The sequence below is a fragment of the Porites lutea genome, chromosome 12 (genome assembly GCF_958299795.1).
Source record: "Porites lutea chromosome 12, jaPorLute2.1, whole genome shotgun sequence".
Taxonomy (NCBI): Eukaryota; Metazoa; Cnidaria; class Anthozoa; order Scleractinia; family Poritidae; genus Porites; species Porites lutea.
Window position 1 is genome coordinate 14473100 of NC_133212.1, and position 117500 is coordinate 14590599.

The following is a 117500-nucleotide window of genomic DNA, read 5'->3' on the forward strand; positions in this document are numbered from 1 at the left end:
TTATCGTCAGTGCAGGAGCTTTGACGGGAAGAAGTTTCAAAACAACTACAAATACTATTCTTACTTGGGCCTTTTGATCTTCAGCTTCACATAATTTCTTGTTATCTTGATTTGTGCTACAAAGCAAAAATAATACTGCATTAGTCGCGCTTGCGAATTTTCAAATTTTTCTAGTTTCTAACTTTGCAGTTTAAGGCCTTTTCTTGTTTCTTTTTATTTCATGTTTGTTTGTATTTTTGTCGCTGCCATTTTCTCTTGCAAACGATATGTTATTTGAACTCGTTTTTTTAGCCGAGTGGCGTGGCAAAAGAAGCACGCCATTCACCACGCCAGTAAGTGAGGCAGAGGTTTAAAAAATTTGGTTTTGTAGCATTCTTGTTTGTATATTTGTTGCATTGGTGCCTACCTCTCACACTCTTTATATCCCAAAATATTTCTTACAGCGTTTTGCATGGCTATAAAAGCTAACCAAAAGCTCGGTACACCCATTTATACCAATAGCTGAATCTCAACTAACAAATTACGTCACAAACGCTACTCTTGAAGTATTCTAATTCCGCGCGCGCTAGCTGAACGCGAGATTAATGCAAACCTAATTTGGAGATACAGCATTGCAACTGTCCTAATTACCCTGTAATCAGATAGGCCAATTCAAACAGTAAAGAAAGACATTTAAAAATTGGAGTATAAAGTGAAAGTGACCGCTGAATGCAGGGACGGTAAATGACGTGCTTTTTCACCGCAGGTTAATCGATATAATTTATCTAACATGGTTCTTAACCTTGAACTCTATATTAGTTCTGCCATTAAAGTGGTTTCTGCAAAGAGAGGACCGTACAACAACCATTTAAAATGACCCATCTAAAATGAACACGTTACATAAGGAACAGTAACGCTCGGCATTTTTCCTTGGCGGTAGTACGCCTACGTTCCTGTGATTTCTTTCATACTTTATTCTTCCTTAGATATTGTTGAGGTATCCAACATGCCTAATTAGCAAAATTAATAGGATTTTGGACCCAATTAGAAAGAAGGACTGAGCAAGAAACAGCCAGTCTCCTTCACTTATCGTTAATGGTATCTTGTACCTTACTGGTCCACCTCACCTTACAACAGGCAGCCCTCTCACAGGTATTACTGAGTAGCTGACACATAAGAAGTTTGTGTTAGTTTTGAAACAGTTGCTATTTCTTGAGGTAAGAAAATGTCCTCGTGGCTTGTACTCGTTTTGGCCTTAACTGCATGTGGTCTACAGCGCACCGCTCAGTATCCTCATGTCTCAGCGCCATCAAAATGTCAGTTTTGCAAGGGCGATTAAGTTGAATGGTTATGTGATAAAAGAAATAGATGTGGCCACAGACACTGCTTGTGGCTTTGCTTGCAACAATGAAGTGAACTGCCTTTCTTTCAACTCTGAAATCGCACCTGACCAAACAGGCAGATTCAGGTGCTAATTGAGTGATTCCGATAGTTTTGCTGGTTTTGATAACTTTACAGCAGATATCGATTTCAAGTACACAGGAATACAGGTAACTAATATCGCGCTACTGAACCTGAGATCAGGCCCAATTTTAGTAGTTCTCAACAAGAGCGATAATAGCTCTTGTTCTCATACATTCTTCTCTCTTTGGTCGTGGTCGCGCTAAAATTGGGCCTGATCCAAAGTCTGTCACGCTTGGGCTTGCTGCGGCCAGATTTGACCGCAGCGCTGATTGGCTGTTAGGACAATGTCACAGGATCAGATTGGCTGTTGGAGTCACCGGAAGTTTAAAGCTCTTATTCCTTGCCTGGCTGAATTGCGCGGCTGTAGAACTCAAAAATCTTTCGCGAATGATACGCCGTAAGAAAATAAACAAACCAGAAAAACTGTTGTCCTCGCTCGTTGCCTGTTTGCTGTTTGTTAATTTCGCTTATTATATAAACTGCAGTGTTTTACAAGGATTTCTACCACCGAGAAATGTGGTATCTGAACACACGTAAAAATACGATATTTTTACATGTGAAGATATCGATAATTTCACTGACATCAGGTTTGTCTCTTAAATTGTACTTAAATTCGTTGGTGTATCATCGAAACATCTTCGGGACTTCCTCGAAAGTGCTCGGCAATCTTCGGCAATCTTCGGACATCTTCGGAAATTTTCGGAAATTCTCGGAAAATGTTCGGCAACGTTCGTCTGGTCTTCGGGACAATTTGAAAAATCTTCGGAAATCTTCGGAAGGTGGCCGGAAATCTTCGGAAAATCATCAAAAACGCCGTCATCAGTATGTTTATATAATAAACAGAATAATACATGGACGCTTGGAGATATGGAATTTATCTTCTCGTGTTCACATTCGATATCTCACTCGTTCGCTGCGCTCACTCGTTCGATATCGATGTGAACACTCGAAGATAAATTCCATATCTCCGCGCGACCATGTATTATTCTCTATTTATTAAATTTAGCGAGTTTTTCAGACCTGCAATAAAACAACAACACACCAGAACTACTAAGTGTGTTTTGTAATATTATTTTACATTTTGTTTAATTTATTGGTCACTTGAACATGCAGTTTAAGTATTGTCGTTTCGTTTACCCAATATTTTATATTTCCCTGGATTTATTTTTAAAAATGTATTTTCTTAGACGATTTTTTATAGTAAATTCCAAATAGTGTTCTTACGGGACTAAATATTAAATGCACTTGACTAGTGAAGCTGAAGGAAGAACTGAAGATGTGCCTGGAGCAATTTTAACTCGAGAAAAAACAGAAGAATGGACCGTGAAACAGCTTCAGTGATGGCTTCTTTGCCGTGGGGCCAAAACAACCGCAAAGAAAACGCAGCTCGTACAAAGGCAATTACGCACGGACCGGGAGGTTTCTGACTGAGTTATTTGTGTACAAAAAACACAACTAGTTAGATGTAAATAAAAATAATAATAATAATAATAATAATAATAATAATAATAATAATAATAATAATAATAATAATAATAATAATGGCAAGTTTCGTATTCCCCGACGGCCCTGGGATGAGCGCGATTGCACAGGTTGCCCAAGCGTAATATGAGAGAGTTTGTATGGGAAAAATAGAGTTTGAAACTTAGATGAAATAAATGAAGTAAAGCGATAAAAGTTCTCAATAAAGTGTAAATATTGTTACCTGGAGTCGTTGTCTTTGCTTTTACGAAGTTTCAGCGCGATTTGAGTACTTTTACATCATCTGACCTGACAGTGTAATAATAAGAGACAAGGTAGGACAGAATCGCTCGATCGATCTTCAAAGCTGCTCAGAATCAGCTCCAAATTTCACGCGAAAAAACAAACACACTTACATTTTACGCCGCCGAATCCACAAAGTGGTACGGTAAGATCACCTTCCTGCAATCCGTTCCGGTAAACCTTGCGTTTGGATCGCATAACTCGATCGAAAAGATCAACTACAGTTCAAAAATCGGCGCCATTTATCCGTGGCTAGTAAAAGTGTAACATTTCAACCGTTTTGTCGCTCGGCGGAGACTGGGCGCTAACGTCAAATAATAACTCACCGGGAGAGGGTGGCATTACTTCGTTAAGACAAATCTCTACGCACCCACCTCCGAGCCAACCTCCCAGTAAGGTTGGCTTCTCTGTTTTGTTTTGTTGCTTCGTTCATTGGCCGAGTAAAAACAAAGAAGCCGACCTTGCTCGGAGGTGGGTGCGTAGAGATTTGTCTTAACGAAGTAATGTCACCCTCTCCCGGGGAGTTATTATTTGACGTTAGCGCCCAGTCACCGCCGAGCGACAGAACGGTTGAAATGTTACACTTTTACTAGTCACGGATAAATGGCGCCGATTTTTGAACTGTAGTTGATCTTTTCGATCGAGTTATGCGATCCAAACGCAAGGTTTACCGGAACGGATTGCAGGAAGGTGATCTTACCGTACCACTTTGTGGATTCGGCGGTGTAAAATGTAAGTGTGTTTGTTTTTTCGCGTGAAATTTGGAGCTGATTCTGAGCAGCTTTGAAGATCGATCGAGCGATTCTGTCCTACCTTGTCTCTTATTATTACACCGTCAGGTCAGATGATGTAAAAGTACTCAAATCGCGCTGAAACTTCGTAAAAGCAAAGACAACGACTCCAGGTAACAATATTTACACTTTATTGAGAACTTTTATCGCTTTTACTTCATTTATTTCATCTAAGTTTCAAACTCTATTTTTCCCATACAAACTCTGTCATATTACGCTTGGGCCACCTGTGCGATTGCGAGGTTAGTGTTGGTCAACTTCTTTGCAAAAACAAAAATAAACATTGATAATTTGCCGCATGAGTCGCTGGAAAACGATAGAAATCTCAAAAATAGTAAGATTTCAAAACTTAAACCAGTTTACCAGTAAGCCAATGGGATATCTGTTGCAAACAACAAAGTTGTGGGAAAAGCTGATCGTACTTAACAGATGAAAGGAAAAAAGCGACGAAGCTTAAAGAAGAAGTAAACTTTTTAAGCTTGAGAAGGGCAAAGTTTGTTAAAATGACAATATTTTATTCCCTGTAATTATCCTTTTTCTTAGTTTTCTATTTTGCTCTTGTGTTTAGTGTAAAATGGAGTTTAAACTGCTCAGTATATCGTCTGTATAAAATTCTGTGTTCGATCTAAGTTTGTTCTTGAGGAGTGAAACGTGCGTGCTGAATATTTTGATAAATAATGTGGAAGCTTATGTATAAATAAACTTATTGTATTTTAGTCATCTTCGTTTCAACCGATTTAACGTCTTACAGCGCAAGGAATTTATGCAGGGGGTCTGTTTTCAAATACACAAGATTTTGCATTCACTCCGTTACAAAACATGTCAACTAAAAAGAAGGTTTCATTTTAACTTGTAGGCTTTCGACAAGTACGTACACTCCAGTGGTAGGTATGGCTTAAAGAAGTCTTAACCAACACTGAAATAGCATTAAAATGGCTTTAGGGTATTACCTTGTTAAAGACCTTTGAAACCATCTTCTCATTTTCATTGAACTCACTCCGGCACTGACCACTATTTGGTCAATCTCTGGTTAAGCTCGTTGTTTTTCTTAGTGACGACGTGCTGATTTTCCTTTTGCTGTTTGAAACAATGATTTCCCAGGCCTGTAAGTAAGTTTTGAGGCGTCAAAAACCTCTCAACGTATCAAATTTTCCTTTTTTCCTGCAACTCAGCCGCAGTTTTCTCATGTTTGATTGTCTTCTTGGTAAGAAGTGAACGCATTAGCCTTGCTTTCGCGCAAATGAGTTTGCGCTTAGTTTGGGTCCCAGGCTATCACTCTTTTCCGGCACATGTCAATCAATCAAAAAAGTGGGCGGCAGACGTTTCGTAGAAGGTTTGTATCAGGCTCGGTATCAGGCTCTCTTTTCGTTTCGCCTTGCCCTTCGGCATGTTATTTAAAGATCGAAACGAAAATAGAGCCTTATCTCAAGTCACTATCGCTCAAAAATGTATTATTTACCCAGGAGCCTATGGACTCCTGATTTACCCTATTTTGAGTATTTCTCATCAGCAGCTTTTCCCATTGCTGTTGTATATGAGACTCTTTACAGCTCCAGTGGGGAAAAAATACTTACTATTGCTCTTTTTCGGAGCCAGTTCTGGAACTGGTAAAACAGATATCCACTTTACAACTTGCTATTTTGCAACTTAATGAAAAAAAAAGGTGTTTTAATGAGAGAAGTTAATATAATCCGGGCTTGAGGGGAATTCAGTCCCTATTTTAAATAAAAATTTAACCCTATTGCTCTGACCTGAATCTTGACGAGGGTCTTTGCATATTTACCTCCTTTCACTTAGCCTGCGTAGCAAGCGTTTCCAATCGAGTTATTATTGCGCGAAAGTTATTTCCCAACTTTCTCGACGAACTCGCAAGGAAACGCTTGCATGCAGGCTACCTTTCACTTAACAGATTCTGGACTTTCCCTATTGAACTGTTTTGATTTTTATTTTGATCTATTTTGAATCGCGTGACACTGAAAACCAGCACAGTTTTAAACAACTTTTTAGCTTGGTAAAACTGTACAACAGGCTCAGACCTGTATAAAGCGGCCAACGCTTCACACAAGCCAGGTTCGACTATACTTTTTTTTTTTCTTGTTACAGGAGAATCAGCAATTAAGAAGATATAAAAGCCTCAAAAAGAGGAAAGACGTTTTCCAAGTAATTAAAAAAAAAATCATCGGCTTCAGTTTAAATTTTTTAAAGTTTTTCTTATCCTAAGGTGTTTTCTCTGCGAGAAACGTTTGTGTTTCAAGCCGAAATATATGCATTTCGTATATTCATGCGTAGTTTATGCTTGTTGCTTTTCCTTCTCGTCTTCGTCACGAGGATCAGTTTGTTTTTTTTTTCCCTTTATTTTTCTCACCAACAGGAGCATGAGGACATGCCGTTGTCATGGTAAATGATCCTTTTTCGGATCCTCCGTTTTTTGTTGATGAAGAATCCATACGAGATGACAAATCCGTTTTTGGAGTTCTCCCGAAAAAACGCACCCCTAGAAAATCTTACCATTTGTAGATGTGCAGTGTTCGTACAGATTTTGGGATCCAATATTCAAGACTTTTTCCAGGACTTTTTACCAAAACAATACTGTACTTCCTTTTCCCAGACTCAAGGTTATCAACTAAGTGATCAATAGAGACCATAGCTTTGAAAAAAAGAAATTCAAGACATTTTACCATTTTTCCAGACATTTTCCAGGTCTGGAAATTTGCTGGGCAAATTTCAAGATTTTTTCTAGAATTCAAGACTCTGTACGAACCCTAGATGTCACAACAAAGGTAGCACATTCTCCTTAGTTATAAGACCCTGAGTGTTGGTCCGGTCGGGATTTGAACCCGTGACCTCCTGCACGGTAGACAGGCACTTATCTAATTGAGCTAACCGGGCGGCGGTCACGATCTAGTGAAAACCAGATTGCCGGGGTCGGAAGCAAAAGGGAAGGATAAACCAATCACAATGCACATTCCCACGCTTTGTGATTGGTTTAGTTATTCCGCTTCTACTTGCGACTTCGACAATCTAGTCTTCACTAGATCGTAAACGACTGAGTCATAAGCGGAATCAGAACGCTGTTTTCACTAAATCGTTAAGTCCTGAGCTTCTTATAGTCTCTTTCCAATACGAAGTAGCAAACAGTTTGATTGTTATCACTTGGATTGGGAATGGGTTTCGTAGATATCATGCACGGCTATTCGTTTCCGGTCACGTGGACAAGGCGAATGTGTCCAAAGAAATGCTTTGACCAAGAAGGCCTGGGAAACCCGTGCGGAAAAAGAAGGGTTAATTTCTGTTGGCCAGAACCTCTTTAGAACCTCTAATTTGATAGGTTCTTGTCGTCCCGTTCAGAGTTGGGATTCATTGTTAGTTTTGTTTGGGTTTGGGCTATCTATTTTTTTCTAGACCAATCCTGTGAGCCGTTCTTAGAGCTTCCGGCCCACCCGTTAATTTAAGGAAGTTCGCGCCTATTGACACGCAATTTATCATTATCTCAAAATTGCGTTTAATGTTCGAGCGTGTGCGCTAAGAAAGAAATATACACATTCAAGTAATTGGCTGGTAGCCGTTTCGAAAAACTTTATTTCTCATCGTAAAGTATACTTAAAAATGACTTTTCAAGAAAATCACGTCTACGGCAAATGGCAATTTGTCAGCTGCACGTGAACAAGTTTTCTCTTTACTTGTCTTTTATTTTTCATACAGCTTTAAACAAAAATAATCAGTAGTCTGAAATATTAACCGTCGCTTTACTCAAGCCCACAACCAGCGTGCAAGAAAAGAGAGACGATGACATTTCAGACTAAATGACTAGTTCAATGAAGTTCCATGTTAGTTTCGCAAAAGATTCACTTGGGACTGCTTTGATCTCCGTTTTTTTCTAAATAAGCTCATTGCTTATTGCGGTAAACGTGATTATCTCGCCTTTATATCGCTGGTGTACATAGCAAAGCTATAAAGAGCCTACACCGCAGGCAAACACCAGCGGTAAATATGGCCGACCTTGGAATATAAGTAAATATTATTGTAAGAAGCTTTCCCTAGTGATTTAAATAACCCGATAAATCAACCCTTTTCATAAAAATTCAACTTTTCCTGTTTGAAAAACAAATTCCCTAAAGGAATAAAATAGTAAGTCTCCTACGAAGCAGCCACGCCCTTTGCTCGTTACAAAGCGCTCCACCCCGAAATAACATTGGCTGACACCCTAAATAACGTCTCCGTGGGAAACAAACTGTTTCTCTAACCTTGAGAAGCTTTTACAAGCATGATCTGGGGCAACCCTGTGCATGTATATTGCTAAATAATTATGAAGATAAAATTTCAAAAAAAATTTCTAAAAAGTGAAAAGTACATTGTAAATTGTGACATCAGCTAAATGGGACGGCCTTTTCAATCACCAAGGCTTGTGAGGGCATTTTGAACTTCTTCAAATACCTGATAAAATAAACAGAACCAGAAGATGAGTAGTTTGCCAGTAACTGACCACTACAGAAAATACCATAACATACCATAATGCTCTTTGTTGGTCACCACAAAATTTTGCATAAGCATTGTGTACAGTTTCTCTTGGGGCCATTTTAACTCCCAAGAGAAAATGAAGACAATGCTCATGCAAAATTTTGTAGTGGTCAATAATGACAAAAGGTGGTACACTACTGAACTCTTGGTTTCAGAGGAGATTCCACGGGGAAACTTCCCAAGTATGAAAAAAATGACATAGAATCCCTGTGGAACTCGAGGGTGGCAGGGGGTACTCACTATGGCATACTGGGATTTACTGCTGTACAGGGTATATAGTTTTGGACCTCTCTGCCTTAAACAGGGAAAAAGAATAGGAAGGGATTTCAATGAGATCAAGACAGTATAATATTCCGACGCACTGCATACCCATTGTCCCGACACTGGGAACTAAGTTACTGGAGGAAACCACCATATCAGAATAAGCACAATTCAGTCAAGGGTACCAGAGCAAAAAGCAAACAACTGTGTAACATTGATCTGAAAATATATCCATGAAAATCTTGTTCCACTACCCATCTATCTCTCCTTTCATCTAATCCTAAGATCCTAAAAGCTTTCCTAAAATTTTTTCTCACCAAAATGAAGCAAACTAAATACTCGGTAAAAGAAAAAAAAAATGAGGCAACAAAAGTGAAAAAAGAGGGGGAAGAAATTGTGCTTTCTGCCCATGCCCGAACTTCCCAAGCTAATATTTTGCACCTGGATCAGAAGGCCACGAATTGTATGACCTGTAAATGGCTTTATGGTAAAGTTCAGCTCTTTACAGCATGACAGTGACCAGAAAACTGCTTGACTAGCTTCAAAACGTGTTTTTCGGCAAAATTTCCAGGGGCGGATGGGTTAAAGGAATTCTTATTTCCCACGTCATGTGCCAATTGTGTATGCATTGAGAATAGTCTACCTTGCCGGTTTCAAATGTTTCTTGTCTGGCACATTGTGCCTAGGACGTGACAGTTACATATAAGTACATGAAACCACTGGCAACTGTTGTATGTCAGAGTCATTGATCATTTGAAACCAGCAAGGTTAACTGTCTTCAGTCTAATTTAAACTACTTTCAGATGACTCACAAAGTCTCTGGAATCACTTACAGTGTACAAACAAACAATGTACAAACTTTTTCCATGCCCCTTAATCCATAAAAAAGTTAAGAGAAACAACAGACCTTTTTACCGATATGGCAGCCATATTGAATTTATCAGATTTAAGGAGGGCACTTGCTCAGTATTTACACGAACTTTTCAGGCAAAAAGAGAACTTCAATAAATTATTATATATTTCTTGGCAAAAAGGCGATCATTATTACATCAAAACGTGGCACAACGATCTTTTTTCCCATTACAATCTTTTTCTAGGAAAACCTAAAGAAAAATTGGCCGTAAAAGCACGTGTAAATACTGATGCTATTATATCGGATCGTGCTTATGCTCCCTGGTCATCCCATAATACTCGTTAAATCCATTTACTTCAATTATATGGCTGCCATATCGGTAAAAAGGTCTATTTACAGTATAAATTCAAATGCACCATTAACCATACTTGCGAAGCTACAAGTGTAACACCTTACCTGTTCTGGCGATTTAATTGCCTGGATCTTTTTCACAAGTCCTAGTTTCTCATAATGTTGGATAATTGGCATAGTTTGTGTTTCATATGTGTGAAACCTATGAAAGAAGTGTATAATTGATCAGGCAGTTAAAATTAATATTGGGTAAAATCAACTTTTAGTTCTACGCAATAAGGAGAGGACAACTCTTGAAATATAAGTCCCCTGTGAAGTGGAAACAAATTGTTTTGCACCTATTGCAGCATTTAAGTCACCACCTGCCAAGTTAAATCCCCATGAAAAGTAATGCAATAAAATAAGGCACGCAGTCCAAATAAACAAACAACAAGATGGCTTAGTAATGGGGACACAGTCCTGTGGCAGGCAATTAGCAACTTTGGGTTACATGCACAAATACACACAGCCTCACTTATTGCCCCACTATCATGGGGTAGGACAATAGTGTTGGCAGATCAAGCCTTTCTTATCTCCCTGGCACTGCATGCGCTGGATCAGACAAGATGATGGCAAAGGAATAAGATAGCAAGGCACAAACTATGCCAACAGCTCAGGGGAAGCTGCAAAGCATGCCATAGAAGCATGAAATGCATTCCTCTAAGCAACACACAAAACCCAAAATAAAGTTCCCCCAACACACGAGCCATTTTTGGAACCAAAGAAAGCAAATTGCCTAAGGAATACTAATTGCCTTCTGACCGATAATAATTTGTTTTGATTTGATTTGTTCTGTTTTTTTTTTTTGGAAAGGCCTGTATTATGATAGTTTTGGTGGAGCATGAGTGTGCTGGAGACATCCAGCACCAACAGGAAAATGTTTGTATAAATGACTGAATAGGAAAATAATATTGTGTTTTATAGGCAACATAATGAATGTTCACAAACGGATTAATAAATCACCAAGAAAAAGAAAATTAAATACAACCCTTGTAGAACCAGACATATGCAAAACCTATGCTCATGCTATTTGTTTACTATGTTGGACTATGTTTCAGCTATGTTATGTTCACTACTGCCTATGTATCAACTATGTAGCATACCACACTACATAGTCCAAAGTATGCAAAATATATGTTGAAACTATGTTTAGGCTATTTGAAAAGTACATAGCTTTTTAATACCTATGCAAATACTATTCAAAATCTTTTCATAGTCTTTACATAGCTATGTATTTACTATGCAATAGAAAGTTCTGCTTTTCCTTCCGATTTGCATCCTATGGATTTACTATGCAACAAAGCAAAATAGCTTTTACATAGCATCTCGATCGTCAATTTTATTTCCAACAAGTTTCGTAGCTTTTACATAGTGCTATGCATATTCTATGCTAAGTGATCAAACATATTTGCAGCCTATGTTTTCACTATGTGACATTTTAATTTAGCTTTATCATGAGATAAAGGTTACATAGCTTTTACATAAACGTAATTTTTCTTATATTTTCACTCATATGAGGAATATGTAGTCTATGCGTTTCCTATGTGATATTTCAACATACCTTTTAAAATACTAGGCATGTTGATTGTACAGGTTAAATAGCGCTTACCAAAAGCATACTTCCAACGTAAAAAGCAGTGTTTAAAACTAAAAAACTTAAAAATCATTTACTACAATTTTTTTTGTGCTTGCAGATAGTTTCTTAGTGAGAAGATTTTTGTAAAGCATTGGATCGCTACATCCATCATTCCTGACTTAACTTTCCTTTCTAGCTTTTCCCTAGAGTTTCTTCACTTGAAATGATATCTCCATGCATCATTTTCTTCTTTTATATTAGTTTCGATCCTTCGTCTTGATTATGGACGACTCCTGAATAGAAATTCATGGTCAAAACTGCGAAACGCTAGCTGCAGTCCTCGGTGTTTGTCAGCCATTTTGTTTCCACTAGTTCCCAGGGAGGCCCGTGAGTTCAACACATGCGTATTTAGCGTTTTATCGTCACATGGGCCTTTTCAACCAATCAAAAGGTGTGAAAATTGGCTGATTCCACGCGAGCACTTTCAAGTCAAAGAAGACGAACTGTAAAGCGTGCGTTTTTACAAGAAGACGCTTCTTTTTACTTCAATTTAAAGTCGTTTTCCTGCCAGGTTCAACGAAAAGTATTCCTAACTTTGGTAAGTGATGTTTTCTCAGTTTGAGTTTCGATTTACCCGTGTTGTCTCCCCTTTTCGCGTACCTGAACAAGTTGGATCGGTCACCTTCGATCACGCTTCGATACTCGTTCGTTTCAATTCTAAAACGTCAGGTTGTTTTTGTGTTCATTTGCCTTAAAATCTCAACTTTTCTGTTTGCAGATACTTATTCGTTGCAGTCAAAAGAAAAGTGTATGGCACTGAAGAGCACGACATCAGCCAAAAGTCTACACGATAAGCAAATTAAGCAAACTTTAACTTGGGGTTTCGATTCTGAAACTGCTCCATGAAAATACTGCATTTGTGTTGTGTGTTCGTGGTATTATATTGCTATAGTTTTCAATTTTTCGTGTCAAAACCCATTTCTTACCAATGTAAAAGATATTCTAATTCATGTGTGTATACTATTTTTACTATTCTGGTGATTTTTACGAGGGTATTTTAAACACTCACTACTGACCTCTAGATCGTATTTTGGTAGTAAAAGGATCGTATTTTAAGTCGTATTGGGACCTTATTTGCGTCGTAAAGTGATCGTATTTACATCGTAAATTAACTTAAATTAATCGTATTCATGTCGTAAAGTAAGTTTTCAAAAAGTCGTATTGTGTCGCTTCTACGATAAAGGTACGGTACAACTACGGGCAGAAGAAGAGTGTTGAACTCGTATTTTTATCGTGAAATGTCGTTTTCACGATCACATTCAGAGATTTTTACCATAAAAAAATCGTAAAGAAATCGTGTTTTGTCATTTTACGACAAAGGCACGGTGCAACTACGGGCGGAAGAAGAGTTTTGAAGTCGTACTTTTATCGTCAAATGTCGTTTTTACGATCAAATTTAGAGATCTTTACCTTGCAAATAATCGTATTTTGTCGCTTTTACGATAAGGTCACGGTGCAACTACGAACAGAAGAAGAGATGGGAAGTGGTATTGATATCATCAAATGTAGTTTTTGCGACTTTTTGCCCGGATCCTGATCCGGGAATTTTTTGCATATGAAATCTAGGAAATCTTTGCTTCTGGAATCCGGAATCCTGGCTTTGGAATCTGGAATACAGCTCAAGAAATCCAGAATCACGGCGTGGATCCAGAATCCAAGACTTTGTTGGATCCACAATAACGATACAGCGAACTATCAAAAGAAGGGCGCCTTTTATCAGATGTGGAAATCTTCTTTATGTGGTCGATTCTACGATGCACACATTTTTTGACGTCCAGTCGACTGAAACAACGAAGCAGCCATTGTATCTTTACCCGGTGTTTTACCCAGATAATGTTTTCCTAGTCACCTTTGTAGCCGGCCGTTCTGGTCTTGTGACGTAGCGCTCCTCTCCAAGGGTAAAACGGCTACGCAGAAGACAAGTGTTTTGTTCTTTGGCTTTAGATTTAGAAATCCTTACCTTGTAACTTTTTCGATGGAGATACTATTGAATTACAATCTGAGAAGAAAGGCTTTTGCTGAGAAGGTTTAGATATCCTTGCGCCATTTGGTCGTTTTTACAGTGAACACACACTTTAGTTACAAATAGAAGAAGGCATTTTGAGTTCCTCCTTTGTACAATGACCACAGAACGGCCACTCAAAGAATGTGAATATTCTTATTTTTTATTCAGTTTACAAGACATATCTCTGACAGGACTATCAAAAACGTTCATATAAAATATCGTAATTATAATTACAATATACTAACTGCGATTAATATCGTTTACCTGTAATATTTAAAGTAGATATTGTGGTTCTCAAAATTAAAAATTTCGTCAAAATGAAGGATTATGCACAAGACGTTTACAAGGTAATGCTCAGATAAAAGTCGATCGCACACCCTTCAAATCGGAAAAACTTCGAAACTTCGGAATTCCCACCTTTTCAAGGTTATTACACCTTACATTAGCCTCGGGTGTTGTTTTTCGTCGCAGGCGGCAACGTCTGATTTTGAGTGTCATATAAATGCTCATCAAAACAACATTGGCAAAATGTGAATTGTAGATGCTACTGTAGCATGGCAATGTGGCCATTATTCTTTTAATCTTAGATTAGCAGTAGAGAAGAAACAGATCGTAGAATGTACGCGGACGCTTAGCTGGACTCCGGAGAAAGCGGACTACCCGAGAAGGGAACTGGAGGGAGACCATCTTCTCTTGAGGGTCTTGAGTGCCTTGTGCGCTCGTCCACGCTACAATCCTAAAGGACTACTACCATTCTGAAAAAAAAAACACATAATGAATGAATGAACGGTATAACTGTATGAAGCAAGGATCACTTATATAGAAGCCGGAAAGATGGAAATCATATTGTAATGAACTTCAATGCCAGGTAGTTGCGCAATTAAAAAGAACTTACAAAGGGGCAGAAAATATCAGACCAAGGAATCTTTAATTTTCACACCATTTAAATGAAATATAACTCTCAATTTACCGGTGATTCATCGTGGCTTCCCAGTACATGTGCGAGTGGAATGCACCTATCAAGGTAAACTTAGGTAAACGACACAGAGAGCCTATTCCTCTCCGGCCTAGCCTGCCTAGCAAGTGGGTGCGATCTTTTGTTCTCTTTTTCCAATTTTTTCGACAAACTCGCGCGGAAAAGCTTACTACCCAGGCTATCTCGGGACAGTCTGGTAAGTTTTCCAACAGACTGTGGGGGCATGATTGAAAATTTTGGAATACGTGGAGCTATAAGTTTGATTCCTTCAAAGGCATTATACCAAAGCCAGCACTACGTGATTCCAAGAATTTTTGGATTAAACGTTATACATATTTGTACAAATTCGTGGCCGATTTGCATGCCCGATTTCTTGTTTTTTTTTATTATTTGTAGATTGATATATCAGTTTGTAGGATTATCTTTATTGACTTTATTTGTAGGCCGTTTATGGTTTGCTCATAGGCTAACGTACTCCTACCTGATTCGCTCCTATGAGGATGTAAAGGGCTACTTTAGATGAAGATTAGCCACAGAGAATCAAGCACATGAATGAATTTGCACTGGACGACGGCAGAATCGGATCCTGGTGTCTTTTACTGTCATCATAGTCAACTGAAATTAAATAAATTGCATCACAAGGTTACTGTTTATAATATCACATAAGCTCTTTGAGATCTCTTTGCTTAGCTAGTCTACTTTGTATCGCAAAGTTGAAGCGTCTGTCTGAACCTAAAATGCAAATCAATACTAAACAATTTATCTTTTTCTACCTTGCGTACTCTCTAAGAGTGGATTTCCATTGTCTAGCCTGTGTACAGACCCCCCCTCCCCCTCCCGTCATGTTACATCGGAGAAGGGGCCCCTTCTCCGAATTTTGGGCTAGGGATTTTTAATACAGTGAACGATTCAGATCATGTTTGAGACTAAATGAGTCAAACATAAAATTTGTAATATCTGTAATCCAGACTGAATCGAGCGAAGCGAACTGCTCGAGCAGTTTCCGCGAATCTTCGCACCTCTCTTGTTTACAGTTACAGTGGCAACATCATACAATTTTTGCCCTTTTCGCCGTTAGTCGCCACAGGTGAAGTTTCCACACACTCGTTGACTTATTTAATAAAGCTTCAAGAGTATAGCATTGACTTCAATCAAACTAATTTAATTAGATCGTAGACTGTTAAATGTAACACGAATATTATGGGTTTTTAAACACTCACTCTGTAACCGACCGCTTTCATAGCTTTCATAGCTTTCATTTCATAGCTCTTCTTTGTTGATCACCCCGATGTAATGTGTTTCTAAAAGGGGTTTCTTGTTTGAACTAAAATTTTTTGTAGTAATGGTAGCTAGCTATTTAGCTGATTTACTGTAGGAACACGAGTAGCCATAGCGGTCTCGATCGCCCATCGGTATGGGGGCAAGGGACCTTAGCGGAACGGGGGTTGTAAAGATTTAATAAAATCCAGCCCTACTCACCAAAGATCACCTGATGATCCGCTCGGAACCTTTACTTAAGATTTTCGGGTACGTCGTTAACGGTCGTTACCACTCGAGTTGACCAGACGTTCACAATTGTGCCGAATAACTTGGCGGTTTTAATACTTTTCCAAACTCAGCAAATGAAATTTGTGCTTTCTGGTTCCGGTGTGCTGCTTTTACTTCGAAGGAACTACATTTTCCACTCACTTTCAACAGCATTGTATTATTAAAAATTATGAGCTTTTGAACAGTATTTAAGTTGAGATGTTCGGTGACGACGCTTTCCTTCATCGCATTGCGTGACACTTCGTAGTTGAACAGGTAAGAGCCCTCACTCTCGCAAATGTGTTGTGTTCGCAAACGTTGTGAAGCTTTACTTGCTGGGTTTATTCCTATAATTATTACATCTCTGTCAGAAATGCTACAGGTTTACAACAACACGTAGCTAGGACAATACACTTTTCGAGTCGTAAATAAGATGATAGTGCGATGTATTTACGTTATGGCAATCATCTTGGAATATCGTACTCATGTGTGTACGACAATATTACGATAATATCAATAATCGAATTTGACTCGTATATTGAACGAGGGAAAATTGCGATTTATTTACGGACCGACGTTGGCCGTAATCTGCCTTTTATTAGATCGCATTCTGTTTACGACGATAAAACGATAATATTAATTCTCGAATTTGACTCGTATATTAAACAAGAGCAAATACGATTCTTTTACGTTCGGACGCTGGTCGTAATTTGACGGCAATTTGATCGCATTTTGTTTACGACAGTATTACGATAATATTAATTCTCGAATTTAAATCGTAAATCAGACAAGGGCAAGTTACGATTCTTTTACGCAAGGACGTTCGTCGTAATTTGCCTGTAATTAGATGGTACTTCAAAATACGATTTTATTACGATTGTCTGCAAGTAAATTACGGTCAAAAAACGATGAAAACGCGATCTAGAGGTCAGTAGTGACTACATTTGCTTAAGCAGATCAAAACCTACCTACATAAAAGACTATGTCAATTCTATGTAATTTCTGTTTGAACTCTAATTAAAGGCTGTGTATGTGATATGTTTTACCTACTCAAATACTATTAAAATCCTATTTGAAACCTATGTAAAGACTATTTGTTCTGTGTTTTCCCTATTTTAATGCTATGCAAAGTATATGTCATCTTTAAAAAAGGCTATGTTTTCACTATTCCTAGGCTATCTGAATTCTAAGCAAACCCTATTCAAAAGCTATTTAATCAACTGTCCCCTGTTCCATTTTACTATGTAAACTCTATTTCAGTCCTATGTGAAGGCTATTTATTTCCTATGATTTTTCTATAAGGTTGACTATGAAGTCTAAAATCTCTTTCTGAAAGCTAAGTAAATTGTATGTATAGGCTATGTGGAAACTATGTCATTTCTGCCTTTATTCCTTCCTTTAAAAACTGCATAGCTTTTAAGCAGGTTCCGTTTGACTAGCGAAAACATAGCATTTTCGATACAAAAAACATAGTCCTGGCATAGAAACAACATAGGATCTGGTTAAAGCAATGTATGACTCATTAACATAGGTTTTACATAGCTTTGTGACATAGCATTTGCATAGATTCTACATAGTGTCTGATTCTACAAGGGAATTCACATGCAACACTTTATTAAAACCAAGTGAATAACAAGGGTAAATGCATTTAAAATTCTGTTGGATACATACCTCTTTTTAAGACTCTCAATGTTATCATCGGGCCTCCCACTTGACTCTCCTCTCAGCATTATTCTCTTAATACATTCCTGTTTTCAGGGAGATGTTTAATAATGCATTAACCTTCAAGATAAACATGACTATATTATACTTATCAATAATTTTACATTTCTGGTAACTAGGACACCCTGATGACAACAACAAACATTATTTTCATGTTTTTCATGGTTAATTGCCATGAAAAAAAAAAAGGATTGGATTCAGTACAGTCTCAGAATTAATACAGTACAGGGCTCATACCGTTTCTTGAACAAAAAATTCAAGGACTAGTCAAGGACTTTCAAGGACACATTTTCCATTTTTTAGGACTCCATTCAGTGCAAAACAAGAACATTGAGTCTATGTCTTTTTCTGTTCTTCCACAATATGACCAATTTGATCCTGAAGGTCTTTCTGTGTTTGCTCCTTTTAGGTACTTTAAAATCAGGGTTGGATAAAGTTAGTATGTGTAATCAAATGGTGACGAGTGAAATTAGGAAATAATTTCACGTGCGTTTTGTCCAAATCCTTATAATTTCCCGAGCCTTTAGGCGAGGGAAATTATTAGGATTTGGACAAAACGCAAGTGAAATTATTCCCTAATTTCACGAGTATACCAGTTGATTACCTATTAATATGATGTGTGACGCAGGGGGGGGGGGGCTGGCAGCGAGGTCTGGAACCGAGTTTACATGATCGCCCCAGTTAAGAAATTTGGCCGAGTGAGACTGAGTACCAATTTTCCTTCAAAACAAATATGGCGGAGAATGCGGACATGGAAAGATGATGAGTTTTTGCTCGGTTTTACGTTTTACGGCGTCCAAACATCAAGAAAAGGTTTTCATGAACTTTTTTCATGAGATTTTTGGACATCAGGAGGCGTGATGTATGAACAGTTCATGAGTGACTTCGCTCATCGTGATTCGGCACCTTGGCAAGTTCAGTTATTTATAAGCTTCGTGAATTTTCGAGCGACCAGCCTCAGGGCAGCCTGCTCCATCTCTTATATATTTTTTCACCTACGGTGGTATTAAGAACTCTCTGCCTTATCCTAAACATATGCTTCGAGCTCATTATAGTATGAGTCTTGCAACAGTCATATGGGGATGTTCATTAAACCAATTTTGTACTTCGCTGTTCGTAAGTTTGTTTGTACACCGGGAGCCACAACAAATATTTGTGGGCGTAAATACAGAATACAGGGCTAATTTAGTAAAAGCCAGGTTAAATGTTCCAATCACTTTGCTTCACATACACTGAGTCTGTCAGTATAAGCTATTTTTAATATCAAAAGGCTGCAGGGAAGGGCTTACTGAATCTTCAAATCCTTCACTGGAATATCGTTTGAGTGATAATCAATAAATAGCTCCAACAGCAATACCGTATTTAGTAGTTTTATATTAGATAGTGACTTCGGTTTTAAGTACTTCCTTGAAATTGTTTGTACAAAAATTACCCCATAGTTTTGAATTATACTTGAATCTGAGTGTGGGGACAAGAGATTAATCCAGTTGCTAAGAAGAGTGAGTACATCAGAGAGGGCTATGCTCAGTATACATTGAGAAAATCCCTCAAAGGACTGAAGTACAAGAAACAGAAAAAAGAAAATTGAATGTTTTGCAAAGTTTATAAAGAGAATCGGAAGGACCTTGAAAAATGTACAACTTAAATTGTTTGTGTAAGTTATGAATCTGATTTACAAGTAAAATAAACGAGGTAAAATTGACTTTTTATCAACCATCAAAAGAAGTTATTGTCCCTTGAGCCCAATCCCCTCAGCAGTTCTTTCTACATACTACCCTTGGCTTATATGGCCTAGATGGGTATGTGCTGATTAGTTAGGGTGGTGACCATTTCACCCTTTAGAGTTTTGAACAGGGTGTCTGTTTGGGCTGTGAAGGTTGATGAAGAGCAGTCTGTAGTTACATTTTTGGTACCACCAATTTTTTCCCCAAGTTTTTCCATCTTTTTAAGTTTAAAAGCTAACTTAATTCTGTATGCTAACTGAAGTGAATCAGGGTTATAAAATCAGGTCTCTTGGCATAAAAAGGGTGGGGGAAATGAACAATGTGTCCTACTACCCATACTCTCTTTCAGTGCAAGCCCAGGGAGGTGATCTCACATTTTAATACCCTTTTACCACTTGTTTTAACAGCAAAGTTAGTGAAGGTCTATGGTCTCTGAAAAATGTTTTTGCCTGCCTCAACACAAATTTCTAACTGTTATTGTTGACTACAAAATTAATAATATTATCTTAATAATCATTTTAAATTTTTTCCAAGACATCCTTTGGTGTTTTGCATATCCACTACTACAAGGTAATTTTTAAGTTGAGAGGGTTTGATTTCATTAACTACATTTTTATACAGACACAAACTAACCTGGCAGGTTGATGTCCAAAAGTGTAACAAATTACATGCAACTGTATGGCAAAAACTGATCATCGTGGCCAAAGGAAAGGCAAAAATAGAAATGTCACCATTTTCCTGACTTTATACATTCCCTTGGAAGCATTTATAGCCGGATGTAGTCCTTGTCAAAACATGCAAACTTGAAGATTTATTTTCTGAACTTAGCTAATCTCTTTTAAACCATAATCTTGTTCCAAGGGGTAGTGTAGTTTTTAAAATTTATAATTTTCCCTCTTTTTTTGCAACAAAACACACTTGAATTAGGACTCAAACTGAAGGCAGTGTATTAACTGCTGTCATGAAAAGAGAATTCCAAACACACAAGATAATTACCCTTTCATCTGCCTAAGATTCATTTGTTAGAAACTACGGTAAAGTTTAAATCAAATCGCACGAAGAAAAGAACTTAAGCATATCAACATGTGCAAAATCAAGAGAGAATGATCTCTTGGCAAAATTTATTTAGCTTCTAGTACATAAAGAAATACATGAACTACGAGATTTGACTATGCCATTCAATCATCCAACGCAACTCTGCCAGGATAAGTTCACAATCAAGGATGTAGAACTGAGAATCTCAATCATCATTTCTTGTCGTCTTAAAGGTGTAGTGAAGCCGTAAACAACTCTCAGCTGAACTCTGACAACTCTTCTACTCAACCACATGCCAGTCACCGCACTTTTTTGAATACCACGAAGAATCAATTTTGGGCCTTTCGATTGAAAATATAAACTCTTCTACATACGTATTGGAGGATTGGTCCTTCTTTTACTTTTGCAATTCGTGGGTCGTCTAAACAGAAACAAATTATCAAAAGGTGGGGCATCGAGAAACATGTTCACTGGTCTCGTTCTTACCGTAGTAAACCGGGCCGCATTTAATGACAAACGCAAGACCAGAAGAAAGGAAAACGTAAGCTCCACATTACCACGGAACAAAACGAAGAAACCAATGACCAACGGGACCAAAACCAACTTCACTTCACACTGCCGAATCGCTGCGAAGAAGCTGCTAAGACGAACTTGTTTTCCCAGCCCGTTCCGCGCATGCTCGCTACAGTTTTCGGATGATTGACAGATTTCTTAACTGGGGCGATCATGGAAAGCCGAAAAGCGGCAAGATCAGAGGCCGTTGCCAGCCCCCCCTGGTGTGACGAATTACCATAGCAATCGAGGACTTTTGACTTGTTTATCCATGATCGTATCGATCGATTGTGAACTCCACTCTCTCAAACGTTTAGAGCTGAAATTTGGCTTAAGTTATCGGAATTTTTCGACAACATACCTCTAAGAATCCGTCTTGATGTGCTCTTTCGTGTGTTCAGGTTTTCTAAAGCGTCTTTTTATGCCCTGACATCTTCATTCATGACATTTTAAAACTTCGTCGCCATCTTGAAATGGAGACATAGGGCCGGTTGCCATGGCAATTTAGTAATTTCACATGTGAAATTACAAATTAACACTGAAATTTCGCGCCAAAATTAAGGAGTAATTCGTCACCTATGATATTAGCTCCAAAATTCAAGGACTTTCAAGGCTCCCCCCACCCCCTTATGACTGTAATGACGAAATACATTGTAATCTTATACTGTAAATTTGTCAGTGACTAAATATGTGCAAAAATGACCCTGAAACCATACTATGAATAATGATAATAATAATAATAATAATAATAATAATAATAATAATAATAATAACTTTTTTTTTAAATATAATAGACAATTTTATTAAAAAACTATTAAAATCCTATTTACAATTAATTCGCTTAAAAAAAAGAAAAAACTATTCATTCAAAAACATTATTTACAATTTCTGTCGATTTAAAAAGCACTTAATTTAGCTTTAAAAAAAAGTTAATTAAAACTAAGAAAATTTTTTTCGAATTAAAAAACATTTCTTTTCAATAAAAAAAAACTGTCAGCCTCTAAAATTCAAAAGTTTCTTTCAACTGCTAAAAAACAAAAAAAATAGTAATAATAATAATGAAATAAAAAGATATATATGAAGTAAGGAAACATATCAATAGTCCGATTTAATGGCTCCTTCAGCAACTTCGACGTCGATATCAACATTCTTAATGTCACATGGCACTCTTCTGGTCCTAGAGCCTCGAAGACAAACCAACGCAGATCTCAAGGGTGCGAATGAGGTTCTGGTTCTGATCCATGAGATGGTTTTGGCATACTGCTCCCCTTTTTTGATGGCAATCAGCTGTGCTAAACGGCTATGATACTTCAAGCACTCCTTTCCCATTCCGCCAGTTGTGGTGAAGACCAAGGGTGTAGATGTTCCATGCTCGATGTCCAGGACTCTCTCTGAGTAGAGACGCTTTTTCTCGTTCTCATGGATACGATAGATTTGTTGTGGCTCTAGGTTATACGATACAGCATTAGGGTGACAGACCCTCACATCGAAGAATGCTGAACGATGTCGCTCCCAGAAACCACGCGCGTGGATATCTAACCGCGCATCCTGAGCTTTGTTAGATCCTCTGTTTAAATGTTATAATAATAATAATAATAATAATAATAATAATTATCGAATTAGGGTAAAAAAGGGCTAAATTCATTAAATTAATCAACTAAAGCACTGAAAAGCTCAAAATTTGATTTTATGCAGGAGATTTGGTGACCGATACATGTACAGAAGACCAGGAGATTGGTGCTGTATCCAGGAGACTTACAGATAATCTGGGAGAGTTGGCATATAATGTATGTGATGATATGGAGTGATATACTCGTGACAGACTTGCATGACATAACAACAGATAACTATATTTTCAACAAAAATGCAAATTGTACAGTCAAAGTACATACCTCTTCTGTGCACTCAAAAAATAAAACACACTTCACATCCGCTTTTCCATCCATAACTTTATGCCAACCTTGAAGATTATTTTCATTCCTTGGAAACCCATCTATGAGGAATCTCTTTGTGTTACTTTTGTTCATTGCCTAGCAAAATAACAAAGACCTGATTACCTTAAAAATAGCAAGTTTAGTATTACCATCAACTTTGATGATGGCAAATTAATGCAGAGGTTGTTAAAAAGTCAATCACTCTCTACTCAGGAAGTACAAGTACATACCCACCAAGATGAGTGCTGGGTTCAAACCACTTACGAGCGAATGTCTGTAAATATCGAACAACCGGCGGCCACGGTCAAAAATTAAATTTTGCTCATATCTTGTTCATACATACTTATTAGTAAGTAACTAAACGTGGTGTAGTTTGTTTTTCAAAAGGCCGCTTGGATTTGGAGAAAATCGACAAAATCAATTTTCGTGGTCGGCGACTTGAAAACAACTAAAATTTGAGGCAAAATGAGGCGGTCTCAAAACTTCGCTCGCACGCAAAAAGGAAGAAAGCGTGGTAAAATATTCCCCGATAAATCAATTTAAAAGGATTTTAGCCCTAGTATGGCGGTTAATTCTTATCTTCACGATAATGTGGAAGGTAAACAATTTTATTTTAGTTTTGGTTCTTTTTCAACTCAACGAAGTTTAAATTTAGGCTTCAAGTCGCGATTTAATTTTTAGGCATGTGCTACACCTTGGTTTTTCCTGAAACTCAAGCTATAAGTTATTAAAACACTGTGCTAAAACATATGTGAGAACTGGGTTGGGTAATTTAATCTGCGCTTCAGACGAACCTTCTGAACTTGAACAACTTTTGAGTGAAATAGGAACATTTGCATAATTCAACAATGCCTCGCTGTTGCCGAAACGGATCATTGGTGTTTCCTGAAAAGAAATCTGATGTACGATAGTAGTACGATAATAAATTTGCTAACACGAAAAAGAAATTAACTTACCTTTATAGTACGGGGCACTTCTTTTAATTTTTCTACGCTCAAGCTCCAAATTCTGCTGGCGCTAACGCATTTTGTAATTTGACCTCTAATGAAAGGTCATTGGAGATGGGCCAGGGTTATTAAAATGTCACTCAAACCAAATGAGCGTTATGATCTAAATTCTTAAGGTGGTTGAACAAAATATATCACGAGAAAAATATGTTTTAAAGACATTTTCGGCGATTTGAAAGATGTTCTTACCATTTAGTAGAATCAGTTACCACATATAGCGAGTCACAGTATTGCCTAAGTGTGAGAAGACAAGGAGTGATGTGGCGTGACAACGAACACCATCTTTCGAACTTAAGAATGTGCAGAAAACAAAATTGTTTATACATTTCTTTGATGTTTCCAAAGTTATTTTTTCAATTATACAACAACTGAAAGGTTGCATAGTCTGGCTGTCAACAGTGCTTGATTTAAAAGTGTAAAGTGGTGGTCAGTTTATCGGACACCTGCGTGATAAAAGAATTGACTAAGGGATTTGGAAAACATCAAAATCATACGCCCTGCTAGTACACACGAACACTGAGTAGGTTTTACTTTGGAAAACCTCGATAAATGATCTCGGAAGCTTTTTTTGTTTTGAGTGAAGAATCATAATAAAGAAAAAATTATGCTATTTCATATGTATATTTTGAGGAAGGGTGGCTCTGAATCTTACTTAGGTACTCTCTCTTGGTACTACCTCTTAAGACTCACATGGAATGGTCGTTGAGGGGCTAGAAGAACCCGTCGAAAGGGTTACGCTGTAACTCTTACTCAAAGATGTTCGGTAAGCAATTTGCTCTAAGCCCTGTCTCCCCCCTTTTCAAATGTTTGCACAGGCTAACCAGCATTAAAAAACTTGCATTAGCACACTCGACTAAGGAAATATTGCAAAGTAATTGGGGAAATGCTATCCAGGCAGGGCGGCCTTTTGGAGTGGCAGATGACGTAGCGCTATTTTCAAGACTACAAACCTCTCCTTGAGTGTGAAGACTTAAGGCGTGAGTTCCAGTTTGTAGTATTGAATATATACAATGAAGGAAACCTGGGGTCTAGAAAGCTGACCTGTTCCTCTCTGATTCCTTTACCAAAGGATACATCAAAGTATATCGGATAATTTCCTCCTTACAGCATGTTCGGCTACTCAAACAAGCTTTAAAACCTGACACTAAGATGATATACCGCAGATACAGCAAGCTAGAAAGCTGGAATCAAACGTGTTTACCAATGGGTTTTGCCCTGGCGTCTTCAAATTCACGTTAAAAAGGACACTGTTTAGGTACTGTTTCCCAGGGGTCCGTTTGTCCAAAGTCCCTATTACTTTTCGGGCCCGAAATCATTAACTGATAGTTTTCTCATGTTAGATGCAAAACTATTGAAATTTCTATCTTGCATGTAATCAAGAACAGCTTTAGGGGCCCGTTAATTATCAGGACTTTCGAGAAACAGGCCCAGAAGCGGATGCAGCCTCAATATCCGTCTCACTGATGACAGAGAGAAAGTTATGGTCGGAGACTTTCTTTTCAAGAGTTCTGATCATGGATTTCTGACGAGCCACCAAGTTTCAGTCTCAAGACCGGTACTAAAGCGCACACTCAGAACATGGCAAAATGACCGAGAGTAAAATTGAAAAGAAAACTTTGTGGGTAAAGAAAGTAGTGGAAGCGATAGGCGATAGTTGACAGGGGCACCCAACGTCAGTTTCCTCCTAACTGTATTGAAAACACTTTCATGCTATCCAAATTACTAAGTTTCATGCGGCGCCATATAATTATAAAAATTGTTCGGTCATCCAAAGGGCAACTTGAGTATTCTTTTCGATCGAAATTACAAGGGCTTCAAAATTATTTTTTTCGAGAATTTTGAAATTTTCTCTGATTCCTTCTCTATCACAATTTCGTATCCGAAAATTTTGATCCCCTTTATATGGAGAAAACCTGTCTCGTGTAGGAGAGTCACCCTCCCAGCCGAGAGAAAAAAAAAAGACATTGACCCCAACCAGCCTTCGGGCATGCTCCAATTGTCTCGCTTTGGCTATGCAAGCCCTTTACCGATACGGATCGGATTTGATCTAGACGGTCGGACCGAAATGTCTCCTTCCATTTGACAAAATTATTTTCCCCAGGACCACTGATCTGTATCCTGCTTACAAGCACTATAACCAAACTCGCGGTGGCTTTTGTTTGGTCGGTGCAACGTAAAGTGCTTAATATGGAGAAAAGTTGGCCTGGCTAGGAGGCTGACCCTACCATTGCAAAAGGGTGACTGGACAAGGTGGGTCAGCCTTCCAGCCGAGCCAACTTTTTGTCATTTAAAAAATTCGCCATGTTTTGTAAAGAAATGCGTGAAAAGTTGTCTCTTCCAGGGAAGCTCGGGTAAGCTGGTGACCCTTCTGCTCGAGACAAATTTTTTTCATATAAGCGGGACCTAAATTTTAGTTCTTCACATTAATCGCCATAGTCCAGCTGACGCACATCTTTTTGTTTTTTGTTCTATAAAGTGGAAAACTGAAATTAAAATATACAGTGGAACCCCAGCGTTGGGCCATAAAATCCTGGTCGTAATAGCGAGGTGGTGGCATTGAAGAGGTCTTCAAAATAATAAAATGACTCGGAGATTTTCATGTCTGGGTCGAAGGACTATGGGAGGTGAGACAAGAGGTGGTCGTATAAACGGGGTGGTCAAAAGGCGGGGTTCCTCTGTATATAAACAGAAACAAGAGTTTGACGATCGGACAACCATGTTCAGATCAGGAAAAAAATACTGAAAGATAATTGCAGAATGTTTACTAAAACTGTTATCCAAAACAATGGAACTTACATCGGCGAGAGAAAAGACAGCCGCCTGATAACGCGGTGTAATAGCTAGAGATTGAAGCCTGAAGTCAATCAAAGGCAAATACAAGGCAAGAGGGGGGAAGTTGACGTGAAAAAACTATATGTAATTTTTGGACTTATTGAGTATTGTATAGAAGCATACTTTAAGAAAACTTAGGAAAAAAATTTTAAAAAAAACATGATTTGGATTGTTAGTAGCATAATATGCTACTTCCGGCAAGAACATTAAAAAAAGGCATCGCTCAAATGGTTAGATTGGAAAGCCTGTGAATACTGTCACGCAACACTTTTGACCAGACATTTATGACCAAAGGTGTATCGGCAGCCCGAAAGTTTCACTATCAAAATCGCAGTTTTTGTGAGACCTAGAATTTTTAAATGGCAATGGATGTAAAAGTTTGACTGCGGAAAAGAAAGGCCAGCAATACCAAGAAATGTTCTGTTTGAGGTTATTTTCACGCACCACGTTTCCTCGAGGTTTTGGATCTTCTGTTGATTAGCTTGGGACTAGGCGCAATGCCAGTTAACCAGAACGGGAAAACACAGTGAGTTAACAAAAATTATCGTCTCAGTACATTTAATGTCTTTAATACAAGTGCGATTGTGTGTTACGTTTCTCTTGGAGAGTCCAGCCATCGTGGCTTGTCGAGCAACAACCAACCGACGTTCTTGAAAAGTCTCATATTTCAAGCAAAATTTATTCAACTTCGGAAGGTTCGTGTGAAGTACAAATTTAATTACCCAGGCCAATTCTTACATATGTTTTAGCACAATGTTTAAATGACTTATGCCTTGAGTTTCAGGAAAAACCAAGGTGTAGCACATGCCTAAAAATTAAATCGCGACTTGAAGCCTAAATTTAAACTTCGTTGAGTTGAAAAAGAACCAAAACTAAAATAAAATTGTTTACCTTCCACATTATCGTGAAGATAAGAATTAACCGCCATACTAGGGCTAAAATCCTTTATAAATTGATTTATCGGGGAATATTTTACCACGCTTTCTTCCTTTTTGCGTGCGAGCGAAGTTTTGAGACCGCCTCATTTTGCCTCAAATTTTGGTTGTTTTCAAGTCGCCGACCACGAAAATTGATTTTGTCGATTTTCTCCAAATCCAAGCGGCCTTTTGAAAAACAAACTACACCACGTTTAATTTCTTACTTATACCTATCTATGGACAAGATATGAGCGAAAATCATTTTTTGACTGTGGCCGCGAAATTTCGATTTTGCTCGATTTTGACAGACATTTGCTCTTACAATTTTATAATTAAAAATGTCTACTGTCAGAGGCTTTATGTACACTGTGTTAACCCATTCGCTCCTGGAGATTTTGCCGAAAAACGCGTTTTGAAGCTAGTCGAGTGGTTTTCTGGTCACTGTCGTGCTATAAAGAGCTTAAACTTACCACAAACCGGTTTGCAGGTCGTACACGTGGCGGCCTTCTGATCCAGATGCAAAACATCAGCTTGCGAAGTTCGGGCATGCGCAGAAAGCAAAATTTCGAGATTTTGGGTTTAAAAGTGACACAGCAGTCTTGACTTTTACTTTTCGCTTTCTCTCTTCCCCTCTTTTTTCGCTTTTCTTGCCAAATTTTTTTTTTGTCTTGCTGCGCATTTAGTAGGCTTCATTTTGGTGGGAAGAGTTTTTAGGAAAGCTTTTAGGATCTTAGGATTAGGTGAAAGGAAAGGTAGGTGGGTAATGGAACAAGATTTTCATGGAGATTTTCAGGTCAATGTCAAATGGTTTTTTGCTTCTTTCTCCGGTGTCCTTGACTGAATTGTGCTCATTCTGGTATGGTTTGAAAGATATCTTCACACTACACAAGTTAGCAAAGAAAGTTGTCCTTGACCGTTAAAACTGATGACGTCACAAAGGGTAGAAAGGACCTGGATCCGCACGGGCGGTTACGGGCGGTTCAGGGGCGAATGGGTTAACAGAGAAGAATATTATTTTGGTAATAATAAAGTTAAGAGTAGGTTATTATAAATTAGAATGACAATTTAAAAATTATGTCTGTAGTTTTCCACCAAGAAGTCTGTTTTCAGATGTGCTAGGTAGTCCTTAGAGCTGTTAATATTTGTCATGTCATGACAAGAAGGCCTACTTTACATGCAATGACATACTCTGAAAAAGAAACTGGCTCAAATTCAATTTTTTCATAGAAGAAAAAACAACAACAACTACTACTATACAACAACAACAAAGAGTGAAAACAAAACATGACACCAAATCAAACATTCAAAACAAAATGTTGTACCTTTTCAATCAAGCTTATTGTGATTTCTACAGGAACAATCTTTCCTTCCTTCATACAAGTTTCAATAAGGTCTCCATTTTCTGAGCCACTGGCTCTTTCCACTCTTAATAATTCCCCTGCTGATAAATGAATGTATCCAAATTCCTACAATAAAATACAGTAAAAACCCGCGTATAAGAACCTAGGTTTTTCCAAGTTAGCCTAAACAGGTTCTTATATAAATGGTATTCAGTGTAAAATTAGGCTAACCAGGTTCTTATTAAATTAGGTTCTTAACTTTTGTTCAAGAAATAAAGCTGAATTTTTAAATGATCTGGTGTTTAATGTCCAAAAACAGTATTCTTGGAGGCTTCGTTAAGCATAGCCTGCAGTGCAGGCGTTTTCATCGGGCGCGCGCGAATGGTTTTAATCGCGAAAGCGCCATGTTGAAACTCCCGAAGAGAGGAGGAAAGTTACTATTTCTACTCTCCCCAATCTTCCTCTGTCATAGAATCAAAGATGGCGGCTTCATCATAGCGATCCGATTAACAAGCTTTCGCCCACCCAAAATACGCCTGCACTGCAGGCTACCTTGTCGACGATGAACGTGACTTCATTCCCCGTATGCAAATTAGCCTTAGATGCGTCGTTTCAACATGAAACATAATCCTTACATTTCATATTTCTAAGGAGAAAAATAACTCTCCTTTCCACAGAAAAACACGAACCATCACTTAGAATCCCCTTAAGGTCTGTTTTTTTTTTTTTGTTTAACGAGGAAGAAGCAGCTGAATAATATATCATGATATATGTTTGCGTGGCTTAAAATAATTCAATTACTGTGGCCTGTCACGCATTCCTAACGAGGGACGGTCGATTAGAAAACAATAGCGTTGAATCGATCAATTTTATATATTCAGTGTATATTATCATCTTTTTTTAAATGGTAGTTATTGATAATAATTAAAAATAAAGTTAACTTGCAAGGTAAGTCCTCTTGTCACCACAATAAAATTTGTGGGCACTCTTTTTTGCTTATCAGATGTTTGTACACGGCACTATGATTAAAAAAAAAAATGCCCCACACTTTTTCTATCTAAATCCATGTACAGCTTTGCAAAAGGCAAATTAGCTGTAAATTTCAGTTATTCAAAGATCTTTACAGCATTTACCGGTAGCAGAATGAAACGGGAAAAATAGTTTCTTTTTTCAGTGAATACACGCAAAAGGGATTATCTCAGTTTTAAGTTTTTGTTAGGGTATAACAGCCGTATTCCCAAGATGATCTTGTTTTGGTTTCAATCTAATTGAATTATAATGCAACAGATGCCAGTTTCAAATATAATTATGTCAATGAAATCGCCGAAGAGATCAATTGTGAAAAAAGCTGTTCTTTTCGCGAGATCGTCAAGACAGAGTGTGGTCCCAGTAGGGGTGTGGAGGGAAATGTGTTGGTCGCAGAGTGCATGAATGATATTACGTCGCACTTAGCCTGCTGTCACTTGTCTAAGTGTCACAAAGTCAATGACTGAATGAACTCATTTTAGCGAGAGTAGAGGTTTGGTAGGTATTCGGAACTGAAATGACAATCTGCCCAAGGCACAGACACTAATAGCCTGTGTACAGACCCCCTTCTCCTCCCCTTAGGAAAAATCGGAGAAGCGGCCCCTTCTCCGAGGGGGTGGGGGGTGGTGTTAGCCTGCGCGCAGACCCTTTAAACCTTGTTTATAGACTATATCCACACTATATGCGATACGTGGGCCGGCTGCACCGCAGGCTAGGGTGGTGTGTACACAGGCTAACACTAAAATGACAATCTGCCCAAGGCACGGACACCTACTTGGCAGGTTTTTGCGAGCGCCAAGGTCTTGTTAGGCTCGATTGTAAGCCGCTACGCTGGAAAATGAGCCCCCAAGGGATTGGGAGACGGCGGAAATCGAGCCTAAGGTCTTGTCAATACTCCCGCCACACTCTGGATCATACTGGCAAAATGACTATACTGTGGCACGAAATAAGTCAAAGTTTTGCTCCATCATGTAAGTATCATTCTCTTTTCTTCAGGCAAAAAATTTCTAAACGTACAGAGATATTCTTATTTCTCCATTTAACATTTTATCTTGCGATGCTTTCTGATGTTCGTTTCCAGTTTAGTTGAGCTTGCAAAGATAGTTTATTTATTTATATTTTTTGACAGCCGTGTATCTTGCTCTAATCAATTCTTACCTATAAAATACTATACATAAAGGTTAATCCGTGTGATGTAAAAGATAGTTTTCTGATGATTGTTTGAAGAGCATTGTAAATGGGGAAAAAAGAAAGAACTTTCTACACGGAGTCAGGATTCAACCTCGTCCCCAGGGCTTTCCCGCCCCTGCCATTTTCTAAGAGGAATGTCCTTGGGACGTGTGTGAAAAGTATTTCATTCTTGCAATAAAAACAATTTTTTTTAACTTAAACAGTGTTTAAAACATGTCTCTGGTTTTGTAAAAATTAGTGAGACTTAAAAGTACCAGAATGTTTAGTTCAACTTTATGTAGCCGATTTGCTCCTTCTGTGGCAAGAAACGTGAAAAAACTTGACGCCAAAGGGTCGAGAAGAGTACGATTGAGCAGTCAGTAACCATGTCCACACCTTTGCGGGAGAGGTTTATTGGACAAGATTTCTCTGTTTTTCTTGTTTTGATAATGTTTTCATTAAGTCTTCAAAAATGCTTCCAGATTGTATTTGCATTTGTATTTATACCCTCTTGAACAATGTGCTCCATCAAAGTGCTCCTCCCATCTCTCTATTTTTAACCTACTTTACCATCCACCCTCTCTCCCTCCGGTTCCACCTCTACTTTTACAAGCATTTATACTTAAAGGGGTGAAATTTCTCCTCTGTATATTAATTTCTGAAAAATTAAGTCCTTCTACTTTTTCCTTAAATTCTTAAACTTAGTTCTTTTTTCTTTAAGAACCGCCAAAGCTGCTGCAATAAGAGCACTCGCCCTTTCATATACTTCATCTAGTGAAAGCCTACCCTTTTACATACCTGAAGCCTGAAAAAGATACCCCTTTCGGGCGGAGCCTCCCCGTATAGGCCATCTTAGGGAGTTCCCCCCACCCCCGTTCCAATTCCGTGCTCACCTATTGCCAGCCCATGTTGGACTCTAGGCCCGTTTGAGTCAACACCTAAACATAGTCCCAAGTGTAATTACAATAAGGCAATGGACGAAATAACCGATGTAATGAACTTGAATATACATTGAACTTGACCATAGAGATCTGCAGCAAGAAGACGAGGTGTTCGAAAGGCAAAAGCTTGTTGCAGGAATCGCTGAAGATTAATTGAGACCACAATCCCCTCAATCAGAAGCTTTCAACCTATGTGTATGTCAAAGAAAGATCAACCAAGTGAGTTCAACGTGGTAACAGAGCCGTAGGGCAGCTGCCTCCCCTGGACCTGTTGAGCCAGACAAATCAAGTCTGTGGATGGATTTGTTTTCTTTAGACTCAGTTATTTTGATAATAGTGACTTGCAATTGTTTGCCATTTTCATCTTCGAGGTTGATTTTTCAGAGACATATCTCATGACAAGTGCTGAAAATAGCATTTCGGAGCCTCCAAATTTGAAAATTTTTCAAGGGGAGGACACCCACAGACCCCCCTACAAGGCTCGTGCCTTCGGCTGATCTCGCGATAATGCCCCTCGTTACAAAAAACCTAGCTACAGCCCTGGGTAATGCTAAAAAAAAATAAGTTGTGTCACTTTAAAATACCATTCAAATCCAGGGAAAGAAAAGGAGACCTAATTTACAAACTTTCGTCTTTCATTCACCATGTTCACTGAGTGCACGTGCTTTTCTCCATCGGCTCAGTAGTAAACATAGACAACATAGAGATCCTTAATTTAGTGTGATTAACAGCCGGCAAAAACTTTTGGGATTTAACAGGAGACGGACCGTAAACAAAAAACTATGCCTTTTTCTTTTTTTCCAAGTGACTCCTATTTGGCTAATTGTCGTGTATTACACCATGGGCCGTCATATTAATAAACCATATCCTAGTGCGCCTGGTGATACTGACTCAGTTAAAACGGTCGTAGAATGAATAAATGCAACAGCACGGTATTTCCCACCCAATAAAGAATCGGAATTAACAGTGATTAAATTGTATGATTATCAATAACTATCACCTCAAAAAAGATGTAATAAGATAAAAGAACTGATCGATACACGGTCACTCTGGGGGAATGCGTGACGAGCCACAGTAATTAAATTATTTTAATTCGCGTAAACATATCTTCTTCGGCTGCTTCTTCCTCGTAAAAGAAACATACCTAAGGGGATTCTAAGTCATACATCGTTCGTGTTTTTCCGTGGAAAGAAGAGATATTTTTCCCTTAAAAATATGAAATACAAGTGTTATATTTCCTGTCAATTTGTTGAAACGACGCACCTAAGGCTAATTTGCATACGGAGAATGTAGACATGTTCATCGTCGACAAGAAAAAAAAAAAAAGAAAAAGCGATTACCAAGTTTTCTTCACATGTTTTCGAAAGTCCAACATTTAAAGGGTCTAATGACAGTTAGTGATAACTAGATATGTTAAAGCTGTGGAAATTAGTCGACCAGATGCAGACCGTTACAATTCCAGCTTTGCTGTCAAAATGGCGAATTTTGGAACATTAACGGAACTTTTTACAGCACGCAAAGAGGAGTGCCCACAAATTTTATTGCATTAAGAAGTAGACTGGTCTTAGTACTTCTGTTTTATCACAGACTTGAGTCTGGGTCAGGTGCCACTTTTGCGAAATTACCGTTCAGCTCTAGTTATGCCAATTACTTTTCCCGATAAGCAAATTAAAGGTCATTTTAAAAAAATCATATCTCAGCCAACTTTCCACAGAATGCAACCATTAAACCTTGAAACTATTAATCAGAGTTAAAACTTTTGTGTGTAAAATAATCAGCTTATTCGGCTTTGTGAGGCAGGTTTGACAGAGCCCTAAAGTTTCACCAAAATCGCACCACTTCCGACGGCAAACTGGCTAGTTTTAGGTGACCCAGAAAATCTTCTTGTAATATAGAGAAAAAATTGAGTTGGTCCAAATAAATGTGATATTTCTTCATGGGATAGGATAGTTATCTTCCACTGGAAAAATCAGGGCAATCCGTTATAGACCGAAATTTGCCTTATCGGTTCTTACGCGGACAGCCTCTTAATTTCTAAAATTTTTTAAAATTTTTTAAAATTTTTAAAATTTTTCAAACTAAACTAGTGAGCAGCACTCTGTGAACTGTTGCTGTAAAACTTGTTTATTACTAATTTTAGCTAAAACCGTGGCCACAAAGTTTTCTCACGCCTTGCGTAAAAAAATTTCACAGCTGCGCCTGTTCCTTTTCGTAAATCCGGCCAAGCCTTCAATGTTTGCGACCATCATTATTTTTAGTCATATTATGGCTTAAATACAGGCGTTTAGTACTTGATTGTAAAACTCCCTGAAGAAGTCTACGTTAGTTAGACGAAACGCGTAGGAGAATAAATAAGTTTTAGAGCAACAGTTCGCAGAGTGCTGCTCACCAGTTTAGTTTTAAAAATTGTCACATCGTTTAAGGGTGGGAAAAGGCTGGCATCGCCCAACTATTAGATGAATCGTTTAGTCTTCCCCCTAAGAATCCATTTGAAGAGACTGAAGATTCTATTGAGATCTCCTAGAAAGGACATGTAACGATACTCTCTTTTTATTGCTGACTGACTTTTAGAGGAATACGGCTGCCGCTAAGGGACAGCATATTGGTTTTGTTTCAATTGTTGATTAACGTACAATTTTTGTAAAAAAGAAAAAATAAAGTCACTTAATCGTCTATTTCGCGAAATTAGATTCCCTGCAAACACAATTTTTCTCCGCAATCGCGAAATTAAAGACTCGCGAAATGTGCCGAGCCGTACAGGGACTAGGCATGGCAATGTCTACCGTAGCGTCAGAGAAAAAACAGGGAAATGTTGTTTATCGGCAACTTGTTTTACAACAGTGACATCACTGCGTGTTGTTTCACTAGTGTTTCGAGGGCACGACCTCCTGAAAATCGCAAATATTAATCCCCATCAAGAAGCCACACTTTCGCTATGGAAAAAAAATTAGTTCCCCGAGAGAGCGGCGGAAATGGAACCAGGGTCTTGGTCAACACCTAAAAGGCGCTTTACCTAATGTGCGTACGGAGCCACAGTAGCAGGGGAATAAAAAACGCAACCATAAGTGAGTTTAGTACCTTCCTTAAAAGTAGCAAATCTAGGGAAAAATTTCTTTTACGGTCAACTCTTTTCACCCTATTTACGGCTAACGGTTAAAATTTTTCAATTTTTACGGCTATCGACTAAATTTTTGGCCGTTTTACGCCTATCGGTTAACCCCATTGAGACCCTCATATATAGGGAGAGTACAGGCTGTCCATAATAACCATTAAGGGCTAAAAAGATAGGGCAGCCTCACTTAGGTTATTAATAAATGATTATATATATATATTTAAGGGTCAGGTACCGCACACGTCCACACACAGCTACACAAAACATTCACACAAAAAAAACGAGTAGAAAAAGAAACTCAAGACAGCAAAAGAAAGCTAAGTATACCGGTATTAAACAACGGAAAGCCATAATTTTATATTCTGTTTCATCTGTTGAAGAAGCACAAAGCTAATCGAAGATTTTGAGACTCAAAATACCGTAAAAATTTTCCCTCTACAAGGACTACAAGGCAAGCAAAGGCTTTGGAGGTACAGGTGAGTAGTAGCTATATTATTATACAGTGGCGGATCCAGACCTTCAGATAAGGGGGGGGGGGGGGGGGGGGCACCCGGTCATCCAGACCCTGAGATAAGGGGGGGCCCGGTCTCCAAAAAAATTTTTTCGGCCCTACGGGCGCAGCCTCAGATTGGTCTAAAAATAAGAGGGGGTGCGGGCCTCCCAGGCTCCTTCCCTAGATCCGCCACTGTTATATACAAAGTGGGCCGTTGACCATAGCCCTACTCCAATTTCCCAAAATATCATTTGCTTAGTTCGTTGGCACAAGCAAACCTCTTTGAGATCTTAACAGTGTCCATAGAATCCGCAATCGACAGTTTGCCGGGTATGCATAAGTAGGCAGTTGTTCAAACAAAGGCTAAAACCATCCTGCTTCATGGTGCTTCTTGAGTCGTCAGAGGGTAGAAAACGTGCGCCCTGGATGCTACAACTGGTGTTCAATAAAAGCTTAACATTTCCACTTGACCAATTTTGGGTTGAGAAACATGGCTGTGGTGGTGGTAGGAAAGGGGGGTGGGGGCAAGCTCCCCCTCCCGCTGCTATTTACATTAAAGGCAATTCCCTTTCAATCAAACAGCTATGACTGTGGCTGAGTTTGTCTGCATGGTAAGCTTATTTTGCATAGTATTGCCACAATTTGTAATAGCAATGACTATAAGAAACCTCCATTAAGCGGACTCCCAATTAAGCGGACACCCTGTCCTAAGCAGACACTAAGCCGGGTCCTGAAACGGAGGTCTGATATTTCCCTTTATAACAAACCCCTATTTTCAGCGGACACCTCTATTAAGCGGACGCAGACACTAAAATAAGTTGTATTTGGCTAATTTCTATTGTTAAAAACCTCTATTAAGCAGACACCGGACTGAATTGACAATAGTAGTGTTGGATTACGTCCTTGAAATACGTACTGAAGTCAGTTAATGTTTTTGCATTTACAAAAAAATTAAAGTTGGTAATGAAAGGTAATGAACTTGAACTCTAGATAGCTTCTTTAACAACATGCAACTTTTTCACAGTACAGAGTAACCGTTAAATGTTAATCGTTAACAAACATTGTGCAATTTTTAAAACCTCTATTAAGCCGTCACCCTCTATTAAGGAGACACTTGGGAAGGTCCTGAAGTTGCCCACTTAATACAGGTTTCACTGTAATTGATACAATAATAATGTAATATTAATGATTATAATTATTATAATTTAAATTGTTAGACAAAGAAATATTTTTAAACTTTCAGTATTGTGAACATCACTCATGTTCTTAAACTACTGCTGTAAATGATAACATTAACATGTATGACATGAAGTTTGCACAGAACTTGAGCAAGGAAAAAAACCCAATTTTCATCAGATACTGTACAGAACCTCTGTTAACCGACACCTCCTTTAAGCTTACCTGCACCTCTTACTAAAAGACACTTATCTGGGTTCACAGCAATTAATTGCTACGTTAAAATCTGCATTAATCCAAACTATTGTAATAATATTAAAGACATCTTTTTTTGGTAACAAACATCCATGTAGATCGGTCAAATCAGACCTAAAATTCTTTGCAGAATAGTTGCTCACATAATAGATCATAGCTATAGCAAATACTCCTCTCTCTATGGCAGTGGCGGACCTAGGGGAGGTGCCCGGGGGGGGGGGGGCTTATTTTAGACCAAACTAAGGCCCAAAGGGCCGAAAAACATCTTTTTGGGGAACCCGCCCCCCATCTCAGAGTCTGGATGACCGGGGCCCCCCTTATCTGAAGGTCTGGATCCGCCACTGTATGGGGCACTTCAGTTGAACAAATGCCTTTCACAAGCAGCATAATTCTGCAGTAATTTGGTCAACACTTTGATACTAAATAAGAAAGCAAATTAACATATAGAGGGAGAAAAGAGTATCGAGAGTGCACCAAAAATCGACCCATTGGTCAAATCACACAGCCAATAATGTACAAGAAAACTGAAGGGAAGTTTAATGATGATCAAAAAAGGAAAAACAATCTTACTGTTGAATAATTACTTTTCCACGTTTGTTTCTTCATGAAATTAAATAGCATCTGCTCTACTTGATCAAATGACAGAGCATTTTCTTTTTTTCAAGAATGACATGCCTTTACTGTAAAAGAAGTTGAACGAACAATTACAGCAGAAGAGGCTTTAAGGTATACTTATAAACTAATATTTAAGCAAGACCTCAAAGAAATCAGGGAGTGGGGATTATTTACAGAGAGGGACGGGCTAATGCAAATGGGAAGATACCATTTCCAAATTCTTTGGACTCTTGGCTCCCCTTTCAGTTTTTACAGGACATATTTTCAGGGTGCAAAGAAAATCATTTTTACAGCTTGCCTTTCGGGCAAGCTGAAGCTAGAGTTTACTAGCCCAGACGTCATTTTAAATAGCCCCAAACCTTTTTGACGAGCAGAATTGATTTCACAGTTCTTCTGTTATTCAAATTCCTCAAAAAACATCACATGCCTGTTGGGCAAGTTAAAAACAGAATTCACTTGCCCGATAGCAAAATCCACTAGCCCCGGGCTATCGGACACTACTTTCTTGTAGCTGGTCTAGATCACACAAAATTCGGCTTTTCTTAGTTTCAAAGTTTTTTGTTTATTGTTGTCATGGTATTATCGATTTTACCTAAAACTACATTTTGACAGATTTCAATCCATAGTCAATTACTGGTGAAAATGTTATAGCGATCAGACAAAGAAAAAAACACTTTTAAGGCGATTGAAAAATATCGGTATGGCCTCTAAAAAACTGTATCGAAACACCTTTTAAAAGGAGAACTCAACTACAAATCTTGGGTTTTCTGTGGTCCTAGGGTATTCTGTGGTACCAAAAAGTGACCTTACAAAAGTTGCGTTTTTGTCGTTCGTCTGCGTTTTCATCGCCAGCTAGGCAAAAACGACAACTTTTCCATGATACCCAAGACATCGCACAGATTTTTGATGAATGCTGAGAAATAAAAACACAGTTCTGGACTGTTTGCCAACGTGTTACAACTCTACCCGGCTGTGCAAACTATCTAGCTATTTGAAGCAAGAATGGTGCAGCTTGTTTTCTGTTTTTTGAGGTGACACCCTTCTGTTCCTCTGTTTATACAACATGGAATTTCGTTCTCAATATTTCTTGATATCAGAACATGGAACCTCCCTTGCCCAGCAGCGAGTACTTTTCCGTTCGCTTAAAGTTTTAGAACATGTACTATTGAGTATTAATTTTCCTTTCGGGGTAGCCTGCAAAGCATGCAGATTTTTGGCGTGTTATTCTTTTGTGGTTCGCAAGGTAAGAGACAACCACCGGCACTAAAGCTAAACAGAGGTCAAACGAGGAAATGATTAGGGAGGGGGTGAGGGAAAAAGGGAGAGAGAATTTTCGAATAGGATAGATCAAAAAAGACTTTAGGGCCATTTGACACCACAAATGATAAATAGAGTACTATAAAATAGGCGAAAATCGCAAAAAAAAAACATATTAAAAGCGATAAAATTTAAACGATCAAAACGAAGAAATTTAAAATAATTAATACATAGACAACCTCATAAATTATAATTTTTTACACTACACTAACCGCGACAATTGCCAAGGACAACAGAAGTGAAAAACAAAGTTAGAGCAAAAAGCCCCTGAAAAAGACGAAAAAACGTACGAAGCCGTCAGAGCATATTTAAACTCGAGAAAAATCGAAACAAAAAATAGGATTACTAGAATGAGAAGTGAACCAGAAATCAACCATGAGAAAAACCTAAAAACAGATCACAATATAAACTAACTTCAGCCACATGCCCGGACATTCATTTGTTTACTTTTGCCATATCTGCGAACGGGTTTAATAATTAAGTGTGCTCGACCAAGTTTCTGCTCTCAGTTGTGACTACGCGTGGATTCTGCAAACAAAATGGCTGTTTCCACCTGCCGGCATTGAAGGTTGAAATTGTTTATTGTGCTCGAAATTCTGCTGGTAGAACTTATTCAAGCCTAGGTAATTAAAAAATTATGAATAATGAAGAGTGAAACTCTTTACGAAAATATTATGGTTCATGCGCTAAGGTGTTAAATAACTTTCTTAAATAAAAGTCGAATTTTGTTTTCTTTTTATTCTATTTCTCTAACTCCAAAATTCTATTACTGTTCTATGTCTTTGCGTATGATCAACAACCCAAACTAATCAATACCTGTATAGCTTATACTAATAATAATAATAATAATAACGCGAATATTTATACAGGATAACCTATCAGTTCTAATAAAAAGAACTGTTATCAAAAGGGTCCTGTAATTATCTCATAATTAGCTAAAAAATAAAAAATAAAATCGAAAAAGGAAAATAGAATAAAATAACACTAAGAAATCTAAGATTTACAAATCAAAATCTGTAAAAATCATCGACTTACAAGACTGAAAAGAGTATGAATTATGGAATACTATTGAAAAAATTGTTTTAAATTACTCTTAAAAAGAAACCTAGAGTTTACAGTTCTTAAATGCCGAGGTAAAGTATTATAAACTAGAGCCCCTTGAAAGGCAAAACTTCTAGGTCCAAATTCTAATTTGGTTTTGGGAAGTTTTAGTGAACACCCATTGTTTCTAGTGTTAATGTTGTGTTCATTTTTTGTAAAATATCCTTTAAAAGGGGTACAGACATTATCCTGAAGACAATCAAACACAAGCTGGCAGGACTGCCTCTTTATTAAACTCTCCACTGTCTGGACTTGATAATTTCCACCAATGACTTTCTGACTTCGACGTTCAATGCTTTCAATTCGACTCTTACGGGAATGTGACCAACCTAGACCCAAAGTTCCACAGTACGTAAAAACAGGTTGAATCATTGCTTTGTAGATTTTCTCAGCACTGCTCTTGTCGATTAAAGGTCGGATTCTCCTGAGTAAATTAAATCTTCCAGCTGCTCTTTTATACATTTTGTCAAAATGTGATTCGAGATTTAAGGATGAATCCAAGTTTACACCCAAGTATTTATACGATGACGTGGTATTAATCAGTGTCCATTTACAGTCAAGGCTAGTTGTCTTCCATTCAATGCATTAAGCCTTTTGGCGGTAACAAAGATCATACACTCAGTTTTGCCCTTTTTTAGATTAAGGACAAGCTCATTATCACGAAACCAAGAAGACAGGTTGTGGCAATCTTCACTGAGATGCCTTTGAATGGATTCCAGATCTTTAGCAGCCGTGAAAATTACTGTATCATCCGCATAAGTGATGACTGAGGTTGACTGAAGAGGCGTATGCACATCATTAAAATGGATAGTAAACAATAGCGGACCCAATATACTTCCTTGTGGAACTCCAGAAAATATGGGATTGGCATCTGACAAAGCACCTTTGAATTGGACTGATTGCGTTCGAGAAAACAAATAATCAGTAAACCAATGAAGCTCCTTATTGTTAATTCCATAAGACGGCAACTTGTTAAGAAGGCATGAATGACTAACAGTGTCAAATGCTTTTGACAGATCGATAAAAACAGCACCCACGATGTTTCCATTGTCAACTTCTTTCCTGATTTTGTCCGTAAAATATGTAACCGCTAGTTCAGTAGAGCGTTTAGATCGGAATCCGAACTGGAAAGATGACAGCAAACCATTATTAGGTACCTACATGAGCTTTTTAGTTAAAGAAGACTAGCAAAATGTTTCTCAGAAAGTATCTTGAAACCACGCAAATTGATCATCACTTGCTTCTATTCGTTCACTTTGTTTACTAAAAAAAACAACAAAGGCTTAGTAATAAAAAATGGTTATAAGTGAGCTGTTCTCGATCTATATTTCATCTGTAGTACTACTGTAGTTTACTGTCAATTAATCCCATTACTTACAATGTATGAGGACATTATTAGGCTACTTCTAGTAAAAGTTGGAAAGTACAACGAACACCTTTCCAACAAGCACCAATTAAATTTAGAATAAAGTTCAGTAAAGTAGAACCCTTGAATATTACATCTAGAAAAAGGCGTCCCTTTCCTTTTTTGAAAGCTCGATCACTTATATTTTCTTCAGTGGAGATTTGTGAAAAAATTATGCATGAGTAAGATACTTCATTTTTAACCATACGACGCATAAAAGGAAGGAGGGTGTGGATGCGAAGAGTTGTCTCCGATAAATACGCGACGCTCTTTCTCTTTCTCTCTTGTTCCAGATAAGGAATAAAAACCGCCCATCACGCTGCTATCAAAACCGTGACAAAATAGAATATGGAGATCGCCAGAGATCTTGTCTTTTACCTTAGGGATTAAATACTACTCAAAAACTTTCAAAGTTTTCTTTTAACTTTTGAGGCTGGCTTTTAAAATAGTGTATTTTTTTTTATCTATACTGTTTTTAAATAAAAGGATGGTCGTGATGACTCATACTTGGGAGCGGAGAGCTTTTCATCGATGACTAAGCTCAAGTTCAGATCTTAAATCACCAGGAACTAACGACAGAGACGCAGAACGAAACATGAGTCCTAAAATATTCCCTCCTGCTTTACCATGCAGGTTGAACATTGTCCCTTAGCGATTTATTTACACTTCATATCATTAAAATTTCAAATTCTTTGTGTTATCGGCAATAAATAGCTGTTAACTTTCTGTCAACTGGCATTATTAAAATAGCAGCTCAGGGAACAAGTAATTTGCCTAGAAAAAAGTCACAAAACCAAATCAACTCCTTTGACTATTCTCAGTGTACATGTAAGTTCATTTGCGATAATTTGATTGTTAAACTAATTGATATCCTCTTGTCATGTTTATTCTTTGTCATCATATAGTGCTGTTTCCTGGAGGTCAAAATTATATTCTTTTTAAAGGTCAAATGAAGCAAAAAATTGACATATTTTCTTTTGTCGCTTTACCTTCACCAAACACTAAAATATTCCCTCCTGCTTTACCATGCAGGTTGAACATTGTCCCTTAGCGATTTATTTACACTTCATATCATTAAAATTTCAAATTCTTTGTGTTATCGGCAATAAATAGCTGTTAACTTTCTGTCAACTGGCATTATTAAAATAGCAGCTCAGGGAACAAGTAATTTGCCTAGAAAAAAGTCACAAAACCAAATCAACTCCTTTGACTATTCTCAGTGTACATGTAAGTTCATTTGCGATAATTTGATTGTTAAACTAATTGATATCCTCTTGTCATGTTTATTCTTTGTCATCATATAGTGCTGTCTCCTGGAGGTCAAAATTATATTCTTTTTAAAGGTCAAATGAAGCAAAAAATTGACATATTTTCTTTTGTCGCTTTACCTTCACCAAACACTAAAAAGAACCATCCTAAGTGAGATTTGGTAAAGATTTTTCTTCCCAAGCCTTTATAGAAAGATAAAAGATCAAAATCCGAGCATTTCCGAAAACTTCACGAAAACGTTTCTGAAATGGCCGCGTGATAGACTGGAGACTACGTGACGTCAATGTTGGTCTTTCAGGGCGGAAAAACGTTCTGCGCAAGCTTCTGCGCATCCCTTATCGCCTTCGTTTGTTTGTCTCGTTCTGCGAGAGTTCTGACTGAGACTAAATGAAATTCACGAGGTGCGAACGTTTGCTCCTTGTAAAGGCTTTTTTTTTGTTTTTGTTGTTGTTGTTGTTGTTTTTTCGTCACTTGAAAATTACTTTGGATTCAGAACAACCAATGTCAGAGTAAAAACAGATCATCCGTCAGTCTGATGAGGAATAAAACGTTTTGAACATTTCCAAAGAGGCTGGTATTTTCCTGATAATCGTGCATTCGATTTGTGAATTGATTTTGTGTCCAGTTCTTCGCCGTCTTTCGCCGGACTGAATTAAAACCCGCTTGTATTCTGTCATTAGTAGTTACGGTTAGTTTTTTTACATGCCCAGATTTATTTACCTTTGCAGAACCAGCTTTATCCTTGTCTTCAGTCGAAGAACCGTAATGCTAACGCTTGCGAGTGAACAAACTTGAGTGCTTAAAACTTCCTCGGAACTTTAGAAGGCCAGCAAGCTTACTTGAGATGAAAAGACTACTTTGATCATTTTTCTGTTGCTCAAATAATAATAGTCAGAGTTTTTTTCCTTTAGTTTTTTCAGTTTAATTACATAGTTTTGTTATCTTTCTGTACGCAAATTTTCCTTTCACTCGCTGTGAAGTAGCGGAGAACGACAACTGCCGGCAGTGACTCCAAAACAATCGACTCTTTGCCCGAGCTGGATTTGACTGAAGCAAGCAAAACAAATCCTTATGTGCAGTTTTCTGTATTTTCTAATGATTCAGTTTGCTGAGTTAAATTTGCTTGAATGAAGACCCTCGCATGGACCAGTTATTTATTACTCAAAAAAAGTAGCTAATCTAGCCAAGTAGTCGGAATCATGGCTTGGCTGCGAAGCTCGCAACTGATCTTTTGCTTTTAAGATCTTTTATAGGTAGGTTGTTTCCGTACAGAAAATTCACTTCTTCTTTGTCAGCAGTTATAAGAGCCTTAAGCCTTATGTTTTTTTTAAAATGAAAATTTGTTGCTTTGCAACCTTATTGAAGCTTTTTTAGTTCACTTAAGCTGAATTTTATGCATGATGGAATTGTTCTTTGCTTGTGGCATCTCTTTGCCAGCTTAAAGTGGCCTCTATGGTCCTTAAACTGACCTCAATCGGTAATTAAATCTTACACATAATTGGAAAGAAGTTTTTGCAATAATGTAACTTCAACTTGTTTGAAGGAAATCTTACTTACGCGTAGGTTTTTAACAGGTGTTATGCATGTTCAACTTGACCACACAAAGCAAAATTAATCTGCGCAAAACGATCAAGTTTAAAAAGCTATGGTTGCTTTGAGAAGATCTTGGGGAAGATTTACTAGATAAAGATTAACTCTTTTTCTGCCCACATATCAACGCCAAAACTTCTACATCGAGGATGTTGTTTATATTTTAGTGATCTGCGGAGCTAGAAATGTCCGATCGAGCGTGGGTTTTAAAATATCAGCTCGAGTGCGACAAAGTTCAGTGACTTCAAACGCATTGGGGGCAAACTTGAATTTCTTTGGGCAGATTATTATACAAAGATATTTTGTTTTTGTGTCCACGGCGGAGCTCCGGACCTTATATATCCAGCAAATTCCTTATATGAACACATTTTGTGAATGCATCTTGAAAAAAATCAGACTTAAGCACGCACATTTCCAGTACAACTCAAGGAAATTAGTAAATGTCGTTTAAGTCCGTTGTACTATGATGTATTCTTCGAGAAAATTAAATAATAAGAAGGTTATAACCACAGCTTGCAACTTTTGAATTTATGGCCGCACAAACCACTTCTGCGCCAAGTCGACTCAAAAAGCTCTGTTTTGAATTTCCCGCTTTTTTCACCTGACCAACATTGACGTCACAAGCTGTTTTTTCCGACAATTTTTCCGACCGCTCTACGAAGATAAGGGCCAAAAAACAGCAATTTTTAATTGCGAATATCTCGGAGATACTTGCTAGAATTGAGCTGAAACTTCATAGAATGTTTATTTGGTTCATATTAAACATATTTCCTTAGAATTGAACTAAAATAAAAAATTCCGAATTTTTGGTTCATTTGACCTTTAACCTTTTTATTTTCCATCCACTGAAAGCAAATTCAAATTTGGAGAACCGGGATTGTTCAGTTTCTAAAACTAGAAGACTGGTCAAAACAAATCTAGTAGTTGAATCAGCTCGAGAAGTGTAGGGGCCGCTAATCCAAGCCCTAAGATAAGTGGGGGGGGGGGGGGCGTTCTCGACAATATATTTTTCCCTTGCGAGCCCCAGCTTGGTCTAAAATATGGCGGGGAACATAATCCCCCGAACCCCTCCCCTAGATCTGCCACTGAGTTTTGTGAGTGCAATTTATTCTCATCATAATTAATACACTTGGGAGTATTCATTACTGTGGAAACTAAGAAATGTGAAGCTTAACGGGCCAATGGTTTTTCGGGTTTGTGTTTTAACCTCAATTTTTCGGTTTTTGATCTAAACATTTGCGACGCAAAGTTGCCACTTTTTAGCTACCTCACCTCGTTAACCAATCAGAGGGCCAGTTTCCATTTACCTTTAATATTTCTGGTTAATTAAGAACGCGGAAAATTCATCTACAAAGACGAAAAATTGAGGTGATATTATATGATATTATATGGTATTTTATGATATAGACACGAGTGTTTTACTGGAAAATATACCACTCGTAAAATTCATAAAATCTACATCCGTGACCCGAGTGGTCTATTTTCCATAATCTCACATGTGAGTTTATCGATGACGTAATTTCGGTAATTTCTCTCTTAGTCTATTATTTTATCGATGTCTTTTTGTCTATATAATAAAAAGAATATCACATGGCGGCTTGAAGATATGAATTTTATTTTCTCGTGGCAAAAACAATATTTTACTCACTCGCTACGCTCGTTCGTAAAATATTGTTTTGCCACTCAAAAATAAAATTCATATTTTGCGCCACCATGTAATATCCTCTATATATGATAGGATTCAAACAGGGATGACGGTGACGTGTTCGATTACCAAGCAATTGGGAGCTAATCGCTTACTCAAATCATCTCTTGATCTAGCTTTAAAAATTAAGGATCGGACCGGCGTAGCTATAGCGTAGATATATGAATTATTTATTTGAACAAAGTACGGATACTGGATTATACCTTATCCTCTTTTGATTATAATACATGTAAGATCAGTCAACGTAGCAATTATGTCATAAAGCCCGAAGAAAATATTTTAAATCATGACAATAGTAGCTAAACCTTACTTACCCAATTTGTGGATGTCTCTTTTTCACAGGACAGAGATGAATACTGTCTGCTCCATTTTTGTTGGATGGATAGTGCTTCTAATCGCTTTTGGTAATCTAAATGTTGTTGTTGTTGTTATTTTTTTGTTAGTTTGTTATTTGTTTGCTTGTTTGTTTGTATTTTGTAAAGGTTTCTGGCAACCCAGCAAAAAATAATGATGAATCAGAAAAGTTTCTCAGATTAAAACGATAACTTACAAATCAATTTGTTAGTTTGTTTTAATCACATTCTAATACAAATCTTATCTTTTAACTTACATTGACATAAAACATGGGAACTGCTTTTTTTTTTCAGTTTACAAATTTTTTAATCTGGTAAATTAATCTGTGTGTGTAAGTCTTCAGGAGTAGTCAGAATTCCCAAGATGAAGTACCTGTGGAAAGATCTATCCATGCTGAAGTTGTTGTTTACCAGCTTAAATAGCTTGAAAGCGAAGGAAGGAAAATATGCATCGTTGAAGGTGTTTCGATATAGTTTTTCGGAGGCCATAGCGATATTTTTCAATCGCTTTCAAAGTGATTTTATCCTTGTCTGATCGCTATAAAATTTTCAGCAATGATTGACTATAGATTGAAATTTGTCAAAATGTAGGTTTAAGTAAAATGGATATTACTATGACAACAATAAACAAAAAACTTTGAAATTGATGAACGCCTAATTTTGCGCGATCTAGTCCTGCTAGAGGAACTTAAAGTCTGGTGTTTAGCAAATAACCTCCTTAAGAAGTAAAAAATTCTGTTCGTTTGAATTCGACTAAAACGAAGATATATTTCAAACATTAAATTTCCAATAGCCGTGATACGTTTTAAATGACTCAAATTATTCTTAAGTAGCTGTGACTGCATTAAAGCGATCCAAAGTCAACAGAACAACACAGTGTGTGCTTTAATCTCACAGGAAAACAAACTTCGAAGACGCGTACAGAATTCGGTGACTTGGACCAAAGCTGGCCATAAAAAGCGATAGTTAAGCGATGGTATGTAAACTTGTCCCTTTACAACAGTGAGTCACACTTGAACTTCTACGTAGCTTGTATTAGACTTGTACCACAAGATGCACGATAGTTGTACGGTTTGTAAGGTTTCGAGAAACTAAAACAAAATTATAACTGAATATTCTTTGGAACGTTTTCTTTCTATTTGCAGTGAGAAAATATCTAAAGGCTTTTTAAAGTTCTATAAGCTTATAATCATGGTGGGCTGGCAACGGCCTTTGATCTTGCCGCTTTTCGGCTTTCCATGATCGCCCCAGTTAAGAAATCTGTCAATCATTCGACAACTGTAGCGAGCATGCGCGAAACGGGCTGGGAAAAATAACAAGGAGCTCATCTTCGCAGCGATTCGACAGTGTGAAGTGAATTCGCTTTTATAATTTTAATCTTGTTGGTCATTGCTTTCTTTCGACTTTGCTGTAGCCAATTTTTTTCCGCGGTAATGTGGAGCTTACGTTTTCTTTTCTTCTGGTCTTGCGTTTGTCATTACATGCGGTTTACTACGCTGAGAACGAGGCTAGTGAACATGTTCCTCGATGTCCGACCTTTTGACTATGTGTTTCTGTTTAGAAGACCCACAAGACTAAAAGAAGGGCCAGCTCTCCAATACGTTTGTAGAAGAGTTTATATTTTCAAGTGAAAGGCCCTAAATTAATTCTTCGCGATATTAAAAAAAGTGTCTTGGCTGTGGTCGAGTAAAAGAGTTGTCAGAGTTGTTTACGGTTTTACTACACCTTTAAGACGAGAAGAAATAATGATTGAGATTCTTAATTTTACATCCTTGATTGAGAACTTATCCTGGCAGAGTTGCGTTGGATGATTGAGTGGCATGGTCAAATCTCGTAGTTCATGTGTTTCTTTAAGTACTAGAAGCTAAATAAATTTTGCCAAGAGATCATTCTCTCTTGATTTTGCACTTGTTGATATGTTAAAGTTTCGTTCTTCGTGTGATTTAATTTAAACTTTACCGTAGTTTCTAACAAATGAATCTTAGGCAATTAAAAGGGTAATTATTTTTTGTGTTTGGAATTCGCTTTTCATGACATCAGTTATTACACTGCCTTCAGTTTGAGTTCTCATTCAAATGTGTTTTGTTGCAAACAAAAGAGGGAAAAATTATAAATTCCAAACACTACACTACCCCTTGGAACAAGATTATGGTTTAAAGAAGATGGGATTAGCTAGGTTCAGAAAATAAATGTTCAACTTTGCATGTTTTGACAAGGACCACATCTGGCTAAATATGCTTCAAAGGGAATTTATAAAGTCAGGGAAATGGTGACATTTCTATTTTTGCCTGTCCTTTGCCCACTGTGATCAGTTTTTGCCATACAGTTGCATGTACTTTTTAACACCTTTGGACATCAACCTGCCAGGTTAGTTTGTGTCTGTATATAAATGTAGTTAATGAAATCAAATCCTCTCAACTGGATATGAAAAACACCATAGGATGCCTTGGAAAAAAAATGTAAAATCATATTATTAAGATAACATATTTATTTGTAGTCAACTGAATATTGGAAACTTGTGTTGAGGCAGGCAAAAACATTTTTCAGAGACCATAAACATTCACTGACTTTGCTGTTACAACAAGTGATAAAAGGGTATTAAAATGTCAGATCACCTCCCTGCGGCTTTGCTGTTACAACAAGTGGTAAAAGGGTATTAAAATGTCAGATCACCTCCCTGGGCTTGCCCTGAAAGAGATTATGGGTGGCATAGTAGGACACATTGTTTATTTCCCTACCCTTTTTAAGCCAGGAGCCGTTATTTTATAATTCTGATTCATTTCATTTACTAATATACAGAATTAAGTTAACTTTTAAACTTAGAAACATGGAAAAAAAACTTGGGGAAAAATGGTGGTACCAAAAATGTAACTATAGACTGCTCTTCATCAACCTTCACAGCCCAAACAGACACCCTGTTCAAAACTCTAAAGGGTGAAATGGTCACCACCCTAAATCAGCAGCACATACCCATCTAGGCCAAGTAAGCCAAGGGTAGTATCATAGAAAGAACTGCTGAGGGGATTGGGCTTCAGAGACAATAACTTCTTTTGATGGTTGATAAAAAATCAATTTTACCTTGTTTGTTTTTGTCGTAAATCAAATTCATAACTTACACAAACAACTGAAGTTGTACATTTTTCAAGCTCCTTCTGATTCTCTTTATAAACTTTGCAAAACATTCAATTTTCTTTTTTTCTGTTTCTTGTACTTCAGTCCTTTGAGGGATTTTCTCAATGCATACTCCCTTTGATGTACTCACTCTTATTAGCCACTGGATAAGCCTCTTCCCCGCACTAAACCATTATAATCATTTCAATTAAAATTCAGAACTACAGTGTAATTCTTGTACAAACAATTCCAAGGAAATACTTGAAACCGAAGTCACTATCTAATACGAAACTACTAAATACAGTACTGCTGTTGGAAATTTATTGATTATCACTCCAATGATATTCCGGTGAAGGTTTTGAAGGTTCAGTAAAACCCTCCCAGCCTTCTATAATATTAAAAATATCTTTTACTGATAGACCCAGTATATGTGAAGCAAAGTGACTGGAAAATTTACTCTGGCTTTACTAAATTGGCCCTGTATTCTGTATTTTCCCCCATATATATTTGTTGTGGCTCCCGGTTTACAAACAAACTGACGAACAGCGAAGTAGAAAATTTGTTTAATGAACATTCCTATATGACTGTTGCAAGACTCATACTACTATAGTGAGCTCGTAGCATATGTTTAGGATAAGGAAGAGAGTTCTTAATACCGCTGTAGGTGGAAAAATATAAGAGATGGAGACCAGGCTGCTTGCTCGAAAATTCACGAAGCTTATAAATAAGTGAACTTGCAGAGATGCCGAAACACGATAAGTTTAGTCACCCAAGAGCTGTTCATACATCACGCCTCCTGATGTCCAAAAATTCCATTAAAAATGTTCTTGAAAACCTTTCCTTGATGTTTGGACGCGGGAAGACTCAAAACCGAGCAAAAACTCATCGTCACTCTCCATGTCTGCATTCTCCGCCATATTTGTTGATATTTGCTTTGAAGGAAAATGGTACTCAGTCTCACTCGGCCAAATTTCTTAACTGGGGCGATCATATAAACTCGGTTCCAGACCTCGATGCTAGCCCCCCGTGCTTATAATCAAACCTGATACTCGGTCAGATCGATCATTGTCTCAAATCTTACAAACGTGCATAAACTAAATAGCCGCATAAACTAAGCCCGACTTCGTTAAATTAAATATAAAAAAACAAACATCAAATACAATAATTACTCAGGCTTACCATTCGAGATGCTCTGAAAACTATTAAGTAAGGCCAGAATCGCTTCAGACTTTTCAACCCTCTTACGCATCAAGCAAGGTGAAAAACGAAAACGATGCCACCCGAAATCGGATTTCCGACTTTCACAAGCGACGTATTTCTCAACCAAAAACCCAATAAACAAACTAGCTATGAAGAACAGAAGACTCTTGATAGCAACAGAATTTCATTTTGTACATTCAGCGGAGAAAGACAGTTAAAAACATCACAAGTTGACACAAGACTCTGTCAGCTTCAGCTGTCAAAGTAAACAAGATTCAAGATGCTGCATAAATTTTCTGCATGAGCTCACCTGTCAAATTTTGACCAATCAGAGCATAAAAATTGGACGTAGAGCGTGACCAACGCGTGACCTTGGTGAGAAAAGGCAAAAGCAACTGGCATGTCTTCCCTGCCTGTAAAAACTGGCTGAATTTTAGCTTCCGAGGTCAGTTTGAAATCAAAATTTTAATAGTGCGACACATATAAAAAACAACATATTTCATATGAATTAAAGAAAATTAAACTTGAGCCTGCGATCATTTGAAAACTAGTAACTTGTCAGCGGATACCTTCAAAAAGATACTCGAGCTCGATGGGTCGACACCTGAGCCCGCGATACGGTCAGTTAATACCGGTCAGCGGATACCCTGTTTCGACAGCTGTCAATTGATCACAACATTGATGTACAATATGTGTGCAATATCAGTCTTCCTGTGCTACCAAACTAGCTAGAAAGTGTGAGATTGAACATTGGTTGTCCTATGGTGCGGACGGACGGGCGGGCGGGCTGCGGGCGGTGTACGGTCACGTGATTACCAAATTTTCTCGGATGGGTAGATTTACTTACCCATGGTGCTGCGCAGGCGCGCTTCGCGCGCCAGAGCTCCGCTAACAATAAACACTAGAAATACCTAGTAAGGAAAGGCGAACTAATATCCATGACTAATACATTTCAGTGTGAGTATTAGTCATGGAGGTATGTATGGTGCGCATTATTTTGGAAAAATTAGCATAACGTCAAAACAGTGAATGTTGCATCCTCGGAGACCCAGGGGCAGTCAGTCGGGTCGGGAGAAAAGGCAGGACGAAAGTTTTCAAGTACGGGCGAAAGAGCCCCTGGGTACCGACTCTCACCGAACTATTTCCAAAAATTCAAGCGGATGCCGCCTCCTGATTGGGCACAAAAAAATGCTTTGTATTATTGTGCCCAATCGGCGAACAGTTCCTCCTGAGTTCTTTCCGTGAGTTCGTACACGACGGCTATTGTCTCGCAACACTTGCCCGGTTCGTTCATCAAGCTTGTGCGTGCAAGAAAAACTTTTATTTTCTACTTTCCTAACCAGAAACGAAGGAACGTTTGGGATGCTATCAGCAGGAGCAATTTAATTTTCCCAGAGAATATTCTGTTTTTGACGGATCACAATGTATCGTAAATAATAGGAACTTTAAGACGCGGCGGCGACGAGAAAGTCAAATTAGCAATAGCTTCACAGGGCAAAACAACAACTTTGCACGTGCATCACGCTTTTTTGTACATTTCTTTGCCGTCAACTGCACGACTACCTGTGAAAATGCCTAATTTCACGTTTTGTGAAGGACATAAACAAGCAATGACAAAATTCATTCTCTTCATGAACTTGGATGGTTGAATTCAGCGCCAGAAGAGTCAGCGCTTGCATTTGACAAAGTAAGCCAGTTGGAATAATCACGATAGAGACTGAAAAAATGTGAATTCACTTTTCCTTGCCACGTGGTTGTCAGCCGTCGTGGTATCTTTTAATATATAGATTTAGCCAGGGCTAAAAGCGAAGCTCCCGTTAATTAATTCATAATTTAACTCAAACAATAAGATTAGGCCTGGAAAACAAATAGACCTATTCGTGTATTGTATTTGCATTAGCTGTAGCATCATAATGTGGCATTCACCAGTCTCTCCAACATTGCTCCATCAGAGAGACTATGAATAATTGGACAACACCGAAATATAATTTTAAGAAACACATGCGCCACGATAGTCCTTGGCGGCAGCCAATTTACACGTTGCATTCCTCTGTCTAAAAGAGAGGCCAAAATAAAAATCAGGCCGGATTTTTTGTGTTCGACAAGTTTAGTTTACTAGTAAATCTTGGCGACAAATCTGGTGGCGTGTAAACCAGCCTTTTAAACATACTTTTTCTCATCACGTCTCAGGTAAACAGTACACAGACCTCGGACAGAATTTGTTCTTTTTTGCCCTATTTAAACCTATAATTCTGCAGTTTTTCACAATTTTGCAAGAGAATTTGCACTCATTCAATATCCACGACGATCAAAGCACGCGCTTCCTTTGCACAACAAATTATAGCATTGAATTAAAAAACGTTTTCTGTTAGAAAAATCTGGTCCTATGTGATATGCGGGGTAATAATTATGGGCTTTTAATGAAAACGATAAAAAAAATTCCCAAAATCATTTTTCGGCCAGCCGGACGGGTTCTCACTTTTGACAGGCACCAAATTTGCAATGCGATTAATAGAGTTACCATTATTTACGCTTCAACATGATAGAGAAATTGTTATGTTTAGGTTTTATTTCCCTTTATTCATTAAACTGTGTATGATTTTGCTATGTGCAATCTTTAAAAGCGAGTGGTATTTACGCGCGGCGTTTTGAGTATTCCTACATGCGATGTTTATGTTCGACTGGAAACAACCGGTGCAGCGATGAAAATTGCGAGAGGGACTACTAACAATCAATAAAATAAGTTTAATTTGGTGAAACATGTACACAGACAATAATTTTTTTTCGAAGATAAGTATTGAGAGTAAAGTGTCTCAGAAAATCATGAGTCAGGCAAGCATAAGCTTATTTATGTTTTAAGCCGGCTTCCCGGTGTTCGCTCTTTTTCAAGATGAACTCGAGGCAAGAAAATCACTAAGAGCTTTCTGTTTACAGCCAAAATCATAACTAAATAATGTTCGGAACCTTTTCTTTGAATTTGCGGGTCGAAAAATGTCTAAAGGCTTTTTAAACCTGATACTATTTTAGGTTAGATCATTGCTCGTGTTTTAACTTAAGCCACATAAACCATACGCTCGACTTCAGGAAACCGAAAAAAAAAAAACATCAAAAACTATAATGGCTCAAGCTTACCAGTCAAGATGCTGCTTCTGAAGGTCATCAAGTGTTCCAGAATCGCTTGAGACTTTTCAACCTTCTTACGCCTCAAGCAAGGGTAAGTGAGTAAGCTCATTTTTGAAAACGATGCCATCCGAAATCGGATTTCCAATGACTTTGACAAGCGGTGCATTTGTCAACAAAAAGCGCAATAAACAAACCAGCCACGAATTACAGAAAAATCTTGATAGCAGCTGTATTTCATTTTGTACACCAAGTAGAAAAAGACAGTTTAAAACATCACAAGATGACACAAAACTCTCTCAGCTCCAGCTATCAGTAAGCAAGTTTCCAGACACTGCAAAATTTTCCGCATAAACTCACCTGTCAAATTTAGACCAATCAGAACATAAAAATTGGACGTAGAGCGTGATCAACGCGTGACAGTGAGAAAAGTCAAAAGCGATTGCCTTCCCTGCATGTAAATGTAAAAGCCGGTTGAATTTTCGTGTCCGAGATCAGTGCGAAATCAACATTTTAAAAGTGCGGCTCATGAAACACGACTTATTTCATATGCATTTTAAAAAAATTGAACTTGAGCCTGCGATCATTTGAAAAGAAGCAACTTGTCAGCGAATATCTTCAAAATATTTCTCGAACTCAGAGGGTCGATACCTGAGCCCGCGATATGGTCAGGCGATACTGGTCAGCAGAAACACTGTTTTGACAGCTGTCAATTAATCAAAACATGGATGTACAATATCAGGTTGCAGGCTCCCAAACTAGCTAGAAAGTGTGAGATTAAACATTGGTATGCCTGTGGTGCGGACGGACGGAAGGTCGGGTGGTCGGTGTACGGTCACGTGATTGCCGAACTTTCTAGGATGGATAGATTTTCTATAAAGCTATGGGGCTTCGAATTGAGCCCGTGATCAAATAAAATATCAGTGCAAAACTTTAAACACTACGTGAACTCAATAGATAGAAAAACGAGCCCGCGATCCACTAAGGTGATGATTGTCAGCGTATACTCTAGTTTGACAGCTGTCAATTAACCTTCATTAGAATGGCGAATATTCGAATTAACAGACTACGAGTGTGAGTAGGACATTTCCGTCCGGCATGTAGTGGAAAATGCCAGATCGTGTACCTGAGCGAATCTGAGCCCTCGTTATGAGTTTTCTGATAGCGGTCTGCACATGTCCCATTTTGACAGTTGTCAATTGACCTTAATTTGGCCTACCAATGTAACTTTAAACGACTGTCAGCCAACTGACAGCCTTGCCTGGCGTAGTTTCGTTTTTATGTTGAATTGGTAAGTGTGACATATTATATCAGCTTATATATAGGGGCAAAACGACTGGTCTTTTATCTGAGCCCGCGAGACGGTCATGTGATAATTGTCAGCGGATGTCTGATTTTGACAGCTGTCAATCTAATCGTACTCATACCGGTGGCTTACATAACTAAGAGGCTAGTCAAGTTGTGCAAGATCTATTGTGACATTTGACATCGGCTTACATGAAGTGTGTGTGTACGGACGGGCGTACGCTACGTCATAACCAAATTTTCTGGGATGGATAGTTTACCAAATTTCTTACCCATGATGCTCCGCTGCGCGCGCGCTTCGCGCGCGGGAGCTCCGCTAAAAACTCCCTAGTATTTACGCAAGACGCGCGACCGATGCACGCGTGAATACCTGTTGTAAGCTCAAGCTTGTATTTTTGGAAAAGCGTCTTTGTTTTCGGGCAGACAATATTTTGAAATCTGATGGGGATTTTATATCAAACTGAAAGTTTCCTGACTGCGTGCATTTCTTTGGTGCATGAGCCAGACAAGCCGTGATCGAGACAATAGCCGTCGTGTACGAACTCACGAAAAGAACTCAGGAGGAACTGTTGGCCGATTGGGCACAATAATACAAAGCATTTTTTGTGCCCAATCAGGAGCCGGCATCTGCTTGAATTTTTGGAAATAGTTCGGTGAGAGTCGGTACCCAGGGGCTCTTTTGCTCGTACTTGAAAACTTTAGTCTCGCCTCTCTCCCGACCCGACTGACTGCCCCTGGGTCTCCGAGGATGTGAATGTTGTAACGCAGATTTTTGACCGGTTCGTATAAAGGTAGGTTTGTCTTGAAATTTCAAGGTGCTGCAGTGAATCAATCTTACTGAAAGTTTCAGACATTTTTATATACATTATGAATATTATGTGAAGAGATTTAAAAAAAAACTCGTTCGAGTTGTTTCGGAGATATTCAAGAAAGCGCTAAAAGTCCAAATTCTGAATGAAGTTGCACTTAGACAGATGGTGAGAAAACACCGGGGTTAGTTTTTAAGATCGCAAGAACGAAAGTACACCAAAATTTCCTAGCATCAAAATATGTTATCAAGCAGCATTCTGACACTACTTAAGAATAATTTGAGTCATTTATAACGCTTTTATTAAATAATCTATCACGGCTATTGAAAATTTAAGGTTTGAAATATATTTTCGCTTTAGTCGAATTCAAACATACAGATCGTTTTACTTCTTACGGAGATTGTTTGCTAAACACCAAACTTTATATTAAGTTCCTAGTGTTGGATTTTCAGTAGCAGATTTAAATTTAGATCACACAAAATTCGGCTTTTCTCAGTTTCAAAGTTTTTTGTTTATTGTTGTCATAGTAATAAAGATTTAACTTAAAACTATATTTTCACTCAATCCATAACCAATTACTGGTGAAAATTTCATAGCGATCGGACGAGGAAAAAACCACTTTTAAGGCGATTGAAAAATATCGGTGTGGCCTCTGAAAAACTGTATCAAAACACCTTAATATAGAACGAAAATGACCAAAGCGGTCCTCAAAAAGTAAAAAGGTCATCCTGTATACAGAAAAATTATTGGAACATTTTTATGAATTGTCGCCATTTTTTATCATTTTTATTTTTACTTACCGGGAGAAGAAACGAAAGGTTTCTTTGTTACAATCCCCCAAACTGGCCGAACCGATCTGGTGCAAAAATTGGTTGAAGAAGAGATAGGTCTTAATTTGAACGACCGACAACGCCTTTACCTCTACGGATGCTGGTGTGGACGAGGAGGACACGGGATAGTTTTGGACAACATTGATTAGTAAGTAAAATCTGCCATAAATTTCAATGAACACTAAATAAATAATGATAATAAAAAAAAACAAATGATTGTTAAAAGGTAATGGCAGCGAACACATTTCTCTATTGAGTCTGGCTACAATGACTGGCTACGGCAGCAACCAGAATTATTCTTTGGCGAAAAGGATTGGAATGCGGTGCAACTACAAATGTTAAAAATACAAACCACACTGCACTGAATTCTATATCTTGTCCTCCAGAACTATCTGGTATGAAACACTTGAAAATTTTCCTTGATACAACACCGGACAAAACTGTTAAGATAGTTCCATCTGTTTGCTAACTTTTGCGCCATACTACGTCTCCTCTAAAACGAAGAATGAGCAAGTCCCCTCGTCACATGGTATTTTGTTTTGGTCTAAAAACCAAATAACGGCCATGCTATCCTAAACAGCTTTGGATATAAGGGAAGGGGGGAAATCAAGCATTCATTTGGCGATGGTTTCCATTTCTGCCAGGATGACGGGAAAAATATCGAATATTTTTGCAATGTGTCTAAACAAGGTTTGTCCGAGGCTGTAGATTTCTCTTTTTCTAGTGTTTCATAATTTGTTCCTTCGTTGTCAACTTTTCAACAGAAGGTGCATGATAATCGAGCCTATTGTCAGCTTAACTCGGTGTCTTACATCTATGGGGAAACTGTAAGGCGGCCAAAGAATCCATCAGTCTTTGCTCGATAATTGCTGCAACTTGAAGTTAATGCCAGGTTATGGTGTTACTGAGTCGACTAGTTCTGATTCATTATGAGTACGAGTAATAATAACAGTACGTAGAGGGGAAACGAAGCTTAATAACTAAAGACAGCTGCGGTTGCTTTGAGCGTTGTATGACCATCTGTGGAACTGGAGCTTAGAACGCTTTAGATATTTATTCATTTATTTATTTCTTTTTTTCTTTACTTAAATTTATCCTCAAGCTCTTACTTTTTGCTCCATCTGTTTTAAAACATTCCACCCTTTTATAGAGGGTTTTCACATGACGTCACGGCGTCCATATTGGTGTCCCAAAACAATGAAACGGCGCCCATGTTGGTGTCCCAAAGTCGTCCTGTGGGAGTTGAACTCCTTTGTTATGGAAACGCTTTCTTTTGTTCCAATAAATTTGCATAGATGCTGGTCTCGTGAGTGAAAACACTCTATACTTGTGCACAAGCTTATGTAAACAACTCTTCAAACGGAACTTTTTCATTCCATTAACTCGCGGACTATTCTGCTTTGAAACTTGCCAGAGAATTATTCCGGCCACATTCACGGTCATTGTGGTGTTGGTACTATACTCCTCTCTCCTCCACAGACACACCCGCTGGGTACCCCAATAAAAATAGCAAATAATCGAAAAATAGAAAGAGCGCGGGGGACGATGGGAAGAGAGAACATCGTGTCTCGCGCGCTTTCTTTTTCTTTCGCCCCAGCCTCCCTACAACACAAAGAGGCCTCTGTGGAGGAGAGAGACTGTACTCTGTTTGTGTAAACTTACTACATTCACAGGTGATAAAGACAGATTGGATCAATTTAGGTTTTTAAGAAACTGCCCACCTACCCCTCCCCTAAGCCATCATTTTGCCCAAAGTGAGAACAAAGAGTTAATGTTAGCTTAGGGGATGGGTAAGTGGGCAGTTTCCCGAAAAATCTAAATTTATGCGACAGGTTCAGGTTTCTGAAGAAAACATAATTCCGGTATTAGGGTCACCTACACGACCTACACTGGGGAGCCAACTGTTCCTACATTTCCTTACAAAACTTAATAAACCGTTTACTAAAGAAACAAAGAGTTGGCTCGATCACCCTCCTAGCCGAGCCAGCTTTTCTCCATATAAACTTTGGGTCACCATCACCATCACTATCATTATCGTCATCATCGTCACCTTCGTTGTCGTCGTCGTCATCATCATCATTAGTTGACTTAGTTTCTTTCTCAAGTTTTTCTACTATTTTTTTTTAGCTGTTGTAAAGTTCATGATTTTTGTGAGAACTACCTAACAGACAGAGACAAATGTGCAACAAAGCGTTCAAACATCGACTTGGCCTTCCAGTACAACAACGCCACCAAAAAATGTAGTAAGTGCATTTTGTGATTGATGTTTCAGTTATGACAGATCAGATGGAAAAAAAGTTGAGGGTGCGTTTCTTTACTAAAATCCAAGATCAGATCAAAAATCCCGATCATTAGGATTTTTGGTTGAGAAAGTAAAGATGTATTCAAAAAGGGATTAGTTTTCAACAAGAGAGGATAAAGGGGACAGAGAAGGCATCCCCCATACACACCCTATTCCATAGGTAATTCGTCTCGAGTTATTTTTAGAATCGGGATAAAGTTACCTCGCGCGCTACGTGGATGTTTCGTGGAGGTTTCGTATGACTAAGCGCCATGCAAAACATGTCGGGCGAAAGGCAATGAAAGCGTAAAGAGATCGAGAGCATTCCTGAATATTGAAGCGAAATGAGTCGTCGCTCACTTGGGAAAAGGGAATCGCTGGACTCTTTGATAAAGTTTACTCGAAGTTGTCGTAACCTCAGCGCTTTAATAAAATGAGAAATTTCGCCGGTTTATTAAAAGCGGTCGTTGGTACAATAAACCAAGTAGCAAGGAATATTCATGTACATGTAATTCGTTTTACAAATTTGAATTTTATTGTAGTTTTTTTAAGCTGTTAAGCGCTGTTGATCAGTGAATGTAAATAGCGCTCTAGAAGTTATCAAATTATTATTATTATAGAACGACAAGTGTTATTTTTGTTGAATAATAAAAGACTAATAAAAGAATAAATATCAAACCAGAAATTACTCTCTTCAAACTGTAAATTATAAATGATCCTGAGAGAATATTCACTGAGTTAAGGATTTCCCTGCTGTACTGTTAGCTCTATACAAGAGAGTAAGGGCGATTCTTTTTTAATTTCCGTTTCGCTAACACAGCTTTAGCAGAAATCTCTCTTTAGTCGTTTTCGTAGACAAAACGAAAAGCAATATTGCTCTCCGCGTCTTCCGCCATTTTTTTCTGCCTCAATTGGTGAAGGACGCTTGGCTCTGAGCGTGGGTCATTCACGCGGAACACATTCTCGCTCTGTGATCGGCTGTTGTCTAATCCCCCTTGGGATCTGTGGTCTTAAAAATAACTCGAGACGAATTACCTATGGAATAGGGTGTGTATGGAGGATGCCTTCTCTGTCCCCTTTATCCTTTCTTGTTTTCAATTAATTCCATAGAAACGACCTACAATAACGACGGTATCCCGGAGAAAGAATAACACGGCTGCTGACTAAGGTTGCAAGTCTGCTGCTATTTCATTGTATTCTGGACGGTTAGCTTTAGGATACTCAGGGGCGAATCTAGGGGGAGGGTGCAGGGGGTGCGCACCCCCCCTCCCTGAGATGACCTGCGGTTTTCTAATACAACTGGTATTCTGCAAAAAAAAAACTATGTGGTTTATTGGTGTTGAAGTAGAGCAAGAGACAAGTGCACCCCCTCCAAAAATAAATCCTGGATCCGCCCCTGGATACTGCTTTAGATTGCCAAATGAAGACGATGTATTCTCGAAATAAGACATGTGTTGGAAAAATAAAGTCTTGCAAGACGCGAAGGCGAAGTTGAGTAGAAGTTTTTTCCTTGTAACTAGAACAATGCAGGTCCTGTTTGTATTGCGATTTTACCACCCCGATAAAACGGATAAAATCGATCGTTTAATCCATTATTCCAGTTCAAAAATGGCCGTAATGATAAGCAGTCTTGTCAAAAAGCTGATGTATGTATTAAAATTGTTTCGAGTTACCGCTGGCAATATTCACTCTTTTCAGATCCGTAGTAAAGAAACGTTTCGGATCATATATCCAAAGTATCCGGTACTGGATATGATCCATAAAATCCACCTCCGTTGTGGATCATTTGGATCAATAATTCTTTTTTTGATTTAGTAAAGAAACGAAATATCCGTAATTGGATTAAAAATTCGGATTAGGATTTTAGTAACGAAACGCACCCTGAATTGTTATATAGCTGAATTTTTTTTCCCAACAGCGCGCGCTTATACATATACACGCGTAATCGGAATCCGATTTCAATCATGATTAATTTATTTAAAGTGAAGGGTGGTTGGCGGATCGGATCTCTCTCTGTACTATAGAAAGGCGAAAATAAAAAAAAACAAAATGAAAGAAGATAGGTTTACAGGCACGTATGCGAAACACACGTCACATGTGGATCTTATAAGAAAGTGAAGGGGGCGCTCCCTTAATTGGCCTAAACGGGTAATTGCCGCTGAGCGACGAAACGATTTTTGGTTCTTAGGGTCTTGAGTCTCAACGAGAGTATAAAATTTCGCCATTCAGTGTCTTGAACAGGAAAGACTTTAAGTGAGTGTAAAGGTTAGAGATGAGCGGTCTACGTTTGTGGAATCCACATTTTTTAAATTTTTTTTTCAAATAATGTAATTCTATGATGTCACTTTGAAACTGGTGTCAGTTCGAAAGGACCCAGGTTCATAAAATAGGGCGTCTTGTGTTAAAGGGGTTAAGTTACGAGGATATTTCTGTTTTAGGTTAATTCTGTGCTTAATTCATTACTCAGTGCCTTTACCAATACACAAAATGCTCATGTAGTGTTATGAAGAAGATATTAAACAAATTTCATCAGGGAACACTAACCACAATAATATTTTGGTGATTTGTACAGGCATTGCAGTAAAATTTGAAAAAGTCGGCCCCATGTTTTCAAGTTTTAATCCATGCCAATCCTTACCATCCGTAACAACAAACGACAGGAAACAGTTTCAGTACCCAAATGTAGTCTTACAGAACAAACCAGGACCTTTTTTAGGGGAATTAAATTGATGCGAAGACATGTTTTAGCTTTGAAAAAAGATAGTGACTAGCGTGACAAAGTCTCTTTAAACAGGGCAGGGCTGTCTTGATTTGAAGGGCTCGACGTCGCATTTCGACCCAAACTTCTCTTAAACGTATCAGCCCCCCACCCCCCTGGGCTCATAGGTGATCTTGATGCTCTTTACAAAATTCTATGTAAGTCAGTAGTTACTATAGGTAGTCTCACACGCAGGCGTTTCATGAGAAGTCGTATTTCCTCCCCTCTCATGCACATTCTGGGTTTGTTAAGAGAAAGGAAATAGGACTGCTTTGAAAACGTTTAGTGGGAGGGACTCGTAGTTAGAGCGTCTGCACTATTTGAATCCCACCAGAGACTCAAAAAGATGGCTTCTTTGTTTCGCACCCGGCGATCATAACATATTTCCCGACATTTTCTTAGAATTCAAGATTTTTAAGCTTACCATAAGAAACCAATTCCACAAAAAATATAATAGAGTAGAGAGAGATGCTGCTAAAGGTCTCTAGTCTAAAAGTGGTTACACTCTATACTGAGGGTAAATAGAATTATCATTCGTTGCAAATTTTTCTCCTTTTCACTGGACGAGAGCCCACCACGTGACTTGCAAAAAATGTCTACAAATAATGGTCTGCTCATGCGCAATGTCGTCCAATTTGTTTGACTGCAAATAATATTCTGCCCATGCGTAAATGACACCACGCTTTTCTCCTTCTTGCGATCGCTTGACAGATCGCTTGGCTTCCCGAACATATTCCTTTAAATAAAACTCGGTGATCGAATAATAAAACAGTTATTGTACTCGGTTATCGCAAAATATCGTGATTTGTCAGTGTCTCACGATGTTTTGCTCAACCCTCGTTCAATAATTGTTAATTACCTATAACTAACCCGAGCCTACTTATACTTGCTATTATAGCTCCAGTGAGTGGATATGGTACAGATGACATAGAAAAGGCGAAGTGTGGATATGCCACATGTCTCTGCGATATGGAGATGATTCGATGTTTTAAACACTATAAGAAAGACCTCGACTTGGATAAGTACCACGGATGGGAAGGACTTCAAAAGAAATCATGTGCTTTCAAAGGTAACATTTTCTTTATGATAAAGGGCTTTTTATATTGATTCATTCAAAATACTTTGCCGTTTCTATTTGGCTTAAAACCCCGGGATAACTCTTCAAACCAAGTTGGCGCTATCCAAAATTGTGGAAGACGGGAGCAAAAGGGCAATATACAATTATTACGATGGTATATTGCCCTAATATACAATCGCGTGAATCTCTTTTCCAGACAGCAGTGTGGCGGCGGCCTAGCATTTTTGGTGTTTAGGTAAAAAATAAGAGAGAGATAACAGCTATCCCATCATGACATTGGAGGGATAACTGACTAAAATGAACGGAATAAAATTAATGCAAAAACACGCAAACGTTATTGCTCGATTGATGTCATGGTTGTGTGCCGACTGAAAACTTTCAGTAGCCTTAAACTTTCACGTGATCCTATTCAGACAGGGCTCATAATTTCCAGTATCCAGGCATTACTGGATTAAAACAATGACGTAATATGCTTTTACTATGATGTCATATATGTATTTTTAATTTTTCTTAATGCTACTGTAAGACAGGAGCCTGGCACCTGTGTAAGAGCACTGAGACTTTGCATAATAATCTAAATATAATATATAGATTTAGCCACAGCTAAAAGCGAAGCTCCCATTAATAAATTTATAACTTAAATCAAACAATAATTTTGTATTCCTCAAATCAGTTAACTTAAAGGGACAGTGTCCCGATTATGCGCACGCGCGAGCGTCATCTGTTTTTTCTTCAAAGTACAATAGAACTGTCAAATTGACTCGACAAGATTTCCTACCGGACCGCACCGCCGACAGAGATTTGTTGTTTATATTCTCAAGTAATATTTTACACTTTCGAAGAAGTCTTTCGTCTTATATAAAAATTTGGCTCGCGGTTCGAAGACTTATCGCGATTTTATCGCTAGCTGGGCCGCCTCGCGACCCGAAAATCTCGTTCCGCTCGCTTTAAAAACATATTTTCTAATTTTAAACTCGTGTCAGAGGTCAATCGCTCCAAGTCCAGTAATATCTGCCTGATTTGCTCGCGTTCTAGCCTCAAACGTTTGAAAGACATACATGTGACCTTTGAGGGAAAAGCCAAGTTATTTTGGAGTGAAAAAAATCTTGTATCGAGTTAATATAGCCTTATTTGTACACCAAAAAAATAGTCTTCGGTCACATTTAAGAGCAATAATGGCTCTTGATCACAGTAGATAAGGCGTGGAAAACAAATTCTTGGAAAACAAATCAGGCCGAATTGTTTGCGTTCGACAAGCGTACAAATTCTTGCCAATAAATCTGGGTGCGTGCAAACCATTCTTTTATTTTTTTTTTAAAAACCACATCTGAGGAGAAAGAGTACTATGAGGCGCTGTTTTTATCATGCAGACCTCGTACAAAATGCAGTATTTCACAATTTTTCAAGAAAAATTGCATTCATTCAATGCTCAGGACCATCGAAGCACGCGTGGACTTTTAATTAGCGAAAACGTTCAAAAAATGTCCAAAATCACCTATACGGCCAGCCGGTTCTAACTTTTGACAAGCGCCAAATTTGCCAAGAAATTTTAAAAGAGTCACGCTTCAACGTGATAAAGAATTTATTGAGTCTATTTTTTATTAACGGTTTTATAACCATGTGTAATCTTAAAAAGCGTTTGATACGCTTGGCATTTTGAGTAATCCTACAAGCGATGTTTATGAACACCTGAAAACAAACGGCAAAGCGATGAAAATTACACTTTTGAGACTACCGACAATCAATAAAGAAATATAATTCGGTAGAACATTTACAGAGACAACAATTTTCATTCACGAAAACAAATGAGTATTTAGGTGTCTCTAAGAATCCTCAAGTCTTCACTAGTAAGCTTAAAGATTAAGGTTGTGTTTTAAGCCGCCGGTTTCCCGATGTTTCCTTTTTTCAAAGATGAACTCACGACAAGAAAATCGCTCAAAGCTTTCTTTCTACAGCCAAGTACAGCCAAAATTATAACTAAATATTCTTCGGAAATTTTTTCGTTCTATTTACGGTGAATTAATATCGACTAAAGGCTTTTTAAAGTTCTGTAAGCTTAAGCTTATATCAAACCTCATACTAGGTCAGATCAGTGTCTCAGTCAAATCTTAATACAAACGTGCATAAACTAGCTTCATAAACTGTGCCACTGGACTTCATGAAATTAGATATAAATACAATAATTACTCAGGCTTACCATATTTTGAGATGCAGCTCCTGAAAGCTAGCAAGAAAGGCAAGGATCGCTTGAGCCTTTATAATTCTCGTACGCATCCAGCAAGGTGAAAAACAAAAACGATGCCAACCGAAATCGGATTATCGGCTTTGACAAGCGACGCATTCTCAACCAAAAACCCAATAAGCAAACCAGCCATGAATAAGAGAACACTCTTGATAGCAGCTGTATTTCATTTTTTACATCCAGTGGAAAAAGACAGTTAAAAACATCACAAGTTGATTCAAAACTCTGTCAGCTTCAGCTGTCAAAGTAAACAACTTTCAAGATGCTGCATAAATTTTACGCATGAACTCACCTGTCAAATTTTAACCAATCAGAGCATAAAAATTGGACGTGGAGCGTGACCAACACATGACCATGGTTAGAAAAGGTCTTCCCCGCCTGTATTTTAAAAAAACTGGCTGAATTTTTGCGTCTGCGGTCAGTTTGAAATCAAAATCGTTATAGTGCTGGGCGATACTGACATAAACACAACATATTTGATGTGAATTAAAATTAAAAAAAGTAAGCGTGAGCCTGCGATCATTTCAAAACGAGTAAATTTTCAGCGGATAACTTCAAAAAAATGCTCGACCTTGATGGGTCGACACCTGAGCCCGCGATACGGTCAGGTGATACTGGTCAGCGGATACCCTGTTTTGACAGCTGTCAATTGATGACGACGTTGATGCCCATTGATGTGCAATCAGCTTTCTCCTGGGCTCCCAAAGTAGCTAGAAAGTGAGAGAGTAAACATTGGTATGCCTGTGGTGCGGACGGACGGTCGGGCGGGCGGTCGGTGTACGGTCACGTGATTACCAAATTTTCTCGGATGGGTAGTTTACCACATTTTGTTACCCATGGTGCTCCGCTGCGCGCTTCGCGCGCGAGAGCTCCGCTATTATTATTATTATTATTATTATTATTTTATTAACTAATTAATTAATTAATCTACATCAACTTTGCCCTCAAAGGCAATAACACTTAAACATAAACAAACCCTTTTTTAAGGAAACAAGCAAATTTTTAAAACATGGTTGTCAAAACTCAGTTGCAATGGTAATGACAATGTTTACGTGCACGTTGCGGTGAAATTTTTAGGAGAAGTCACTAAATTTGGTGGTGATAGCTTAATCGATTTTAAAGTTATTTAACTTTTTCGTGAGTTGGGGGGAGGGGGGGGGGGGGAGGTCGAAAGCCCCCTTCCTGTGTGAATAGTGTTAAGGCGTTTTTATGTTTTTGTTTACAGCACGCGGAGACATATGCTTTAAAGATTCTTGCTACACATTTGCGCCAAGGGGAAATACATGGCCAGAGAACAGAAAAACCTGTCAAGACAAAGGGGGCGACTTGGTCGCTATGGAAGAAGAAGAAGAGTGGCAGTTCGTTAATACAGAAATTCAGAAACGCACCATTCCGAAACCCATGGAATATCACATTGGTTTGTTAAAAGAGGAAGGAGTTTGGAAGTGGGTCAATGGACGACCACTGACAATTAACAAGTCGCAAAAAATAGAGCCAGATTATCGGCAGTCGTCTGGTGATGGAGATGTGGCGGTAATGTCGAAGGATTACCCTGAATTCACGCAAGGATTGTTTAGTGACCTCGCAAAAGATAGAAAGAGACCATTTATATGTGAAATACCAAAAGGTAAGAGGAGTGAGCCAAATTTATGAGTAGTATTAAGACGTTTCTTGAGAAGTTGACCTTCTGTATCTTAATCTAATGCAATATTGACAGAAAAAACTTTGTTTTTGGCTATAGGCTCCGTCCACACGTACGTGTATTCGGATGTTTTCGGAAACAAAGATCTTTTCTTTCTTTTAGCCTTCAAACCACACATAAACTGCTTTCAGGCTGGCACCAAAAACGCAAGTTTACAAAAACGTTCCCAGAGTGAAAATGTTTGAAAACGCTACCCTCTCGTTTACGTGTGGACAGACAAATGCAGAGGCTTTCCAACCTCGTTCTTAGGGTCTTCTCGTTTTCAATATGGCGGCTACGAGAAGACCCAGATACATGTCATACATCATATACTTACTACTAGAATTAATATCTGGAAGGGATGCTATCATACTTTGTTCCACTGTTTCAGCACGCTACGTGTCGACGCGTACTTTTTTGAAAACGGAGAAATTATTTCCAGAAATATCCGTTCACATGTAGAAATGTCAATGTTAGACTTACTAATAATTTAAAGTGACAGGCCGGACAATCGAGATCTAAAAAGCCTTAATTAAATTATAAGAGATCGCGTGTTTCCTATTTTACTGTATAATGATTATTTATAATTATGCTGATAATCACAGGAGATTATTGCACAATCAAGGCGGATGTGGCGGTGTTGGTTCAAGACAGTTCGCTTATTTCCGATACGACCATTCAAAACATACAATCCACGGTAAAAAGTTTATTTTCCACCCTGGAAGCTAAGGATCCAAGTGCGATTTACAACTTTGCATTTGCAATGTACGCTGTGCGGCGGAAAATGAGTCCCTTTGGTAGCAAGAAAGACACAGTCATGTCCATGGATAAAGAAATCAAAAGAGGCAAATATGGTCGAGATCTTGGTGACAAAAACTTGTTGAAACGTACCCTCAATAGAATGATCACCAATAGGTTTATGAGACGCCCAAAAAATACAAAAAAGGTAAGTGTCAATTACGGATATTTTTGGCAAATTTTTTTCGGGGAGTGTGACTTGGCCAATTTGATTTATCTTAAAATTAATTAATGAAACTAGAAATACTTATCTCGCAACCCCTGGGAAACTCGCTATTGCACACAAGTTAAGCCCTGACGATGATCTCGCTTAGAAACTGGTTGGGTGACAATCCGCGAATTACCCTGTTATGAGGACTCCTTCTTATTTCTCTCTTGTAATCTTAGTTCGTTTTTTGTTTCAATATCATTAATTCTTAAATTCGTATTTGAAAATTTATGAATAAAATGAATAATATCTAACGATTTAGAAGACCACATCCGTGGTCGAAGTGGAATTTGGAAATGTTGCTTTTTTAGGAGGGGGGAAATCGAAGTACCCGGAGAAACCTCAAGGGAGAGAACCAATAGTAAACTCAACCCTAAGCTGAGATCAGGCCTAATTTGAGTGGTTCTCATACATTCTCTCTAACAGCGGAATGTTATTTACAAAGCAAAACGAAAATTGAGCCTGATCTCAGGTTAACTCAACCCACATATGGCGTCAATAACAGGATTTGAACCCGGGCCACATGCACTGGTGCCACCCTGCGCCACCTGGCTCCCCCTGTAAGTAGTAGTTCAAAAGTTAACACCATTGCAAGGTTATAAATTGCAATGAAACCTACAGAAGGAAGCAATCAAAAGGCCTCGGAAAATGACTTATTGACCATGAATCAGTTAACAATATTTCTAACTAATAGCAATTGAAAACATAGCGAGAAAAGAAGGTCGAAAATTGCACAATTACTGATGTTGAATGTAACTTCAGCATAGACGACTGAACTGAATCGAAATTTGGCACACATAACTTATTCATTTTAAAGTATAAACAGAGGGTTTTACGCATGACGTCATCACGGCAGTATTGGAGTTCCAAAACAATAAAACGGCGACCATGTTGAAGTTCCGAAACAATCCTGTGGGAGTTACAATCTTTTTTTATGTAAACGCTTTCTTTGTTCCAATAAATTTGCAAAGATGCTGGCCACGTGAGTGAAAACGCTCTATACTGTGTTGTTAGGTCACGTGACATGTCCCAGAACAATTTCTTCCGACAATCTTAAATGATTGACAAATCAACGTTTTTAAGAATATGCATCAAGTTATAACATTTTTCTCATTCATAGGGAATATTTCTAACAGTTTACGTTTGGAATGACTGTTTATGAAGGCAAACATAATTTTAAAAGCCCAAACTTACAAACTTGAATTATTCAAAACTTAAATTCAGTTAAACTTCAAGTCCAGTATGCAGAAAACAAGGAAAGCTTATCCTCTGACAGGAACACCTTATCTAATTAAACAAATTCGGCACAAATTCGCCAATTTCCTTCATTATAAATTTTCGGCTACGTGAAATGACACGTGACCAGAACTTAATATCCAACTATCTCACGAAGCGGGGGGGGAGGAGGGTGAATAGTGGTGGGCGGATATATACCGAGACACAAGGCGTCGAGGTATACATTTAGCGCTGTTCACCGACCCTGAGAGAGAGAGAAAAATGAAAAAGGTAACTTTTTGTAATTTTAAAACGTCACTAAGTAGGAACTTTATTTACAGTTGACAAACATTTCGGCGATTTTGTCAAGTGCATTTTTACGATTTTATTGCAAATTCAGCATGAAACAGTGATCTACTACCTACCAGTAAACACCGACAAGCCAAAGCTAGTCGCTTTTTTGGTATTTGTTTGTACGACTGCTTCATTTATCGCTTAAATTTCGTGTTCCGAAAATGTCTCAAAGCGAGACGCCATCTTGGCTCCTGTCGCAAAACAGTGAATAGTTAACAATTATTCTTTGAAATCGAGGTGAATAGTGGCAAAATAAGCTTAATATTCCCAAAGCCACTATTCACCGAGATTGAAAAGAATAATTGTTTTAGTATATAAAAAGGAAGTGATCTCAACAAAATCAGAGAGAAAACCATTAAAAAGCACGATTTGATTAACAGATCAAATCACGCGTAATTTTAAAAATAGATCTTTGCAGAATTTTCAAACATGGCAATCCACAAGTTTATCATTTCGCAAATAACAGCGTAATGGCTTAAATGGAACCGCTAAAAGTTTGAACTGTTTCCTTACCTGAGAAGAAAAGTAGAGCTTTGTTGTTTTCTGTTGACTCGCCAAGTTTATAGCCAAAAGGGTTTGTTGTGTCGTTCTTCGCATGATTAGTGCTGACAAAAATGGTAGCTCGGTTGCTCGAGGTAAGACGTTGTCTTCCTGTATCATTCTTTTTCCTGTTTACTTGAAACGTAGAATTTCTGCTAACATTTCCTTTTAAATTTGTTTGTCATAAATAAACTTCGATTTTTGAGCCAAAATTTTCTTGTTAGAAAACGCTGAGTTTTTCACGAAACGGCTTCTTCTACGCGAACACACAGGAGTTGTAAACAATCCATCGAGCACAAAACTCAGCAACAGTAAATTGAAAAACGCCGTATTGAATCCTTCCAAGTCTTTTCTTGTCTTAAAAAAAAGTCAGCCCTAGGATTTTGTCGACTTTTAAAAGATCGTTCTCTAAAAAAATGGGAAAAACACCGAGCTCACACATTATCCACTCGCTAGGAGGTGAATATTGCTGAATAGTCCGAGATAGCGAACCAATCAGATTGCTTAAATCACTAAGATCACTGAGTGTGTATATACTAACCAAGGATATTCCGAGTTACGGGAGCCAATCAAAACGTGCGAAAAGTGCTATTTTCTAATTTGGTAAATACTAACGAGAGATATTGCCAATCATAGGTATTTTCCGCACAAACCTTTGACCCAGACCTTAAACTCGTTGAGTTATTTTAGGTTTGTAGACTAAGGCTAGCTATGTCCCGAATAACCTTCTTATGTTCACCTGCCGGCCTCATTTGCAAATCAGTTCTTTTTCTTTTTTCTCTTTCCCTTTCACATTCATAAATTCTTTAGATTCTAGTTCTATTCTCAGACGGGAATTTAGAGAATAAAGATGGGAAGATTTTGGACACCTTCAAGCTTCGAAAAACAGAAAACCTTTTGAAAGTCACAAACAAGATCAACGTCATTGGTGCTCTTATTCCCAACATTGACAATACACAACGAATACAGGAGCTAAAAAGTATCGCCTCTGAACCAGATGACGCCATTTATGCTGATTTTTGCGATCCGAACCGTGAAAAAATCGCAGATCGTCTTGCGGCTCGAATTAGACGATATTTGGGCTGCAAAGGTATTTAATTCAGTTAGAATTTTAATACTACTGAATGATGTAACTCGCACGAGTAAAATCTTAATCTGCTTACCCTTTTTTTTTATTTGTTGCGGCGACGCCAGAACTTTAACTCGCATATTTCTGTAAAACAAATCTGTTTTAAGGAAGCACGTTAAGGCACGTTCGATTGACCGTATCCTGGAAAATGAAGACATTCTAGATTTTTTCGGAATAGTCTTAATTATCAATAAAATGATTTTATTATTACTGTTATTATTATCTTTATTTTTAGAATGTTTCCGGGTAGTTTGTTTATTTGGTATAACAAAGTCTCGGTTTTTGTTTCACAAGTATAGCATCAACCAAGCACATTGTAGAAGGGGAATCTATTTTTCTTTTTGTTCTTCATTTTGTTTTTTGTTTTTTTTTTGAGGAAGAACTAGAGGAAAAATCAAGGGAGGAAATGGTCCGATAAGTCTGTTCCTCATTTCCCTCTTTTAAATTTATTGTCACCGAGGACCTCCGCCATAATGTTCGTATTAGCTGCGACGCAAGAAAAACGACATCATTCTTTCATTTGTCATCTTTGAAATAGTAAGTTCATTTTATTCCAGAATTGGAATAGCAGGTCAATCGAACGAATATTGCGGTGTTCTTCTATGTCTTCCATATTCTGGTATGTTCCAGAATATGGTCAATCGAACGCACCCTAATTTTACTAAAAGAAAAAAAGAGGGAGAGAGCCGTGGGTGTTCTGTGTATAACGTCATTGAAATGGCCGCCATCTCGGTCGCCATTCTGGGTTTTACTCAGATAAAGGTGACTCGGGCGCAAGCATTTAGAACTCATAAAAAAATGGCAGTGCAAAATTGAAAAAAAAGTTGGTTTATTAATTTAACCTAGAGTTCAATAATCTTTCATTTGATCTGAGTTTTAGGTATCTGCAGTTTAACTGGAACTCCCTAAATTACTTGGATCTCATGACACACCCCTGAAAGTATCTGGTAACTCGATCGTTGTCCCTATCTTCGTTCATCGCGCACTAATTACTATGTTCTTTATAACTTTCAACAGTAATGTACAAAGTCGAAGTTTACACTCCAAATGAATACGTAAACAGAGAATACACGCTGACTGTTAGGATTAAAGGAAAAGGGGGAAAAAAGACCGAAGATCAAGAGCTGGTGCCAACAGAAGGCAAACAGGGGTATGGTAGTCCTATCTGTTTGTTAACAAGATACGAATTCGCCTCGGCCCATGTAAGATAACCCAAGACAGTCTTGCATTCTGGATTCCACGCTGTGGATTCCGGATTACAGGAACTTGATCACCATCTTTGCCAGTGGAACTTGTATTCCGGATTCTAATTATTAGCTAAGTGTGATTCCGGATTCCTGAGGTGTATTCTGGATTCCAAAGCCCTGGGCCCAGTTGTTCGAAGGCCGATTAGTGCGTAACCCAGGTTATTTTCTTTTTCAAAAGCATTTTTCAGATAGTTTTCTTTGTTTTGTTTTTTTTTTTGCTGAGCATCCAATCATCAACTCGTTGACAAAAAGAATAAAACCGAATTTACTTTTTTTACGCTTTTATATCTGCATTCAAATTTTACGCTTACCCTGGGTTATCTTAACCCAGCTTTGAACAACCCGGCCCAGGATTCCAGATTCCACGAGCAAAAACTCCAATTCCCGAATTCAGGAATCATAGTCCCTTACATAGGTCTGTTAACTTAGGAAACTTTATCAAAGCGTTGAAACAGTAGGTGGCATTGCTTGTAGCAGAGCGTTTTCACTCATATGGCCAGCATTTATGCAAATCTCTTGGAACGAAAGAAAGCGTTGACATAAGAAAAGAGTTCAACTCCCTTTGCCGGGATCGGTTTAGAACACCAACGTGGGCGCCGTTTCATTGTTTTGGACGCCGCGACGCCATGTGAAAGCGCTCTAAATGAAAGACTTCCCCAAGCGGTCTTTACTATCATGGGTTTCTTCTCTCGGAAGAGGATTACTATTTAGTTGCGGAAAGGCTAATGTATTTGAAATTCTCACTGTTTTAGATCAATTTGAGTTCTCCTGATCATGTCTTTAACGGTTGTCGATTGGTTTGTCCTCAGGAACTTGCTCGTGATAAAAGCAGAGTTCTCCGATATTGATGTGGGCGCCATGAAGACGGTTGAAATAAAACCAAACAGAAAAATCGAAAGAGATCGTGGGTGGACCCTTAAACAGGTACTATATGATATCAGATCCCGACTATCAGATTGTTTGTGATAAAAGTACAATGTAGTTTAATATGAGATGGGTAGCAGCCGCTGTAGAAAAAGATGGTTCTTTAGATCTCTTTTTTTTTTTCAAAAGTCAAAAGTCTCGCAACGAGGATGTCACCACGCAAGAAAAGAAAAAAAAAAAAGGAAAAAAGTCCCACAATAGCTTACAATAGGTGAAACTGATAAAAAGAATATTTGCACCACCATTGATTATTGTTCTTCACTAGCTAAAATACTCAATATTAATATTCATTACTGACTAAAATACTCAAATACGACTATATTTAATCGATCAGCCGACGTAATGTTATCAATTTCGCTTGGCAACGCCCTCCAGTTCTTAACAGTTCTACAAAACTAACTAGCTTTAGATGTCTAAGTTTCTGGTAGTAGTTCAATAAACTTGTTCTGGCTAAATAGAGTTCCTTAAATGCCTTCTACGTTTTCTGAATTAGGGTCGTTCGGTTGAAAAAAATAACGTACTCATCAGCATCATTGCCGTGGAGAGTGAAAACAACAACACATGGAGACAAAATCAAACTGCGTACCGTTCTCTCTGTTAATAGGTGAAAACTAGAAGTTGGTGCTATGAAATACTATAACAATGCTCATACTTATGATTTTAATCAAAGGTATGAGCATTTTAATAATCAGAGTGAAAAAAGGGTTAACTACTTAATTAATTATTTTAGAAAATGCAATTTAAAAAAGTCAGGTCGGTCGGACGATGCTAAAACAGGAAAAAAGGAACGTTTAAGTGCCGAGTAAAAATAGCTGTCTTTGGTTGAATTGGTTATCAGATAAAAGTTACAAAGGAAGACCAAACAATTACTGCAGTGTTTGATGAAGAAATCCCTACCTGGCCGTTCAACTGGTTTTCTGGTAAGTTTTGCCAACAGTAAAAATTTAGAAGCAATCTAACAAACACAAATAGGTTTATTTGTCTTATGGCTTAGCTTTAAGGGGTGGCAAGAGCACTTACGTCGTAGACGGCCTGATTTGAATTAAGTTCGGTTACGCAAGGCCCTGGAAAACCGGCTGCAAATTTGTAAATTGTGAACAAATAAGAGAAGAATCCGGCGTTAACTAGACAGTGAAGAACGTTATATTTCTTCTACACCATATTTCAATTTTGTAACTTCTCTTTTTTTTGATAATTTTGATATTTTTTAGAGTTTCATTTTCAATTCACAGCTTTGTTGTAAATAATTGTCGAAGTCAGATATTATCATTAATATTATTGTTGTTATCATAATGACGATCATTATTGTATTTTTACACAGAGAGCCCAGATGTTTGAACTGTCCACTTATGGAATTTATCATCTCTGAAAGGAAACTGTCAATAAACGATTATTAAAGTTCACAAAAAATAGTGTGTTTGTTGTGCCTTTTCTGGGCGGTTTCTTGGTGTTGTGGAAACCATGGTTCGTACAACTTTAGAAGAACAAATTTCAAGGACTTTTCAAGGATTTTTCCAGGACAAATTACAGCTTTCAAAGACTATGATTTATTCAATAAATCGGAATTCTTGACTTTATTTCCTTTTTTAAAACCTTATCGGCTAAAACACGTCATGGAGTCATTTACGATTTGTACTTCATCAGCTAAGGTTGATCTCGTTATTTTATACTACTTTCAAAAACAACGCTTTGGAAAATGACTGGCTATGACTTGCAATTGCATCTGAAGTACAGAAAAAGCATTTAAAATAAAGAAACAGAGGTCAGATACTGTTCCTACGCAAAAATGTTTTTAGACAATGCAAGGTAGTGAATTTCAAGGATTTTTCAAGACCTAATAAAGAAATCAAGTACTTTTCAAAGACCTTAACCGAATTCAAGGACTTTTCAAGACAACTACTAAAATTTAAGACCTTTCAAGATTGTACAACCATGGGAAACTATTGTTGGTTCGATTCCCTTTCGCGTTGTGGTATGCATAGGTATTGTTTAGTGTCGTTTTAATCTAGTTTTGCCCGTATATATTACGTCAGTTGGTCATGGTTCGTACAATCTGGAAAAGGTCTTGAATTTTATTAGTCATCTTGAAAAGTCCTTGAATTCAGTTAAGGTCCTAGAAAAGTACTTGATTTCTTTATCAGGTATTAAAACGTCCTTGAATTTCTCTACTTTCTTATTTCTGCTTCTTTATTTCAAATGGTATTTCTGCACTTCAGATACAACTGCAAGAGTCATACCCTGTGACTGTTATCATTTTGCAAAGTGTTGTTACGATCAACTATGGCTGACAAAGGAAAAATCACAAATGACTCCACTGAGTGTTTTAGCCAGTAAGGGGTTCAAAAGGGATCAAAGAAACCGAGTTTCTGAAGAAATCTTAGACCTTGAAAACTGTAAGTTGTCCTTGAAAAGTCCTTAATATAAAAACTCCTTGAATTTTGTTTGTCTGAAATTGTACCAACCACGGTTGGTGTTCCCGTCTTCAAGACAAAGGAACTACCCCGGCTTTTCTGTCTTTAATCTTACATGTCTGTAACAACCGCGATCTAGCCACTCTTGAAATTTCAATGTTTGTTTAAATGAAAGAATTCGAGTGGAATCAATTCCAACCAATGCTCAATTAACAGCAAAAAGTTACAATAATAAACAGCTTGCTACGAGAAACTGAAAAAGAAAACATATATAGAACTATAAACTATTTCCCTCAAACCTCTTCAAAATATCATAAATTCGAGGCAAAAAACAATTGCGAACATAGATAGTTTCCAATTAGCATGCACCAAAACCGACATTTATAACATTAAGTAAGGACGATTTTCTTACTAGAGAAAAAATGGTCCCATTCAGGACTACAATGTTTCATTGAAGCTACAGGAATCCTAGCCTGAATTTCATCCGATTACTTCGAGTCGTTATTACTCCCTCAGTAACGTCTGAATCGACCGGCCGTTAATGCCGTCCAGACTATCGTTCAAACTATCAACTGCATGCAGTACAACTCTGAACCGATTGTACGCAATAAATTAAACACACACACGGAACACTTCAGTTCAAAAACACCTTGATTTTCTTTAATTGAAAAGAAGCTATTTAGTCCTTAACGAAGAAAAAAAACAAGGAGACAAGAAAGAAAAGCTAACAGAATCATTACACTTGACGATAAAAATAGCAAGAAGGTCGAATTATAACATTGATCTCAGCAAACTTCGCGTAAACAAAATCACCAACCGCCGAAACCACAAAGCGGCTCCAAATGAAAAACCTACCGACTCTCCGCAATGATTCTTCATTCGCAGTTCAATTTAGCATTTCAGTTTCGAAGACAAGGGCAATTTTGCTGTTTAAGATAAATATTAAGCTTATCGAAATGTTTGAACTAAACGACAGAATGCCAGGGATGCGATCCGCTGAACATCAAGCGACAATCCCGCTAAAATTTTTCATAATTATACATAATTATGCGAATGTTAGACAATCAACCAATCAAAATCACTACCCGGTTTTCGGGTAGTGAGTGACGTCACTGGACGGCATTAACGGCCGGTCGAATCAGACGTTGTTGAGAGGAGAAAACGACTCGAAGCAATCGGATGAATTTCAGGCTACAGGAATCCCTCTCTACGTCGTTCAATTCAGTACCATACATTTTTCTCGCCGCACAAGCTACACATGTGCATCAAGGAAGCTCACTACGACTGTCCCAGTTCTTTATAGGTTTTTGGGTCCTAACAGGTCCTCTTTTCTTAGACCTTTTGTTGGCACAGCTCCATACACAACGACACAAAAAACCTCCTGCTGCGATGTACTGCCTCAGTGAAAAATCTTCAACCCTGTTCAATCTTCATCTGTCGTTCACGCGCGCGGACAAGCGACTCAAGAGCTCGTGCGCGGAATTCCAGCTCTTTTAGCTCTGCTTCTTCGTCCGCGGTTGGTCCATCAAATTGGCCTGGGTCACCTTTATTGTTTTCCTGCATGGCACTTCTTCCTGCAAACGAAGACACGTGAACGGAAGTATGGCTTGTTAAAGAAGCCGTGTTACGAAACTTATCAAACTTCAAACAGTGGGAACCGCCACTAAATTGAGTGAAACATAAAAATAATAAACGGTTCAAAACATTAAAGGAAGGTATAAAGAGAGAGATTTAGATTTGAGGACGAGAACGAGTGCGAGTAAGAGATTTGTGTTAAAAAAAAAAAAGACACCCCGGAAAACTTCATTTTACTTTTTCGTTTTTCACCAAAAAAGTTAGTACGGTTATTTATACTGAAGGAGGTTAAGCCCTCTCTCAATAGCAAAATGATAAATTGAACTTCTTACATTTGATAACTTGTTCCCGCCACTACGACATTCTCGCTAAAATTCGTAGTAGAATGTTGACGGCTATCACGTTTTCCCGCCAAAATGACGTTGGTTCACGAGTGAGCAATACTTAGGCCTAGACACAAATGGCTGCTAGTGTCTAGTGATATGGAAACATTAGTCAAGTGTAAAACCGCTGAACTGGATTATTTCTAGCATAGAATGATAAAACTGAGTATTCTGTCAAGAAAATAGCAAGGAAAGGCTGGAAAACAGCCAAAAAAAAATGCTATAAATTTGTCCAAATATAAAAAAATTTTTTCTAAATATCCTAAAATGTTCTAAATATCTCGGAAACTTCTAAATAGCTCAAAAATATCCGGATATTTGTGTCTAGGCCTAGCCAATACTGAGAAAGTCTCGTACTCGTCTCAGAATCTAAAGCTCTCTAATAATGCAGCAAATACAAAATGAGAAAGACATGGACAAACTTGAGGTGATATTGAAACGGATTGCAATTGTGGTGTTTGAAAACTTGGTAGCTCAACAGCTTTTCAAAGTTCATTTTTGTTGTTTGTAACGTTTAATAATCTTTGTAATACTTAATTCTGACAGTGTTCTATTTCGAAGGAAGATGATGTACACTGCGGGAATAGAAACATAAACGAAGTTACGACTATAGCAGTCGTAATCGCATTTTGCGGTCGATGTATGGATCCTCACAGATCAGTTGGTAGAACACTGCACTGCTAACGCAGAGGCCATGGGTTCGAATCCTGCGGAAGCCTCGGAATGTTTTTTTTCTCGGATTAATTTGCAATTGCTTAAATCGCATTTACGAATGCGAGGGCTATAAGTTCATTTAGTTTTCTATCTGAGTAGGCAATTCCAGCAGGACTATTAAACCACTGATCATACATTTAGAACTTAGTGGTTTAAAGGAGCCACGACTCAAATTTAGCCAACATGTTTTCAATTTTGCCGTGTTTACTATTGCCTGTTTGGAGTTTTTCTCCTTTTTCAACGTACATTTGGAAGTTTACTTCACTTTAAGATAATTTCACATAGACGGCAAAATATTGACTAAAAAACGACAAGAAAATTGTCTACCATAAAGACAGTCAAAAGCAAAAAGTTCAAACGCTAGCCATTCGAGTTCGTCGGAGCATTCGCATTGGCCGCAGGTTGTCAAGAATTTTAATTGAAAACGGGGATCTGTTCTTTCTCTACTCTCTATAACTATCTGAACTTGACACAAGCCTTCCTTGACATACGGACGCCTCTGTCGCTCTCTGCCTCGTGCCCACTGTCACTTCGATCGGGTTGATTATTTTATTCATGCATGTATTAAAGAAAAGATTCCCACGAAATATGAAACAGAAACAAATACGCAAAAAAAAGGAAAGGAAAAAATACACAGAAGCATGTAAGCACGAAACAACGTTTAGAACGCTAAACCTAATTTTGTGCCGCCTGTTTTTGTTATTATTATTATTATTATTATTATTATTAATATTATTATTATTATTATTATTATTATTATTATTATTGATGTGTTTCCTTACTTCATATATATCTTTTTATTTCATTATTATTATTACTATTTTCTTTGTTTTTTTAGCAGTTGAAAGAAACTTTTGAATTTTAGAGGTTGACTGTTTTTTTTTTTTTTTTTTTTTTTTTTTTTTTTATTGAAATGAAATGTTTTTTAATTCGAAAAAATTTTTCTTAGTTTTAATTAACTTATTTTTAAGCTAAATTAAGTGCTTTTTAAATAGACAGAAATTGTAAATAGTGTTTTTGAATGAATAGTTTTTTCTTTTTTTTAAGCGAATTAATTGTAAATAGGATTTTAATAGTTTTTTAATAAAATTGTCTATTATTAATTATTATTATTATTATTATTATTATTATTATTTCATTTTATTCTATAATTATTTTTTTATATACATGGATAGTGCCGGAGCAAGCCAAAAGCAAATAGAGAGGGCTTGTTTGATGCTGTTTTGATTTGCCATTTTCGAGATCGTGCTGTTACTTGCATCGTGGTATTACAAACTTACATTTTGACCTACCTCCAACAAGTTCGTCAATTTCCTCTTGGTTTGGAATTGTAATCATTTCCTGGAATATGATCATATCATTTTCTTTCTTCTCCTCTTCTCTTCCCGTTTTGATTCTCTCTTGTTTCCTTTCACTGTCGGAATCCTGCATTTCATCGAGAAACAAAGCCATTAAGATCGTGGACAATTCCCCTTTTCAGAAACTCATAGGGAGAATGGATATAAGCTTTGCAGGGTATTGATTTCTGGGATTGTTTGGGTTAAGCCTAGTTCTCATATGCCGCCGATACTACTCCAACATATGAAGACATAACGCCGACGGCTCAAGAAACATCGCAGGTTTTTAACGCCGGCATGCCTGTGAAGTCAAACTCGAGTCAACTTCTCAGGCATGCCGGCGGTAAAGACCGACATGACCTCTGTGTGTTGCCGGCGACTTCTGTTCTCACATCGGAACGGTATCGCAGGCAGCACCGGTCGGTAGCCGTTTCGGAGTCATGTCGCAGGTGGCTCGGCGGCATAAGGCTTTACCAATCATAAGTAACGCTCGTCCCAGAAACTCTTGCGCTAAAAGCTAGTACCCATTCCCCTCACAGTTTAAAGTGGGAAGTTTACAAGCTTCTTTACAGGTACTTAACATTTTTGTTTACATTGTTAGTTATGGTCTGGTCGTTTGAATTGAGCCACTTACATAGATCTTTTATTAATCACCGGTACCTATAGGTTTGTCGTGGCCATTCTCCGAGTTATATTCAAGAACTACTTGATTAACCTTACAGTGCACGAAGTAACCTCTCAATCACTTTTTAAACATTTGTTGATCAAACTCAAGAGAACATGTTCTCTTGCCAAACTTCATTGTATCCCGTACCACGTGCATACTTTTTCAGTTGGCACCTCTGAACTTTAAAGCGATTAATGAGAGTATATTAAGACTACAAGACATAAGAACTCAGGACATTTCTTTTTAACAGGCTCACTGTGCTGTTCAATTTGTACTGAGTTGGGGCCATGAATAACAATTTTTTATTATTTGCTTGTCAATAATTATGTCACAAAATAAAATTTTGCTCATGCTCGGGAAACAGCTTTTAGTTGTGATTATAAATGTAATATCAACTTCAATTCGATTCATTAGTGACTCTTGAGCACTTGGGCTATCTCTACACTTCATATTAATCAATATTAGAGAAATTTTAATATTGTAAATTACCAGTTTTCTTATTTTATCCTCCTTTTCATGTTGTTCCTGTGCCACTTCTAGTTTTTCACGGTTTTCTGGTTCTTCACTGCTCTCATCTTCAGATGAATCCAATTCTTTGCCAGTGATGATACTTTCAAGCTGCCTTTTTGATAGTAACTGCAGCTGTTCTGAGCAAAGATTCTTTACTTCCCTGAAGCTCAGCTTCTGAGAGCAATAAAAAAGATTTCATAAAACAAGGATTTAACATGGAAAAAATGGAACTTCTCTGGCTACCATGTTAGGCTTTAAAATGCCGTGATGAAACAACTACATGTCCTCTTGTCAGTTCTTCAATTCCACTATTTGCCTGTATAGCTAGCTACCGGTAATCATAAAAAAAAGAAACAAAAATAATTTATATCTTTTACAAGGTACATGTATGTACAGTTCAAGTACCTTTAAAATGTCTGGCATCATCTCTTTCACTTCCTTCTTGGAGATGATTGTAAAGAGCTGTTCATGAAGTTCTGCTTTGTCATCAAGAAACTCTGTTAGAGGCGTGATGCTTTCACTGTCACTCTTGTTTCTTTTACTTTCTGTTTTGGTGCTGTCACTTTCAATGTCCTGTGATGAACTGGATGACTTAAACTTTTTGCTTTTCCCAGACTTGCTCCTGTAAGATAAATGGATGGATTGGTCAATAATACATTGAACAATGAGATAATATTATTTTCAATTATCTGGTTAAACCAGTATTTAAACTTTACGTGTATAGATTTTTCTCTGGGGTTCTATTAAACACTAATCATAGTTAATAGAGTGGAATGGTTATGAAGCCTGAGTTACAGTAAACACCTGCTAATAAGAAAAAGTGGATAAAGAAGCTCCTGGCAAAAATTGCCAATAAGTACCCCGACTACAATAACCTATTTTGCAGGACATTAGACTTCAAAAAAGTAGGTTCTTATTAGCAGGTGTTTACTGTTTACATATGTTTTTGTGGACCTGGAGGTGTACAAGTTACATTCAATGGCATTGACCTATCATTTTGATCTTATTGACCAATAAAGGGAGCACATTAATTTATTCAGTCACAATTTGTGAACATGCAGGAAAATAATTTTCCAATGGGGGGGGGGGGGGGGGGCTGCTTCCAAAAACTAAAATCGACATAGCTTTTAATACATGTACATCAGTCTGCAGCGTATATGGCAGAAATCGATGAGATCTCATGCATGCAGAACATGCAATATGATTTTTGATACCAGAATACGGGTGCATGCCCATAGAGAGGCTAAGTATTAAAAGGATGCGAGATTTACATGTTAGGCGCATTTCCAGCTGTTTTAGATGACCTAAATTTCAAATTTCAAACTAGTATGTTCATGCTATACCATTCAGTTCACTCAAAAGAAAGGCTACAAACAAGATTACAGACAAATTGCCAGTCCATTCATTCGTTTATAACCTCACCATACTGATGAGAAAGCAAACGTGTAAGCAAGGGATGTGGAAAGTGGGAGAACCGAGAGGTTAGGATAGATTTGGCAAAAAATATCTTGGCTACGCCCCTGAAAGTCAGGTGCAAACTCTTTGTAGGCCCAACGCTGTCGCGCGCAATGCTACGATTTTGGTGTACGCAAAAAGCTTTTTTAAAAAAGGCTCGTGCGTGCACTTGCCATACTCTGCATACTGGTATGTAGGTGCAATATGATATGGAAGGAGATAATGCAATGTGTTTCAACCAAATGTGATCAGCATTGCAGACGAAATGGAAAATATAGACCTTTGTATTATATAACGAGCAAATATCGAGTGCCCAACACGAATTATTAAATAAGGCTGTGCTCTCAGTCATCATTACCAAGCTCATTTGCTATTAAACTGCATAAAAAATCATTATAAGCTTAATGTTTAGAAAAAAAAAAAACCTGTGTTTGTGCTTTCTCTTCTTTGATTTCTTCTTCTTTTCAGTAATTTGCGTCGAAGAGTCAGGAGAAACAGCTTTTTTGTCCATGAATAAGCTATAAATTTAAGCTTAAAAACTATAATACGCTCGTTTAAAAAGTGTGGATGCCATCTTTTTCTCAATTGCAGACAATTAAAATTCGCATATTTGAAGTAAATACTTACTCCTTAGTAGCCGCTCCTTCAAATAAAGCAGTATGGCGGACTGAATGGCGGAACTAAGGATATACGATACGCTCTTTTTTAACAAGCAAATTAATACAAGATCACGGAGAATCATGTAATTTTGTTGTGTGTTTGTTTGTTTTTAGAATGTCTTTTCTGTGTATGTCGATTTTTCATTTATCCGTATCTGAAACAAATATTGTCCCCATAGGCCGGGTCACAGCATCAAGAAATCCCACGGAAACGCGTGCAGGATATGACCATAATGTGTTAATACGTAAAAAGTACAAGTATTTAAGGTTATGTTGCTCACTGAGTTAAGCCTCACACGTACATTTACAGTGTTTGATCAAAGGTTAGACATCACCGTAATAATTTGTCATAAAAGGTATTTTTTTAATTCTATAGCGACTATGTTACATTGTACTATTTCGATCAGTTTAGCTTATTAAAATTAGCTAGTGATTCCTGGAAACTGGTATAATTAGTGAATTCAGATGTATGATGACAGGTAGCAAAACCATTTTGTTACCTGACCTTGTCACAAAGTGGAAAATCAAGTTGTTACATTTGAACTAATCGCTATTTTCCCTTCAATTACAGGCCCAGAGTCATTGTTGCATTGGCAGAAGAGAGCAGCATTTATATTCCTCTGAATACAAAATCAAATATAATACTTAATTTGTGAACCTTTTAAGCCAATCACCATTTAAAGGAGAAATGAACTCATTTCAGATAACTAGGTTGTTATGTACAAAGCAATCTACAGGAATGTCTAAGAGTCTTCATCATTCTTTTTTGAGCTGGCAAGAACGAACATGGAGGTTCTGTATTTTCTCCATCTCATCGACTTTTAGGGAGACGTGTTTGGTACAGCCATCATTTGGGTAGATCATATTACAAAGGCTCCTGGGGATACCAACATTTATCTTTCCGAGGATTTCATACAAGTAAACCAAGATTTGCTGCCCCATTGGCACCACTTGCTGCTTTTCTTGTTAAATTAGCTGGCCCACTATCCAAAGGGATCAAACTGGCTGCTATTGTAGGTGGAAGGTAGGGTTTTACTTTTGATGAACAGTATTTCGATCCCCATCCATACAGCTGCCTCACTACTATTATGATCACTTTGGTTATGATCCAGCCAACAAAATACTTTTGCATGTACATTTTCTTATAAGAAAACCCACTGAATGAGGACATTCATCTTGTTGATACAGGCAATCAATTCATGGTCATGGAACACATTTTTCTTTTTAAAGGGCAGGCAAAATAATGATAATAATAATAATAATAATAATAATAATTTTTTTTTTTTTCAGACTGGGAGTGTCTGTAATTATATAAAGAGTTTTAGTGTTCAATTCTCACATCTAAAAAATGTTATAATTTCCTTAGCAAACGACATCAGCATCAGCAATGTAATAGCCCCTCTACAAGAAAAGAATCCAGCTACATATGAACTAAATTTAGCTAGTCAACTGGACATGCACCCTGCTAACATGACTACCACATCAATCCACCTATTTCATAGTCCTTCAAGTATTATTTATAGGTGTGATTGCAGTGAAAATAAATTTGTTCTTTTACATTCCCATGGGGGAAAGGGGAACTAGGGAGTCCAAATTGCCACCTCCCATACTTTGCATTGCTGGGTTCTGCCCATTTCTTCTTAGCTTTTTCCCTTAAGGCCTTCTCTGATTGCAAAATATTGAACATTGCTGAATAATTTCCCCATATTTTCCTGCTTCCCACTTTTTAAGAACTCCCACCTCTCACCTTTTCCTCTCCAGCCTTCCTTATCTCTCTTACCCTTGGGCCTGAATTCTCCTAGATATCATCCCTTTGTCCTTCCCCTTATTTTTGCAAATCTGGACCCTCTCTAATGCCTTTCTGGTATAGTTAGTAAGTTTATAATGACATTGAAGATACTGAGATTGTACAAACAAATACCTAATTCCACATGAAAACATTTAAAATATTGATTTTCCATTTTTCAGGACTTTTCGCAAAAACTGGAAAAACTTATCAGCCAAAAACCGTTTGCAATTGTCTAAGGGGGTCACAGTTTTCATTGGAGGTTTTGGAGGAGCTTGTGGTGGATTTTACTTCTTTCACTTAGAAGAATCACCTGTGACACACAGGACAAGATTTATGCCAATCTCTCACAAGCAAATGGTAGAACTGACAGAAAAGGAGTATAAGAATGTATTGGAAGCATTTGCTGAACACATTTTGCCCCCAAACCATCCTGATCATGTGAGAGTTTTCAGGGTTGCTACAAGATTATTGTTGGCTAATCTTGGTGAGGAGATGAACAATTTATCTTGGCAAGTCAACGTGGTGGAAAGTGATGAAATTAATGCATTTGTTTTACCAGTAAGTAGAGCTCTACAATATTGCTTTTTGCTTTTTGGATTTGTTTGTCTGAAATCTGGTCCAAAACTCATCAAGACTTCTTTCAAAATTCCTAAACATTATTAGGGGATTATATTAGGGGATTATTGTGAAGTTGTAGTGTGAAGTACTACCCCCTGATGTACTGTATAAAATTGTAAAAAATTGTTAAGAACAAGAAATGATACAAAAGTGCTGTCAAGTACTGGTATTTTCATAATATTTTAGTCTAGCAATAGTGGCACAGTATGATTCAAGTATGATTATAGTAATCAGGTTAATAAAGTCATTGAAAGTTCTAAGTTGACTTTTCAAAATTTAATGTTGTATCTGCAGAATGGCCAGATTTTTATGTTCACTGGAATGCTGAAGCTTTTACACAATGATAATACTCTAGCAACTGTACTGGGGCATGAGATATCGCATGCTATTTTGCAACATGGTGTAAGTGTTAACTTAAAATAATGTCAGGGCATGAATTTTAGACCCAATGTTATTTAATAAGTGGTATTTAATAAACATAATGATATTATTACCAAAATATTTTTCATAACCCTACAGAATTTTCACTGGCAATTTTCTGTATTTTTTTCTTATTTTCGGAATTTTACCGTATTTGAAATAAACAGTATACATGTACAAGCAAAGCGACCGCCTCTCTTAAGTGACCACTGATCCAAAACACCAAACTTTTCCCAGTCAAATCACTGCACTTAGAGCCTTTCACAAATGGCCATCTCTTTTATGCATCCACTTGCACATCTGCTACCACCCACTTTTCTCAATTATTTGTAGTTTTAGATTTTCCATTGTTTGTATCCTCCTGTAAGCGATCACTTGAAGCATCGTTTGGTCTCTATTATGTTCACTGTATTTACTAGACCTCAAGGTGGTGGGGGAGGGAGGGGGGCGGGTTGTGAAGAACTTTTATAAGTGACAACATGCACATATTCATACTGTAGCCTCCCTCTGGGTTGATTCTCGTAAGCAACCACCTATTAAATCTTTGCATTTTGGTTGGTCAACCATGGGAGGTTCAACTGTAATTTCATATTGTGCAACAATCCTGAGAGACTTCTAGCAGTCAATATTGATGGTTAAACAGCAAGGGTTTGCTATGTCATTGTAATACAAGATCAGGGGCTTATTTAGGAAGAGGGGTTTAGAAAAGAGGAATTAGCTTTGCAGGCTATGGGAATAGAATTATGTATAACCTGTGCGGATCAGGTGTCCTTCTTCCGTTTTTGTTTGGGAGACGAAACCAAAAAAGAAACACTTGATCGTATTATAAATAGAATATGAAACATGCTCGCGCTGTTGAATTTGATTAGGCGAATTTTCCAGCTATGTTATACATGAAATTATTCAGCGTCAGTCCCAGTCGTCCTCTGCAATTTCGGGTGTGATATCACCTGTCAAGCCATCCTCGGAGACCCAGGGCAGTTGTTATGTCACGAAATCTTGTGCTTGGTCCTGAGTAGCCTCGCCGAAGACGTCCTGTGGGGTTTGTTTGTCAAGCGTTCACTTCTCCGTGGGGGAGAAATGAATGCATGACGAACGAACCCCAAAGGATGTCTGCAGGGAGGCTACATGAAGGTTCTAAGCCTCCTCTGGTCACACAGATATGGTCAAAACCTTGTCTTTTTTTCCCTAAAATCTAATTTGGAATTCATTTTGCACCAATGAAAATGGAAAATCAAAGTTTTAGCTATTTACTACAGCCTGAAGTATAATAATTTCCATTAAAAGTGCCCTGTTTGTATTTTTTTTCTTAATACGGCAGTCAAAATAATGCCTAAAATGCTTTTCAATACACTTTTAAAAAAAACCCCAGAGAATAAAGAAAGAAGACGTTCTAAGAAGAAAGAAAGAGTAAAGTAGGGATCTTGATGACAATATTCACGGCGAGTTACCCATCCAGTTCCTAACCACGCGCAACAGGGTTTAACTTGAGTGTACTACTAAAACCCGAGTTTTATAAGGGTTATTGCAATATATGTATTTTAAGTAATACTTGTTGTTATTATTTCAGGCAGAGCAAGTGTGTCTTCATGGCTTTATAAACATGTTTCTCATCATCTCATTGGCAATGCTCTGGGCTCTGTTACCAACTGATTTGATTGCTTTTGGTGCTCAGTGGTTACAGAACAGAATTCTTGTGGTAAGACTTTTTCTACAGTGGCCTGCATACATGTAGCTGGTGGTTAAATTGTTTTGGGGGAGCATGTTAAGGTGCGGAAAATGATATTGCACAACAGCACCAACGTTTATACAGGCTATCGTTGAATTGTATAGTGTGGCCATTTGATATCAGCTTTATTTTTTAGGTATTTAGGTATTTTTAGGTATTTTATTTATTTGCCACACAATGACAATAATTAGGAAAAGATGCACAAAAAAAATGTAGGAAGAGATGGCGAGGAGGCCTAAAAGAAACTATAAAGCTTATGTTAATTAGGCCTCCTCAATTACAATTTTTCGAAGATGGCATAAAAATTATGGCGACGGATACAATATAATATCAGGTGAAAAATTAAACTAATCAATATTACGGAAGTTTACAAATGTTGAATATCAAAAGGCTTTTTCCCAAGATTTTTGTTGGAGTATACTAATAATTATTACAAATAAATGCCTTAAGTGCTCTTTTAAAGGAGAAAGGTGAGGAAGCGTTGATGTTGTTGGTGTTTAAGGTGTTGTAAAATTTAGGTCCTTGATAAAAAACGGAAAATTGTTTGGTTCGAGTACGACAGAAAGGCAGACTTTTAAAACCCCAGTTTTGCTGCTCATAACATATGATGTTTTTAACTTGTTTAACCTCAGTGGTTGGCTCATTATGACCCTCAGGGAAGTGGTTAAAATTTACATTTTTCAGCCAGGGACCAGAAGGCATGAACTGGAATAAATGGAATGGAATAATGACTCATTTACAAGAAAATTCATTTTTCTCCGATTTATGGTTACAGTACTGGTAAATTGTTTTGTGCACTGATTTGACAGCGTGATTTAATTATCCTCATCAGATTCTCTTGCACCTCCCTTACTCAATAAAATTGGAGGAAGAAGCAGATGAGGTTGGCATGACGATGGCTGCTAAGGTAAGAAGAAACCATGTAGTTACACTTCTAGTAACCAGTGTTGATTTCCTGGAGAAGACTTTTTTCTAGTGTTGTTCTGCTTGTAAATAGATTAAGCAAGGTCGGAGAGAAATACACAATTTAACATAGAGTGATCGACATGACATGATCTACCCTTGAATCATGCATGAAAAGGCTAATCAAGGTTTAACACTTTCGATTATCCTACTCATACCTCAACCCTCTAAGCTACTAGTGGGAAGACTAGTCTCATGTACCAATGGTGTTATCATCAGTTCTAATGTGCAAAGATATCATTGTAGAGATGGTACCAGCCTGCGTAGCAAGCGTTTCCAATCGAGTTATTGGGGGAAAGTTAGAGCGGAAGCAATAAAAAAAAAGATGGAAACGCTTGCTACGCAGGCTAAGATGGTACAATTTGCCCTGTACTGATGCCGGAAGAAATCACCATGTTCTACACTTGTAGCTTTGAATTTAGCCTGTGAAAACAGCCGTTTCTCCTCGCACCTTTCCGCGTGGGACTTTTTGTCCCAAGGGGCTAGGAGCGAGGAGAAATGACTGTCTTCACAGGCTACTTAAAATTGCAATTAATAACTCAAGATAATGCTAGGAAATTCGTGTCTTAATTGTTCATTATTGTCTTACCACCAATTTGAAGCGACTGTACCTTAACTTTGACGGAAACATCTTGATATATGCGGAAATTTTCTCCTAACACTTAAGTCTAATGAAACATAAAAGTCTGTATTTCAGGAAATTTAACTCCAGCAAAAATTCCATGCCACATAGTATTGAAGAGTAGTTTACTGTATTGATGTACGCGTATATTATAACAAACAGGCATGCTTTGACGTTCGTGAAAGTCCCAGATTTTGGTGGCGACTCGCAGCCGCACAGGATCAAATGGCCCAACCTGAAGCACTAAAATGGTTATCCACTCATCCTTCCCACAGTGACAGAGCTCAAAAACTTGAAACTTTACTGCCAAAGGTAAAAGTCGTTAACAACTGTAGGGATGTGTAAAATAGTTTAGTGATGTCCCATTAGTGCTTGAATTGGCACAAATTAATGGAGGGTATTTTTGAAGTCATGGTGGGGTGCTTACATATTTGAAGTGGGTTCCTCAAAAGGTCGACCTCAATTTGGTAGTGTTGAGTCATAATTGACATAATTGTGACTGTGACATTCATCGTTCAAACTAAATAAGTTCTATTTTATGTGAAATTGTCATTTGTCAATGTCCGGCTGTCAAGATTTTTTTTGTTAAATGTATTTGTTATTCCTTTGCTTTTAAACATGTTTCATCATTATTTCTTTTTTTTCTTCAGGCTCTAGAGGCCAGGGCGAAATGCAGATGTCCACCTCTCCCAGGTAAATTAATGGACGTCTTGTTTCAATCGTATACAATCTGTATCGTAAATATACAGTGTATATCGTATGGTACCATCAATGATGTACCACGCTCTAACAGCGTAAATGTCTAAGTTGGCACTCTGCGCTCCAGCTGGTTTCCAAACTATTTATTTCGGCATATTCCAGGAAGACATTACCTCTCAAGTTAGCGTAAATAAATCATTGTTCTACGTGTATAAAGTGAATGTAACTATCCTCGCAGTTAAATGAACAACCTAAGTGGTTGAAAGAGAACTTGAAAAGAATCAGAAATAACCGGGGGAGGAACTCGAAGCCCAAAAGGCTTTTTCGAATTTTAAGTGCAGATGGGCTTTCTTCACGCCAAGAGTTTTTCAAGTTGCCCCTATTTTTAACGCAGTTCTTGGTGTCTGGATATCAGATAAAACACTCCGAGGTTTTTATAATTATAAGTTTCAAATGAATCCTTGAATTGAATTGATCCTTGAAGAAAAACCCGCTATTTTTTAGTAATTTAACTAGTATGCGTTCAAACGTCCTTCGCAGCAGTTTCTTAGTTTTCTAGAAAGAATAATGAGTCAGAGAGGAAAAAGCCGTGTCTAGCCCTTAGGATGTGTGAATTTCATCGATTAAACACTTGAAATTAATTGGAAGTTGGATTCCTGAGATGTCCGCAAACTTTTATTCAATGTTGTCAACAGAGAATAATTATTAATAATAGAACATCATACTCTCTAGGTGTGCCACCATTTGCATCATGAGGACGTGGTGGCGTTTCAAACAATCGATTCAATTGTGCGGACGTCCCAGGAATTAGACTTCCGTTTAATTACAGCCTAAAAAATAACTTAACTAAAATTGACATACCCCTTCATACCCCTTCTCTCTATCTTATGATTCTCTCTTACTTTTGGTGAATTGTTTGATAATGAGTTCATGCAGTGATGTATGAATCCGGCAATTTATCGCCTTATATTTTCATTTCTTTAGGTGAAGAAACGTTTATATCCCGGGAAGATCAACTTCCGTTAAGAAGACCATCGTCTCCTCCATAAAGAACAAGCAATTTAGACAACAGTTAGATATAATATAATGTTATAATTATAATAGTTTTTTTTATTAGTGTGCTTGTGGGAAGCCTTGCACTTCAATATATTTTGTGTCGCAAAACTTCTGCAACCAGTAAAAAAAGGCAAATCGTGTCCTTTTCCTTACTTTATCTCTTTCTAAATACTTAGACTAAAATTAATGGAATGAAAGATTGAAGGTCGAATTCGCCCCTCCCCTCCCGGGATTAGCGCTCTGTGTAACGGACTTAACCGTATGTAAAGCTATAGAAAATAACGCTCATAATATCATACAACCAGCGATAGGGAATATTTAAAGAGTGTTTTGTTAGCTACCACAGAACACATTTTTAAATTAGAAAAATGTCCTGCAGTTCAATTCGTATACGTTCCCTGGTCCAAACTTCTAGTATCAGCAGGTTTGGTTTGGCTCCTTCAATCTTAAACAGGAGTCGTGAATGTAATAAGTCGTCTTGAAAAGTCCTTCAATTAGGCTAAGGTCCTTGAAAAGTACTTATTGTTTTTTTTTTTTTTTCTTTCCTTGAAATTTGCTACCTTGTTACTGCTACCTTGTTACGCCAAACCATTCATTTTTTCTGTAAAATTAGATTATTTCGCGGACTAAAATCTGGCTCATCTTCGGTGTAAGAAGCTGAAAAACTGACGGGTAACGTAAAATCCTTGTTTTTGGCGTGGACAATATTTTAGTTTTTTTCCTTTTTTTTTTTTTCACGTAAGAATAAAGATAAGCGAAACAAGTTTAACAAGACGTTTCGATGTCGCCATGACATCATTATCAAGTTACAACGATAAAATTAGAACTGTAAAAAAGTAATACGTTTGCACGTGTAAACAAAAATGTGTTAAACAAACAGTGTGTAGCCTGAGTATCAGGCCTTCCTAAAGGGCTAGGGGAGAGGAGATTTTAGATGAGGGAGGAGGAGAAGGTCTCTCCCTTTTTCGCTTCCATCTTTCCCCTTTTCCCGAGAAACGCCTGATACTCAGGCTAGATTGTGTGTGTAGGCTTGATTTCTTCTTCTAAAACAAAAAAACACTTTTTTTCTTTATTTCAAATGCTAATTCTGTACCACCAGTGAGACTGCAAATGACACCCAGTGACTGTTGCCACATTTTTGCAAAGGTGGCATAAAATAATTTGATAAACCATTGCTTAAGAAGTACTAATTTGTACCAATGTGTGACTTTAATGATTAAGTAACTAAGAATCACAAGTAAATGTAGCAATGCAGTAATGACATACATTTTATTTTGTTTGTAAGGTTGAAGAACAATTTTAACATGCCCGCGGGTAGCTACGCTAATCTTGGTGGGACATGTTTTCAGGAAATAAAAACAACTAAAAGTAACTTGAGACCTAATAAACTAAAACTGACATAATGACTAGACACTACTGACAATTAAAATTGAATGAAGGACTTAAAACCTTTACAACGTATGGAAGTTTTTGACTTATGGAGGACAGTTTTACGGTGAAAATGACCGGCTGACTGTCGTCAGCAATGATAAGGCGAACCGTAAGCAATTCCTCTCTTTTCTGTCGCATAAAGTCTACTCGCAACATAAGCATTGTTATCCAGAGCCTGAAAAGAAAAAAAGAAACAGAGACTTCAGAATCAAAATCAGAATGTTTAAACAAAAAATCTATCGTTGAATAAATGTAATATGTTTGTTTACGTGTGGTAATTAACCTTCTTGCGAGCTATTAGAGAGATTAAGGGTCACGTTTACATCGAACAGCAACGGTCAGATTCAAGTTGGATAACACTAGCGCGAAACTTCTTATTTTTCTGTTGAAGTACGTAGCAAACAGTAAGCGTAATTTAAAGGGAAAACTTGGTCACGTGGTACAAATTTACGTTCGTCGTTTGGCGTAAACATGACAAAAGAGAGATTAAGATTCACGTTTACCGCAAACGGCAAACGTCAGATTCAAGTTGAGAATTTCTCACAATAGAAAATAAGCAGATAAAAACAGTTCCGAACGATTCCTATGGTTAAAACTGGCATAAAACTACTTATTTTGGGGTAGAAGCAATAAAGAGTGGGGAAAAGGAAATAAGGGGTCACGTGGTACAAATTCACAGCTGCCGTTTGGCGTAAACGTGAATCTTAATCTCTGTAAAAACTTTTAACGTGAAATAAGCAGAAAGGCTAAACAGCAAAAGGATTACACACTCCAGAGAAAACGAGCAAACTTAGCTCCTTTACTTAAAACCGTCGCCTTTAAAAGAGATCTGCTTTATTCAGGTTTTGCTGTAGCTATGCCACTGATATTAATATTTAAAGGAAATAAAGGGAGATGTAAAGAATCAACCATAAGAGAACACAGAAAAAATCTGAGCCCCAGATGGGATTCGAACCCACGACCCTCCGTGTTCTAGATCGGATGCTCTAACCTCTGAGCTACTGAGGACTCGTTGGCGAGCAAGGGTCATTTTTGTGGGTTGGACTTGCGAACCGCATCTCGCAGTCACACAGTCCATCACAAGCAACACATTAAGGCTTAACTGTATCACACAGTCACATTAATAGTAAGAAATGTCTCACTCAGTAGCTCAGAGGTTAGAGCATCCGATCTAGAACACGGAGGGTCGTGGGTTCGAATCCCATCTGGGGCTCAGATTTTTGCTGTAGCTGAAGCGTCTACTGATAAAATACTCATGGTAGGTTAGTTGGATTCCTCTTTCCCGATAAAAATTTTTATGAAGGTTTGTGGCCTTCGTCGAGAAAGGAAGAAAAAGTTGGTAGATCGTGCAATATATGAGCGAGGACTCAGGAAGCTAGCTGATGACAAAAAAGTTTGTTTCATCTTGATTATTTTATGCTTTTGATGAGTTAAACAAAACAAATTCAAACCAGTCAATTTAAATAATGAAAAGATCATAACAGATTAAAGTATCTAAGCTAATTTTAACCCTCCATACATTTTATTGAAGTCAGTCCACTCTGTCGATTGATGGTAACGATTCTGTAGAACATGTTGTAGACTGGGACGAAGTAGAGCAGCTGGCCTGAAACAAGAGAAAAAGGTCAGTGATTGATCCTCACTAAAAAGACCACTGGAGGAAGGAAGACTTATGGTAATCAGAATCCGGAAAATATACGCTACCACAACACTACTAGTTGCACAACCACTACCAATACTATTACTACTACTACCACGACCACTACAACTACCACTGTCACACCACTACAGTCTACTACTACCTACTACTACTACTTATAATGAATTCGGAGGAACTTCATTCATGTAAATAAGTTAGTTATGAAGTTTATTTCCTCCTGTATGAAAATATGTGATTCATTGTTAGTAATGTAGCTGAATTTTTTAGTTTATTGTGTTCTTTGTTTTATATTTTGATTGTAATAGGCATGCTTTTGCAATACTGTACAATGATGCGGTCATGCAAATAAAGCAATTTATTACTATACTGTTACTTCCACTACCACGACCACGACCACTACAACTACCACTGCCACACCACCACCACCACCACCACCACTACCACCACCACTACCCACACCACTACAACTACTACTACTACTTGCACTTCCACTACCACTACCACCACCACTGCCACTACCATTACTACTACCACTACTACTAACACTACCACTGCCACTACCGTTACCACTGCCACAACCATTACTTTTCTACTTCTTCGTCTGCTGATGATTACTTTGACATTAACAATAATGATAATGACGATGATAATAATAATGACAACTGATAATCATGATGATGACGGCGACGATGATAATGATAATGACATTTTATTGCGCGTCTTCCCAAACCGAATTTACGAAAACGATCGAGAAATCCGCATGGTGGCGCACTGTTTTGCTGAAGAGATGATCCGAGCAAGAATCTCAACTGTTTGGGATAAATGGCCACAAGCGTGACGTTTTTAATTGAAACCAGTGATAAGATTAACTCAAATATCTTAGTATTTTTTATATGGTAACAACATAGCTTACACTGATTACAGGCTCTAGCTTGAAAGGGGACTTCATCCTCCTTTGCTCCACTTCTTCCCATGGGGTATTAACCAAAAATGAATTGTTCCTGATGCAAGGGAAATATCCCTTCTTATATCCCAGTCTATATTGCGGTGTACGTTCCAATAGCTGTAACAAATGACCAAAAAATATATAGATATGATATAGATATCAGGATCCTTAAATAAAACTCTTGTAGGTCTCTGTTGTTACTTAAGAAAAGGAAAGGGTAGGTTTCAATTATCAAGCCTCGAAATCGTCAACTCTTACAGTGAACTCTTTTGGTTGTCTTTGAACTCTTTGAAATATATTTGATACAATTACAGTAAAATGAATTTCATTAATTTAAGCAGGTACCAACTTGAAATAAGGTTGTTCCTCTCTTAGCGAAGCGCCAAAGGCACCGGCGCGAAAGCACGGGTTATAATTTTGTTGCGCGCGCATCGTGCAGCTTGCACGTGGGTCATAGCGACCTGCAAACCAGTGTGGCCCATATTTCCATGTTTTACTGTATATGGCTACCCGCAATGCATTAACGTCATCAAACAAGAAACTTGGTCGGCGTTGTTTTGACTATCTTAGCGGCCGTTTTGGCGATCAAGAAATGCTTTTGTCGATTAATTTGGACGATAAAAGTATATTACAGAGACATTAAAGCAATCTGGACCAGTAGCTACAAAGAAATAAGTGCAAGGTTTTAGCGATAACGTATTTCTAGTTAACTTTGTTACCAACCTGAGTTATGCAGTTCTCTGCCTGAGTAGAGAGATGGTCGGGGTAATAAACAGGGCTGTGCAATATCTCAGCCACAATTTGTTTTTCTTCTTCGTACGAGTCTAAGTCATCCTCATCGTCACAATCAAAGGGATACTAATGTATCAAAACAAAAACACAGTTTTTTTAATCTGCTGTATTATCAGGCTGTGCTATAAACAGCTTGCTTATATGGAAAGACCGTTTTTAAAAGTAACTTACAACGAAGACATCAGCATTGTGATTTGTTACATTGCATTGTTGCATTGTTGTCATTAAAATTATTACTATTATTATTATTATTATCATTATTGTTATTATTATTATTATTATTATTATTATTATTATTATAAACTTATGCTTATAACTTTTTATTATAACTTTAAATCATAACTTTGATGTAAACAAGAGTGAGTTTCAAGATGTTGAGAAACTAATTTACGAGTGGGAAGTTCCTGATACTCCCTCTGTTTTTTGTTTGCGGGGACAATGTCAATGTGGATCGCGCTATGATATGCAAATGTGGCTGATTTGTCATCCAACGTCATGGCCATGATAAATTCAGTGACCTGCAGGCGGAACTGCTTAACATGGTGTGTAAAGACGTTGAATTCGAACCAGTTATGCAAGACATCACAGGGGAAGAGTTGAATAGGGGAGCGAACACCACCCCGGATGCGCTTCTGGATATAGCTGCTAGCTGATCCAGACCAAATATTTAGGTAACACAAAAACAGAGCAGAAGCGCCAGTAGGCTAGCCGAGTGTTAGGATCGATTAGAAGTAGAGCCATTTACATTAGCTACATTCACGCCATAACGTTTTTCAACACGGAAGGTGGAATGGTAGAGGAATTTAAACGATACCATAGTAGGCTTGCAGAGCTAGTTGCTACAAAGAAGTGTCATTTGCCCTGCTAAGACCAGCTTTACTTTGTTTAAGAGGATCGGTAGTACTAGTAGAGTCTATTTAGAACTGTCAGACATGGATTTAGATATTGAAAACTGACTCTCGAATATTGGAAAAGACAATTGAGAACGTTATTATACTTTCCTTCTTTTAGTTAGAATACGTTTACGTCAAGAGACTATAAAGGGGACAGAGAGTGCATCCCCCATATACACCCTATTCCGTAGGTAATTCGTCTCGAGTTATTTTTAACACCACAGATCTCAAGGGGGATTAGACAACAGCCAATCACATAGCGCGAATGTGTTCCGCGTGGATGACCCATGCTGAGAGCCACGCGTCCTTCACGAAATGACGCAGAACAAAATGGGGGAAGACGCGGAGAGCGATTTTGCTATTCCTTTTGTCGACGAAAACGACTACAGCGAGATTTCTGCGAAAGCTGTGTCAGCGAAACCGAAATTAAAAAAGAATCGCCCTTCCTCTCTTGTATAGAGCTAACAGTAGAGCAGGGAAATCCTTAACACACTGAATATTCTCTCAGGATCATTTATAATTTACTGTTTGAAGAGAGCAATTTCTGGTTTGATGTTTATTTTTTTCAGTCTTTATAGCGATTATTCCTACCCACTTACTTTGTCAATTGTAGGCGAACCCTCCTAAAGCTGAATTTCAAGGGACCATATTCAAGCTCAGAAAGAGAAATAAAATTCGTCGTTGCTTATTTACGTCCTCCATAAAACGCGAAATTAGGCATTTTCACGTCGTAGTCGTGCAAAAACGGGAAAGAAATGAACAAAAAAGTGTGTTGCACGTGCGAAGTTGTTGTTTTGCTAATTAAACCTATTGTTTTTTTGACGTTCTAGTTGTCGTCCGCGTCGTTGGATCTTAAACTCCCTAAATTGTACAAACGACCGGTTTCAATAGACCGGCGAAATTTCTCATTTTATTAAAGCACTGAATTTACGACAACTTCGAGTTAAACTGATTTCACGGGTTGTCAAAGAGTCCAGCGATTCCTTTTTCCAGGTGAGCGCCGACTCATTTCGCTTCAATATTCAGGAATGCTCTCGATCTTTTTACGCTTCCATTGCCTCTCGCCCGACATGTTTTGTACGGCGTTTGGTCATGCGAAACCTCCACGAAACATCCACGCCTCGCGCGAGGTAACTTTATCCCGATTCTAAAAATAACTCGAGACGAATTACCTATGGAATAGGGTGTATATGGGGGATGCCTTCTCTGTCCCCTTTATAGTCTCTTGGTTTACGTTTACTTTAGAAATAGGTTTTAAATGAAATGTTTTTAATTCAAATAACTCTTTTCATTTGAAACAGAATTTTTTAATCGAAGTTAGGGGGTTTTATCGAAATAAATTGTATTTGTAGTAGTGGTAGTAGTGGTAGTAGTGGTAGTAGTGGTAGTAGTGGTAGTAGTGGTAGTAGTAGTAGTAGCAGCAGCAGCAGCAGCAGCAGCAGCAGCAGCAGCAGCAGTAGTAGTAGTAGTAGTAGTAGTAGTAGTAGTAGTAGTAGTAGTAGGAGGAGTAGTATATGTAGTGGTACTAGTACTAGTACTACATGTAGTAGTGGTGTATCAGCAGTAAACGCCTTTCTCAGTTAATGGAAATAGCATGTGATATTTACGGATAATCGTTTATAAATTAGTTGTTTAAGGGTGTCTTCACTAACTTCAATTTTCTGCAACGAAGATATATAAAAGCCAACTAGGCTTACAAACCTCGCCAACCAGCAGTCTATATAGTATTACGCCCATTGACCACCAGTCAACAGAGGTGTCGTATGGTTTGCTGTCAAGCATCTGTAATGTAATAGAATAAGGCAGGTTAACTGAAATATAACTCAACATCTAAATATAAAGAAAAACTGAAGTTGTATGACGAGTGAAAATTATTTATATTAGTGGCTACTGACCATTGGTCAATTGGGAGAATTTTTGTGTCAAAAAGAAGTTTCTTGTTGAAAGCTTTCTTGGTGCGGACCGGTCACTAATTACAAAGTTATAGTTCTAAATTAGTAAGCATCGAATCCCAAATAAATATTAATCAATTAACGGTCATAACCACTGATCTTAACTAGTAAGCTGCTAATAAAAAAACTTTGTTTTCTTTTTTCATAAAAAATCCAGTAATCAAAACGCGACACAAACTTATCACAGTCTTAGAAATGTCTAGTGTCATTCAGTCATGATTCAGATCGATGTGTTCTCAACTCTTTCCTTCTTGTTTGATATGTAATTCTCAAACTCATTAATAATTCATTAAGAAAATACAAAGGAAATTAATGTTTAATGAGTGTTTGGAAATCGGATGAAACACTGCTTAGTATTTGCATCCTTAATTTCTCCTTCAAAAATGATTTTGTTTGAGAAGAAATATCAAACATTCGACACAGTGTTTCATCACCAGATGAAACACCTCGAAGTTCGTCAAAAATACTCCGCTGCGCGTCGTATTTTCAACTCTCTTCTCGGTGTTTCATCTGGTGATGAAACACTGCATCTCATGTTTGATATATTACTTAAACACTGCTCCTCGTGCTTGATATGCACTTCAATTTTTTTATTGTGTGTTTGTTATGCTATCAAACCCTAGCTCTCGTGTTTGATTTGCAGTTAAATTTGCTCCTTATTACTTCGGCGGAGCGAGAAGTAAAGATTCGCGACGCCCAGGAATGTTCAAAGTTGATACTTTTGGTACAAGATTGGGCACGCAAAGTATGAAGGTTTTCGGCTAATTTATTTGGCTATTTGACGAAGTGACAGCCGAACTGGTTCGAGACATCTCGAGATCACTTTGACTTCTTTGATTTATTCTTTAACTTATTCGAGGAAGAAAGAATTATTATTTTGGCTTTCGCGAGGTTTGAACCGACTCACCTGTGTGACCCGTCAGAACAGAGGAGACTCTAAGTTGAGGGATTAGCCGATTGCGCTACACTGAGGCCCAAGGCAGTTCGGGATATGAAAAATAGCTATGAAATTATGCACTAGTCTCGGGACAAGATTGGGTGCGCAAGTTTGTGACGTTTCGGCTTATTTCGGCTATTTCAGGAAATGAGACCGGACTACTTATCGAGATATCTTGAGATCACTACGAGTTTTGTCTTTCATTTACTCGAGGAATAAATAGAGGATATTACACGATCGCGCAGAGACACGAAATTTCTCTTCGAGTGTTGAAAAACATTTCACGAGTGAGCGCTCCTTTCGAACTGTTTTATGATGAATTTAAATTACAAAATGCTGCACGAAGACGTTTTGTCTTTGTTGAGTGTTACGTAGTAATATTACTTTCATACGTTGCGTGACTTCCTCGAACGTTCTCTACGTTTTTGGATTAGTCATGAATAATTAATTAGGGCATGTTTACATTTCAGCATGAGTCAGCAGATTTGCATCAGTTACCGAAATCATAAAATATGTCGAAAAGCTACTGCTATTCGCCTGTTTAATATTTTCTAGAACCTTATGTCAAACGGTATACAAGTTCCAAGCGAGTTCTTTTGGCGAACTAAGTTTTTTCCCATGAGCTGGAGTGCTGTGTCTACTCAAGTGTGACGAAGGTCGATTTTCAAGTTCTGTATTTACAAGTTGGCGGAAGCCATAAGATATCTGAAGTTCAAGTGAGAGTTTGTTATTATTGGCAGAGGCCGTTTAGTTTTACTTAAGTTCAAGTCAAGTTTGTGTTGGCAGATGCTGTGTTTTAAAGCTCTGTAAAGACTACATAATGTTCCTTTGGTATTAAACTTCCTTGTGTTAATCCGACATCCCTGCGTGCTAATAGTCAGTGAATAGTTATCCTCAAAACATTCGAATTTGTAACATTGAATTTTAGCCAATTTCATGCTCAACGTAATTGACTCCTTGCCCATGCCTTACATATCTTTAATCAGTACATAAGACTGCTGTGCTGTTTTTGAAGCCTGATGTAAGAAAAATAGAGAATTTTGTTTTCACTGTTTATCTTGTTAGACTTCTTAGTCACTGCCACTAACCTCATATTTGACTTAGGTCTAAACGTTTAGACCCAAGTCAAATTTAGAAGGATTTGTATGGAGTCACCAGAGCATAACCGGGTTAATATCTAAGAGATAATTTGCCCCGAGATGCTAGCTTTTGGCAAGCAGGCCTCTTGGATGTTGCTCTTTTCAGAATATCCTGACAAATCCCATAATTTCACAAATTAACAAGTTATCATATTGCATTTCTTACTATTCCTCCGCGTTTACAATTAATCAGTTCCACAACCACGACGCTCAAGTGTACGCTCCGTAGAGTCTTGTGTTTGATTTTTATCTAAGCGCTGATGCACAGTTTTTGTTTGAAGTGATATTAAACGGCATATATCTTGTATTTGATGGCTAGATCTGTAATCCGAATATAAAAAATTGGGCCTACCTCGGGTGCCATGTAACGTGGCGTTCCACAGATGCCTGTGGTTGTTTGTTCTTTAACTGCTGTCGCGAGCCCAAAGTCACCTATTTTTAGGTGGCCATCTTCCTCCAATAGTAGATTTTCCAGCTTTAAATCCCTAGTCAAACAACAATAAAAAATATTCTCGTTTTGTTGTTGTTGTTATTTTATAGTACGTTGTTGTTGTTGTTGTTTCACAAACTATAGATTGAATTCTGCAAAAAGTCCAAAAAATAACTTTTCACGTTGTAGAAAATGCCAAACCGGTAGCTTTTAAAAGTATTATTGGATCGCAGTTTTGTAAAATAGGCTTTCCCGGTCGTCAGTGCAAAGCCCAGTTTTCCATTTAGTAACCAATAATAAGAAATTATTGTAATGAATTGTAAATGTAATGTATTGTAATTGTTTGTGTGTCCGAAATAAAAAATAATAATAAAAAAAACTTTCCACGATATGGAAAATTCCAAACCGTTATATTAAGGAGGGTGGAGTGGGGGTGTGAGGGCGAGGGGCGGAGTAAAGGAGGGAGGTGTACGGTAAATGAATTAAGAACTCATTTAATCAAAATAGTTGATCTGCTTATAAAATGCATCCCTTACACACATAGAACTTTAATTCACGTGATACTGTTTGTTTCCAAATTAATCATTAATTAATTAATATTTTTGAATGATTAAGTGCATCCTTAGAGTGTCGTCTCAGTATTTATGTTTGATTAAATACAACACCCTGCCTTATTTACCTGTGAATAATTCCTTTGGTATGTATGAACTCTAACCCGCAGATTATTTCGGCTGCAAAAAATCTAAAATCAAGCACTTTGTTATTGACACAATTATAATGAAAATCATATATTGATAATTATAATATTAAACAACCAAATCAAATTATACAAGCAACAACAGCCAGGGAGGTACCCCCTCTCCCATCCAGAGTATTGCAGGTGAAACTATCTCATTACCTGCAAATGTTCTCCGAAAATTTCTTGACAGCCGACAGCTGTGTCTCAAGATTTCCGTTGCTGCAAAATTCCATTATAATACCAAGGAATCCCTATCGAAAAAAGGAAGAAAAACAGTAGTACGATGTTCCTTACACAAACGTAACATGTAAACTACTTTTCCACGCGTCGTTTTCATTGTCATAAAAAAAATCATTTGTATCACTGGCATACCTTGAGTTTCGGATAATTGTGTTTAAATTTTTGAGTACTTGCTGACTAGTGTCATTTGACTATATCGAAGGCTCAGGTATAAAATATATTTTTGGTTTGGCGTGTTTTTATTAGTTCTTCGCTGACCAGTTGTTGGTTCTCAGGAGGAATTTAGTTTCCTTCTTGCGTAAAAAGAAATTAACGTTTAATTACTGCCGATAGATCCAACGGTGAGTCATGGTGCTGTCCAAGTAATATTCACGCTACGTCACCTACCGTGATGATTAGATTTAGAGCCTCCTCTCGAAAACGCGTTCCTCTTCGAATGTGTTTTTGTTATTAAGTGCCCCCATTCTGCTAAGCGCCCCCATCGTAATATTAGGGAACGTATCAACTGAGGTTCATATTAAAATCCTTTAATTGCTCAAAGAACGAACGGTAATGCCACCTTACAAAAACAGTGGTCCTCGTCTGAGTTTTTCACGTTAACTGAACATTCACAATATATTTTTGTTACTGTTACAGTTTCTGTTATTGCCTCTTTTAATAAAAGTAATATTAAAGTTTTGTTTTGAGCAGTCGGTTGTTTCTCAAAGAAGAAATAAGCGTCCTGTGCTGATTAAGCGCCCTGTCTCAAATAAGCGATACCTTGAGAAACCAAAAGTAAATAAGCCCCACGGGCGCTAAATCGAATCATTACCGTTCGGTAATTTTGTGAATAAGAGGGAGGTGAGGGGGTAGTGAAATGTAAAAAAAACATGGGACTGGAATAGAACTTTTTTGGTTGTTTTTGTAAGGAAATTACAACCAAAATGTAGAATTTATCCCAGGATTAGTGCTTAGTCAGACTTTGAACTGGAGCTAGGTGTCATCCTTTAATCGTATCATAAAAATTTATCCATACCTTTACGCAAATCAAGCCACAGATGTTTGTCACGAATCCTGTTCCCCGACATTGGGCAAGCATTGCTACTTCTTTTTTACCCTCCTTTCTTTTTACTAGTTTCATGGCGTAATCTTGAGAAGAGTTACGGTTGGCAACCTGGAAAACCTAAGCAATGATACATATCTTTTAAGAGTGAGTGATACTAAGATAGCTTTTGTTTCCACAAGGGTACGTAGAGATTCCCGTTAGAAATGTTTTGAGAGTAACAATCGGTAAACAACCTAACATGAAAACATTGATTTTGTTATTACACTGTCTCGTAAAAATAACCCAGAGTAGATGAATTTTGCTGGCTGGCCTAAGCAAGCCATCTTCCATTTTAAGAGGCTTTTGTTTTGATTTAGCATATAAGCGGTGAAATTCTCTCGATTTTTTTTATGTCAGATTTGGGGCGAGCGCATGGATATTAGGGACCTTACGATCCGACAACGGCGACGTCCATAAAAACGTCGCCTGAAAAAAAGACTTCACATGCTTTCACTTTTTTGGCGATTATTCCAAGGGATCCAGTTACTTAAAAGAAGGGGATATGGGTTGGAGAAGAGAAGGGACCGCGCCCGAGTTCTGACAGAGACGGTAGAATTTATCGCCTTGCCGTCGCTGTTCTCAAGTAAACTTAAAATTTGGTCATTTCACGTCGTAATTATGCAGGGACTGCAAAGAAATGTACATAAAAGCGTGATGCACGTGCAGAGTTATTGTTCTGCTCATTAAACCCATTGCTTTTGGCGTTCCCGTTGCCGTTGTTGTCGTAGTTTCGTAAGGTCGCAGAAACGATGACGGCACAATGAACAAGAAAGCGCAAATTAAGAAAGCAATAGGATTAGATAAGAGAGTATGGATCAATTTAGGTTTCTAGGAAACTGCCAATGACCTACCCTTCCCCTAAGCCAACATTAACATTTATTTCTCGTTTAGGACAAAATGTTGATTTAGGGGAGGGGTAGGTGCGGAGTTTCCCAGAAACCTAAATTGATCGTATGATGAGATAGAGAGGGAATCTTAGGGCGTAGGCCACGATATCCGACACGAACGTGAACGTGGTCTGCAATTACTAGGCAAGCATTGCTACTTCTTGTAACTTTTTCATCCTTTTACTTGTCGAATAAGGTTACAATAGGGCCATTTATACGAGGAAAAATAAGACGCGTCTTACATAAGACGCGTCTTAAATAAGACGCGAACTTTCCGTATAAACGGCACATTTCGTCTAAAATAAGACGCGGCTTAGCTAAGACGCGTCTTATTAGATAAGACATGCTCGTATAAATGGTACAGTTCGGGTCTTATTTAAGACGCGTCTTATGTAAGACGTGTCTTATTTTTCCTCGTATAAATGGCCCTATTATTGCAATAATTCTTACCTTGCCAAAACCGCCTTGACCTAGAAACTTGACATTAAAAAAGTCATCAATTCCGTTTGCCCACCAGATATTATCTGTGTGCAGGCGTTTAACTGGAGGCTCAGTCTTCTTATCTCCCGAAAGTTTCCTCTTTCTTCCAGTCTGTAAAATTCAAAGTTAGTGATGTTACGTTAGTTTTATGTTAGTGGCTCTTAGAATTTGGTATTTAAATAAAGTCCGGAAGTCAAAGGAAGTTTTGGATTCTGGATTCCACGTCTTGGATTCTGGATTCCAAATACCAGTATTACAAAAAAAGCTAAAAGGAAAATTCCCAGATTCCAGGTTCTTTGAGGAAGAGGGCATCTAAGTATTGGGCGACCCTGCTGTCCAAAGAAAACAGTTTTAATGGAATTCACAGTTTAAGGATGTACGTATTACCTCCATTCGTCGGATCTCTCTCATTCGCAATGAAAAATCTAAACGCCTTAACGTACGCTGGATGAGACTTGCCGCACTCTGTTTAGATAGAAAAAACATATTTCCTTTCTTTTCTTTTCTTTTTTTTTTTTTTAGGTTTCATGGTTTTTTTTGGATATATGACTTTTTTAGTGGACGGTTCGTCATCACCTTACATCACCTTATTGATTGTGAAATGAAGGCAAAGAACACACACATTTCATGTAAAAAAAGTTAGTAAACGCAATATAGATGCATTATTCAGCCGAGTTTATTTCTAGAAGAATGATGTATGCTGAAATAGCCTAAAGCACAAACTTCAGGGGTGCATTACTTAATTTTTATTTCCAAAAAGTGAGGAACAAATGAAAAATAAAAAAAGGGAAATAAATAAAGGAAAAGACCACTCCCAATACCTCATTTCGTTTGATCTCCTTTCGGCGAAGGAACGTCTTCCAAACACGTTGAATGATGCCTGCCGCTTGCTGTTCAAAGATAAAACAATTATTCAGTCAAAAATGAGTACTGAGTATGAAACATCACTTTTATCTCTTTTGTCATTATTTGTATTTTCATTCATTACCTCTCTTAGTTGAAAGTCTCTCAGTTGCGATATAAATTTGCTCCATCACCATGTGCCCTGTATCACACTATTAAACGGTTACAGTATTTAGAATAATACAAATATAAAAATTAAATGTGATTGTGGAGGAATACAATAAACGACAACTTTGTCTTTCGTCTATTGTATTCCTCAACCAATCTCATTTTATTTTTATTTTTGTATTATTTTAAATACTGTAACCGTTTATTCTATTCTCACTTAGCTTTTCTAGCCCCTGATGAAGACTAGTTTTGTCTAGTCAAAATATTGGACAAATAAATTTGTAACCTCAGCCTTCCCTTCAATTTTCAATAAACGAAAAGATCATTTCAAATACCTCCTTTCGCTGGATGTCCCTTCGTTGAAGGAACGTCCTCCAGGCATGCTGGATTAGTCCCGCCGCTTGCTGTTTAAAGAGGACACATATTTCAATCAAAATTGATAACAGTATACGAAAAGTGATTTTTAGCTTCATTTTAAAAATTATGATAATTATATTACCTCCCTTCGTCTAATGTTTCTTAATCGCGATATAAATTTTTGACTTGTGGGTTCGATAACACATGGAAAGTCATTGCCCGCTTTTTGTGAAATGATGGAAAGGAAAACGGAAATTTGGGAGAGAAGAAGGTTAAACTTGAGCGATGCATTGCTCAGCTTCTATTTCCAAAACAAAATAAAATAGCAAACTCCAAACTAAAAAGTGAATAAATGAATGAATAAATAAAATTAACATTTCTTCCTGTACTTTTTCTTCCACTGCTACTTCTACTGAAGATAATGATAATAACAATAATGATAATAACGATGATGATGATGATGATGATGATGATGATGATTGTCATTATTCATATCTCACACCACTAGTTGTATCGGTGGTCACGTATCCCTAGGTCATCAAGCTATTTCCTATAGCCATATAGTGGATTGTTTGTCATTTCCTTCTTGTGAAATGAAGGCAACTGACGAAAACGTACAAATTTGAGAGCAAGGCTAGTAATATTGTATTACGAATACGCTTATCAGATTCCACTTCTAAAACAAATTTTAGTATAAAATTTTTCTAATTAAAAACACAAATTCCGGTCGGAGGGAAAACATTTAGTAAACTTTAGGGATACATTACTTATAATTTATATTTCCAAAAAAAATGAGGAAAAAACGCCAAAGTGATAAAATAAATGAAAAGATCACTTTCATTACCTCATTTCGTTTGATCTCCTTTCGGCGAAGGAACGTCTTCCAAACGCGTTGAATGATGCCTGCCGCTTGCTGTTTAAAAAGAAAACAATTATTCAGTCAGAAATGAGAACTGTGCATGAAACATCACTTTTCTCTTTATTGCTATTATTTTTATTTTCATTCATTACCCCTCTTCGTTGAATGTCTCTCACTGATTTGATACATTTACGCCACGTGCGATGTATCACACTAACAGCACTCTGCGTTTATGTATCTTGGAAATATATGTTTGGAAAGTCACTCTTTTATCTTCATATTTGTTACTAGATTATTTCTATTACCTTCCTGTAAAAAGAAGGCCAACGAAAATACAAATTTTGGAGGAAGACGGTTAGGAAACTTATTATGGAGACAATAATCAGATTTTTCTGTTCTAAAATAATACAAATATGAAATAAAAACTATGAAATACTTCGAAAACTGACAAAAATCGGCGGGAGGAAGAAGTCAAGTAAACTATAGGAATGTATTACTCATGCTCCATTTCTATTTCAAAAAAGTGAAAAATAAATGAAGAATAAATAAAAAGAATAAATAAAAAGATCACTTCCAATACCTCATTTTGTTTGATCTCCTTTCGGCGAAGGAACGTCTCCCAAACGCGTTGAATGATGCCTGCCGCTTGCTGCAGTTTAAAGAGAAAACAATCATTCAGTCAAAAATGAGAACTGTGTATGAGACATCACTTTTATCTCTTTTGTCATTATTTTTATTTTCATTCATTACCTCTATTCGTTGAAAGTCTCTCAGTTGCGATATAAATTTGCTCCATGTGCTCTGTATCACACTAATAAACGGTTACAGTATTTAGAATAATAAAAATATAAAAATAAAATGTGATTGGTGGAGGAATGCGATAGACGACAACTTTGTCTTTCGTCTATTGTATTCCTCCACCAATCTTATTTTATTTTTATTTTTGTATTATTTTAAATACTGTAACCGTTTATTTTATTCTCACTTAGCTTAAAGACTAGTTTTGTCTAGTCAAAATATTGGACAAATAAATTTGTAACCTCTCGCTGTCCGATCAGCCTTCCCTTCAATTTTCAATAAATGAAAAGATCATTTCAAATACCTCCTTTCGCTGGATGTCCCTTCGTTGAAGGAACGTTCTCCAGGCATGCTGGATTAGTCCCGCCGCTTGCTGTTTAAAGAGAACACATATTTCAATCAAAATTGATAACAGTATACGAAAAGTCACTTTTAGCTTTATTTTAAAAAACTATGATAATTATACTACCTCTCTTCGTCTAATGTTTCTCAGTCGCGATATAAATTTTCGCCATGTGCGCTGGATAACACATGGAAAGTCATTGCCCGCTTTTTGTGAAATGATGGAAGGGAAAACAGAAATTTGGGCGAGAAGGAGATTAAACTTAAGTGATGCATTACTCAGCTTCTATTTCCAAAACAAAATAAAAAAGCAAAAAGCAGACTAAAAAGTGAATGAATAAATGAATAAATAAAATTATCTTTTCTTCCGGTACTTTTTCTTAAACTGCTACTTCTACTGAAGATAATGATAAGAACAATAATGATAATAACGATGATGATTATGATGATGATTATCATTAATTCATATCTCACACCACTAGTTGTATCGGTGGTCACGTATCCCTAGGTCATCAAGCTATTCCTATAGCCATATAGTGGATGGTTTGTCATTTCCTTCTTGTGAAATGAAGGCAACTGACGAAAACGCTCAAATTTGAGAGCAAGAAGGCTAGTAATAAGCGTACTACTGATGCACTTATCAGATTTCATTTCTAAAACAAATTTTAGTATGAAATATTTCTAATTAAAAACACAAATTCCGGTAGGAGGGAGAAGATTTAGTAAACTTTAGGAATGCATTACTTATAGTTTATATTTCCAAAAGAAGGAGGAAAAAATGCAAAAGTGAATAAAATAAAAAGATCAGTTTCAATACCTGCTTTTGCTGGGTCTCCTTTCGGCGAAGGAACGTCTTCCAAACGCGTTGAATGATGCCTGCCGCGTGCTGTTTAAAAAGAAAACAATTATTCAGTCGGAAATGAGAACTGTGTATGAAACATCACTTTTCTCTTTATGGTTATTATTTTTATTTTCATTTATTACTTTTCTTCGTTGAATGTCTCTCATTTGCGATATACATTCGCGCCACTTGCGCTGTATCACACTAACAGCACTCTGTGTTTATGTATCTTGGAAATATATGTCTGGAAAGTCACTCTTTTATCTTCTTATTTGTTACTAGACTATTTCTGTTACCTTCCTGTAAAAAGAAGGCCAACGAAAATACAAAATCTATAATTTTGGAGGAAGACGGTAAGGAAACTTATTACCGAGACACTAATCAGATTTTTCTGTTCTAAAATAATACAAATATGAAATAAAAACTATGAAATATTTCCAAAACACAAATTTCGGCGGGAGGAAGAAGACCTGGAAACTTTAGGAATGTATTACTCAATACATACTCTATTTCCATTTCAAAAAAGTGAAAAATAAATGAAAATAAAAAAAAATGAATAAATGAAAGATTACTTTCAATACCTCATTTCGTTTGATCTCCTTTCGGCAAAGGAACGTCTTCCAAACGCGTTGAATGATGCCTGCCGCTTGCTGTTTAAAGAGAAAACAGTCATTCAGTCAAAAATGAGAACTGTGTATGAAACATCACTTTTATCTCTTTTGTCGTAATTTTTATTTCCATTCATTATCTCTCTTCGTCGAAAGTCTCTCAGTTTCGATATAAATTTGCTCCATGTGCCCCGTATCACACTAATAAACGGTTACAGTATTTAAAATAATACAAATATAAAAATTAAATGTGATTGGTGGAGGAATACAATAAACGACAACTTTGTCTTAGTTTCTTCTATTGTATTCATCCACCAATCTCATTTTATTTTTATTTTTGTATTATTTTAAATACTGTTAAATAACCGTTGATTTTATTCTCACTTATCTTTTCTAGCTCCTGATGAAGACTAGTTTTGTCTAGTCAAAATATTGGACAAATAAACAAGTAATCTCTGGCTGTCCGATGAGTCTTCCCTTCAATTTTCAATAAATGAAAAGTTCATTTGAAATACCTCCTTTCGCTCGATGTCCCTTCTTTGAAGGAACGTTCTCCAGGCTTGCTGGATTAGTCCCGCCACTTGCTGTTTAAAGAGAACACATATTTCAATCAAAACTGGTAACATTATACGAAAAGTCACTTTTAGCTTTATTTTAAAAATTATGCTAATTATATTTACCTCCCTTCGTCTAGTGTTTCTCTTAATCGCGATGTAAATTTTTGCTTTGTGCGCTCGATAACACATGGAAAGTCATTGCCCGCTTTTTGTGAAATAATGGAAGGGAAAACAGAAATTTGGGAGAGACGAAGGTTAAACTTGAGCGATGAATTACGCAGCTTCTGTTCCCAAAACAAAATAAAAAGGCAAAATGCAAACTAAAAAAAAACCAATAAATAAATGGACAAAAGTATCATTTCTTCCTGTACTTTTACTTCTTCTGCTATTTCTACTGAAGATAAAGATGATAACAACAATGATAATGATGATGATGATGATGATGATGATGATGATGATTATTAATATCTCACACCACTAGTTGTATCGGTGGTCACGAATCCCTAGGTCATCAAGCTATTTCCTATAGCCATATAGTGGATGGTTTGCCATTTCCTTCTTATGAAATGAAGACAGCTGACGAAAACGCACAAATTTGAGAGGAAGAAGGCTTGTAATAAGCGTATTACGGATGCACTTATCAGATTCCATTTCTAAAACAAATTTTAGTATGAAATACTTCTAATTAAAAACACAAATTCCGGTCGGAGGGAAAACTTTTAGTTACTTTTAGAGGTGCATTACTTATAATTTATATTTCAAAAAAATGAGGAAAAAATGCAAAAGTGAAAAAATAAATGAAAAGATCACTTTCAATACCTGCTTTCGTTGGGTCTCCTTTCGGCGAAGGAACGTCTTCCAAACGCGTTGAATGATGCCTGCCGCTTGCTGTTTAAAAAGAAGGCCAACGATTATTTCTATTACCTTCCTGTAAAAGGAAGGCCAAAGAAAATACAAACTTTGGCGGAAGACGGTTAGGAAACTTATTATGGAGACAATAATCAGATTTTTCTGTTCTAAAATAATACAAGTAAACTTTAGGAGTGTATTACTCATGCTCTATTTCAGTTTCAAAAAAGTGAAAAATAAAGGAAAAGTAAAAAAATGAATAAATGAAAAGATCACTTCCAATACCTCATTTCGTTTGATCTCCTTTCGGCGAAGGAACGTCTTCCAAACGCGTTGAATGATGCCTGCCGCTTGCTGTTTAGAGAGAAAATAATCATTCAGTCAAAAATGAGAACTGTGTACGAAACATCACTTTTATCTCTATTACGACTATTTCAGTTACCTTCCTGTAAAAGGAAAGCCAACGAAAATAAAAATTTTGGAGGAAGACGGTTAGGAAACTTATTATGGAGACAATAATCAGATTTTTCTGTTCTAAAATAATACAAGTAACTTTAGGAATGTATTACTCATGCTCTTTTTGTATTTCAAAAAGTGAAAAATAAAGTGAAAAAAAAACTAATCAGAGTTTTCTGTTCTAAAATATGAAATAAAAACTATGAAATATTTCCAAAACACAAACTTCGGCGGGAGGAAGAAGACAAATAAAGTTTAGGAATACATTACCCATGCTCTATTTCTATTTCAAAAAAGTGAAAAATAAATGAAAAATAAAAACATGAATAAATAAAAAGATCATTTCAAATATACCTCCTTTCGTTGGATGTTCTTTCGTTGAAAGAACGTCCTCCAGGCACACTGGATTAGGCTCGCCGCTTGCTGTTCAAAGAGAAAACATATTTCAGTCGAAATAGATAACCGTGTACAAAAATTCACTATTATTTTTATTTTTTCATTACATTACCTCTCTTCGAGTAATGTTTCTCAGTCGCGATATAAATTTTCGCCATGTGCGCTGTATAACACACGCCGCCCTCTGTTGAGAGAAAAAACATACATTAATTTAAAAAAAATTGCACAATGTATATGGAAAGTAGTTACCCGCTTTTTGTGAAATGATGGAAAAGATAAACAGAAAGTTGTGAGGGAAGATAGGTTGAACTAGAGGGATGCAATACTGAGCTTCTATCACTAAATCAAAGTGAATGAATATGCAAATAAATGAATAAATAAATGAATAAAAGTATCATTTCTTTCGGTACTTCTCTTTCTACTGCTACTTCTACTGAAGATAATGATAATATAACAATAATGATGATGATGATGATGATGATGATTATGTATATACTCTACGTGTTCAAATCACATCCTGCAACCTTCGTACTTGAGAACCCGTCGGGGGATTCGTGCTGTTCCAAAGAAGAAAGTCTTTTGAATCCGAGCCACATCAAGATTCATCCTTATGCTTTCAAGATGGCCAAATAATCCTTTTGGGATTGTCCTAAGAGCCCCGACAACAATACGCACAACTCTTGTTTCCACAGTTATCTCAATTCTATTGCTCGGTCTTGATATTTATCAATTTTCCCTTTCTTCTTCAGTATGCCCTAGAATCCCCTGGATCAGCTACGTATTATTATTATTATTATTATTATTATTATTATTATTATTATTATTATTATTATTATTATTATTATTATTATTAATTTTTTTTATCGAACTCTTAATCTTTAGTTACATCTTCTTATCGGGAAATTGGTACCAAAAATTAACAGCAATAGATTTATATCTCGCCACATGGATCAGAATCTTGTCCGTATTGTTAGAGTCAGCGCATTGACGTATATGTCATCCACTGGGACTTTTTATAACTCTATGAAATTTCCTGGAATTTTAAATTGCGAATGAAGGCAATAAAGCCGATTTTTCCTTTTGCAAGCATCATCATCATCATCATCATCATTATTATTATTATTATTATTATTATTATTATTCAGTCTCTTTTACTTAGCATGTTGCTATATTAAAGTTGTGCTAGTGACGGCGGAATAAATTAGACAGTGCGGGAAAAATAATATATTCGTAGGTAGCTCGAAATAGTCGTCAACAGTGAAATGAAACGAAGTGAAAAACCACAATTCGGAAGGTCCTCAGTTTAGTCTCTTTTATCGCTAGTGCAGGAGCTTTGACGGGAAGAAGTTTCAAAACAACTACAAATACTATTCTTACTTGGGCCTTCTGATCTTCAGCTTCACATGATTTCTTGTTATCTTGATTTGTGCTACAAAGCAAAAATAATACTGCATTAATTGCGGTTACGAATTTTCAAGTTTTTCTTGTTTCTAACTTTGCAGTTTGAAGCCTTTTCTCTTTTCTTCTTATTTCATGTTTGTTGGTATTTTTGTCGCTACGATTTTCTCTTGCAAACAATATGTTATTTGAACTCGTTGTTTTTTTAGCCGAATGGCGTGGCAAAAGAGGCACGCCATTCACCACGCCAGTAAGTGAGGCAGAGGTAATTTGGTTTTGTATCATTCTTGTTTGTATATTTTCTGCATTGGTGCCTACCTCTCACACTCACTATATCCAAAAATATTTCTTGCAGCGTTTTGTATGGCTATAAAAGCTAACCAAAAGGTCGGTACACCCATTTATACCAACCGCTGAAACTCAACTAACAAATTGCGTCACAAACGCTACACTTGAAGCATTCTAATTCCGCGCGCGCTAACTGAACGCGAGATGGATGCAAACCTAATTTGGAGATACAGCATTGCAACTGTCCTAATTGCCTTTTAATCAGATAGGCCAATTCAAACAGTAAAGAAAGACATTTAAAAATTGGAGTATAAAGTAAAAGTGACCGCTGAATGCAGGGACGGTAAATGGCGTGCTTTTTCACCGCAGGCTAATCGATATAATTTATCTAATCTGGTTTTTAACCTTGAACTCTATACTAGTTCTGCCAATAAAGTGGTTTCTGCAAAGAGAGGACATTACAACAACCATTTGAAATGACCCATCTAAAATGAACACATTACATAGAACAGTAAAGCTCGACATTTTTCCTCGGCGGTAGTACGCCCACGTTCCTGTGATTTCTTTCATACTTTATTCTTCCTTAGATATTTTTGAGGTATCCAACATGCCTGATTAGCAAAATTAATAGCATTTGGGACCAATGATTAGAAAGAAGGACTGAGTAAGAAACGGCCATTCCCGTTCACTTGTTGTTAAAGGTATCTTGTACCTGACTGGTCCACCTCACCTTACAACAGGCTGCAGCCCTCACATATTACTGAGTAGCTGACACATAAGAAGTTTGTGTTAGTTTTGTAACAGTTGCTATTTCTTGAGGTAAGCCAGGGGCGGATCCAGGATTTTTTTTTAAGGAGGGGGTGCACTCGTCTCTTGCTCTACTTCAACACCAATAAACCACATAGTTTTTTTTTTTTTTGGAGAATTATACCAGTTGTATTAGAAAATCGCAGGTCATCTCGGGGGGGGGGGGGGGGTGCACACCCCCTGCACCCTCCCCCTAGATCCGCCCCTGTAAGCAATGTCCTCGTGGCTTGTACTCGTTTTGGCCTTAACTGCATGTCGTCTACAGCGCACCGCTCAGTATCCTCATGTCTCAGCGCTATCAAAATGTCAGTTACGTCTAGGACTTAAATTGACCGGTTATGTGATATTAAAAGAAATAGATGTGGCCACAGACACTGCCTGTGGCTTTGCTTTTAACAATCAAGTGAACTGCCTTTCTTACAACTCTGAAATCGCATCTGACCAAACAGGCAGATTCAGGTGTCAATTGAGTGATTCCGATAGATTTGCTGGTTTTGATAACTTTACAGTAGATATCGATTTCAAGTACGCAGGAATACAGGTAACTAATATCGTGTTACTGAAGAACCTGAGATCAGGCCCAATTTTAGCAGTTCTCATACATTCTCTCTTACGTGGTCGCGCTAAAATTGGGCCTGATGCAAAGTCTCAGGTCACGCTTGTGCTTAATGCGGCCAGATTTGACCGCAGCGCTGATTGGCTGTTAGAACAATGTCACAGGATCAGATTGGCTGTTGGAATCACCGGAAGTTTAAAGCCCTTATTCCTTGCCTGGCTGAATTGCGCGGCTGTAGAACTCGAAAATCTTCGCGAATGATATACTCGGTAAGAAAATAAACAAACCAGAAAAACTGTTGTCCTCGCTCGTTGTCTGCAGTTGCTGTTTGTCAATTTCGCTTATTAAATCTAGCGAGCTTTTCAGACCTGCAATAAAACAACAACACACCAGAACTACAAAATGTGTTTGTAATATTGTTTTACATTTTGTTTACAGGTCACTTGAACATGCATTGTTTTACATTTTGTTTACAGGTCACTTGAACATGCAGTTTTAGTATTGTTGTTTCGTCTACCCAATATTTAATATTTGTCTGGATTTATTTTAAAAAATGTATTTTCTTAGACGATTTTTTGTAGTAAATTCCAAATAGTGTACTTATGGGACTAAATATTAAATGCACTTGACTAGTGAAGCTGAAGGAAGACCTAAAGATGTGCCTGGGGCAATTTTAACTCGAGAAAAAACAGAAGAATGGACCTTGAAACAGCTTCAGAGATGGCTTCTTTGCCGTGGGGCCAAAACAACCGGAAGAAAACGCAGCTAGTACAAAGGCAAGTACGCACGGACCGGGAAGTTTCTGACTGAGTTATTTGTGCAAAAAAACACAACTAGTTGGATGTAAATAATAATAATAATAATAATAATAATAATAATAATAATAATAATAATAATAATAATAATAATAATAATAATAATAGTAATGGCAAGTTTCGTATTCCCCGACGGCCCTGGGACGAGCGCGATTGCGAAGCTAATGAGGGTCAACTTCTTTGCAAAAACAAAAACAAACATTGATAATTTGCCGCTGAGTCGCTGGAAAACGATAGAAATCTGAAAAATAGTAAAATTTCAAAGCTTAAACTTTACCAGTAAGCCAATGGGATATCTGTTGCAAACAACAAAATTATGCCAAAAGCTGATCGTTCTTAACAGAAGAAAGGAAAAAAGCGACGAAGCTTAAAGAAGAAGTAAACTTTTTAAGCTTGAAAAGGGCAAAGTTTGTTAAAATGACAATAATGTATTCCCTTTAATTATCCTTCTTCTTAGTTTTCCATTTTGCTCTTGTGTTTAGTGTAAAATGGAGTCTAAACTGCTCAGTATATCCTCTGTCTAAAATTCTGTGTTCGAGTTCTTGTGGATTGAAATGTACTGAATATTTTGATAAATAATGTAAGCATAAACAAAAATGTAAGCTTATGTATAAATAAACTTATAGTACTTTAGTCATCTTCTTTTAAACCTATTTAACTTTCTTTCTTGCAGTGCAAGGAATTTATGTAGAACGCCTGTTTTCAAATGCGCAAGATTTTCCATTCACTCCGTTACAAAACATGTCAACTAAAAAGAAAGTTTCAGTTTAACTTGCAGGTTTTCGACAAGTACGTACATTCCAATGGAAGGTATGGCTTAAAGAAGTCTTAACCATCACTGAAATAACATTAAAATGGCTTTAGGGTATTACCTTGTTTAAGGAGTTTGAAACCATCTTCTCATTTTCATTGAACTCACTCCGGCACTGACCCGCATTATTTGGTCAATTTCTGGTTGGGCTCGTTGTTTTTCTTAGTGATGACGAGCTGATTTTCCTTTTGCTGTTTGAAACAATGATTTCCCAAGCCTGTAAATAAGTTTTGAGACCTCCAAAACCTTTCAACATTTCAAATTTTCTTCTTTTTCTGCAACTCAGCCGCAGTTATCTCATCTTTGTTTGTCTTCTTGGTGAGAAATGACCCGCATTAGCCTCGCTTTCGCGCAAAAACAAGCAGGCGGGAATAGAGTACTAAAGTGTGACGTCATAAAAATGAAATTTCTGAAATTATGGGATTTGTCAGGATATTCTGAAAGAACAATGTCCAAGAGGCCTACTTGCCAAAAATGAGTATTTGGGGGCAAATTGTCCCTGAGATCGTAGCCCAGTTATGCTTACAAAACTCCATACAAACCCTTCTAAATTTTTTTTGGGTCGACCCAAAAAAAAATTAGAAGGGTTTGTATGGAGTTTTCTGAGTATTGGGAAGTAGAGGTGGGAACAGTTTTTAGGAAAGCTTTTAGGATCTTAGGATTAGGTGAAAGGAAAGGTAGGTGGGTAATGGAACAAGATTTTCATGGAGATTTTCAGGTCAATGTCACGTGGTTTTTTGCTTCTTTCTCCGGTGTCCTTGACTGAATTGTGCTCAGTCTGGTATGGTTTGAAAGATATCTTCACACTACACAAGTTAGCAAAGAAAGTTGTCCTTGACCGTTAAAACTGATGGCGTCGCAAAGTGTAGAAAGGACCTGGATCTGCACGGGCGGTTACGGGCGGTTCAGGGGCGAATGGGTTAACAGAGAAGAATATTATTTTGGTAAT

The 117500-nt window shown here is 37.5% G+C and overlaps 4 protein-coding genes, 3 long non-coding RNA genes and 1 other non-coding gene across 9 annotated transcripts in view; 3 read left to right on the forward strand and 5 right to left on the reverse strand.

The window, feature by feature from the left end:
- The window catches only part of LOC140922053 (uncharacterized), a 1613-nt gene extending 1133 nt beyond the window's left edge, over positions 1 to 480 (reverse strand). The window contains exons 1-2 of the long non-coding RNA XR_012164061.1: positions 407 to 480; positions 65 to 116 (exon numbers count right to left, since the gene is read on the reverse strand). This is a non-coding gene — a long non-coding RNA (uncharacterized lncRNA). The remainder of the gene's footprint in view (positions 1 to 64; positions 117 to 406) is intronic.
- Positions 481 to 8032: 7552 nt separating this feature from the next.
- Positions 8033 to 40895, reverse strand: LOC140953747 (UMP-CMP kinase-like). Its single transcript, XM_073403141.1, has 6 exons — positions 40617 to 40895; positions 29210 to 29353; positions 23090 to 23227; positions 17836 to 17912; positions 10087 to 10183; positions 8033 to 8432 (listed from the first exon to the last, which is right to left on the reverse strand). Exons 1-6 carry the CDS (start codon positions 40893 to 40895, stop codon positions 8388 to 8390), a joined length of 780 nt encoding a protein of 259 aa, XP_073259242.1. The 3' UTR covers positions 8033 to 8387.
- On the reverse strand, positions 13796 to 15263 carry LOC140921400 (uncharacterized). The gene is made up of 2 exons (XR_012164010.1): positions 15119 to 15263; positions 13796 to 14416 (listed from the first exon to the last, which is right to left on the reverse strand). It is a non-coding gene; the product is annotated as an uncharacterized lncRNA (long non-coding RNA).
- Positions 40896 to 42981: 2086 nt separating the features above from the next.
- On the forward strand, positions 42982 to 57241 carry LOC140921549 (uncharacterized). Its single transcript, XR_012164021.1, has 3 exons — positions 42982 to 43065; positions 46745 to 46806; positions 57110 to 57241. It is a non-coding gene; the product is annotated as an uncharacterized lncRNA (long non-coding RNA).
- A 5832-nt stretch (positions 57242 to 63073) lies between these two features.
- Positions 63074 to 74984, forward strand: LOC140921521 (uncharacterized). Of its 2 annotated transcripts, XM_073371524.1 has the most exons (8): positions 63074 to 63238; positions 66715 to 67116; positions 67776 to 68116; positions 71096 to 71375; positions 72432 to 72564; positions 73471 to 73585; positions 74424 to 74505; positions 74907 to 74984. In XM_073371524.1, exons 1-8 carry the CDS (start codon positions 63139 to 63141, stop codon positions 74921 to 74923), a joined length of 1470 nt encoding a protein of 489 aa, XP_073227625.1. In that variant the 5' UTR covers positions 63074 to 63138; the 3' UTR covers positions 74924 to 74984. The 2 variants fall into 2 exon arrangements, with proteins under 2 accessions (XP_073227625.1, XP_073227624.1); XM_073371523.1 differs by lacking the exon at positions 74907 to 74984 and having other exon boundaries at positions 74424 to 74671.
- Positions 73891 to 83226, reverse strand: LOC140921522 (uncharacterized). Its single transcript, XM_073371525.1, has 5 exons — positions 83063 to 83226; positions 81588 to 81804; positions 81162 to 81356; positions 79961 to 80093; positions 73891 to 77570 (listed from the first exon to the last, which is right to left on the reverse strand). The coding sequence occupies exons 1-5, from the start codon at positions 83146 to 83148 to the stop codon at positions 77410 to 77412; spliced, it is 792 nt and encodes a 263-aa protein (XP_073227626.1). The 5' UTR covers positions 83149 to 83226; the 3' UTR covers positions 73891 to 77409.
- Positions 83227 to 83768: 542 nt separating this feature from the next.
- Positions 83769 to 93024, forward strand: LOC140953748 (metalloendopeptidase OMA1, mitochondrial-like). The gene is made up of 9 exons (XM_073403142.1): positions 83769 to 83775; positions 84068 to 84320; positions 85265 to 85643; positions 85998 to 86105; positions 87694 to 87822; positions 88685 to 88759; positions 89600 to 89749; positions 90088 to 90130; positions 91121 to 93024. The coding sequence occupies exons 1-9, from the start codon at positions 83769 to 83771 to the stop codon at positions 91183 to 91185; spliced, it is 1209 nt and encodes a 402-aa protein (XP_073259243.1). The 3' UTR covers positions 91186 to 93024.
- A 533-nt stretch (positions 93025 to 93557) lies between these two features.
- Positions 93558 to 93631, reverse strand: Trnas-aga (transfer RNA serine (anticodon AGA)). Its single transcript has one exon. It is a non-coding gene; the product is annotated as a tRNA-Ser (tRNA).
- Between the last annotated feature and the right edge of the window lie 23869 nt (positions 93632 to 117500).

Bases quoted from the DNA above. Each gene is read 5' to 3' on its own strand.
- LOC140953748 (XM_073403142.1), top strand. The intron at 85,644-85,997 runs GTAAGTAGAGCT...TTGTATCTGCAG, and splicing joins TTAATGCATTTGTTTTACCA to AATGGCCAGATTTTTATGTT. The intron at 88,760-89,599 runs GTAAGAAGAAAC...TATAACAAACAG, and splicing joins GCATGACGATGGCTGCTAAG to GCATGCTTTGACGTTCGTGA.
- LOC140921521 (XM_073371523.1), top strand. From the start codon at position 63,139: ATGGAGATGATTCGATGTTTTAAACACTATAAGAAAGACCTCGACTTG. The intron at 63,239-66,714 runs GTAACATTTTCT...TTTTGTTTACAG, and splicing joins GAAATCATGTGCTTTCAAAG to CACGCGGAGACATATGCTTT. The intron at 71,376-72,431 runs GTATTTAATTCA...AACTTTCAACAG, and splicing joins ACGATATTTGGGCTGCAAAG to TAATGTACAAAGTCGAAGTT.
- LOC140921522 (XM_073371525.1), bottom strand. From the start codon at position 83,148: ATGGACAAAAAAGCTGTTTCTCCTGACTCTTCGACGCAAATTACTGAA. The intron at 81,357-81,587 runs GTACTTGAACTG...TATTGCTCTCAG, and splicing joins TGATGCCAGACATTTTAAAG to AAGCTGAGCTTCAGGGAAGT. The intron at 77,571-79,960 runs GTAGGTCAAAAT...CTTCGTTTGCAG, and splicing joins AATTGACGAACTTGTTGGAG to GAAGAAGTGCCATGCAGGAA.
- LOC140953747 (XM_073403141.1), bottom strand. From the start codon at position 40,895: ATGTATAAAAGAGCAGCTGGAAGATTTAATTTACTCAGGAGAATCCGA. The intron at 10,184-17,835 runs GTATGTATCCAA...CTTCTTTCATAG, and splicing joins ATTGAGAGTCTTAAAAAGAG to GTTTCACACATATGAAACAC. The intron at 8,433-10,086 runs GTAAGGTGTTAC...TTATTTTATCAG, and splicing joins CAATTAAATCGCCAGAACAG to GTATTTGAAGAAGTTCAAAA.